General features: G+C 34.4%; 13 protein-coding genes, 1 long non-coding RNA gene and 3 pseudogenes across 20 annotated transcripts; 11 read left to right on the forward strand and 6 right to left on the reverse strand.

Annotated features, from left to right (window-relative positions):
• The first annotated feature begins 9,017 nt into the window (after nt 1-9,017).
• Nucleotides 9,018-14,922, forward strand: LOC115977708. 5 transcript variants are annotated; one of them, XR_004088595.1, is made up of 4 exons: nt 9,018-10,992; nt 11,500-13,372; nt 13,672-13,749; nt 14,476-14,922. XR_004088595.1 is itself a non-coding variant. In XM_031099736.1 (2 exons), exon 1 carries the CDS (start codon nt 9,384-9,386, stop codon nt 10,974-10,976), a length of 1,593 nt encoding a protein of 530 aa, XP_030955596.1. In that variant the 5' UTR covers nt 9,018-9,383; the 3' UTR covers nt 10,977-10,992; nt 11,500-14,922. The 5 variants fall into 5 exon arrangements, 2 of the variants coding, with proteins under 2 accessions (XP_030955596.1, XP_030955600.1); XR_004088592.1 differs by having other exon boundaries at nt 11,500-13,749; XR_004088593.1 differs by having other exon boundaries at nt 13,672-14,922.
• Nucleotides 14,923-15,686: 764 nt separating this feature from the next.
• LOC115977727 (probable plastid-lipid-associated protein 12, chloroplastic) lies at nt 15,687-20,600 on the reverse strand. 2 transcript variants are annotated; one of them, XM_031099752.1, is made up of 11 exons: nt 20,274-20,600; nt 20,096-20,149; nt 19,631-19,705; nt 19,203-19,322; nt 18,711-18,902; nt 18,485-18,568; nt 18,282-18,344; nt 16,916-16,969; nt 16,749-16,828; nt 16,091-16,204; nt 15,687-15,997 (listed from the first exon to the last, which is right to left on the reverse strand). In XM_031099752.1, the coding sequence occupies exons 1-11, from the start codon at nt 20,538-20,540 to the stop codon at nt 15,910-15,912; spliced, it is 1,191 nt and encodes a 396-aa protein (XP_030955612.1). In that variant the 5' UTR covers nt 20,541-20,600; the 3' UTR covers nt 15,687-15,909. The 2 variants fall into 2 exon arrangements, with proteins under 2 accessions (XP_030955612.1, XP_030955607.1); XM_031099747.1 differs by having other exon boundaries at nt 18,282-18,374.
• A 6,900-nt stretch (nt 20,601-27,500) lies between these two features.
• On the forward strand, nt 27,501-33,647 carry LOC115977738 (annotated as a pseudogene).
• On the reverse strand, nt 28,814-49,029 carry LOC115977758 (probable plastid-lipid-associated protein 12, chloroplastic). 2 transcript variants are annotated; one of them, XM_031099785.1, is made up of 8 exons: nt 48,703-49,029; nt 48,524-48,577; nt 48,056-48,130; nt 47,628-47,747; nt 47,138-47,329; nt 46,917-46,995; nt 46,708-46,805; nt 28,814-29,032 (listed from the first exon to the last, which is right to left on the reverse strand). In XM_031099785.1, exons 1-8 carry the CDS (start codon nt 48,967-48,969, stop codon nt 28,910-28,912), a joined length of 1,008 nt encoding a protein of 335 aa, XP_030955645.1. In that variant the 5' UTR covers nt 48,970-49,029; the 3' UTR covers nt 28,814-28,909. The 2 variants fall into 2 exon arrangements, with proteins under 2 accessions (XP_030955645.1, XP_030955639.1); XM_031099779.1 differs by lacking the exons at nt 28,814-29,032; nt 46,708-46,805 and having other exon boundaries at nt 46,920-47,023.
• On the forward strand, nt 38,183-41,409 carry LOC115977748 (peroxidase 59-like). The gene is made up of 4 exons (XM_031099769.1): nt 38,183-38,398; nt 38,890-39,072; nt 40,559-40,724; nt 40,961-41,409. Exons 1-4 carry the CDS (start codon nt 38,183-38,185, stop codon nt 41,407-41,409), a joined length of 1,014 nt encoding a protein of 337 aa, XP_030955629.1.
• Nucleotides 42,954-43,819, reverse strand: LOC115977774 (annotated as a pseudogene).
• A 4,550-nt stretch (nt 49,030-53,579) lies between the features above and the next one.
• LOC115976447 (peroxidase 59-like) lies at nt 53,580-55,768 on the forward strand. The gene is made up of 4 exons (XM_031097769.1): nt 53,580-53,900; nt 54,400-54,582; nt 54,967-55,135; nt 55,350-55,768. The coding sequence occupies exons 1-4, from the start codon at nt 53,685-53,687 to the stop codon at nt 55,766-55,768; spliced, it is 987 nt and encodes a 328-aa protein (XP_030953629.1). The 5' UTR covers nt 53,580-53,684.
• A 5,031-nt stretch (nt 55,769-60,799) lies between these two features.
• LOC115994850 lies at nt 60,800-70,506 on the forward strand. The gene is given in 8 exon segments (XM_031119144.1): nt 60,800-61,164; nt 61,254-62,717; nt 62,919-63,837; nt 63,920-64,917; nt 65,246-65,271; nt 65,319-65,414; nt 70,071-70,283; nt 70,286-70,506. Coding segments are annotated over 8 exon segments (4,302 nt in total).
• A 4,041-nt stretch (nt 70,507-74,547) lies between these two features.
• LOC115977782 (peroxidase 59-like) lies at nt 74,548-77,011 on the forward strand. The gene is made up of 4 exons (XM_031099803.1): nt 74,548-74,763; nt 75,263-75,445; nt 75,826-75,994; nt 76,198-77,011. The coding sequence occupies exons 1-4, from the start codon at nt 74,548-74,550 to the stop codon at nt 76,614-76,616; spliced, it is 987 nt and encodes a 328-aa protein (XP_030955663.1). The 3' UTR covers nt 76,617-77,011.
• A 2,559-nt stretch (nt 77,012-79,570) lies between these two features.
• On the forward strand, nt 79,571-81,210 carry LOC115994855 (annotated as a pseudogene).
• Nucleotides 81,211-86,367: 5,157 nt separating this feature from the next.
• Nucleotides 86,368-89,514, forward strand: LOC115976525 (peroxidase 59-like). The gene is made up of 4 exons (XM_031097884.1): nt 86,368-86,583; nt 87,071-87,253; nt 88,664-88,829; nt 89,066-89,514. Exons 1-4 carry the CDS (start codon nt 86,368-86,370, stop codon nt 89,512-89,514), a joined length of 1,014 nt encoding a protein of 337 aa, XP_030953744.1.
• A 1,573-nt stretch (nt 89,515-91,087) lies between these two features.
• On the reverse strand, nt 91,088-91,647 carry LOC115994861 (germin-like protein 9-3). The gene is made up of 2 exons (XM_031119170.1): nt 91,473-91,647; nt 91,088-91,293 (listed from the first exon to the last, which is right to left on the reverse strand). The coding sequence occupies exons 1-2, from the start codon at nt 91,645-91,647 to the stop codon at nt 91,088-91,090; spliced, it is 381 nt and encodes a 126-aa protein (XP_030975030.1).
• Nucleotides 91,648-94,972: 3,325 nt separating this feature from the next.
• On the forward strand, nt 94,973-97,484 carry LOC115977798 (peroxidase N-like). The gene is made up of 4 exons (XM_031099825.1): nt 94,973-95,188; nt 95,656-95,838; nt 96,258-96,423; nt 97,063-97,484. The coding sequence occupies exons 1-4, from the start codon at nt 94,973-94,975 to the stop codon at nt 97,482-97,484; spliced, it is 987 nt and encodes a 328-aa protein (XP_030955685.1).
• A 1,312-nt stretch (nt 97,485-98,796) lies between these two features.
• Nucleotides 98,797-101,806, reverse strand: LOC115977852 (germin-like protein 9-3). The gene is made up of 2 exons (XM_031099879.1): nt 101,427-101,806; nt 98,797-99,046 (listed from the first exon to the last, which is right to left on the reverse strand). The coding sequence occupies exons 1-2, from the start codon at nt 101,804-101,806 to the stop codon at nt 98,815-98,817; spliced, it is 612 nt and encodes a 203-aa protein (XP_030955739.1). The 3' UTR covers nt 98,797-98,814.
• LOC115977860 lies at nt 99,274-101,346 on the reverse strand. Its single transcript, XR_004088606.1, has 2 exons — nt 101,113-101,346; nt 99,274-99,479 (listed from the first exon to the last, which is right to left on the reverse strand). It is a non-coding gene; the product is annotated as an uncharacterized LOC115977860 (long non-coding RNA).
• Nucleotides 101,807-106,034: 4,228 nt separating the features above from the next.
• LOC115977791 (peroxidase N-like) lies at nt 106,035-109,656 on the forward strand. Its single transcript, XM_031099814.1, has 4 exons — nt 106,035-107,125; nt 107,590-107,772; nt 108,218-108,383; nt 109,036-109,656. Exons 1-4 carry the CDS (start codon nt 106,910-106,912, stop codon nt 109,455-109,457), a joined length of 987 nt encoding a protein of 328 aa, XP_030955674.1. The 5' UTR covers nt 106,035-106,909; the 3' UTR covers nt 109,458-109,656.
• A 2,446-nt stretch (nt 109,657-112,102) lies between these two features.
• Nucleotides 112,103-115,063, forward strand: LOC115977808 (peroxidase N-like). Its single transcript, XM_031099837.1, has 4 exons — nt 112,103-112,318; nt 112,779-112,961; nt 113,394-113,559; nt 114,642-115,063. The coding sequence occupies exons 1-4, from the start codon at nt 112,103-112,105 to the stop codon at nt 115,061-115,063; spliced, it is 987 nt and encodes a 328-aa protein (XP_030955697.1).
• The last annotated feature ends 5,144 nt before the right edge of the window (nt 115,064-120,207 follow it).

The following is a 120,207-nucleotide window of genomic DNA, read 5'->3' on the forward strand; positions in this document are numbered from 1 at the left end:
TGGGCCTTTTAACGTACGAACCCAAGACTGGTTTTGGGATCGTTACAAATTGAGTCCTTACAATTGGTGCTGTCTGTGGGAATGTTTGTGTGTTGGCACAGGCGGTGGGTCGAGAAAGTCCCCCCATCACTTCCAACAGCCCGTTGTAGTGCCCTAACATAAAATTCCATCAGGGGCTACGCTTTTCCATCAGGGGCTACGCTTTTCCATTAGGGGCTACGCTTCGAAGCGTCAGTAGCGTGGATGGTTCTAGGGGCTTGGCCGAGGGGCTAATCCCCCCAAACCAATGGCCCACAGTTTAGCCGAGGGGCTAATCCCCCCCACTTATTGAAAATATCTAAGTTTTGGACAGAACCAAGGTATTGTATGGTTCTCGGACTCAAACCTATGGGGAAACCAACTACTTAATGAAAATATCTAAGTTTTGGACAAAATCAAAGTATTGTATGGTCCTCGGACTCAAACCTATGGGGAAACCAACTACTTAATGAAAATATCTAAGTTTTGGACAGAACCAAGGTATTGTATGGTCCTCGAACTCAAACCTATGGGGAAACCAACTACTTAATGAAAATATCTAAGTTTTGGACAGAACCAAGGTATTGTATGGTCTTCAGACTCAAACCTATGGGGAAACCAACTACTTAATGAAAATATCTAAGTTTTGGACAGAACCAAGATATTGTATGGTCCTCGAACTCAAACCTATAGGGAAATTAGTCGTTAGAAAATGGATTAAGTCTTAGACGGAATGGAAATCCCGTCCTGTTCTCGGATCCCCAGCTCTAAAGAAACTAATGTAAATGAATATTTAGACCCGTACAGTCATACCTCGATCCTTGGACCGGATGCCAAAAATGGCTAAGGTTATGAAGGTTATTAGGAAGGTGGCAAAGCACCCTAGTACATAGCGACTCGCATGAGCAGTTCATTTTGGGTTACCCATCCTTGGATGATTACCTCCTATACGATACCGAGCATTCAGCTGTCATCTCGGCTAGTCTTGGGTATGTAACCTTTTTCAGGTCGGCATTATTGTGCCGAATAGTTTCAATAAGCTCAAAATAATATCTTTTTCTTAACAAGGCTTTCGGCCCTAAGTATCGTTCAGAATAAAAAATAAATAAATAGAAAATAATCATATAATAGCACACCCATTCACAGCATAACTATTGCAGAAAAGAAAGAATACATAGAATAAAATAATGTCAACTTTTATTAATATAAAGAAGTAGTATAGCGTACAATGAGGGGCTTAAATAAGCCTATACAGGAAGCTAGTTACAAAAGCAAAAATAAAAAGATACAAGGAAACAACAAATCTTTCTAAACTCTGCTCCAGTAGCGATTATGTATGAGAGGGTGACCCCCTTTGATGGATGAGGAGAAGAAGAGGAAGAAGTAAAAGCACTAGGATGGATCCGGTGATGAGAAAGAAGAAGAAAATGAGGCGAAAGGAGGCACCAGTGAAGGAAGAGAGGAAGAAGCAAGGATGCTTAATTCCTGCGTCAGCCCTGACTCCTATCACGCAGGTGCCATATTAGCTATGCTCGAAAGAGAGCGGATGGTACTGATGATGAGCAACCCCAACTCCGTTGCACCAAAAAATTGATGCGATTAACACTTGCTTCAAATTTTGGCTGAAGGAAGAGGAAAAATATCTTAAGTCTCTGCCTACCCTGTCCTGACCGAGCCATCTTAAGTTTCGGAGGGACCCGGTGCTTCTGGAGAGGATGTGGTTCCTTCACCCCCGCTTTTGCCTCAAACATATCACACTCTAAAGTTTGATTATGCTGATAAGGAAAACTTTGAGCGTAGTTTGAGGTTTAGGACTTTAGAAAGACTGAAGGGTCTGTGCGTAAAGGAAGTGACCTCCTGCCTTACTTCTTATACAGAAGGCAAGACTGGTGGCATTTAATCTGTACAGATTTCCAAGGAAAGCTCAGAACAAGATAATTCCCGCTCAGCTCCGAACGCCGTTTACAACCGTTGAATGGGCGTTGCCTCGTGAAAGGAGCTTATTAAAAACGCGCATCGTACACTGAAACGATAGAGGCGCGACGTGAGTAAAACTAAAGGAATGTCTTATGACCGGGAGCGTTTCCCAGGCAAACTAAAAGACATCGATATTAATGAAGGACAAAACTGGGCAAGTCATGACACAGGCCCGACATCACCAAAACCCTCCTCTCCGACCAAGAGGTCGGGCAGCAAGATTTTGAGGGGCTATTGTGGGGTCAAAGAAATTGTGACCCCGGCCCATTTTACCTTAGGGCCCAAGACTCAAGTTGAGGTGGGATATAGCTGAGAACATACAATAAAATTCCAAGTAGCCTTGAGGTGTAGTCAAGGATGACTCTGTCCTCGGCATCCCCAAGGCCCTCCTAAAAGAAAGGGGCAGAACAATATAGGAACAGTTCTGGGAAAAACCTAAAATATCCGCGTTGATAGAGAAAGGACCCCTGGATAATATGGTGACAAAGGACAAAGGAAAAGCTGCCATTACTGTCATTGAATATTCTGCGTCAGACAGAGCAATACTTTTCAGTTTTTACAACCATCCCCAACCACTTTGAGTATGGGCTAATGGGATAAGTATCAGTCCTGGAAAGTCGAACCTACACGTGGACGTTGGATGAGGGGTATAGGTTAATATAAAAGGAGAAGTAAGCAATCCAGAAAAGGGGTTGGGAAAAAAGGCCAAGAACCAGGTCCTCCCAGACCGTATCGAGGAGATAGACTTCTCGAGCGAACATGATTTAGTTCTGTATAAACACCATGACTAACTACCGTTCGGTGACCAAGGCCTAGCCTTTCAAGCCCACGCTCTACAAATTTTATTGTTTAGGCCTTTTAACGTACGAACCCAAGACTAGTTTTGGGATCGTTACAAATTGAGTTCTTACATATATCAAATTTTAATTTATTTGAATTTCAGGCAATAGAATTTTTACCTATAATAAATTATCATGAAATTAATTAATCATTTGATATTTTGGTGATAGAGTTTCATTTAAATTAAACTATCTTAGTCACCTTCAAAAAAAAAAAAAACAATAAAAAGTGTAGTCACTTGTTATAAAGAGAAAATAGTTTTTTTTTTTTTTTTTTTTTTTTTTTTTTAACGCAAAAAATAGTTATTTGCTGCCACCATGACTTAAAAGATCATATATTTATTATATACTATATGATACTTATTTTTTAAATATTAAAATTTATTAAGCTAAACATTATTACTCTTTTTCCGGGGGGAAGAAAAGAAAGTTCACATAAAAATGGATCAGCATTTTTTTTTTTTTTTTTTTTCATTTTCCTTGAAAGGTACACTAAAACAACCTTAAATAAGAGGTTGACACCTGGATTATTAAAACATAAAATCCAAAATGATGATGGAGACATTCAAAAGAAGAAATTGGTAATTTCATTTTCATGTCCCTCTCCTATATAATTGCTTGAATTGAATGGTTTCTCTTTTGCCCTGGCAATGCGTAATTGCATGGTATAAAGTTTTTCTTAAGAAATATTCTTTTTCTTTTGTTTACCTTTTGCTTTATATGTTTCGCACTCCACTCAATTTGCTTGAGAAATTAGAAATCTACCAACCATGAAATATTATATCGTTCTCAATCTTAAACACTATTCATTATTCATGCCCTTTTGTGGATTTTGCCTTTTTTACTATTGTTCCACCATAATTATAGCCTGCCCAAAACAATAAAAAATAGAGAGAATGAGAATTAGGTTCTTTTTTTTTAAGGTAAGTACAAGAATTAGGTTCTAAGTTCTAACCAATAAAAGTAGATGCTGATATGCTTTCATATATGCTTTCTAACCCATCATTCAAAAATTTTATGTTAGAACTACTCTTAACTGATTGTATGAACTTGATGAGAATTTTCACTAATTGTTTTGTGTCGCATGTATATAAGGAAGTTAATAAATGAGCGGATAGCTAAGCTAAAAATTAAAATAGGAGCTATGCAAAGTACTTATTACCTCATTTTGTATGATCCACCGCTTGTGGTGGAAAGTGTGTTAGTTTTTTTTATAAAATTTAGCGGTTTTCTAATAAAATGGTTGTTTCTAGTTAATATTATATGTTTTTTTTATACAAAAAATAGTAAATATTATATGCTTGTTTAACCCCAAAAAAGGCCAATAAAAAACTGAAATATTTTGATACATAGGTGAACAGTGAACTTGGTCTAATCCAATTTCCAATCACCGTCTTTAGTGGGTCTGTTCAAGGGAATAATTCCCACCAAAGAAAAAGAAATAAAATAGAATATACTTTAAGGGTACCTTGTTTCCTATCCACAGCTTTTATCCCATTATTTGGCAAATACCCACCAATTTTTAATGAAAAAAATATTGATTTCCTTACCTTACTCTTTAAGATGTTGGTTTGTTGGATAAATCTGTTGATCCCAACATTTGAAACATCGAAACTTGCTCTATAAGATGTTGGTTTGTTGGATACATCTTTTGATTCCAGCATTTGAAACATGTAAGAGTGTAATTTGCAGTTTGTGTACTTTGATAATCAATGGAGCATAGGAATGCAGGACAGGACACTATTTTAAGAGTGTATTTCACTATTTTGTTTCACTATCATTATCAATGTGGCATGGGAATACAAGACACTAATCTTTCTTGTTCAAAATCTTAGACATAATAATTATCTTTGTTTTTGTTTTTGTTTTGTTTTACTCTTTAAATATCCGTTTATCTATATATCACTATGTTATATTGTTATTATTTTGTTTTTATAAAGGCAACTTTTTTTTTTTTTAGGATTATATTTCACCCTCCATCATATATTATTTACCATTCTTCTTTCTAAAGAAAAATTATAAGCATAATATTTTATAAGGGTTTACAAGTTAACGATAAGAAATGAATCACTGATTTGCCGTATTTACCTTAGGCACCCATCGATGTGCTCAACACTTAGGGGCGTTTATTTTGCCGTAATGTTACATTACACTGTAATATTACGTTATTGTAATCTTACATTAATGTAATCTCAATATAATAATACAATATTACATTGTTTAGAGATGTGATGAAATTAAGATGATGTAATCTATTTTATAATTTTAAATTATAGTAATATTAGAAAAAAATAAAATAAACCGAAAATCTTAATGTCATATCATCCTCATGTGTATCACATCAAGGATACATCAGAGTGAACCAAATGCCCCCTTTGTGACTTTTCCCTCCAAAATTGACATTGGTTAGTGTGGTGGTTGACTTAGTATTTGTTTGGAAACAATTTATTTAGCTGAAACTGAAAATTTTTTGCTGAGAGTACTGTAGATAAAACTAAAAGGTAACTGAAATAATACAATGAGACTAATGAATAGCACCAAAAAGTGTAATGAGACTCATAAATAATAGTTAAAATAATAGTCAATGCCAAACGCACACTTAAGTTTAAAAAAACCACCCTTCACAATAAATTAGTTGACCAACACTCTTCTTTGCTTTTGCGTCAATCCCATCCCAATCCCCCATTCTTCCTCCAACGTGCTTAGTGGTCAACAAATTTTTGGTGCAAATATTATAAAGTTGTTTTCCTTCCTTGACGACCTCAACAACTCTCTCATGCAGATCTCACTTGTTGCCATTCTGTTTTCCTTTCCTTTGTCGACGTCTCTCTCCATTTCATTTGTGAGTTTTCCCCCCAGCTGCTTGTTTAGATATATTGTGGATTAGTCAAAGGTTATGTTTGCATAGGGGTCGAAAAAGCCAACCGCATTGAGCCAAAAAAGATGACCTCAGTGTTCTACTCCTCCTCCCTCCAAACGATGTAGCTTGTTCTAATTTTTAAAAAACCAAAGAGGATGATGAGGTGTAAAAACCTCCCCAACTTAACATCCCTATGCAAGTATATAATATACTTATCACAAAAAAGAAAATATACATGTATTAGTGAATTGATAAATGATAGAGTGTATAACAATTGTAAATATCTTACGCAATGCTCATATGTAGAGGTGACAAAATTGGACACGATCCATGAACCCGACACAACACAACATGAAATTAGTAGGTTATGAGTTGCGGCTTAATGAGTTCGTATCATACTCGAATTGACATGACTGATCCGTTTAATAAACAGGTTGGGTTAGTGTTCAACCCATGAAAACTGTTTGACCCATTTAATTAAATGACATTTTACTAATATACCATTCAAAACATACATACATAAACTTATTAGTTGTTGTGGTTTATTTTCTTTGACATATTGTGATATTGAGATAAGTTTTAGTTTTGAATGATTATTTGTGATACAATTACTCGTTAGTTCTGGATTTTATATTAAAAATATTTATTTATTTGTTTTTTTATTAATTTTTTTTCATTTTGATAAAATTTGATAAACAGATCGACACGACTGACCCATTTAATAAATGAGTCGTGTTAGGATTGAGAAATCTTGACTTGTTTAATAAACATGTCGGGTTAGTGTTGACTCATATAATCGAATACTCATGAATTAACACGACACGAACCCCATACACGAACACGAATTGTCACCCCTACTCATATGTAGTGTTCCTCTCTCTCTCTCTCTCTCTCTCTCGTATCTCTCTCTCTCTCTCTCTCTCTCTCTCTCTCTCGTATTATAGGCATCTAGTGCATTGTATCTTTCATCTCACATGAGATGGACTCCATAAGTGTGGGGTCCAAAGAGGGATGATACATACATTGGATACATGATAAATCTCTCTCTCTCTCTCCCTCTCCAATCAATTAATCATTAATATTAATATTATATATAAAAGTAAAGACCTTATGCAAGAGAGTATAAGGTCATGCCAAGTGGCGCCTTTCTTTGATAATTTAGCCATCTTTTTTTTTAATAGTTACACCTTATCGTTTAACACTACTCCTCTCTCTCTCTCTCTTCCACTTTCCTCATCAATTCAATTAGCTATTCAAAATTTTAGACCCTTCAATTGCCTCCCATCAATTCAATTGGCTATTCATAATTTCAGACCCTTCAATTGCCCGCTCCTTTCAATTTCCTTCTCTTTTCTTCTTTACACAACTATATCTTAGCATTCTTCCAGCCTAGACTAAATCACTATTATAAATGCTCACAATTTTCGAAGTGACTCTTTATCAGTATAAATCATGCTCTCACCAATCAAGGACCGGAGAAAATACATCAAAGGATTAGCCATGTCAAAGAGGATGCAAAGCTTGCTGTATCAGATTTACAAGCATGGAAATCTAATCACGTCAAGCTCAAGTTAACAAGGCTGCACATCGGTTAGCTAACAAGGCTGCACTATTTCTAGATAGTCCTTCCATTAAGTTTAAGGATGCATTTGATTGTATTGCTAACATTGCTAAAGCTTATTGTAATGGCCATTTACTATTTCTTTCTTTCTTTCTTTTTATTTTTTTATTTTTTATTTTTAAAGTTTACCCTTTTTGTTTTTTTTTTTTTTCCTTTTTTAAATTTTAAATTTGTCAATATGATTTCTAGCTTTGCATGACTAATCACAAGCAATGACAAGGGCAATGGCAAGGAATCCAAGCATATCCAATTGTTCTCTCTCCTTTCCTTTGCAAAAATCACCATTCTAGCTATCAGGAAATTTCCCTTTGAGATGCCAATTTTTCCATTTATTTCTTTCATTTTTATGTTATTCTTCAACTATTCCATGCCAATGTTGATGGTTTGTGACTAATATATTTTTGGTGGGTTGGTTAGGATTTGGTTTACCTGTGATGAGAAAGGGTGTTTGGCATTTTTAAATCTCTACAAGTTTCAATTTTTCAATTGCTAGGCATATTCTTCATTTCATGTTTTACAATTTTTATTTTGTAATTGTGTTTTATCCCTTCAATTTGTTTACATCTTACATTTTTAAGATAACCGAATGTAACTATGTAAAAAATGAAAAAGAGGAGATTTGATGTATTTATTTATTCATTGCAAACATCATGTGTAATGGGTTGAATTGTAATGAATAGAAATATATTATTTCTAATTAATAAACATCATGGATGGTGGTACTTCTTTTATTTTATGTTGATGTCTATAATTTCTCAAACATTGTAAATGTATTTGTCTCCATCCCCTTCTTACACAATATAACAAAGCATACCCAGTTTTGGAATTGAAAATATGACTAGAGACTATGGTTTAGTTTAAATTTAGTTTTACTAGCAAACTTCGTTGATTACTCGTGACTATAGTAACTAAAAATAATAGTATTGATGAACCCAATTAGTTAAAGATAATTTTTCACAATATTTTTGAAAATGCACTGTGTATCGCACGGGATATCAGCTAGTTAACTTAATTGATAAAATCTTTTCATCAAATAAATGACATTAGTTCATATAAAAAAGAAAACAAATTATTGTTTTAGTTTAATGGTAAATAGTGTCATAATAAAGCTAGCGTTAGTTTTCCCCCCCTTATTTTAGAAGGGTATTATAGGTTTTAAAAAAATGTTAGAAATACAAACTATTTTACAATTTTTTTTATAAAATGATGATGTAGTAAATAGTTATTGGTAAGCAAAAAAGTGATGTTTATTTTGAGTTCAGATGAGAATCAATAAAAATTAATCACATTAATAGTTTGTAAAAATGTTATAAAATAGTTTGTAACGATAACATTACTATAGTTTTAAATCTAAAACTATTATAACCTAATCATTACATGACATACTATTTCATCAAAGGGCATTGATGGTAAACAACTCGAGGGGCAAAAAATAATTTCAAAAAGAAGAGAGGGGATTTGAAGAATTAGCAAAACATAAAGGGGCCAAGTTGTAAACTTCCAAGCTAATTTCTTCTTCCTCCCCCAAATAAAGACTTATTCCAAATCTTGACATTCAAGTTTTCAATGACACATGGCCGACACGAATCTTCCATCACAGCCGTCCATTCCTAATCTCCCGAACCAACTGTCCATCTCACCCCTTCCCTACCTATAAATACAGCATTATCGTTCTCACGCGCACTCAGAAAACCGTCCGTCAAAGAAAATCAACGATCAACTAAAAAGAAAAGATTTTTCTTCTCAAGATTTCTAGAGAGAGAGAGAGAGAGAAAAAAAAAAGTTAGAGAGAGAAAGAGAGAAACTATAATTTTCTGAGGAAATTAAAAAAATTTTCTTTGAAAACAAACACCTAAACACACGCTTCGGCGAGTTCTTAAAAGATCAGAATCTGAAATTACTAACAGTTTCGATCTCTGTTCGGTTTGTCTCCATTTCCGATTGAACCAGAAAATTAACTTCCAAGAAAAAAAATTTCTCGATCTGATACTTTCCGATCTCCGATTGATAGAGAAACACGGAATTTCTAGGGTTTCGTTTTTTCTCTTTTAGGGTTTTTAAATAAACGATGAACGATCAGGCTAAAATGATGAGTCAAAAGCCTCCGCAGATTCCGATGATGGCTCAACAGCCTCCGCCTCCGCCGCAGATTCTCAGCCAGCCGCCGTTGATCGCTCAGTCACAGGCGTTGAGCCAGTCGCAGATGATGATGATGAAGAGCCAGCCGAATCCACAACAGCCACTTCCGATGCTGAACCCGAACCTGAACCGTAGTTTCAACATCGGCAATAGCAACAAGGTGTGGTCTCAGCAGCAACAAGTTTCGAAGGTGAACTACGCTACAGCGGCGAACTCGTTGAAACCGTCGTCGAAGCTCGGACGGAGCAATTGGAAGGGAAAGAACGTCAACGGCGATAAGCGCAAAGACTTTAAACCAGCGGTGAGTGGTGGTCCCAGTAATATTGGTGGTGGAATAGTCGGAGCCGGAGGTTATAAGCCACCGGCTCTTCACGAATTGCAGTCTCAGAATAGGTTAAAAGCTCGAAAATTTTACCAGAAGAAGAAATTCAATAACACTAATAATAATAACAACGGCAATATTGGTAAGAACAATAGGTTTGCGCCTTATGCGCCGAGGAACACCACTTCGTTTATAATTAGGGCTAAGAAAGCTGGTGGGATAGCTGATTTGGTGTCGCCGTGTCCGGTTACGCCGGCGGTGCTGCCGACGCCGATATTCTCGCCTTCGAGGGAGATTTTGGGGGATATGGCGAAGGAGGAGTGGGGTGTGGATGGTTATGGGTCGATGAAAGGGTTGATTAGGCTGCGTTCGCCGGGTCACGAGCATGAGTTGGTGGAGGAGGAGGAAGATGAGAATGGTGGGTCGAGTGAGAGTGATGTGGAGGAGCATGTGGAGGTGGAGAGGAGGTTGGACCATGATTTGAGCCGGTTTGAGATGATTTACCCGAATTACAGTGGGGTTGAGTATAATAACGTGTTGGAGAATAGGGTGGATGATCAGGATTCGCATATTGCGCAGTTGGAGGAGGAGAATTTGACGTTGAAGGAGAGGTTGTTTTTGATGGAGAGGGAGATGGGGGACTTGAGGAGGAGGTTGCAGTTTCTGGAGAGGCAGAGCCATGTGGTGGCAGAGGATGTGAATGAGGAGGTGGTGGAGAATGGGTCTGAGAATGATAGTGAAGGCGGGTTGGATGCCCCGGCCACGGCTATGCTGGGTTGCGAGAATAATGGGGAATATGGGTCGGGGAGTAGAGGGAGAAGGAATGTTGATGAGAATGATGGGGCTTCCGATAATGAATGTGTTGGAGATGTTTGTATGGGGGAGTTTTTACGGGAAGAAAAGTTTGGAGAGGAAAGAGATGGACTTGTAGTAAAAGAAGTGATTGCAGAGAAAAATGAGTCCAAGGGTGAAGAAATCGTGAAGGACAATGTGGTAATGGATGAGGAAATGAGGACTGAGGCCAAGAATGAAGAAGGAAGGAGCGAATTTGTAACAAATGAAGTGAATGTGGCAAGGGAAGATGAGATCACAGAAAGGAAAGAGTTTGTACAAGATGGTGGGATTGCAGGGAAGGACGTGTCTATGAATGAGGAACTGGGGAATGTGTGCTCAGAGAAAAGCATTGGCGACGGTGACTGATCTGTCCCGCGTTAATGTAAGTAGCTTCTCTGAACAGATATTTCTCGGGAACATATCATATCACTTGTCGTCGTTTTGGCAACATATGGATACATGAGATCTAAGTAGGTGTAGTTATTGGTCTATCCTCATATGTTTTGTTGGCCTGACAAAAAGAGACTGGCATTGTTCTCTACATGCTGCAATCATTTGAAACAATAATATCTGTAGGGTTGCTTAGGTTCTAGCTTTCTTAGTTTGTTTTTGTTTTTCCTTAGGTGCAAGGCATATATCTGTATTGCATTTTGTTACCTTTGATTTTGGAAAGAACCTGTGAATTTGTATGGTAAATCTAATGGCTGTTATGTACTTGACCTTTTTAGTATATTTGCTTCTTGTTTTACTATAAATATCCATGGTGCAGGCTGCTGTTTTTGGTTTTCTGTATTGTTATTTCTTCTGTTTGATTACTTTTATAAGTGTGCCCAATCAAATTGCTGCCTACTATCTGTTAAGGGAGGATCTTACTGTTATTCCTTGAAAGGTTTTCTAGCCTGGTTGGTGGTCGAAGCATGAGGAACTTTGCTGTCCAACATCTTGGCATTCGTGGCAATTATAACCAGTTAAAAGCTGAAGATTGTACTTGAAAGTTAAGTACTGTATTAGTACTGGCCCTTTAGTAAATTTTGCCAAAGGATATGGTTGGCTGGTGGGAGTGGGTTTGCTAGTTGGTAAACTTAAATTATTTGTGAAAGAAGTGGATCATTAACTGTAGTTTTTCTATTTTTGAGGGATAGGTTGAGGAACTCAATTTCAGATTAAAAGACAGAGGACCAGCTTCAGATGTTTTGGAGTTCTTGGTCATTTTCTGTTTTTACATGTCATTTTGATTATTATTGTCTTTGTGCAGGATATTGCAAGAAGTTGATTTGATCGCCTGTCCTATTGGCTCATAATGTGAGTTTATTTGAATTTGCTGATAAGCAATAGAGTCCAAAGGCCTTCCACATATTTTATTATTGATGAAAATGTTATGTAATAGTGTGTTGTTACCTATGGTTGATATAATTTATTTATAATGCTGATAACTTGCTGTTTGCTACAACAATATTTATTGAACAATTAGTATTGAATTCTTTAATTTAATTTTTTTACACTGTACAGTGTACACTATACAGTTATAGTGAAGCCTCACATGAAGAGACATCTAGAGGCACACGGAGGCAATTTCCATTGGTTTATCTTTGTATACTTTTATGCACAGGGACTACTCCGCCTGGTTTTCTATTTTTAATGAAAGAAAAAAGACAGAAACAAGTACAAAAGCATACATGAATACAACTTTGTTAGATGAAATCCTTGGTATGGTCCAATCAACACCTTTGCTTTTAGTTTTTTGAACTGAATATATCTATCAAGGATGAATGGTTAACTAGCAAAGAGATAGTAAGTTAATCTTGTTAAATTACTCCCGCTATAGATTCCGTCCCAATTTGTTGGTCCTTTGTTTCATTTTGGGATATCCCAAATTGTAGTCCTCTTTGAAAGTCAGTAAATAAAATTCCTAACTTACCCTTTGGTTTATTTTAAGTCAATACCATTATTTTTCTAGACTTTAAATTAATGAGGGTGGTTTTGTAAACTTGTACGTTCTAATTAAAAGAAAATGTATTAAATGGTACTTTGTGAAAAAGTTATATTTTGTACTTATCAAAAAAAAAAAAAAGTTAGATTTTCTAAATAGGACAAACAAATTTGGGACAGAGAAGGTATTATTTAATCTTTTTATTACATATCAGAAAAAAAAAATCCTGAATCTTTTTCTCTCTGAGTTTGAGGTTTGGTGCAGGTGGAGAGACTTGATATGGTTACAAGTTCTCCCTAACTCAGGGAGTGTTACAAGTTCTTCCTAACATAGGGAGTGCTGTGAAACATTAACTCATTGGATCATTGTTGTTTGTGGTTGAAGCAGGTTGCTGTATGAGGAATCTTCCCCATTATTTTCTTCATAAATTTATATACATTTGCTCTTTCATTTTTGTCTCTTCAAAGTTTGAGTTGATGTAAAGGATGTGAGATCTAGAGATCATTTTGACTGTCTTACTTTTATACTTAGTGTTTGGTGTACTAAACTGCTTAAATGCTAATGTTTCCAAGTGTTTTTACCAACCAAACCTTGCATTTCTAGCACTAAGTTTGAGTTTTGGTGGGTGAAATGTGAAGTATAATGTTAGTTGAGACCACGATATTGTGATGACTTTTCATCTAAAGTAACATATCTATATGAGAATATAGTTGGTTTACTTTTATTAGTTTTCAAATTGGTTAGTGCCTTAACTTATTTAAGGTGCATGGCATGATGATGAGGAGGCGAGTCAGTTTAGATGGTTTCTCAAATTCCAAGTATATGGTTAATGGTATGTTCTCAAATCTCAACTTAGGATTCATGTTGAAAATGATTATACCAAATTCCTCCTTCCCTGCAGTTAGTGCCTCTTTTGAGTACATATCAATAGATATAAATTGCTCATAGTGGATTTGAGACTGTCTGCTTTCATCTTTCTGCTCTTCTATCTATCAATTACAGCAGTGTGCAAGCATTAGTACATGTTTATAAAAAAGGAAGTATGTGAACATTAATCATCATTACACTATCAAATTTAGTTACTAATCTCGGAACATTACCAGTAATGAGTTGCATGGCACTGTGGAACAGATGGTAAGGCCTTGCTAAGGATCAGTGGGGATTGTTGAGTTCATGAAAAATACATGCAGCCAATTGAGCAGAGTACAGGTCTTTTGTGCTATTAATTCTTTTGTTTTGTTTTTGTTTGTTCCTTCAGTTGAATGTACTAGAAATATTTTTGGTATGAAAAGCAGCAGATAAAAATATTGGTTTTGCTTCTTCTTTTTTTTTGTTTAAATTTATTTACTGTCTAATGTGGAATTATGTATTGAGTTGATGTTAAAGAGTGTAGGTGAAAATATATCCTTTTGTCCTGGTACGCTTGCTAGTTCAGTGAGAATGAATTTCCACATTGTCATGTAATACTGCTTCTTGTAAGTCTCTTCACAGATGCTTCTTAGACCAGCTGGTGTGCAGCTCCCTTCTTTTTTTAGTACACATAATGCTTCCTTAATTGCCTTTTCTTTTCTTTTCTAATTTTAGTCTATAGAAAATTGTATTTTTCCTTTCATGATGAACCTACTAGAACTGGTAATTGCAACTGTTGAAAGAACATGCTTTAAAGTTTAAACCTCATATGTTCTGTTTCCTGTCTCTTTAGGTCGTATTGTTGGCTACTTTGAATACTTTCTCCCATGGCTGCCTCTACTTAATATTACGAATTTAGGATCTTTGTTTTAGATCATTAACAGGCTTTTGTCCTGACTTCTATATTAGGAGTCGGGTTATGTTGTTGTATCTTGGGTATACACCTGAGTTTTTAGTAAGTATTGGTCTCTAATAATATGAGTACATACTTCTTAAACTTTGTTTCATTTTGGTCCCTGGATTCAGGAGTTGAATCATTCTTTAACATCCTCATGTGTTGATACTAGTCAAAAGAAAAAAATCCTCATGTGTGGATGCCTGAAATTTTGGAGCTAGAAGTAGATGGAAGCTTGTTACCTGATCTCACAAGGCACTACTACCCCTTGACTCTGGAAAAGGTGGGAGACTAGGAAAATCAATAGAAGATAAATTCTTCAAGCTGCATTCAGGCTAAAGAATTCAGGTTAATTTTTGTGTCCTGCACGCGGGGATGAGACAGTTAATTTTATTTTTCTCCAATCTTTTTTATTTTTATTATTTATTTATTTATTTAAAAATTTTCACACTTTCCACACCTTCCTGGAATTACGAGTGTGTAAAATCCTTGTATCGCTTGTGGTTCATTACTCTTCTTAGAAGAGGTTATAAATATACTGCTCGACTTAATTGTCAGTTTGTCACTCTTTTGAGTTATCTATTTGTAGCTTCGTTTTACCGACACTTTTTATTTTATTTATTTTTTTGCTTATTGACACCTTGTTTGGTGTGTCTTATCCAAATAAGATTTTTTTTTTTTTTTTTTGGATGGTATGTCCAAATGAGATTTAGGGCCTTGAATTTTAAAAATTAAATTCAAAATTAAGTAAAAAATTCGAAATGACAGTAAAATTTTTAAAGAATACTCATGCGAAACTTTCAAATCCAAATCTAATGACCTATTGACCCAAACTCTCCTGTACCACTGTGTCAGGTTTATAGCTTAAATGATCTTTCTGGACGATGTAGCTTATAACAAAATTTATAATCTATAAACTTTCAAATGGCAAATTCTAATTTTAGTAGCCCGCGGGAAAGACAAGCAAATTGTTTATCAGTTCTTGTTTCTTCTTACACGAGGCTCCAAAGATTCCCTATTCTCGATACTGACAATAACTTGCAAAATACCATTTGTTCAACATCAAAGTGACAAAGAATGAAGTGTGAGAATAACCAAATGCATTTATTCAACTATTGTTTTCTGCGTGGAAAGGATGGTGTGAAAAAAGAAAGAAAAAGTGATGGAGATTGGAGATTACTTTGTGAGCAAACCATACTTTGCCTCTTACAACCTTCCCCAGTAGTTGTCCACTAGTTTGGGCAACGGCTACAATATTTTCACTAAGAAATTCAGACCTGTAAAAGGGTCACCAAATCATACATAGATGTATAAAAATACATGTATGTGGGTTTCTCTTGTGTGCATAAATATATATATATATATATATATATATATATAAATATAAATATATATATATATGTTACAATTCTTCTCCTAGATTAGACATAGGAAGCAAGAACAAACATGTTCATCCTGTTTCTAACTTCACAACCAAGACACCCCACTTTTAGGAAGAGCTGTAGAAATACTTGTGAACGAGACTGTAGACAAATTTTCTTTTGGTTAATAATTCAACATATATTTTATTTCTTTTTCAATCCATCCATCCTTAAATGCACAAAAACAATATTGTTGTATCCCCGGGTAATCCTGATCTTGTCGTCACTATATCTGCAACAGAAATTCAGTTCAGTTCAGCCTCTTGTTAGTCAGCAATTTATAAATTACTCTAAAAAGAAAAGGCAGTTGAATGGATGGCCTTACAGAAGCTCCATGTTAAACTTGCTTTCCATCTCTACAGGATATCCAAATTGACCGCCGATTATTGCTGCATCATCCATTGTGATTTCATATGTGCTGTTGCTGTGGCCAGATTTCCTGCAATGTGAGACAGCATGAACATATTAACTCAAAAGTCAAAACCATTCAAGATGGTTCATAAATTTAAAGATGAACATAATGTCATGTTATTAAGATCAGTTATCATTCCTTGTTTGGTGTTACGAGATTTTTAATGACAAGACTCTATGTATACCTTTAGATGCATGGAAACAAAATCCTCACCATGAAATAGACCATTTCCATTTCAAGGCAAATGGAGAGGATCCTGAGCCTAGAAAACATACCTCAGAGGCATCGATCCATTTTAAACCTTTTTTTGACAGCAATTAACAAGTTGTCGTTACATTTAGTATTTCAGTTTGAACATGGCGTGAACTATTGCTAATCCGGTTGTATATCTATAATCTAAAGGTTATTAGCCAAAACATTTTAGTTATAATTTAGTTTTGAGATCAGTTTTCAATCTTATGTGCGACTAAGCTAGTAACAAATAATTCTACAGTGGAGTTTCTCATCTGACCTAGTTTCCTATCCCATGCCAATCAATATAAAAGCCAAATTGAAGCGGTGAGAAACTTACACAAATCTACCAGTCATGGAGAATTTGATACCAAGCAAGATGCCAACCAAAAACTTTATTTGTCCATTCTTCTTGATAATCTGGTTAAGATTGAGGAAGTAATTTAAGAAAATCCTATTGCATAACTTGTAAATTGACGGACAGGACAGCTCTCTTCCAGTACTCACCTGTATGCCCATGAGACCATTGCCAGCATTCTCCAGCCAACTATCTGTCTCTACCTACAAGGGGTCGAGTTCAGCTCAGTGAAAGAAAGGGGGTGAAAAATAGCATGAAAATGATTTCAGTTTAAAGGCAACAGGCCTGCTCCTGACAGCAAATGAGTTCACCAAGAAGACTTGTAGTGAAATACCATTATTCTTCTTGGTATCTTATTGAAATACCATAAACATGATTCATTTTGGAGTCAAGACACTGCACTCCAATAAATCGACTTGTCGTGAGCTTGTACTGCTACATAACTGACAATTTGTATATATGCATTGCATACGAGTGCAAACATGGTGGTGGAGGTAGTAGCAGTTGGTTAGAGAGAGGGACCCATCAAGTCCGTCTACTAGTCTCTCAGTTAACAATAATTAGATGAAGTAGAACATTAGTTACCACTCCCAGTGGCCAATTGTTTCTACCTATGTCATCTCAAAGGCAATGCCAGAGAGCGTAGCTTATAGACAACACAAACAAGGTGAAATAAAAACTAGTAAAAATAACTAAAGTTAGTGCACCAATTACCAATGAAAATATATGGTATTTGCAATTAGTTGTTCTAGTCTTAAGGTTTTCCAAGTCATAATTCTCCCATGGATGAAGGTTTTATGTGTCCATGAGTAGTACCACACTCCCACTGATAATTCGGTAAGATGCTTAATTATGTTGATGTTTGAGTTATGGTAGTATTAAAGAAGGTGTTTGCTATATAAGTTATGGATTCATATAATGGAGGGGTAATGACCACAGAGTTAGTGGATCGATTTGCAAGCATCAATTAAATGAGTGTCACAAAATAAATTATCTGGAAAGCAAACTCAGAATAGTGTGATGATGGTCTGTTTGCATGATAGAAATGATGACAAATAAGGTACCCCAGAGTGAAACTTTTGAGAAAAAAACATAATGATTTTCAAGCATGTCTATACCAATTCATGATTTTTAATCACCCAAACCAACATCAACAAATTCCTATTGAACTATTTGGAGTGTGCGATATGATTTCTTGATGATGTTACTCTTATCTAGAACCATATTTTGATGACTAATTGTATTAGTTTCTTCACTACTTCAAACAAAGTATTATAGCCACTTCACTTTTAATTATAGCCTAAAATTTGCACCATGTCTTCTCTCAATTACTATTCTTACCTCTTGCCAGAATTTCAATCCAGTATCTAAGTTATGATCACATTCTAGTGAAATGATCAACGTTGTATAGACTACTTTGTTTATTGTATAGACTACTTTAGATAATTTTTTTTATATCATTCTAGTTCAGTCACTAAATATATGCAATAAATGCTGTTATCTTTAGAAAACTACCTGTGAACTCCAAATCATTTGCCATTCACCCTCTTGGAGTTCTGTTTGACCTCCAGTTAGATTCTGGTTTGAGGAGATAAACTCATCAATTGCCTGCCAAAGTTATAGCAAACGCAATGCAATGTTGGCAAAATGAAACCAAATCAGCAACAAAGCAACATTTTTAATGACATGTAATGTAAAAGTTGAATTGGCAATTTTACCTCTCTAACTCCTTTACCGGTGGAAATGGTTGACAGTAATCTTTGCCTCGGTTCAGTTTTCTTTTGCAGCACAAATGTGGTGCCCTGCACTACAGAGATATTGCTGGATATCCTTAGCAGATCAAATAGAAAGGAGGTTTTAGAAATTTTTATGATTATGGAGTGTAAAGCCAACAACAGCACTAGTGCTGAAGGAGATCTAGGAACTAATAAAGTGCTCATTTACCTTATTTCCTCTTGAGATACGGAGGTCTCCAGAAGGAGACAAGTATGTCGTGTCTAACCAACCCTTTGCTTCATCTCCTAATAGTCTAAATGGCACTGGATATGGCACTTTAAATGGTAAAAATTTAAAAGAAAAGGCTGCTCGATCAAACTGGAAAAGTATTCGTTTACCATCCTTAATTGATGCTGCTGCCTGCATGTAACAGAAGATAATTCATGATGTAAGAGAGAGGAAAGCCAAGTTATGTACAAATGAAAATGACAATATTTTGAATATAAATGATTGCAGGGGAATGCAATTGAGTTTTGAGAACATAATCCATATCACTGTTGAGAATGAGTTAAAAAAACTGCAAAACTGCAATTTTTTTCCCCATGACTAGCTACAATATAACATTGCCATATTTTTTCTGAAGAGGCAAGGCTAGGAACCCTTGCCATATATAATTCAGCAAGATAAATAAATATGACAGTTAAAAAATTAAAGTCATACCTCCACCTTTAGCTCACCTATTGCATCAGAGAATCTTACAATATTGGATACACGTGGATCATTTGTCCGAAGGTAAACCTCTTGAAACACACTAAAGAAGTCAACCCCCACAAATGTTCTCTACAATGACAAAGAAAGCATGAGCACAAATATTGATTTCATATCGGTGATTCTCACATTTTAACCCTCTAATTAGTAGTTAGTACTTGAGAAGAATGACTCATAAGAAAAGAGATAGTTCAGAACTTCAGATGTTTTTGAATTAGGTTCCTTTCATAAGGAAAAACCAGTCTCTTCTGCTCTCTAGTAAAATATAGGGCACTTAATCTTGCAAATCTATTGGTTTTTTCACGAACACTTTATGTTGGACTGGAAACGTATTCTGAACAATTAGGTACAACTAACATAAAAACCTAAAATGCAAGAACCTGAATTGGAGATGCTGTTCCAGGTCTAGTTGTAAACATTAACTGCCATCGACCTTCAATCAAACTAGAGTTTGTCTGCAGAAGTTCAAGGCACAGTCAATTCTAAGGAATAAACATGTAGTAGTAGAAGATTAACCATTTTCCACACCTCATAAACTTGAGTGATAGAAAATAATGCTTCAGCCTGTTTTTAGAGCATATGGTAGAAATTTCAAAGCAATAGAGAGATCATTGGGAAATTTTCAACTTCTAACTCAAGTTCCTATGCAAATTGATCAGTACTATTGTAGTAGCATTTTTTGGTTTTCCAACTTTAGTACATGAAGAATCCCTGTACAATGCAACACTAGAAAAAAAGAAAAAAGAAAAACTCACTTTTAACTGTTCCAAACTCAATTGTGCTACAAACAAAACAGAAATGACACTTACAATTTAGTACCACAAAACAGAACAATGACCACTCACCGGATCCGGCACACCTTCTAAACCTTCTAGAACTTGCACGGCACGCGTAACATCCTGCAAAAATCTCTCATATCATCAAAAATTAAAATCAAAAGTTGGTAACCACAGTAACTATCTTAAATTCAGTTCAAATAAACAAGGAAAAAGGTGATTGGAATTGTGTAAAGAAACACTATACACTGAGTTGCTGAGGAGAAGCAGAGCGGCCTCGGCCTTGTATCCCGATAAGGGCTTCAATGAGCTTGTTTTCAGGCTCATTGAATGACACTAGTTGCTGCTTGTCCACAACATTAGACCTATAAACAAAAACATTTCTATGGCTACTTGAAGACTCAAAGAGCTTGGGAGTTTTGTAAGGGAGAGTTCTTGGATTGAATATTGGTGAGAATGTGGGAACTGGGTTGGATTGAAATCCAAGATTTGTTGTATAGACTTTGAGAAACATTGCACAAGAAGAAGAAGAAAGTGAGTCTGTGTTTATTGTTGCTAAGGAGAGCTAAGCAAGTAAGCTCTAGCTTTGTGGTATAGTTAAAACCGTTGGATTATCTTAACACTGTTAAAGCTTACGTGGACAGTTCTGGGTCAGACACGTGGAACCCTGGCCGAGTGTTATCCTTCACCTTTCCGATTCTTGGCGCCAGTGAGAGGAAATATACTTCTTGGGCTTTTGGCAATGCAAAACCTTTGATGGGCCAGGGCCTATCTTCTAGTGTTGTCAGTACATAAAGGAAAAAGAAAGCAAGTCCATTTTTGATGGAAGGGATTTGGCCCAAATGAAATGGAATAAAAAGGAAATATAGGATGTCAAACCAATTGTGAAAAATGTGGAATAAAAAAGGAACAAGGATTAGGGTTTTCTGCTGTGAACGTAGGTTGTGACTTGTGATGTCAAACTACGTTAATTTTCGTATACTTTCACTTTATGTTTATGTTTTTCTTCTTTGTCTCCCTCAATCCTAGACATTTTTGACATTGTATTAAAGTGGGTGTTTTAAGAATTCTTTTCCCCTTCTCTTTAAAAAAAAATAAAAAAACATTTTCCTTTTACCAACCAATGGCAGAGCCACGTTATGGATGAAGGGGCCACGGCGAATATATAAGAATGTAACTTTTGAGCTTGACAGTTTCTTGTCTCAAATTTGTGTCTTGGGAAAATGTTAGGAGTAGGAAACTATTTCTTCTTTTTTGACGGACTTGTTTTCTAAAGCCTTTTAGTGATTCACAGATTTCTAAGTCCAAAAATACTTTACAATTTGCTCTAATTCCAAGAGGACCACATGTTTATGGTTTTAAAACTATACACTTGAAAAGAAAAAGGTGATCTCAGTTACTCTCAGGTAGGTACATGGCATATTGGCTTTCATTCTCTTATTCTATTATTCTTTAATTTTTTTAGAAGTGCTATGGGATAATATTTTCACAATAAATTATAGTCAGTAAGTTGATATTGGTTCTAATTTTTTTATTAGTTCTAATTTAAATTCACAATTAAAATTAATTATTTCTCTATTAGTAACAACCAATAATAACCGGTCACTTAAAATTTATGGTGAAAATATTGTGAAAATATTATGGATATAGCATTTTTTTTAATTAAAATGGAGAATGATAAATATACTATATCCGGGGCACAGCTAGAAATTTTTGTTTGGGGAGACTAACTTATGATACTAATTTATTAGTTTATACAAATTTTCATAAATATGCACAAATACATACATCTACGCACACATATACTTTAGTATCTTTTATAGGAAATCCTTAAAGTTTTCTGTAAAAACTCAATTTGTAATGACCCCAAAATGGTATTAGGTTCACACGTTAAGGGCCCAAACAATATAATTTGTAGAGCGTGGGCTGAAAGGCTAGGCCTTGGTCACCGGACGGTGGTTAGTCATGGTACTCATACAGAGGTGAACCATATTTGCTCAAGAAGTCTTTCTCCTCGGCATGGCTTGGGAGGCTCTGGTTCTTGGCCTTTTTTCCCAGCCCCCCTTTCTGGATTGCTTACTTCTCTTTTTATATTAGCCTTTACTCTTCCTCCAACGTCCACGTGTAGGTTCAGCTTTCCAGGGCTGATACTTGTCCCATCAGCCCATACCCAAAGTGGTTAGGGGTGGTTGTAAAAGCTGAAAAGCATTGCTCTGTCTGGCGCAGAGTATTTAATTGCAGTAATGACAGCATTTCCTTTGTCCTGTGTTGCCATATTGTCCAGGGGTCTTTTCTCCATCAATGTGGAGGTGTTCAGCTTTTCCTTAAACTGTTCCTATACCGTACTTGCACATTTCTTTCAGGAGCGCGTTGGGATGCCGAGAATAGAATTATCCTCGGCTATATCTCTAGGCCATTTGGACCTTCATTGTATGTCTTCGGCGATATCCCTCCTCGGCTCGGGCCTTAGGCCCTAAAGCAAAGTAGGCCGAGGTCACAAGTTCTCTGGCCCCATATTTTCATTTTTAATATAAATTACCAAATTGTCTACCAAAGTGAGTAAAAAAAATTTCAATTGAACTAATGAAGCATTCAAAGACATGAATGATTCAAAATTTTAACAGACATAAAAACACATTTTACAATAAAAAATAAACGTGAGGAAAAAAAAAAAAATAGCTATAACTACTAGATCAATTGGGCAAATTTTTTTAGAGCATCATTAGACTAGCTCAAATATTTGGGGGGTCGAGTTCCATTTTTGTAGGCTAATAATTAAAACGTTAAATATTTATATATAGTATTAAAATATTTTTAAAATTTTCCACTCATACATGTAGCTCCGCCCCTGTACTATATTATATAGCATATAAATATAATATATTAATATAAATTTGACCAAAATATATGATTGGTTATTTACTTATTTGATTATATGTTTTTTATTTTTTATTTTTTTATGCATTCAATGACATAGAATTTCATTTATATATAATTCTATTTTAGACTATTTTTTTTTTTTTTTGGTAATCTGGATATTCAATAAAAACTAAACAAAAGGAGCACTTTCAGGACACACCCTGTCCATGTACAAGCCACATTTATCAGCCTCAATGAGAGGGAGCAAGTCCACAGGCGGACTAGAAAAAGAAACAAAAACTTCAGACTGTAAAAGGCCTATTCTAGAGAGTTTGTCAGCACACATGTTGGCTTCTCTAAAGATGTGTCTAACACGACATTGGGGGAGGTGAGTGATCAGCTGTTTACAATCCTCAAACAGAGGGGAAATAACAGAATTAGCATAAACAGGGTTATTGAGAGCGTCAACTAAGGCTCTAGCATCCAACTCAACAATGACAGCATGAATATTCATATGATGGCATAGTTGAAGGCCATCCCGAAGCGCCCAAATCTCAGCTAAGAAGCTGTTAGTATGCCCAATATTTCTTGAAAAACCACCGATCCAGTTCCCTTGCTCATCCCTAATCAATCCTCCACTTCCCGCAATTTTCAATAAGTTAGAAGCCGACCCATCTGTATTTAACTTCACCCAACCTGTCTTTGGCTTTTCCCATCTGATCTGTCTAACCATTCTAACTTGATTCCTTTTAGGCCGATTGACGCATAAAGCATACTCCGTGGCTTGCATGATGATATTCTTTGCCAAATGCGGATTTGCTCCTTTTCCCTTAAAGACCATTTGATTTCGTTGGTGCCAAATAAGCCAAATGGCAAAAGGAAATAAAACATTCCAGGGAGGATGATTGGAGGAAGACAGCTGCTTTGACTTGGCATTAGTGCTTAACCACTCTTTGATTTCCTGAGAGAAGAAGATAGAATTGTTACTGTGAATTCCCAGCTGGTGCCATGTTGATTTCACCACATTACAGTCTCGAAGCGCATGGATAATGGATTCATTTGCTGCATGGCACATTGGGCAAAAGCCATCAAGCTGCATTCCTCTTGCTATCAAGCAATCTTTCACACCTAAAGCCTGATGTAAACACTTCCACATGAACATTTGAATTTTAGGGAGGGTGCTAAGCTTCCATATCCAGGAGCCCTCAAAGGTATTAGTGTCCTGGTAGTCCGAAGCTAAGAGGTAGGCACTCCTAGCATCAAAATCACCCTTAGGGGAGAATTTCCACGCGATTTTATCCCCACTTCTCGCAAAAATGGGAGTAGGAACAGCCTGGATAGTGGCCTTAATTTCCGGAGGGAATTCGAAAGGCATAATGGTCCAGTTCCAGCCACTTGTAGCGCAAACATCGCTAATTTTGAGATTGTCAGTCTCACGAGGAAGAGGGCCTTGTATGATATTCCTTAAGGGGCCAAGGTCTAACCAACAATCGTACCAGAAGTTAAGCTTGCTGTCATGGCCAGGAACCCATTTAACTCCCTTCTTAAACACCACTTCTCCTTTCCTTAGCCCTTTCCAAGTGGGAGAGCAAGGCAGCCTCGCTGCATTTCTGGAATTTATTCTTTGCCTAGTGCAATACTTCATCTTTAGGACTTTTGCCCACTGAGCATTGTCTTCTGTGTGCAGCCTCCAGTTAAGTTTAGCCAGAAGGGCTGTGTTTCTGCCTTTGGCTGTTTGAAGTCCCAGCCCTCCCAGATTTTTCGGTTTTGTGACTTTACTCCAATTTACCCAATGCATTTTCCTAGCTTGCTCCGTGGACCCCCATAGGAAATTTCTATTCACACGGTCAATCCCATCCAGGATCTTGCTTGGCAAAAGGTTGCTTTGCATTACATATGCCGGAATCGTGGAGGAAGAGGATTGAATGAGCACCATTCTGCCTGCCATGGATAAGAGGTTTGCTTTCCAACCAGAGAGTTTTTTCTTAACTCTATCTAAGACAAAGGAAAAATCTTGCCTTCGGTTGCCTGGGTGCTTAATTGGAAAGCCCAAGTACTTCCCCAAATTAGCAGTTGGGGTAAAACCGAGAAGATTGGACATAGCTTCTTTCTGATCAGAGTCCACATTTGGGGAGAAAAAAACGCGGGACTTTGCTGCACTAATAGTTTGACCTGATTTAGCACAAAAATCATTAAGCACTTCCCTGATGGCCACACAATTCCCCGGGTTAGCATGTGCAAACAGGACTAGATCGTCCGCAAAGAAAAGGTGAGAGAAAGGCAGTCCATTCCTGGAGGTTTTTACTGGGGTCCAGCTCATATCCGCACATTTCAACTCTATCAAATGGCTCACATTTCAACTCTATTTTAGACTATTGTACATAGAAAAATGCCATGTCCACAACATTTTAACTATATTTTCATAATAAATTTTAGGCGGTGGATTGTTATTTGTTGTTGTTGGTGGGTAAAAAAATAATTTTAATGGTGGTTTCAGATTAAAACCAATAACAACCTACCATCTAAAATTTATTGTGAATATAACACTTTTCATTGTACATAATATAAATATAGTATATACAAATTAAAAATTTATGATCTCATTTTAAACTTGGCCCCCCAAAGACAAATTCCTGGTTCAGCTACTATTACCAACACTTCCCTTAGTAGTTACGCCCTCCAGAATCGTCATCACTATTCAAAAAATTTCCTCTTAGGATTCATGGTTTCTGAACATTGTTTTGAGTCACTAATCATTTCACTTGAAATACCTAAAACCGATCTACATGACATAGCAAAAATTACCAATACCGTCATGAACCCTTAGGATGCAGTGGTAAAACTAGGAAAATTTTCCAATGGCCACACTAAATTTATACAAAAAAAATTTAAATATAAAAAAATAACCTATTAATCATAGGTTATTAGAGATATTTGGACTGGTTATATTAGCTAAAGATATAACTAGTCTAAATAGGTTGGTGGGTTCATTTTTGAGGAATTGAACAAAATATGAATTTTCCACGCAACTTGATGAACTGCAACACACTTAAATGCATTAGTGCTTGAACAACATCTAAAGCAATTTTCCCAGCTACCACTCGTTGCACACTTTAGTTGGCCTTGCAATAAGGATGTTTAAGATTATAGTTTAGAAAGATGGCTTACTTTCATTTTCTGCCTGTATTCTTTATTTTAGTAATTAAGCTTGGTTAGTAGATTGTTAGTACTTAGTCCACCTAGAATACTTTTTCTTTGATATTGACTCATTGAGAGAGAAATTGATCCTTTGACACCGATTCGTCCAGGTGTAAGACATTATGTTTGTCTCTTCAAATTGTCTTATTGCATTATCAGACGTCACATGTGAAGCTTATCATGGATCATGTAAAACAGAGAGAAAATTGAAGAGAATAGGAAAAACTCTTATTATCACTAACTTCTGGTAAAAGTGGTTACAAAATAATTAAAACCTAATCTATATATACACACTAAAACAGGGACTAATAAGCTTCCGCCTAAATAACTAACTGACAACCTTTCAACAATACAACCAATCAGAATTTGACACTTGTTTTCTTCAGTGCTTAACTGTCATTGATTTCTTCTCTCTTCTTTCCTTGACACGTGTACTGCCTTTATCTCTTTCTTCACCTTGCACTTATAGTTTAGTTACTGGTATTATATTAGTGTACAGAACGGCATGTCGTTTGTACATAGAGTAATTGATAGTTAGTTACATAGTAGTGCCACTTGTCATGTTTAGATTGGCTAGATAATTGGTTTTTTTGTTATGTGGTTTCCCGCTCCTCTGTTTCTCTTATATAAAGAACAGAGGTAGATATTTATCAAGATAAGAAATCATTTCACAAGTTTCACAATGTTCACTTGTGATTCCATTTCTTGTTAAACCTTCGAGCTTGTATGTGATTTCAACACTTGTGAACATTGATCAAGCACTATATTTAGCTAGGTACTAGAGAATTATTTAGCGATCAAAATCCAAATGTAGAAAGGAATCCAAAGGCACCTGTTTGTTTAATTAATCTGAGTTGTAAGGTCATTCAAGGATTAATATCCTGACTAAGTTCAGTGACTTCCATTAAATTAGATTAGATAAGATATGGTTAAAGCATTAAAATCAACCTATGTAGCTATCAATTGCCATAAATGCACGCCCAACAATTTTTTATTATTATTGAACATTCTAAATGCACGCCCAACAAAAAATGGTGCGCCAACGTGGTAGTAAAAAGCTTTGCTGCTTTGGCCATTCGACAAGCACTAATGCTTACTGTGTTTTGATTTGATTCAAAACTTCCACCAAAAGCTCATTTTCTATGTAATCTGATAACTGTTCAATCCACCATAGTGCTCTTTCAAAATTAACTACAACTTTAGTAATATTAAAACCACTAATCTACTAAAACCATTACACGCCTTTAGTGCGATGGTCACTTTGCAAGTATAAGTATTTGTAAGGTATAAGTATTTGTGGGGTATAGGAGGTAAGGGCCGAGGTTTAAGTCTCCAAGAAGAAGCTTAACACATATATACACTTATATTAGACTAGACTAGAATACAGCTGCCATGCATCACCAGCACTAACAATATAGTGCTGGTGATTATAAAATTGCTAATGCTCTCAAGATCTTAGTTATAATTTTAGCCTGCAAGATTTTTCATGTGCATTGAGGCCTTAACAGTTCACACTGAAATTGCATTATCATTTCGGGTCTTTTTATCCTTTGATCAGTTGTGTGGAAGCTATTGAAGTAACCATGACAATGTCTAACAGCTTTTATGGTTACTCTTTGATTATGACTTTCTTTATGCAGTTACTTCATGCGTGGTCTCAACTGACCCCAAATTTTTATGATAAAACATGTCCTAATCTTCAAAATATTGTGAGAAATGAGGTGCAAACAGCTTTCAATAAGGAAAATCGTATGGCTGCCTCTTTGCTTCGGCTTCACTTTCATGACTGCTTTGTAAATGTGAGTTTGAGTATCAAATAATACTGTTATTTTGTCTATTTCATAACTTTTAAATGGTGTTTTTAGTATCTCTTGTTATGAACAAAGAAGTCTCGTAATTTTACTATTGTTTTAAGAGAAAGATATTCCTAGGTCATAAAAGTGTTGATAATTTTAATTAATGAAATTAATAATTCCAAGAATTAGCTGAAGAATTTGCATATTGATTATTATTTGAAAAGTTCTTTCTTTTAATGATAATGATTCTCCCATACTCATTATTTCACATTTATTTTTATGTTATAAATGTAAAGATCACATTTTCACGTTTTAAAATGTGTACATAAATGCATATACAATGTAGATATAGGGTAAAAGAATGTATAAAATCAATGTAAAAGAATATTTATCATTCTTTTAAAACTGTAAGTTGAGAAGTGAGAATTCTTATGAAACCACTCTCAAAGTCTCTAACTTCTTTTTTCTTTTAACGTTGTGGGGATTCTTTGCCCTTTCTAGGGCTGTGATGGATCAGTATTGTTAGATGTAAGTGGTGGGGAGAAATTTGCCCTTTCCAACTTAAACTCAGTTAGAGGATTTGAAGTTGTAGATCGTATCAAAAGTACTGTGGAGAGTGCATGTCCTGGTGTTGTATCTTGTGCTGATATACTAGCTCTAGTTGCTCGAGATTCCGTGGTCATTGTAAGTTCAAATCCTCCTCTTTATGCTTCCTTCTATTTCTATTGACATATATATGATCACTAGAAGAATGATATACAATTTGATATTTGAAAGCAACTTCAGAAGAATGAAATGACAAGCATTTATAATTTTTTTTTTTTCATAATAAATTATGTAGTTGCATTTACGTGCAAAACAAAAAAGGAATTTAAACCGAAGTTCTCCATAGGGCTCAAGTTTGATGATAAGGGCTACGTCCCTCTATTAAATGTAATAAGAAAAGATGAGAAAGATTGGATAAGTATGTCATTGAATCACAAAGTTCTTGATAGAAAGTATCTTATCTTGACGGAAATTCAAGTACACACTAATTCACCATATATGTTCGGTAATGGTTTGCAGAGTAGAGGGAAATCATGGACTGTTTTGTTGGGCAGAAGAGATGGAAATGTGTCAATAAGCATAAATGGAACAGATGCCGCACTTCCTTCTGCATTTGACACATTGGATGTAATCATTTCCAAGTTCAAAAGAGTAGGCCTCGATGAAAAAGATGTGGTGTCCTTATCTGGTAATTTTAACATGTGCTCACAAGTCTCAACTAAAATTGCTTCATAACCTTAATTGAAAGTCACTGATACATTTTTTTTCCCCCAAAAATGCTTTTAGATTTCTCTTCTTGTAATTTGTAGTCACACATATGACATATCCCCCGTAGTATATCATGATCCAGCCATATATGATGCATTGAGTATTGGGGTTTTATTTGTATAGGTTCTCATACAATTGGACTAGCTAGGTGTGCTGCCTTCAGCAATAGGTTGTTCAACTACTCAGGAACTGGCCTTCCAGACAGATCCATGGATAGAAATCTGTTGTCTCAGTTGCAAAAATTGTGCAAGGATGGTGACCAAAACCAGACAACACTCCTGGATCAATACCCCGGAGGGGGTTACGTTAATATTTTTGGCAACAATTACTTTCAGAACTTGCTCAACGGAAAGAGCGTTCTTAGTTCCGACCAATTGTCTTTGTTAGACATATAATGACCTATTTAGTCCAATCCAATTGTAAAAGCTCATATGTTTCTAGAACAGGTAAATTAATCTCAAGTTGGTCTACGGTTAGCCTAAAGTTAGTCTAGAGTTCTATAGTATATAAACCTTGATTGGGTTCATTGTAATTTTAGTATTTAGGGTTTGTTTGGGATTTCCTTATTTTGCTGAAACTGAAAACTTTTTACTGAAAGTACTATAAATAAAAGTAAAAGTTAGTTGAAATAGTACAGTGAGACTTATAAATAGTACTAAAAAGTACAGTAAGACTTATGAATAGTAGCAAAAATAAACTGAATAGTAAAAGAAGTTGGCAAAAATATCATGCCAAACACACATTTAATATCAAATAATTAGCTGTTAATGGCTTTTCACGTTAGATGTAGGCTATTGGACTAAACTATTTAAACCTTCTTGTACATTCTCTGTTTCATGCTTCCACTGATAACTCAATTACTTGCCCTCTATTTCATACTTCCACTTGTTACTCATTCGCACAAAAACTTCAACACTATTAATTTCTTCTTAAAAATTGAAAAGAAAAAGAAAGTACTATATTCTATACATAAGCCCAAATCAATCACCAGAAGTCTTGTTGAAAGTTAGAGCCTATAGTGGAAGCGTAGACCCTTTTTTCTGACTTTGTTAATGCGGTGATCAAGATGGGAAAGAATTATAAGTCCTCTTACTGCATCACGTGTAGAGATACACTAAATTTTAGTACTAATTAATCTGAATTGTAAGGTCAATCAAGTCGTGTTTGAGGAGATTTTTCTCTTCACTTCTATAAAATGCTTTATCAGACTCCCTCAACTTAAAAAGTGGCCAAAATGGCCAAATACCATCTTAGGCAGAAATATTTCGCGATCTAATACTGTTTGCGAAATAATTAAGAGTCTACCACTTTTTTGAAACTCGAGTTTGCTGTGTAACTCGAGTTTCATGAAAAATAACATGACAAACTTAAAGACTATTTTTCAAAGAACTCGAGTTATATGACAAACTTGAGTTTCACAAATTCAAGTTCCAAAAGAGTGATATATCTCTATATATTTTCAAAATAGTGATAGATCGTCAAATATTTTGGCCAATAATGATATTTGACCATTTTGGCCCTTAAAAAGCACCAAGGAATATCCCAAGTCCAGTGACTTCCTTTAAATAAGATGAGATAAGATATGGTTAAAGCGTGAAACTAGAACTATGTAGCCATCAATTACCATAATACTAATACCAACAATTTTTGTTATTGAACATTCTTAATGCACGCCAACTAAATTGTGCGCAAAGTGGTTGTAAAAAGCTTTAGCTTTTCCAAAAGCACTAATTATTCTGAGTGTCTTTTGACTTGATTCAAAAACTTGCGTGAGAAGCTCTTCCTATGCAATCTAATAACTGTTCAATCCATATGGAACTAGGATTTCAAGTTAGAGGAGGTTGGCGTATAAGAAAAAAAAAACTTCAAAAAGGCATTCATATAGTATTAACAAATTATAAATACATAAAATCGTTGTTTCTTAATACATTAAGATGTAATCATTTTCCAACAAAGAGAAAAAAAAAATACAATTTTTTTAATTTTTTTTTTTTTTGAAGTTAGAGTATTCACAATAGTGGTGTTAAAAAATTTATCTTTTAACATCTCAAAAAGCTAATTTATCTAGTTTACTGTCTCATTTTGCAATACACTCAATATCAAATGTTCTATTTTTCAGCACTTCATTTAAAATAATATAAACAATTCATTAAAATAATAGAGGAAGAGAGAAAATTTGAGTTTTTTAATTGAAAGAAGAGAGATAGTCTTAATAAAATATTGTATTTTATTTTTAATAACTTGCCACAGTCAATTGGTATATATTTGGCTTTAGCTTTAGCTTCTCTTGGTATATATTTAGCTTTAGCTTTAGCTTCTCCCATAACATATGGTTTTTTGGTTTTTTTGTGGTAAAATAATTTTTTTGCTAAAATATAATCACAATTGTGAATGTCTTTTTTTGGTTAAGTTTTTGGATTTGACAACGGCTAGTTGGAGGGAGTCTAAAGTTTTGAAAGTAGGGCAACTATATTTAAAAAAGAAAAAAATTGGACCGGGGGGGCCCTAGCCCCCTTGGGCCCCCACCTGGGTCCATCCTTGCAATCCACCATAGAACTCTTTCAACTAACAACTTTGGTAATATTAAAGGAAAATGTTAACAGATATCTTAAGGGTGTTTGTTAATAAACTATTTTAAAAGAGTTTTTATGGGAAAAAAAAAATAATGTTTTTACCTTTTTTATATCTCATAAAAGTGGTATCAAAATTTTCTTAAAATAATTTGTTAATAATTGCTCTTAGGACACCGCATTATCATTTTGGGTCTTCTTATACTTTGATCAGTTGTGCGTGCATGGTAGCTATTGAAGTAACCATGGCGAAGTCTATGAGCTTTTATGGTTATTCTTTGATTATTACATTCTTTGTGTTGTTCCTTGGTGCAAGGTCTCAACTGACCCCAAATTTTTATGAGAGAACATGTCCAAAACTTCTCAGTATTGTGAGGAATGAGGTGCAAAGGAAATTCGTATGGCTGCCTCTTTGCTTCGGCTTCACTTTCATGATTGCTTTGTAAATGTGAATTTGAGCATCAAATTGTTCTATTATTTTTCTATTTCATTCCTTTTAAATTATATGGTGTTTTTAGTATCTATTGCTGTGAACAAAGAAGTCTAGAAACCTTACTACTGTTTCAAGAGAAAAATACTCCAACGTCATTAAAGGGTTGATAATTTAATTAATGAAACTAATAATTCCAAGAATTAGCTGAAGAATTCACATCTTGATCAATATAGTACTTGCATAGTTAGTTCAAATCCTTCTCTTTTTTTTTTTTTTTTTTCTTCTTCTTATATTGACATATATATATGATAACTATAAGAATAAAATATAATTTGATATTTGAAATCAACTTCAGATGAATGAAATGACGAGCATTTATAAGGTTATTTATTTGATTATTATGTTGTTGCATTTACGTGCAAAACAAAATAGTCATTTTCAAATGGCACTTTTGGCCCTTTTCATGGGGGAGGGCTCAAGTTCTATGATTAGGGCTACGTCCCTCTATTTAATGTAATAAGAAAAGATAAGAAAGATTGAAACAAAAAATAGTTGGTGGAGAATATCGATATTCAAGTTCACACTAATTCACCATATACGTTCTGTAATGGTTTGCAGAGTGGAGGACCGACATGGAGTGTTTTTTAGGGCAGACGAGATGGATTTGTGTCAATAAGCATAAATGGAACAGATCAATCACTTCCTTCTGCATTTGACTCACTGTATAATATCACTTCCAAGTTCAAAAATGTAGGCCTCGATTTAACCGATGTGGTGTCCTTATCAGGTACTTAAGTTTCGCATAAAATATTGTAAAAATATGCTAGCATAATATAAAGTATTAACATGTTCTCACAACTAATATCACCTTGATGACCATAAATTAATAGTCTCTGATATATTAAGGTTATTTCTGATCTTGTTGTAATTTGTAATCACACATATCCCCTCTTGTATTCATGAGCCATTATATGATTAATTTTTCCAATTGATGCATTGAGAATTGGGATGTGTATAGGTTCTCATACAATAGGTCTAGCTAGGTGTGCTGCCTTTAACAATAGGTTGTTCAACTTCTCAGCAACTGGCCTTCCAGACAGTTCTATGGATACAAATATGCTGTTACAGTTGCAAGCACTGTGCGGAAACGCTAGTAGCCATGGCTATAGTGCTGACCCAAACTTGGGAAACTCTACAACACCCCTAGATCGAGACTCAACTAATGATTTTGTAACCATTACTTTTAGAACTTGCTCAATGGAAAGGCCCTACTTAGTTCCGACCAAGTTTTATTGAATAGTGATGAAACTAATCGTTTGGTTCAAAAGTATAGCATTAGTATGAATCGTTTCTTTGTTGACTTTGCCAAGTCCATGGTCAAGATGGGGAATATAAGTCCACTTACTGGGTCCCGTGGAGAGATACGCAAGAACTGCAGGAGAGTGAATTGATCAACTGTGCTGAACTGCTTCTCAATCTATATATGGTCAGTGTTGTCATGTTCATTATGACTTATTTTAAGTTTCTATTTGGTGTGGTTTTGTTTTTGTTGTTTGCATTACTAAAAATTAGTTTGAGGGATTTGTCTTTCTCTAAAAAAAAAAAAAAAAAAAAAAAATGTTTGAGGGATTTGTAATGTAAAGTATAATATATGGAGTTCTTTGTTTTATGGGAACAAATGTCAGATCTTTGGAGTAACCATGCTTTAGTTAAAACTTAATTTTCATTGTGATTCAAAGTCGGTCCCTTTAATTATCAGTTCAAATATCTACTTTTGCAAACCACCAAAGCATTTCATATATTTTGATTATTGGTAAGATATTCTAAAATTTGAATCCATGGAAAGCTAATTTCAAGGTAGCAATACGTTTATATCTTATGCCTGGTCAAAGCAAAATGATGGCTAGGTGGTATTAGCTAGCGAGCAGACAAACTTTGTCAGGGTCGTTTATGTGTAAGATATTCTGATAACATCTCAAAATCAAATTCAGAAAGGTTCTCTATAATGGATTACTCAATGATTTTCAATTGGATAACTATAAATATCAATCAAGGGAGCTCACAGCTCCAGTGCTGATAAGTAAAAGAAAGTTTCAGAAAGTATTTATCTTTGGACAATCTTTCCAACTTTGTCAAAATATTTGTATATTATGAGACTTTCGAAGATTAAAAGGTTGGGACTTGTAGTAAATGAAGTTTTTGGAACACTAATTGATTGGATTAATCGGATATATAATCTTATTTCTCACTAGTTACAATAGGATCCAGGCATACAGTATTCTATATTTCTATTTGTGTATCTAGTGCAATGCATGGTCAATTTGATATATAGGGCACATTTTTTTTCATTATAAATTGTCTTTGTATAATAAATATTTAATTTAATATTTATTTATAGAATTTTTTTACGAACATTTCTTCAAATGAATATTTAAGGGGAAAAAAGGGGAAATTTCAGCATACACCATAAAAGATTGAAAACATAGAGAGATTAAAAAAAAAAAAAAAAAAAACAACGGAAAAGAAAGTACTAATGATACAAAATCATTTATAAAAATATTCTCTATATTCTCTTTTCCTTTTGCTATAAATGTCAAAAAGAATAACATTTATATAATCTCTAAAATTCAACATATAGCATTTAATATCGTTACGCTTATGTTGAGTCATATCATAAGCCACGTTATCATTTTTTTATTTATTTATTGGTTTGTTGCTCTAATTTTTTTGATAATATTAAATATATTAACCTACTAACCTTACAAATTCATCTTAGACAATTTCTTTTTCTAATAATATCTTGGACGATTTTAACTACTTTATATATACTTTTCCTTTACACATTTATCTACTTTAATTTAGAAAGAACTCTTTTCACACTTTCTTTTTCTTCATTACTCTTACTCAATTCATTGCCTTTCCCTTTCATAGATAGGAGAATAAAATATAGGCTATAAATGGTTACTTGGGCTATATGGGGTGCTCAAATTACGCTGATATATGAACCTACACAGCTCCATTTTACCAGAATTTATAACTCGGACATGAAGCTGTTGACATACAACCAGCAAAATAATTTAGCATGGAAGACAAAGCTTTAAAGGGAAAATATTGTAGTACTTTCAATGCTTTGTAATGACTACTAAAAAAATATGAAAAATTACATACCAAATTCTTTAAAATGACGTATTTTCAATCCTTTTTACAATACATCAATAAATTTCTATCACTTACTTCCCCAAAAAAAAAAAAAAAAAGTCTGTGCACATGTAAATATGCCTGTAACTAAATTAATGTCTAGGAATATTGTTACTGATACATGCCTTCAAATTCGGTCCACTTTGGTTCATTCAGTCCATTCTATCTATTTGGGTCCATGTTAGTCCATTTAGATCCACTTCGGTCCATTCTGTCCACACAAGTTCTTCCGGTCCATTTTGGTCCACTTTAGTCTCTTTCAAACCATTTAGGTTCATTCGGTCAATTTTGTCCACTTTGATCAATTTCGGTTCAAGATGACAAAAAGTAATATTATTATTTTTAATGGTTTAATTTTTTTTTTTGATAGGATTAATTGTTTAATTTAATATAAGACATTATGCTGCCTGCTTGTTTTATCTCTCAAATTGTCTTATTTAGTGTGCGTTAGGTATTGTTTAAAAAACCAGTTTTTTTTACTATTCAACTTATTTTTGCTACTATTCTTGAGTCTCATTGCACTTTTTGATACTATTTACAGGCTTTGCTATATTATTTCAATTACCTTTTAACTTTATCTACAATACTTTCAGTAAAAAGTTTTCAGTTTCAGCTAAATAAGAGCTGTTTCCAAACAGATACTTAATTATATATGTACATCCACTATATATATAGTTGGTAAATTTGTAATATGATAAAATTAGTGGCCATGAACAACGAATTTGCTCAAGAAAATGGCGTACGAATTGCATTTTCTGCCTTTCTTTTTTTAATTAACCTGCTGGAAGCACAGTTAATGAGTTAATGCCTTAAACGTCACATGTGGAGCTCATCATGGATCATTATAGATTTTTGATTTAATTAGTCGTTTGGGTGCCCTTGTGAACATTGATCAACTTTATTTAGCTAGGTACAAGCTAATTTTTTAACACACACACACACACACACACATATATATATATATATATATATATATTGTCAAAATTTAATAGTTGTAAAAAAATTAAAATAGTAATTGCAAATTACTCACTAGTAGTATAGCATGTTTACACCTTTTTTAGGTATGATTTAAAAAGTTGCACATACCCCCCTAATATTTATTAGTCTTACTTTCATAACCTACCTCATTTTTTTTTTTTTTTGTTTTTAAAACATATTATATAGCCCATGTGACTTATAAATCAATTGTAAACTCATGTACTTGTTAGAACAATCAAATTAAATAATATTGAGTTAGTCTATGATTAGTCTTGGGTTAGTCCAGGGTTCTCTAGCATATATACAAACCCTAATTGTGTTCATTGTAATTGAAGTGTTTAATATCAAATATGTAGCTATCAATGACTTTTTACCATGGACATAAGCCGTTAAGTTGATCCATATAAAACTTTTTTGTTCACTTTCTTTTTTCATGTTTCCACTCACCACTCAATCAATTGCTCTTTTTTTCATGCTTCCGCTCATTACTCAATCACACAACAACTTTAACACTATTAAAGAAAATATTATATTCTAGTCACTTAGGCTAAATCAATCACCAGAAGTCTTGTTGAAAGCTATATTGGAAGCTTAGTCATTTTTTTCTATGACTTCGCTAATTCGTTGATTAAGATGGGAAAGAAGTATAAGTCCTCTTACTGCATCAAGTGGAGAAATACACTAAATTAATTTTGCTACTAGTTAATCTGAATTGTATGGTCAATCAAGTCACAATGAGGAAATTTTTCTCTTCACTTCTATAATGCTCTTTCGGAGATATATGTGGGGGTGAAGTTCGAGTCAGAATCCCTCAACTTAGTAAGTACCAAGGAATATCCTATGTTGGGTGACTTCCTTTAAGATGAGAGATAAGATATGGTTAAAGAATCAAAATTCAAAATCGACCTATGCAGCTATCAATTAAAAAAAAAAAAAAACCATAATACTAATACCAACAAAATTTTTTTATTGAACATTCTTTATGCACGACTAACTAAATTGGTTGACTTCCTTTAAATAAGATGAGATAAGATATGTACCAAATTGACATTTTTATTGTTGTTGATATAATATAGACGGAAGACATAGGAGTTGGGGAAAGAGAGAATGAAAATACAAGACTTACAAATAAATTGACATATGTAGCTATCAATTACCATAATATTAATACCAATTAAATTTTTTAGTGAACATTCTTAATGCACGCCTTACTAAATTGTGCGCCAAAGTGGTTGTACGTAGAAAGCTTTACATTTTCCACAAGCACTAATGCTTCTGAGTGTGTTTTGATTTGATTGAAAAACTTGCAAAAGAAGCTCACATTCTATCAATAATACCTGTTCAATCCACCATAGTATTCTTTCAATTAACTACAACTTTGCTAATATTTAAACGAATAATCTGTTAGGTTTACTTAACTATCAATTGAAGTGCATTTTTTTGAACTCAGGCAAACACTGGTTGCAGCTGCCATACATCACTCTCACTTAAATTATTTTGTAATAAATTATACAATTGTCAATTCTCTCGTGATCTTGGTTATAAATTAAGGGATAAATTGCGTATTTAGTCTTTAACTTTTTATGTTGTGTCTTCTATGTCAATCAAGTTCTTAACATTATTTTGGTATTATGTCAAAATGATTTCTGCCGTTAAGTGATAAATAAAAAATACTGACGTAACTAACAGCCAAAATAAAGTATTAATTGAATGCCGTATGACTGTCATGTCAGACATCACCTAACACTTAACTGTCCATCAAGACCTTATAAGTCACATTATCAGTTGTGTGGGAGCCATTGAAGTAACCATGAAGAAGTCTAACAGCTTTTATGGTTATTCTTTGATTATGGCTTTCTTTATGTTGTTCCTGGGTGCAAGGTCTCAGCTGACCCCATATTTTTATGAGAGAACTTGTCCAAATCTTCTCAATATTGTGAGGTATGAGGTGGAAAAAGCTTTCTTCAAGGAAATTCGTATGGCTGCCTCTTTGCTTCGGCTTCACTTTCATGATTGCTTTGTAAATGTGAGTTTGAGCATCAATTTTTTTGCCAACATTTCATTATGTCCATCAAAATTATTCTGTTATTTGTCTCTTTCATAACTTTTAATTGGTGTTTTACTCTTGTTGTGAACAAAGAATTTCTCGTAAATTTACTTTAGATCATGAGAAAAATGCCACTTGGTCATATATAAAAGGGCTGATAAGTTTAATTGATGAAACTAATTATCCCAAGAATCAGCTGAGGACTTCGCATCTCAATTAATGCTTGTCAAATTAAGGAGAGATTTTTCATTTACAAAAGGGATTTTCAATTAGGATCCTCAAAATATTCCTTGGTACATTTGTTTATTTTTAAAGGTACTTTTTTGAATATGTGAGAAGTGGGAAGGCTTCTGAAGCCCCTCTCAAAGTCTATTAACTTAATTACTTTTGCCTTTAAACTCTTATGAGGCAAAAGTCATGGCCTCATTGTATAATAAAAATAATAATAATATTTTCTTTGCCCTTTCTAGGGTTGTGATGGATCAATACTGTTGGATGTAAGTGATGGTGAGAAGGTTTCCTTTTCCAATTTAAACTCAGTTAGAGGATTTGAAGTTGTAGATGATATTAAAAGAGCTGTGGAATACGAATGTAGTGGTGTTGTGTCTTGTGCTGATATACTAGCAATAGTTGCTCGAGATTCCGTCGTCATAGTAAGTTTTTTTCTTTATTATTTTTATTACATATATTTGATCACTAGTAGAATAATATACAGTTTGATATTTGATTTGGAGGCAACTTGAGAAGGATATGAACTTGTCATTTATAAGGTTTATTTATTATTATTATATTTGATCACTAGGAGAACAATATACAATTTGATATTTGATTTGGAGGCAACTTGAGAAGGATGAACTAGTCATTTATAAGGTTTATTTATTTATTATTTATTATTATTATTACTATTATTATATTTTTGCATTTACATGCAAAACAGCCATTCGAACTCCAGTTCTCACTGTATAGGGGCCAAGAGCTTCTCAGCTTAATTAGTAGCATTTTTGGCCTTTCCATTGCCTATGGGGAGGGCTCAGGTTCAATTCTTTAGGCTACATCCTTCTATTTAATGTAGCAAAAAAAGATTATCCATCTGGGATGAGAGTTAGGTTTAAACCCTATACGGCTTAATTACCAAATTAACTAAATTATTCAATTCTTAACTGGGTAGTTAATTAATCAATATTCAAAGCACAATGCTCAATATTGATAAACACATTCAACAATATAAAGAATATACACCACAAATGCGCACACAAAAATAGTATATGTTCACCAAGTGAAAACCCAAATCAGAATGCTTTAGGATTAGGACCAACGCAACAAGTCCACCCAAAACTCCCCTGCAGGTTAACATCTCAAATTCTTTATGTATTAATTCTTTTTTTCATAAAAATATATATGTAAATTAATAATACAATTTGGAAACAATTATATAATAAACTCTATAATTTAATATAATTTTTAAGTTACATTCTAAAGTATATGCACAAATGTTTATAATATGGTTTTAAAATGTAATAATTTAATTATTTTATGAGTTTAAAAAAACCCCATATAAGTTGTACTTGGAATTACTCTAATTACTAAAAATTAGCGCATGAGAATTATATATAAGTGGAATTTTGATTATAGAAAAATGAAAACATGGCTTATTAGTATATATACCTAAAAAATAATATAATATAATGGATATGCTATCTTTTTATGGATTTTCTAACATTAAAACGCAGCTTGGTATTTACATAAGTAGTGTATTATCGTTAAAATTGGTCTTAAGTATTATAAAATTTATCTGTCTATGCTTCCATATGTATGGAGATACACATTAATTATAAAATATTGCCCTTCCTAAAGTTAAATTCTGGCCCGCCACTGTTGCCTTAGACCTTCAAAGTTACTTGCTGCCGCAAACTGATATGCCCACTGCAAACTGAACCACAAAACTTCTAGTATAGAATATGCAAAAAGTCTAGTGACACAAAATAGTTGACATAGTATAGTTAAAGTGGTGCCAATGATAGACTCAAGTGAAAGTGATATTGCTTTAATAACTACAAACCATTTAAACAATGATAAAAACATTGTGTCCCTAATATTACTCACAGAATATATTATATTATGTTCTGTGATAATCTGCAGACTGGAGGACCAACGTGGAATGTTCTGTTGGGCAGAAGAGACGGATTTGTGTCAAGCAAAGCTGCAGCAAATATTTCAATTCCTTCTGCATTTGACTCACTGTATAATATCATTGCCAAGTTCAAAAAAGTAGGACTCGATGTAACTGATGTGGTATCCTTATCAGGTACTTAAGTTTCGCATAAAGTATTCTAAAAATTTGCTAACATAATACGTAATGTATTAACGTGTTCTCACAACTAAAATCACCTTGATGACCTTAAATTAATAGTCTATGATATTTAAGGTTATTTCTCTTGTTTTAATTTGTAATCACACATCCTCTCTAGTATTCATGAGCCACATTATATGATTAAATTTATTTTTTCAATTGATGCTTTGAGCGTTTTGGTTTTTGTATAGGTTCTCATACAATTGGACTAGCTAGGTGTGCTGCCTTCAACAATAGGTTGTTCAACTTCGAACAAACGGGTCGTCCAGACAGTTCTATGGATGAACATATGCTGTTCCAGTTGCAACTTTTGTGCCCAAACGTTAGTAGCTATAGTGCTGACTTAGACTCGAAGATCGGAAACTTTACTACACCCCTAGATCGAGACTCACCAATAGGTTTCCCAACTAATGATTTTGACAACCATTACTTTCAGAACTTGCTCAATAGAAAGGCCCTACTTAGCTCCGACCAAGTTTTGTTGAATAGTTATGAAACTAAACGTTTGATTCAAGATTATAGCATTAGCACGGATCGTTTCTTTGATGACTTTGCCAAGTCCATGGTCAAGATGGGGAATATAAGCCCACCTCCTGGGTCCCGTGGACAGATACGCAAGAACTGCAGGAGAGTGAATTGATGATCAACTGTGCTGAACTTATCCAGGATTTGATGAAAATGAGAATAAGATATGTACTAAAATCTGCTTCTCAATCTATGGTCAGTGCCGTCATGTATATCATTATGACTTGTTTTAAGTTTCTATTGTGTGGTTTTGGTTCTGTTGTTTGCATTACTAGAAATAAGTTTGGGACATGTACAATGTAAAGTATAAAGTTCTCCATTGGTTTTAATGGGAACAAATGTAAGATATGTGGAGTAACCATGCTATTGTTAAAACTTAATTATAATTGTGATCCAAAGTCATCCCTTTAATTATAACTTCAAATATCTATTTTGTAAACAACAAAAGCATTTAATAAGATTTTGATTATTGGTAAGATATTCTAAATTGAATCAATGGAAAGTTAGTTTCAAGGTAGCAATACCTTTAGATCTTATGCCCATATAATCTCATGGTCAAAACATAAGTTATATAATACAGTTTTATGTCATCCATATCCTATCTAAAAGTCAAAGCCTAACATTTAATGTTGAACCACATCATTAGTCATGTCACTATTTTTTACTATTGATTGCAGTCTAATACGGCCCAGTTCAGTCATTTCGGTCCAGTTCGGTACAGTTTGGTCCATATTAATCTATTCGGTCTATTTGGTCTAGTTCGGTCCGTTCTTTCCATTTGGTTCAGTTCGGTCCATTCAGTCCAATTCTGTCTATTTGGTTCTACTTGGTTTAGTTCGGTCCATTCGGTCCAATTCTGTCTATTTGGTTCAGTTTTGTCCACTTTGATCCATTACGGTCCATTTTGGTCCATTCGGTAATTAAAAATGAGAAAAGATACGTTCGGGTTGAGAGTAACTATTCTAAAGACATCTTTAATACTATTTGTTGTGCTATACCATCATAGCCCCAATAGTTGAGATTTGGCGGTGCGGCTTTTTCACTCCCATAAAGTAGAATTGATGCATTGTATTCTGTTTGTGTTTGAGAGAGAGAGAGAGTACATTAATGTATGTATGAAGCTTGTACTAATTTTATAACTATGAGATTTATATGGCCATGACTTGAAGTATAAATTCTGTTCATTGATATAGGGACTAAGATACTTTTTGGACCCTTGAATCATCAAATTCAATGATGCGTTCTTCAATAGTATGAATGGTCTTTTGATCCTTACTTTATCTCTTTCCATTAGGATGTGATGTCTCCAGACTTAAGTCCCCCTCCATTGGAATTGGAGAAAGGATGGTCAAAGAGGGAGAAGACATTAAGACGGCTCATTGTATAACATATAGTTGTGCCTTCAAGCTCATATAACTTCATCTATTTTAAAGGTGACGTGAATTTAATATAAAAAAACAAAAGGATGCAGATTGCTATCCAAAAATGTCGAAAATCATAAAAATTAATATATCTTTGATGATAGATAAGAGAACAACATTTAACGTTGACAAACTTGATGATACATAGTCATACCCTTTTAAACAAGAAGAAAAATTATTCCAAACAAAAAAATAAAGCACAAAACACCAAAGAACAAGGAGATATGGTAATGTAGTACTCTTAATGAACGTCATCCTCAAGGCGTGGGAGGAGCTAGACCAGCCTTAAGAGCTTCAATGGTGGTAGTATTGGTCTTGAAGGATTTAGCCAAGACAACATCGTCAATGCCAGTAGTGAACAAAGTGTTGGGAATTGAAATGGTTCCAGCATTTGCACTCCCAAATGCTGCAATCGCTGCAACAGGTATTTGTGCATCAGCATTGTATGGAAGTGCACAGGTCCCTTTGGGAACACAAAGATATCACCCGTTGGTAGTGTCTGAGTAAAGAGCTTATTGGTTGTATCGACAAACCCGACTTGAAGGGTACCTCCAACCACGAAAAGAAGCTCAGAAGCACGAGGATGAATGTGGGGTGGGTTAGTTGTGGAAGGGCCTCCCTTAAAAAGGTCACGCAAGCCAGTGAATGTGAAGAAATTCTCATCAACGTTGGTGACATTTGGGGGGACTATAAAATCAGTGAAGATGTCTGGGTCTCCAGCCATTGCCAGTTGGATGATGGCAAATGAAGAAATTAGTAGTGAGAAGAATTTCATGGTGAAAGTTTTAGAGGCCATGGAAGAGAGAAACTTGAGGCATATAGGAAAAAACTAATATAATACTTTGATGATAGTTTATTATGTGGTGCAATGAGGTTATTTGGATTTGATAGAAGGGCCAGTATTTTATAGGGTGTTGTTATGCGTATTTTCAATCCTTCTGCAGTCCTTATTGAAATCAACAGCTAGAGATGGAAACTATGAAGCCATTCTTGTTGTAGCTGCAGGCAGTTGTCTGGGTTTGTCGTTGGCTCGTACACGACACCCACAAAATACTAAACTTTTCTCATCTTTGATAATTGACAATACAATAACTATGAACTACATGCTCTCTGCTACCCCTTGAAGTGATATTATTAGGGTGATATCTTTAAAATGAAGGCCCTAAATTTAGTGTTAAAATGAAAGTCAATAAATATCATAAATACTAAATTGTTCAAGCATTGATCATTTTCTTGTTGAATAAGCATATGCTTTTTCAAAAGCAACTTGATAAACTTATTTTTTTTCATATATAGTAAACGCTATAACTAATATTTTTTAAGTATTCACCAAAATATGCTAATAGTTTTTTTTTTTCCTTTTTAATTTTATAATTCTATAGTTGTGAGAGGGGAGATTTAAATCATGGACGTTTATGTTGAAAGTACGAGCTAGAGATTTCCCAAAGTCTTTAAACAAAAGGAATGAGCGCTTTGCTCTAGCAAAGATGCACGAGATAAATTCACCAAATTAGGAACATAAAAAAGAATTAGTCAAGCTAAGAAATGTGCGCTTTGCTCTAGCAAAGATGCACGAGAGAAATTCACCAAATTAGGGACATAATAAAGAATCAGTCAAGCTACATGGCTCTTAACAAATCTATGCTAATAATTAATACTAACTAAATTATATTGAAATTATTTTATTTGGATTAATTAGATTTAATTATTTTTGTTTGTGAACTTATAAAAAGTTTATTCACCAACCATGTGTTGTTAAAAATTTAATACTTTTTACTACAAAATGAACTATTTATATTATCAATAAATTACAAATAAATATTTGATATTTTGTGAGCTAATTTACAAATCTACATAATCTATATAATTCCAGGGCTATATAAGTATATTAAATGTATTTATAGCATACCTATAAATATATAATAATATATATTTAAATTGAGCCTTCATGAGCTTGTCATAGCTAAAAGTCAAAGCATAATATTTAATATTACTACACTCCTATTGAGTCGCATTATTAGCTACGTCACTATTTTTTATTGATTTGTTCCTCTAAATTTTTTGCTAATATTAAAAAAAAAAAAAAAGAGTAATGAATTGAAGTAAGAGCAATGAAGAAAAAGAAAAGTGTGGAAAGAGTTATCTCTAAATTAAAATAGATGAAGTTGTAAAGGAAAAGTATATATAAAGTTAAAACCTTCCAATATATTATTAGGAAAAAAACAAACGTCCAAGATAAATGTGTGAAGTCAGTTGGTTAATATATTTAATATTATCAAAAAACTAGAGGAGCAAATCAATTAAAAAAAAACTGTGATGTGGCCGATGATTCAGTCCATTTGCTCTAATTTGTTCTATTTGGTCCATTTTAGTCTAATGCAATCCATTCTATCCACTTCGGTCTAATTCAGTCCATTTGGTTCACGTTGGTCCATTTTAGTCTAATTAAGTCTATTTCGGTCCAATTCAGCCCATTCAGTCTAATTCTATCCGTTTGGTTCACTTTAGTCCAATTAGGTCCATTTGGTATACTTTGCTCCACTTCAATCCATGTCGGTCTAATTTAGTCTATTTCAGTCCAATTCAGCCAATTCGGACAACTTCTTTAAAGTAAAGAATTTTGAAGATCCAGTATTCTAGTATATGTAAGTAATCAAATCAAGCTATGTTAATTCCCTTATTTTCTCTTTCCTTCTCTACATCATTTTATTTTAACCCTTAGATTTAGTCTCAGTGATTTACATGTTAGATTAGGTCATTTATTGGGGTTCAAGTGATAATTCAACGGTAATCGTATTTTTCTTTGATTCGAATCCCACTTCTTCCTCTCCCCGCCACTATCTATCTATCAAGATCAAGCAATTCATTATTTATATCCAGTGAACATTCACTTCACTCAGTAGGTATATCCGTACCTTGTAATGCAATGATTTCAATCAAATGTTCAAGAGAGTCATGATCTATATCATTCTCATTTCACATGTCATGGCAACTTAGATGATGGTTCATCTATATGTTAAAACCTAGCTAGTACGTACTGAGTGTACTTTTAGCAGGTCAAATGCAGTGAGTGTGTTATGTGTGACACATGGACTACCATGTAAACATTTTGTAGCTTGGTCAGTTGTTCAATCAAAATGTCAAACCCCATATAACAACAAACAAATCAACAACTCTAATTGGATACTACGGAATATGCTAACTAAGATGAGACCAAGTAAAATTAATTAGAGCATTAAAAATGACGGGCCAAAACATTCAATAAATTGAAGGAATTAGAAAATAGAGTAGAAATGTAAAAGAGAGGGAGGACACTAGGATTACCTGGTTCGGCCTAGTGGCCTATGTCCATGGTGTAAAATCTTAAACAGTTACACAAAGAAACTTTAATATATATGGTATGTATAAGAGCTATAGGGTCTAGGGTTAGCCCTAAATAGACTTAATCTACACTAAGTTGGGCAACTTGAACCAATGCATAATAAACCACTATAATAATATTATCTTTAACAAAACACAGCCATCCATCTAAGTTACCAGAATGCTAATACTGACAAAATTTAAATCTTAAACATTCTTAATGCATGCATTACTAAATCGTGCGCCCAAGTGGCAGCAAAACCAACGTCAACAAATTCCTATTGAACTATTTGGAGTGTGCGATATGATTTCTTGATGATGTTACTCTTATCTAGAACCATATTTTGATGACTAATTGTATTAGTTTCTTCACTACTTCAAGCAAAGTCTTTTAGCCACTTCACTTTTAATTATAGCCTAAAATTTGCCCCATGTCTTCTCTCAATTACTATTCTTACCTCTTGCCAAAATTTCAATCCAGTATCTAAGTTATGATCACATTCTAGTGAAATGATCAACATTGTATAGACTACTTTGTTTATTGTATAGACTACTTTAGATAATTTTTTTTATATCATTCTAGTTCAGTCACTAAATATATGCTATAAATGCTGTTATCTTTAGAAAACTACCTGTGAACTCCAAATCATTTGCCATTCACCCTCTTGGAGTTCTGTTTCACCTCCAGTTAGATTCTGGTTTGAGGAGATAAACTCATCAATTGCCTGCCAAAGTTATAGCAAACGCAATGCAATGTTGGCAAAATGAAACCAAATCAGCAACAAAGCAACATTTTTAATGACATGTAATGTAAAAGTTGAATTGGCAATTTTACCTCTCTTAACTCCTTTACCGGTGGAAATGGTTGACAGTAATCTTTGCCTCGGTTCAGTTTTCTTTTGCAGCACAAATGTGGTGCCCTGCACTACAGAGATATTGCTGGATATCCTTAGCAGATCAAATAGAAAGGAGGTTTTAGAAATTTTTATGATTATGGAGTGTAAAGCCAACAACAGCACTAGTGCTGAAGGAGATATAGGAACTAATAAAGTGCTCATTTACCTTATTTCCTCTTGAGATACGGAGGTCTCCAGAAGGAGACAAGTATGTCGTGTCTAACCAACCCTTTGCTTCATCTCCTAATAGTCTAAATGGCACTGGATATGGCACTTTAAATGTTAAAAATTTAAAAGAAAAGGCTGCTCGATCAAACTGGAAAAGTATTCGTTTACCATCCTTAATTGATGCTGCTGCCTGCACGTAACAGAAGATAATTCATGATGTAAGAGAGGAAAGCCAAGTTATGTACAAAGGAAAATGACAATATTTTGAATTTAAATGATTGCAGGGGAATGCAATTGAGTTTTGAGAACATAATCCATATCACTGTTGAGAATGAGTGAAAAAAACTGCAAAACTGCAATTTTTTTCCCCATGACTAGCTACAATATAACATTGCCATATTTTTTCTGAAGAGGCAAGGCTAGGAACCCTTGCCATATATAATTCAGCAAGATAAATAAATATGACAGTTAAAAAATTAAAGTCATACCTCCACCTTTAGCTCACCTATTGCATCAGAGAATCTTACAATATTGGATACACGTGGATCATTTGTCCGAAGGTAAACCTCTTGTAACACACTAAAGAAGTCAACCCCCACAAATGTTCTCTACAATGACAAAGAAAGCATGAGCACAAATATTGATTTCATATCGGTGATTCTCACATTTTAACCCTCTAATTAGTAGTTAGTACTTGAGAAGAATGACTCATAAGAAAAGAGATAGTTCAGAACTTCAGATGTTTTTGAATTATGTTCCTTTCATAAGCAAAAACCAGTCTCTTCTGCTCTCTAGTAAAATATAGGGCACTTAATCTTGCAAATCTATTGGTTTTTTCATGAACACTTTATGTTGGACTGGAAACGTATTCTGAACAATTAGGTACAACTAACATAAAAACCTAAAATGCAAGAACCTGAATTGGAGATGCTGTTCCAGTTCTAGTTGTAAACATTAACTGCCATCGACCTTCAATCAAACTAGAGTTTGTCTGCAGATGTTCAAGGCACAGTCAATTATTCTAAGGAATAAACATGTAGTAGTAGAAGATTAACCATTTTCCACACCTCATAAACTTGAGTGATAGAAAATAATGCTTCAGCCTGTTTTTAGAGCATATGGTAGAAATTTCAAAGCAATAGAGAGATAATTGGGAAATTTTCAACTTCTAACTCAAGTTCCTATGCAAATTGATCAGTACTATTGTAGTAGCATTTATTGGTTTTCCAACTTTAGTACATGAAGAATCCCTGTACAATGCAACACTAGAAAAAAAGAAAAAAGAAAAACTCACTTTTAACTGTTCCAAACTCAATTGTGCTACAAACAAAACAGAAATGACACTTTCAATTTAGTACCACAAAACAGAACAATGACCACTCACCGGATCCGGCACACCTTCTAAACCTTCTAGAACTTGCACGGCGCGCGTAACATCCTGCAAAAATCTCTCATATCATCAAAAATTAAAATCAAAAGTTGGTAACCACAGTAACTATCTTAAATGCAGTTCAAATAAACAAAGGACAAAAGTGATTGGAATTGTGTAAAGAAACACTATACACTGAGTTGCTGAGGAGAAGCAGAGCGGCCTCGGCCTTGTATCCCGATAAGGGCTTCAATGAGCTGGTTTTCAGGCTCATTGAATGACACTAGTTGCTGCTTGTCCACAACATTAGACCTATAAACAAAAACATTTCTATGGCTACTTGAAGACTCAAAGAGCTTGGGAGTTTTGTAAGGGAGAGTTCTTGGATTGAATATTGGTGAGAATGTGGGAACTGGGTTGGATTGAAATCCAAGATTTGTTGTATAGACTTTGAGAAACATTGCACAAGAAGAAGAAGAAAGTGAGTTTGTGTTTATTTTTGCTAAGGAGAGCTAAGCCAGTAAGCTCTAGCTTTGTGGTATAGTTAAAACCGTTGGATTATCTTAACAGTGTTAAAGCTTACGTGGACAGTTCTGGGTCAGACACGTGGAACCCTGACCGAGTGTTATCCTTCACCTTTCCGATTCTTGGCGCCAGTGAGAGGAAGTATACTTCTTGGGCTTTTGGCGATGCAAAACCTTTGAGGAAGCTGTGGTTAGATGGTTATTTTTTCTTACAAATTTGATTTGCTTATTTCATGTTGATTGTGATGGTAGATTTAGGAATTAACTTTTGTTGTAGTATTAATATTGACCTATCAATGTATTATATATGTACTCTTTTGTATTATTGGGATGATACAATTGCCCAAATTATGTATTTGTACTGTTCAGATACCACAAATAGGTATCATTTTTGTATGCCATTGAGGTGTAATGCCAATGGTGAACGATTGATGTGGCTGTTTTTATATAAATATTATGGGTATATTCGAATGATTATGTTTGATGTTGAACCAAATGACCATAATTTTTGTATTGTTACAGATATGTATAGGGAATGCAGGTTCTTGAATTTTATCTATAAGAGCAAAATATAGCTTCAAACTAGTTATTTAAGCTCTAGCTCCAGCTTGATTAACACCATGGTTTTGGTGAATTGGAGACTTATGATAGTTATGGTGATGTTGGTGCCTATCTTCTTTGCGTTTATTGGGCTTAGGATTATGCTTCGGCGCAGCTACTTTTTCCTTAATAGCATTGATCTTCTCCAATTCCTCCAAAACTTCATTCATGGATGGACGATTTTTTGGGTCAGATTCTAGATCATTTTCCGTAAAATGATCCAAACTATTTTCCGTAAAGTATTTTCCGTAAAATATTTGGACGAACCAAACATCGGAATTAATTTTCCATAAAACGATTTCCATAAAATATTTGGACGAATCAAACACCGGAATTGATTTTCCGTAAAACGATTTCCGAGACAGCCAAACACCCGAATTCATTTTCCTTTTCCGGAAATTAGCATTTCCGGAAAATATGTATTTTCCGGAAAATGTTTTCCAGCAACCAAACACATGGCTTTCATTCTCTTGTTCTATTATTCCTTAATTTTTTTAGAAGTGCTACGGGACAATATTTTCACAATAAATTATAGTTAGTAAGTTGATATTGATTTTAATTTTTTTATTAGTTCTAATTTAAATTCACAATTAAAATTAATTATTTGTCCATTAGTAACAACTAATAATAACTCGTCACTTAAGATTTATGGTGAAAATGTTGTGAAAATATTATGGATATAACATTTTTTTTAATTAAAATGGAGAATGATAAATATACTATATCAGGGGCGTAGTTAAAAATTTTTGTTTGGGGAGACCAACTTATGATACTAATTTGTTAGTTTATACATACTTTCAGAAATATGCATAAACATATACATTTACACACACATATACTTTAGTATCTTTCATAGGAAATCTTTAAAGTTTTCATTTTTAATGTAAATTACCAAATTGTCTACCAAAGTGAGTAAAAAAAATTTCAATTGAGCTAATGAAGTATTCAAAAATATGAATGATCCAAAACTTTAACAAACATAACAACACATTTTACAATAAAAAAAAAATGTGAAAAAAAAAAAAACATTATCTATAACTACTAGATAAATTGGACAATTTTTTTTAGAGCATCATTGGACTAGCTCAAATATTTGAGGGGCCGAGTTCCATTTTTGTAGGCTAATAATTAAAATGTTAAATATTTATATATAGTATTAAAATATTTTTAAAATTTTCCACTCATACATGTAGGTCCACCCCTATACTATATTATATAGCATATAAATATAATATATTATTATAAATTTGACCAAAATATGTGGGTTTTAGTTAGCTCAGTTGGTAAAGTCTCTGATGGTTGTATAAGAAATCTAGGGTTAAATCCCTGCCTATACTAAAAACTGATTAGTGTTTTGATTTGATAATAAAGAATTATTATTAACAGCGGACGCCATAGGTTGGAACTCTCTCAAAAAAAAAAAAAAAAGACCAAAATATATGATTGGTTATTCACTTATTTGATTATATGTTTTTATTTTATTTTTTATTTATTTTTTTATGCATTCAACGACATAGAATTTCATTTATAATTCTATTTTAGATTATTGTACATAGAAAAATGCCATGTCTACAACATTTTAACTATATTTTCACAATAAATTTTAGGTGGTGGATTGTTATTTGTTGTTGTTGGTGGGAAAAAAATAATTTTAATGGTGAAACCAATAACAACCTGCCACATAAAATTTATTGTGAATATAGCACTTTTCATTGTACATAATATAAATATAGTATATATAGATTAGAAATTTATGATCTCATTTTAAACTTGCCCCCTAAAGACAAATTTCTGGCTCAGCTACTATTACCAACACTTCCCTTAGTAGTTACGCCCTCCAGAATTGTCATCACTGTTCAAACACTTTTCTCTTAGGATTCATGGTTTCTGTACATTGTTTTGAGTCACTAATCATTTCACTTGAAATACCTAAAATTGATCTACATGACATAGCAAAAATTACCAATACCGTCATGAACCCTTAGCAGGATGCAGTGGTAAAACTAAGAAATTTTTTCAATGGCCACACTAAATTTATACAAAAAAATATTTAAATCTAAAAAAATAACCTATTAATCATAGGTTATTAGAGATATTTGGACTGGTTATATTAGCTAAAGATATAACTAGTCTAAATAGGTTGGTGGGTTCATTTTTGAGGAATTGAATAAAATATGAATTTTCCACGCAACTTGATGAACTGCAACACACTTAAATGCATTAGTGCTTGAACAACATCTAAAGCAATTTGCCTAGCTACCACTCGTTGCACACTTTAGTTGGCCTTGCAATAAGGATGTTTAAGATTATAGTTTAGAAAGATGGCTTAGTTTCATTTTCTGCCTGTATTCTTTAATTTAGTAATTAAGCTTGGTTAGTAGATTGTTAGTACTTAGTCCACCTAGAATACTTTTTCTTTGATATTGACTCATTGAGAGAGAAATTGACCCTTTGACACCGAGTCGTCCAGGTGTAAGACATTATGTTTGTCTCTTCAAATTGTCTTATTGTATTATCAGACGTCACATGTGAAGCTTATCATGGATCATGTAAAACAGAGAGAAAATTGAAGAGAATAGGAAAAACTCTTATTATCACTAACTTCTGGTAAAAGTGGTTACAAAATAATTAAAACCTAATCTATATATACACACTAAAACAGGGACTAATAAGCTTCCGCCTAAATAACTAACTGACAACCTTTCAACAATACAAGCAATCAGAATTTGACACTTGTTTTCTTCAGTGCTTAACTGTCACTGATTTCTTCTCTCTTCTTTCCTTGACGCGTGTACTGCCTTTATCTCTTTCTTCACCTTGCACTTGCTACTATTATCCACTTCTTCAAGTTTAACAGATCATTATAGATAATTTGATTTAATTAGAAGGTTGGCCCTTCTTGTTAGAAACTGAAGTTAGATTGAAGTAAGATTGATGAAGCAATGCAAGTGTATAGTTTCAATTTTACTACTGCTTAAGCTACTTACAGTTTAGTTACTGGTATTATATTAGTGTACAGAACGGCATGTCGTTTGTACATAGAGTAGTTGATAGTTAGTTACGTAGTAGTGCCACTTGTCATGTTAGATTGGCCAGATAGTTGGTTATTCTGTTATGTAGTTTTCCGCTCCTCTGTTTCTCTTATATAAAGAACAGAGGTAGATATTTATCAAGATAAGAAATCATTTCACAAGCTTCACAATGTTCTCTGTGATTCCATTGATCAATCACTTTATTTAGCTAGGTACTAGAGAATTATTTAGCGATCAAAATCCAAATGTAGAAATGAATCCAAAGGCACCTGTTTGTTTAATTAATCTGAGTTGTAAGGTCATTCAAGGATTAATATCCTGACTAAGTTCAGTGACTTCCATTAAATTAGATTAGATAAGATATGGTTAAAGCATTAAAATCAACCTATGTAGCTATCAATTGCCATAAATGCACGCCCAACAATTTTTTATTATTATTGAACATTCTAAATGCACGCCCAACAAAAAATGGTGCGCCAACGTGGTAGTAAAAAGCTTTGCTGCTTTGGCCATTCGACAAGCACCAATGCTTACTGTGTTTTGATTTGATTCAAAACTTCCACGAAAAGCTCATTTTCTATGTAATCTGATAACTGTTCAATCCACCATAGTGCTCTTTCAAAATTAACTACAACTTCAGTAATATTAAAACCACTAATCTATAAAAACCACTACACGCATTTAGTGTAATGGTCATTTTATAAGTATAAGTGATTGTAGGGTATAAGTATTTGTGAAATGTACGAGGTAAATGCTGAGATTTAAGTCTCCAGGAGGGAGCTTCACACACATATACATTTAGATTAAGTTAGAGTAGAATACAGCTGCCATGCATCACCAGCAATAACAATATAGTGCTGGTGATTATAAAATTGCTAATGCTCTCAGGATCTTAGTTATAATTTTAGCCTGCAAGATTTTTCATATGCATCGAGGCCTTAACAGTTCACACTGAAATTGCATTATCATTTCGGGTCTTTTTATCCTTTGATCAGTTGTGTGGAAGCTATTGAAGTAACCATGACAATGTCTAACAGCTTTTATGGTTACTCTTTGATTATGACTTTCTTTATGCAGTTACTTCATGCGTGGCCTCAACTGACCCCAAATTTTTATGATAAAACATGTCCCAAGCTTCAAAATATTGTGAGAAATGAGATGCAAAAAGCTTTCAACAAGGAAAATCGTATGGCTGCCTCTTTGCTTCGGCTTCACTTTCATGACTGCTTTGTAAATGTGAGTTTGAGTATCAAATAATACTATTATTTTGTCTATTTCATATCTTTTCAATGGTGTTTTTAGTATCTCTTGTTATGAACAAAGAAGTCTCGTAATTTTACTATTGTTTTAAGAGAAAGATATTCCTAGGTCATAAAAGTGTTGATAATTTTAATTAATGAAATTAATAATTCCAAGAATTAGATGAAGAATTTGCATATTGATTAATATTTGAAAAGTTCTTTCTTTTAATGATAATGATTCTCCCATACTCATTATTTCACATTTATTTTTTATGTTATAAATGTAAAGATCACATTTTTAGTTTTTAAAATGTGTACATCAATGCATATACAACGTAGATATAGTGTAAAAGAATGTATAAAATCAATGTAAAAGAATATTTATCATTCTTTTAAAAATGTAAGGTGAGAAGTGAGAATTCTTATGAAACCACTCTCAAAGTCTCTAACTTCTTTTTTCTTTTAACGTTGTGGGGATTCTTTGCCCTTTCTAGGGCTGTGATGGATCAGTATTGTTAGATGTAAGTGGTGGGGAGAAATTTGCCCTTTCCAACTTAAACTCAGTTAGAGGATTTGAAGTTGTAGATCGTATCAAAAGTACTGTGGAGAGTGCATGTCCTGGTGTTGTATCTTGTGCTGATATACTAGCTCTAGCTGCTCGAGATTCTGTGGTCATTGTAAGTTCAAATCCTCCTCTTTATGCTTCCTTCTATTTCTATTGACATATATATGATCACTAGAAGAATGATATACAATTTGATATTTGAAAGCAACTTCAGAAGAATGAAATGACAAGCATTTATAATTTTTTTTTTTCATAATAAATTATGTATTTGCATTTACGTGCAAAACAAAAAAGGAATTTAAACCGAAGTTCTCCATAGGGCTCAAGTTTGATGATAAGGGCTACGTCCCTCTATTAAATGTAATAAGAAAAGATGAGAAAGATTGGATAAGTATGTCATTGAATCACAAAGTTCTTGATAGAAAGTATCTTATCTTGACGGAAATTCAAGTACACACTAATTCACCATGCATATATGTTCGGTAATGGTTTGCAGACTAGAGGGCCATCATGGACTGTTTTGTTGGGCAGAAGAGATGGTTTTGGGTCAATAAGCCTAAATGGAACAGATGCCGCACTTCCTTCTGCATTTGACACATTGGATAAAATCATTTCCAAGTTCAAAAGAGTAGGCCTCGATGAAAAAGATGTGGTGTCCTTATCTGGTACTTTTAACATGTGCTCACAAGTCCCAACTAAAATTGCTTCACAACCTTAATTGAAAGTCACCGATACATTCTTATTTATTTATTTATTTTTCCAAAAATGCTTTTAGATTTCTCTTCTTGTAATTTGTAATCACACATATGACATATCCCCCGTAGTATTCATGATCCAGCCATATATGACGCATTGAGTATTGGGGTTTTATTTGTATAGGTTCTCATACAATTGGACTAGCTAGGTGTGCTGCCTTCAGCAATAGGTTGTTCAACTACTCAGGAACTGGCCTTCCAGACAGCACTATGGATAGAAATCTGTTGTCTCAGTTGCAAAAATTGTGCAAGGATGGTGACCAAAACCAGACAACACTCCTCGATCAATACACCGAAGGAGGGGGTTACATTAATATTTTTGGCAACCATTACTTTCAGAATTTGCTCAACGGAAAGAGCGTTCTTAGTTCCGACCAAGTTTTATTATCTAGTTCTGAAACTAGTTACTGGGTCCAAATTTATAACGATGATAATGATCTTTTCTTTGACGACTTTGCTGATGCCATAATTAGGATGGGGAACATAAGTCCGCCTAGGGGTTCCCGGGGACAGATTCGGAAGAACTGCAGGAGAGTGAATTGATAAATTGTGCTCAACTTAGTAAAATTTGATGACAATATATACACTATAATCTGTTTCTCTATGTATGGTCAGCGTTCTCATGAATCGTTATGGCTTATTTTAAGTTTCTATATAGTGTTATTAGTGTGGCTTTGCTTCTGTTTGCATTAGTAGAAATAAGTTTGCGACTTGTAAAGTATAATATTTGGAGACAAGGAATTCTCCATTGGTTTTATGGGAACAAATGTCAGATCTGTTCAGTAACCATGCTTTAATTTTGTTAAAACTTAGTTATCATTGTGATTCAAAGTCAGTCCTTGTAATTATCAGTTCAAATATCTACTTTTGCAAACCACCAAAGCATTTCATATATTTTGATTATTGGTTAGATATTCTAAAATTTGAATCCATGGAAAGTAAGTTTCAATTCAAGGTAGCAATACTTTAAGATCTCATGCTAAATAGTCACATGATCAATGTTCAAAGGTCGTTTATGTGTAATCAGGTCACCATTTTCTGATAACAGCTCAAAATCAAATTCAGAAAGGTTCTCTATAACCTACTTTGTCTTATAATGACCTATTTAGTCCAAACCAATTGTGAAAGCTCATATATTTCTAGAACAGGTAAATTAATCTTAAGTTGGTCTACAGTTAGCCTAAAGTTAGTCTAGAGTTCTATAGTATATAAACCTTGATTGGGTTCATTGTAATTGAAGTACTTAGGGTCTGTTTGGGATCCGCTTATTTTGCTGAAACTGAAAACTTTTTGTTGAAAATACTATAAATAAAGCTAAAATTAACTAAAATAGTATAATGAGACTCATAAATAGTACCAAAAAATGCAATAAGATTTATGAATAATAGCAAAAATAAATTGAATAGTAAAATAAGTTGGCAAAAATACCATGCCAAACGCACACTTAATATCAAATAATTAGCTGTTAATGGCTTTTCACGTTAGATGTAGGCTATTGGACTAAACTATTTAAACCTTCTTGTACATTCTCTGTTTCATGCTTCCACTCATAACTCAATTACTTGCCCTCTGTTTCATACTTCCACTTGTTACTCATTCGCACAAAAACTTCAACACTATTAATTTCTTCTCAAAAATTGAAAAGAAAAAGAAAGTACTATATTCTATTCATAAGCCCAAATCAATCACCAGAAGTCTTGTTGAAAGTTAGAGCCTATAGTGGAAGCGTAGACCCTTTTTTCTGACTTTGTTAATGCGGTGATCAAGATGGGAAAGAATTATAAGTCCTCTTACTGCATCACGTGTAGAGATACGCTAAATTTTAGTACTAATTAATCTGAATTGTAAGGTCAATCAAGTCGTGTTTGAGGAGATTTTTCTCTTCACTTCTATAAAATGATTTATCAGACTCCCTCAACTTAAAAAGCGGCCAAAATGGCCAAATACTATCTTAGGCAGAAATATTTGGCAATCTAATACTGTTTGCGAAATAATTAAGAGTCTACCACTTTTTTTAAACTCGAGTTTACCATGTAACTCGAGTTTCATGAAAAATAGCATGACAAACTTGAAGACTATTTTTCAAAGAACTCGAGTTATATGGCAAACTTGAGTTTCACAAACTCAAGTTTCAAAAGAGTGATATATCTCTATATATTTTCAAAATAGTGATAGATCGTCAAATATTTTGGCCAATAATGATATTTGACCATTTTGGCCCTTAAAAAGCACCAAGGAATATCCTAAGTCCAGTGACTTCCTTTAAATAAGATGAGATAAGATATGGTTAAAGCATGAAACTAGAACTATGTAGCCATCAATTACCATAATACTAATACCAACAATTTTTGTTATTGAACATTCTTAATGCACGCCAACTAAATTGTGCGCAACGTGGTTGTAAAAAGCTTTAGCTTTTCCAAAAGCACTAATTATTCTGAGTGTCTTTTGACTTGATTCAAAAACTTGCGTGAGAAGCTCTTCCTATGCAATCTAATAACTGTTCAATTCATATGGAACTAGGATTTCAAGTTAGAGGAGGTTGGAGTATAAGAAAAAAAAACTCCAAAAAGGCATTCATATAGTATTAACAAATTATAAATACATAAAATCATTGTTTCTTAATACATTAAGATGTAATCATTTTCCAACAAAGAGAAAAAAAAAATACAATTTTTTTTTAATTTTTTTTTTTTGAAGTTAGAGTATTCACAGTAGTGGTGTTAAAAAATTTATCTTTTAACATCTCAAAAAGCTAATTTATCTACTTTACTGTCTCACTTTGCAATACACTCAACATCAAATGTTCTATTTTTCATCACTTCATTTAAAATAATATAAACAATTCATTAAAATAATAAAGGAAGAGAGAAAATTTGAGTTTTTTAATAGAAAGTAGAGAGATAATCTTAATAAAATATTGTATTTTATTTTTAATAACTTGCCACAGTCAATTGGTATATATTTAGCTTTAGCTTAGCTTCTCCAATAACATATGGTTTTTTGGTTTTTTTTGTGGTAAAATAATTTTTTTGCTAAAATATAATCACAATTGTGAATGTCTTTTTTTGGTTAAGTTTTTGGATTTGACAACAGCTAGTTGGAGGGAGTCTAAAGTTTTGAAAGTAGGGCAACTATATTTAAAAAAGAAAAAAATTGGACCAGGGGGGCCCTAGCCCCCTTGGGCCCCCACTTGGGTCCATCCTTGCAATCCACCATAGTACTCTTTCAACTAACAACTTTGGTAATATTAAAGGAAAATGTTAACAGATATCCTAATGGTGTTTGTTAATAAACTATTTTAAGAGAGTTTTTTATGGGAAAAAAAATAATAATAATGTTTTTACCTTTTTTATATCTCATAAAAGTGGTATCAAAATTTTCTTAAAATAATTTGTTAATAATTGCTCTTAGGATACCGCATTATCATTTTGGGTCTTTTTATACTTTGATTAGTTGTTCCTTGGTGCAAGGTCTCAACTGACCCCAAATTTTTATGAGAGAACATGTCCAAAACTTCTCAGTATTGTGAGGAATGAGGTGCAAAGGAAATTCGTATGGCTGCCTCTTTGCTTCGGCTTCACTTTCATGATTGCTTTGTAAATGTGAGTTTGAGCATCAAATTATTCTATTATTTTTCTATTTCATTCCTTTTAAATTATATGGTGTTTTTAGTCTATTGCTGTGAACAAAGAAGTCTAGAAAGTTTACTACTGTTTCAAGAGAAAAATACTCCAACGTCATTAAAGGGTTGATAATTTAATTAATGAAACTAATAATTCCAAGAATTAGCTGAAGAATTCACATCTTGATCAATATAGTACTTGCATAGTTAGTTCAAATCCTTCTCTCTCTCTTTCTTTTTTCTTTTTTTTTTTTCTTCTTATATTGACATATATATGATAACTATAAGAATAAAATATAATTTGATATTTGAAATCAACTTCAGATGAATGAATGAAGTTTCTCCTCGCTAGCGAAAGGTGGGTCTCCATCTTCCCCTAGGTCGTAGAATAGCTGTCCCTTCTTTGAAGGTGTCTGTGTCCCCCAAGGCAACAAGTTTGCCTTGAGGCTTTGTGGTTTCTTTTCTTCCAGGGGTTTAGGAAAACAGTTTTCTTTATTCCTTAGGATGGATGACCTAACGAGATCATGGAGTTGTTTAACACTATTGGAGTGCGAAGGGTCAAATCTTTGAATTTCGGAAGAACAGGCAGCAACAGAGTACATATTAGCTGCAAAATTCTTGACAAAGTGAGCTCTCAACATTGATGCTATAGCCAAAACGTTCACACCATTATGGAGATCAGTGAATGGTTTTAAAATCAAAAAAGAGTGGGATCATATGGTTTTGTTTATGTTTGATAATAAGGAAGAGATGGAGAAAGTTATTGAAGCCGAGCCATGGAGTTTTGATAAGCATCTCATGGTACTACAATGCTATGACAGAGATACAGACGTGAAGGATATGGAGTTTAATAGAGCTAGCTTCTGGGTGCAAGTTCACGACCTTCCAGTGAGATTTCGGAGGTGAAAAGTGGCCGAACAAATATGTGAGGTGGTAGGGAGGATTAATACCTCGACTGATGATTCTGATTCAGAAGGAGATAACTTTATGAGAGTTAGAGTCTCAGTGGATATCACTCAACCTTTGTGCAGAGGAAGGGTAATTTCACTTGACAATGGCAAAGAATTGTGGGTGTCTTTCAAGTATGAACGACTCCCCAATCTGTGCTATTGGTGCGGCTGCCTAACTCACAATGATCGTGATTGTCCTCTTTGGATTGAGAGTGAAGGAAGCTTGAAAACTGAGTCACAGCAATTCGGTTCCTGGATTAAGGCAGCGCCGTTTGTGTCTACAAGGAGAAATACGGTTAAAGTCCCTGGTTTTTTTGCTAGCAGGAAATCGGGTGCATCGACGACGAACAGCGAACCAGTTCAGAAGCCTCCTATGGTGGTTGTCCGTTCAAGTAAACCTTTGCCAGAGGTTATTCATCCTGATAAGGAAAGTATCAATCAGTCTTCAAGTGCAAATCTTGGTCCGGATTTCCAGGAGAAAAATATGGAGAATTTGCCACCACAAGAGTCAAGGAGTGTCACGAATATGGAAAGATCAAATCTGCCGGATTTTGGGGAGAGAAATAAGCAGGCCTGTGAGTTCAAAGAAGTAATAGAGGATATTGATAAGGAAATTCGAAAGTTTGACTTGGTGGATTCGAATGTAGCTGAAAACAGAGCATGTCTTGGTAAGGTACATATTGTAGAATCACCTTCTATTAAGGATTCTAAGGAGCTGCATGTACAAGCACGTGCACCACTTAACACCTTACCACGTGCCTCTCAAGCAATGACTTCTAATCTTCAAACCAGACCCGTGCATGTTGAAGGCTCATGGAAAAGAGTTGTTAGAACTGAGATAGGGACAGATAGAGTTATGACCGAAGCAGTAGGGGAGAAACATGTGGTTGAGGAAATAGAAAGCTTACTTGAGTTACCAAAGAAAAGAAAGGTTTTCCAAGCAGGCACAACCAAGAAGAAGATATTGGCAGAGGCTGAGTTCCAGCCCTGCCAGAAGCAATGAGTCTACTAGTGTGGAACTGTCGTGGGCTTGGGAACCTGCGTACAGAAAATGAGCTCGTTACTTTGATACGGGCTAAAGATCCCTTTGTCGTGTTCATAGCCGAAACATGGGCAGATGATGCAAGGCTAGACCGTACGTTGAGCAAAATAAATTTTGATCAGAAGTGGGTGGTGTCGAGGGTTAACAGAAGTGGTGGCTTAGTGTTATTTTGGAAGAATTCTGTAAACCTTATTGTAGTAGATTCACACAGGTATTATATTGACACTATTATCAATGGGAATTCCAAGAATGAGTGGAGATTTACTGGCTTTTATGGGGAACCTGAGACCTCAAGGAGAATTGAAGCATGGAACAAATTGAGGTCTTTAAATTCAAGGCAGAATAGACCTTGGCTCTGTGCGGGGATTTTAATGAAATTATTCGGCATGATGAGAAGTTGGGTGAACCTAGGAGGGAGCACAATCAAATGCAGTTATTTAGAGATGTGATTGATGAGTGTGGCTTCATGGATTTGGGTTTTGTAGGTTCAAAATTTACATGGGCAAGACACTTTGATGATGGACACTCTGTTAGACTAAGATTAGATCGGTGCCTGGCTACTAATTCCTGGTTTCATAAATTTCCGGGAACTAGAGTCCATCACCTTCAATCTATGTCATCGGATCATTCTGCACTTTGGGTAAATTTATTAGGATTGGAAGAGCCGAGTAGGAAGAAGTGCTTCAGGTTTGAGGAAATGTGGTTGTCTGAGCCCTCTTGTGGTGAAACTATTGAAGAAACTTGGAATAATACTTGTGATCCAAATCCAGGCTTAGCTATCTTGAAAAAGGTGGCTCAATGTGAACATGAATTAACTCGGTGGAGTAAGCATAACTTTGGTCATGTGAGAAGAGAATTAGCAGAGAAGAAGAAATTGCTTGTGGTGGCTGAAAATGAAGCAATAGTCAGTGGGAAAAACTCTCGGGTTAGGGTTCTCAAGGCTGAAATTAATATCCTTCTAGATAGAGAAGCTAGAATGTGGTGCCAAAGGTCACGAGTCTTATGGCTTAGTAAAGGCGATAGCAATACAGCTTTTTTCCATAGCAAGGCAACAAAAAGGTTCAGGAAGAATTTAATCAGGGGGATTAAAAATGCTAGAGGTGAGTGGTTAACTGAGAGGGAGGAAATGGGTTTGGAGCTGACAACCTACTATGAAGAGCTTTTCTCCTCTTCACATCCGAGCCTTACTGTGGAGGCTCTTGAGAAAATCCCTTGCTTGGTGACGGAAGAGATGAATGCAGACTTGGTGCGTGATTTTTCAGAATTGGAAGTGTGGGAAGCTTTAAATCAAATGGCACCTTTAAAGGCTCCGGGTCCGGATGGAATGCCTCCACTCTTCTATCAGCATTTTTGGGAGCTTATGAAGTTTGATGTAACCACTGCCATCCTCTCTTGGTTAAATACAGGTACTTTACCCGACCCTATAAACCATACTCTTATTACTCTTGTGCCAAAAGTTGATAACCCTGAACTTGTGATGGAGCTTCGACCTATTAGTCTATGCAATGTTCTCTACAAAATATATTCCAAGGTCCTAGCTAATAGACTAAAGAAATTCCTTCCATCCCTAATCACTGAACACCAATCTGCTTTTGCTAAAGATCGCCTAATTTCAGATAATATTATGGTTGCCTTTGAAACCCTCCATCATATGAAGCATCATAGCTCGGGTAGACATGGTTTTATGGCCTTAAAACTAGATATGAGTAAGGCATATGATAGGGTTGCATGGGTTTATTTGGAGAAACTTATGGAGAGAATGGGATTTTGCTCTAGGTGGATTGCTCTTGTCATGAGTTGTGTTAGAACGGTGACATATTCCATTATGGTTAATGGTGAACCCATGGGAATGATTCATCCCAAACGTGGTATAAGGCAAGGGGACCCACTCTCTCCGTTCCTTTTCCTCCTCTGTTCTGAAGGTCTACATGCTCTCATTAAACACTCGGCGAGAATTGGTGATCTCAAAGGTTTTTCCTTATGCAAGAGAGGCCCGAAATTAACCTTTTTTTTTTTTTTTTTTTTTTTTTTTTTTTTTTTTTTTTTTTTTGCAGATGATAGCTTGCTTTTTTGCAGGGCAACTTATGAGGATTGTAATAATATTTTGAAGTTGCTTGCTGAATATGAGTCGTTGTCGGGGCAAAAGATCAACAAAGAAAAGACTGCAATTTTCTTTAGCAAGTCTACATCGGAAGAAGCAAAAGCAAATATCAAAAATATTCTCCAACTTCAAGAAGTTAAATCCTACGAGAAGTATTTAGGGCTGCCATCTTTTGTGGGTAGGGGAAAAAAGGCGAGTTTTGATTATATAAAAGAAAGGGTATGGAGGAAGCTTCAAGGATGGGAGAGCAAGTTGTTATCACAAGTCGGTAGAGAGGTACTCATTAAATCTGTTATCCAAGCTATTCCTTCCTATGCCATGGGTTGCTTCAAACTTCCCATTGGGCTTTGTGAGGATATTGAGGCTATGATAAGAAGATATTGGTGGGGCCAAAGGGGGGATCGTAGGAAAATTCATTGGCTCCATTGGAGTGAATTAACGAAATCTAAAATGGTAGGAGGAATGGGCTTCCGTGACTTGGCTCATTTTAATGATGCTCTCCTAGCTAAGCAAGCGTGGTGTCTTATGCACAATAAGGACTCTCTCTTTTACAAGGTGTTTAAGGCGAAGTTTTTTCCTCATGGCTCTCTAATTGATGCAAAAGAATCCTCTTTCGGATCGTATGCTTGGAAAAGCATCTTGAGGGATCATGACGTGGTCCTAGAAGGAGCTTGTTGGAGGGTAGGCAATGGGAAATCTATCAAAATCTGGCAACATTATTGGTTGCCACGAAAACACCCAACTATGGTAGCATCCCTGATGGTGGAATCTATGGAGGAAGCTACTGTGGATTGTTTGATAGATGAAGGGACACACACATGGAATGCTGACATGGTGGATGGAATGTTTGCACCGGAAGAAGCAGAAGAAATTAAGAACATTCCATTGACCCGGGTAGCTACTGAAGACTCACTGTTTTGGCCACTAGCATAGGACGGTAAGTTCAATTGCAAGCTGGGGGTACTGGTTCTTAAAGGAAGCAGAGGATGGTTCTCACATGGAGGCTCGGACTGATCATGAAAAAGGCTTATGGAAGAAAATCTGGGCTCTGGCATGTTCGACTAAGGTGAAGAATCTAGTTTGGAGAGCTTACCGTAACTCCCTTCCATCAAAGAGCAATCTTTTGCGTAGAACTATTATCACGGATCAGACTTGTGTCCGTTGTCGAGGTGAAGCGGAAGACGTGATTCATGTAGTATGGAGTTGTAAAAACCTGGATTGTGTGTGGGATAAGGATACCGCATGGAGTTTTCGGAACCAGACTTCTTTTTCCAGCTTCAGTGAATTGATGGCTTGGGTATTTGAGCATCAATGGAAGCCAACTCTCTTTGCTTTCACGGTGTGGTCCATTTGGACTCAAAGGAACCAAATGCGCTCTCAACAACCATGTTGCTCCCTGAACCTTCTTTCTCAATTTGCAGCTGAGAGATATTCAGAATACCAAGCTATCTTACCGCCATCTTCACCTAGTAGACCACGCATGAGAACACGTTGGAAGCCACCTCCATTGGACGTCTTCAAAATTAATTTTGATGGAACCGTTTTTGCCGAAGAAAATTGTCCAGGGGTGGGAGTTATTATCTGTAATAGAGAAGGCTTGGTGCTTGCAGTCATGATAGAAAAAATTCCCCAGCTCCTCCAGCCAATTGAAATTGAGGCCAGGGCAGCCACAAGGGCTCTTGAGTTTGCTAGGGAGGTGGGCATCTCAGTAGCTATTCTTGAGGGAGATTCTTTGCTGGTGATTAAGGCGTTAGAAACCAAGGACGTTGGACTTGCTCCATTTGGTCTTTTGATTCAGGATGCTTACAGTTTTATTCCAGCTTTTTCTTTATTGTCTTATTCTCATACAAAGAGAGAGGGCAACCTAGTAGCACATGATTTGGCGAAGTTAGCTGTTACTATCCCAAATTATGTAGTATGGATGGAAGATGTTCCATCGGAAGTTGTTGATTCATATCAGGCTGATTTGGCCAGGTTTTCTTAATAAAAGTTCGTAGCATTCATTCTCAAAAAAAAAAAAAAAAAAAAAAAAACTTCAGATGAATGAAATGACGAGCATTTATAAGGCTATTTATTTGATTATTATGTTGTTGCATTTACGTGGAAAACAAAATAGTCATTTTCAAATGGCACTTTTGGCCCTTTTCATGGGGGAGGGCTCAAGTTCTATGATTAGGGCTACGTCCCTCTATTTAATGTAATAAGAAAAGATAAGAAAGATTGAAACAAAAAATAGTTGGTGGAGAATATCGATATTCAAGTTCACACTAATTCACCATATACGTTCTGTAATGGTTTGCAGAGTGGAGGACCGACATGGAATGTTTTGTAGGGCAGATGAGATGGATTTGTGTCAATAAGCATAAATGGAACAGATCAATCACTTCCTTCTGCATTTGACTCACTGTATAATATCATTTCCAAGTTCAAAAATGTAGGCCTCGATGTAACTGATGTGGTGTCCTTATCAGGTACTTAAGTTTGGCATAAAATATTGTAAAAATATGCTAGCATAATATAATGTATTAACATGTTCTCACAACTAATATCACCTTGATGACCTTAAATTAATAGTCTCTAATATATTAAGGTTATTTCTGATCATGTTGTAATTTGTAATCACACATATCCCCTCTAGTATTCATGAGCCATTATGTTAGAAATACAGAATAATTGTATAGTATTTCATGAATAATAGAATATACATAAGTGCCTTTATATAGGAGGCAGAGTGTGCAGTACAAGTAAGTGTGCTATACAAGTAAACAAGGTGGGCCTAAAGCCCACATACCCTAATACATGTTAACAGCCCCCCCTCAAACTCAAGGTGGATGTGAGACCAACTTGAGGTTGTCAACCAAAGTGCGAAGACGTCCCTTAGGATGTGACTTGGTGAAGATATCTGCAAGTTGATCTTTAGAAGAAACTGAGATCAACTTGAGAGCACCATGGACAAGATGATAACGGATAAAATTACAATCGATCTCGATGTGTTTAGTCCGTTCATGGAAAACATCATTGTGAGCAATATGAATGGCACTCTGGTTGTCACAATAAAGAGGAGTAGCAAAGGATGTGGATACACCTAAGTCTTTGAGAAGCCACCGTAGCCAAAGGAGCTCAGATGTGGTATCAGCAAGGGCACGATATTCTGCTTCAGTACTGGAGGGGGCCACATGAGTTTGTTTCTTGCTTCGCCAAGAAATCAGAGAAGAACCAAGAAGAAAGCAATAACCAGTGGTGGACCTACGATCAGTGGGATCTCCTACCCAATCAGCATCAGAAAATGCACGGAGAACAAGAGGAGACTGAGCAAAGTAGAAAAGACCATGGAAGAGAGTGCCCTTTAGGTATCGAAGAATACGCAGAACAGCAGCATAGTGAGCCAATCGTGGAGCAGATAGATACTGACTCACCTGATGAACAACATAGGAAATGTCTGGACGAGTGACAGTGAGATAAACTAGGCTGCCAACCAAGCGTTTGTAAAGAGAGGGATTAGACAACGATTTCTCCCCTGACGGAGTCAAATGCGCATTAAGCTCAACTGGAGTGTCAACAGTCTTGCTATCAGTGAGTCCAGCTCGAGACAAGAGTTCAGAGGCATACTTGGCTTGAGTAACATAAAGTCCATCTGTAGAATGAGTGATTTCAAGATCCAAGAAGTAGCTGAGATGGCCAAGATCTTTCATCTCAAACTGCTGACTGAGAAATTCCTTGAGTTCTTGAATGCCACTGAGGTCATCACCAGTTATGATCATATCATCCACATACAGGAGAAGTAAAATAGTGCCTTTGTCAGTGCGACGAAGAAATAAGGCAGAATCATAATGACTGGCCATATAACCTAAGCGAGAGATGGTAGAGCTGAATTTGGCAAACCAAGCTCGTGGAGCTTGTTTAAGGTCATAAAGAGCACGCCGAAGGTAACAAACCTTATTTGATTCAACAGAAAGGCCAGGAGGAGGTTGCATATAAACTTCTTCACTTAAATCCCCATTAAGGAATGCATTTTTGACATCCATCTGAAAAAGGTCCCATTTTCTGGCAGCAGCAACAGCTAAGAGAGCTCGAACAGATGAGATACGAGCAACTGGAGCAAAAGTCTCCTCATAATCAATCCCATACTCCTGTGTAAAACCTTTTGCAACAAGACGAGCTTTGTAGCGCTCAATGGACCCATTAGAGCGAGTCTTAATCTTGTAGATTCACTTACAACCAACCACAGATTTCCCAGGGGGGAGATTCACCAAATCCCAAGTATGGTTTTTAGATAATGCATCAAGTTCCTCTTTCATTGCAATCTGCCATAAAGGGTCAGTGGAAGCCTCACGATAAGTGTGAGGCTCATGCAGTGTAGCAAGGGCAGTGTAACAATGATAATCAAGTAAATGTGTAGGAATGGATCTTACCCGAGTTGAGTGACGAGGTGGAATGTCTTGTGCAAGATCTTCAGGCGGAGCAGGAGCAGGGGACCCAAGCTCAGGGTTGGGTAGCTCGTCTTCAACCTGTGCATCTTCCACCTGTTCATTAAAGGGTGAACTAGGAAAGGAATCAAAGGTATTTGGTGGTTGGACAGAGAAGTCTATAGGCGGATCAAGAGCAACTATAGGAGGACCAGGAGCAGTTACAGAAGAAATATGTGTCTCATCTGGAAAAAGATCTAAAACAGAGGAGGAAGATAGGGAGGCACGGAAGTGAGAGAGTTCGACAAAGGAGCGATGTTCCCAAAAGACAACATTGCGAGAGATATGAAGACGATGAGAGACAGGATCATAACACCGATACCCCTTTTGAGTTTCGCCATAGCCAAGAAAACAACAAAGCCTTGATCGAGGCTCAAGTTTGTTATGCTCATGTGGCTGAAGAAGAATGAAACAAGTAGAACCGAAGGAGCGAAGGTGGTGATAGTCTGGAGGTGACCCAAAAAGGCGCTCATATGGAGTTTGATTTTGAATAACAGGACTTGGAATGCGATTAATAGCATGAACAGCATGAAGGGCAGCTTCACCCCAAAGAGGAGCAGGAACTTTGGCAGAGAGAAGAAAAGCACGAACAGTGTCAAGAATATGACGAAGTTTTCGTTCAGCTCTACCATTTTGCTGAGAGGTACCTGGACAAGTTAGCTGATGAACAGTGCCATGGGAATGCAAAACAGCTTGGAAGGCATATTGAGTGTACTCAAGAGCATTATTAGATCGAAAAATTTTGATACGTTTTGAAAATTGAGTTTCAACCATTTTTGCAAAATTAGAATATACTTGCAATAACTCAGAACGATGTTTCATATTAAAAATCCAGCTATAGCGAGAGTAATCATCAACAAAGACAACAAAATATCGAGACTCACCAATACTAGAGACAGAGGAAGGCCCCCAAACATCAGAATAAATAAGGTCAAAGATATCAGTAGATATTGATTCACTAGTATTGAAAGGCAAAGCTGGTTGTTTTCCTAATTGACATGAAACACAATCAAAATTTTCTGTAGACACTGAACCTAACAAATCTTTAGAAGCCAATTGTTGTACACGAGAGGAAGATGCGTGACCAAGTCGAGCATGCCAAAGTGCAAGGGAAGGAGTAGAAGAAACTGCAGCAGCTGCAACAACAGAAACAGGAGCAACAAGTGGAAGACGAAGGTTGTCCACGGGAAACATACGCCCAACTCTAGGACCGGTCCCAAGCTCCTGTCCCGTCCTTGGATCCTGCACAATACACCTAGAATAATCAAAGATAATGCGATAACCTAACTCAGCTAATTGGCCCACAGAAAATAAATTGTAAGAAAGGTCAGGAACATTAAAGACACTAGGAACCAAGAGATTGGCGGTTGAAACAGAACCTATATTATGACCAGACATAGTGGAATCATTTGCTGTGTGAATATGAAGAGGGTGTGGTACAGGTTTAAGTTTAGAAAATAAGGACGAGTGAGGAGTCATGTGATTGCAACAAGCAGAATCCATAAGCCAAGAGGAAGGAGACATACCAGATAAAACTGAGAGAGAAGAGGAATAAGATGCATTACCAACCATACGAATGACATTGGCGATGATGTTTTTAAGGTCATCTGTGGACATGGTGAAAGTGCGTCTTAAAGATTTAGACTGTGCAGAGATGGGAGCCATTGGTTGGACACTCTTAATGTTAGCAACAGTAGCAGCGGATACAGACACAGCTGGTTTGTTGCGACGATAGCAAGTCTCAATATTGTGGCCAAAACGTTTGCAAAAACTGCGAAGACATTTGCTGGATTGTTGGCGACGATTATTGGAAGAAGAAGACCGGTCCTTATTTCTCATTTAGAAGCAAAATATGCAAAAATGGAGCGCAAAAATGAAATCTACGCGAAAAATTGGGTAAGGAGGACCCGGACTGCAAAAAGTCAACTCTGGTAAAAAGTTAATGGTCAACTGTCAGCCTGGTCAAAGTCAACAGATGACGTCAGCAGATGATGTGGTGCTGATATAAGCAGATGACGTCAGCTAGGGTTGACGTAAGCAAGCAGATGATGACGTCAGCGAAAAGTCTGGCGCGTGGTAGTGCGTGGCAGCGCGTGGAAGCTCGTGGAGGCGCGTGACTGACACAGGAGGCGCGTGGCGGCGCGTGACGAGTTTTGGCGGCGCGTGCAAGTGATGCCGAGAATTCTTGTGGCGCGTGGAGGCACGTGGAAGGTCCGATGAAGATGAAATTTCACAGAACGGCAGATCGGAGCGACTACTTTCCAATGATGCTATCTATGGTCTGATCGAAGATGCGGAAGCGGTGGTGGCGGCAAGGCAGTGGTCTTTGATGTACTGGAGTCGCAGTGAAGGTAGCGGTGCTGCTCACAAAAACGGCTGCAGAGGACACCCAAGAAGACAAGACTGCTTAAGAGCGGCACACCAAAGGATTGGAGCAGTGGCTCTGATACCATGTTAGAAATACAGAATAATTGTATAGTATTTCATGAATAATAGAATATACATAAGTGCCTTTATATAGGAGGCAGAGTGTGCAGTACAAGTAAGTGTGCTATACAAGTAAACAAGGTGGGCCTAAAGCCCACATACCCTAATACATGTTAACACATTATATGATTAATTTTTCCAATTGATGCATTGAGAATTGGGATTTGTGTATAGGTTCTCATACAATAGGACTAGCTAGGTGTGCTGCCTTCAACAATAGGTTGTTCAACTTCTCAGCAACTGGCCTTCCAGACAGTTCTATGGATACAAATATGCTGTTACAGTTGCAAGCAGTACTGTGCGGAAACGCTAGTAGCCATGGCTATAGTGCTGACCCAAACTTGGGAAACTCTACAACACCCCTAGATCGAGACTCAACTAATGATTTTGTAACCATTACTTTTAGAACTTGCTCAATGGAAAGGCCCTACTTAGTTCCGACCAAGTTTTATTGAATAGTGATGAAACTAATCGTTTGGTTCAAAAGTATAGCATTAGTATTAATTGTTTCTTTGTGGACTTTGCCAAGTCCATGGTCAAGATGGGGAATATAAGTCCACTTACTGGGTCCCGTGGAGAGATACGCAAGAACTGCAGGAGAGTGAATTGATGATCAACTGTGCTGAACTGCTTCTCAATCTATATATGGTCAGTGTTGTCATGTTCATTATGACTTATTTTAAGTTTCTATTTGGTGTGGTTTTGTTTTTGTTGTTTGCATTACTAGAAATTAGTTTGAGGGATTTGTCTTTCTCAAAAAAAAAAAAGTTTGAGGGATTTGTAATGTAAAGTATAATATATGGAGTTCTTTGTTTTATGGGAACAAATGTCAGATCTTTGGAGTAACCATGCTTTAGTTAAAACTTAATTATCATTGTGATTCAAAGTCGGTCTGTCACACCCCAAACCCCAAAGGATCCCAAGCATGAGAAAGATGTCTCAAGTACCTATAAATATATAAATATATATATATATTTAAAAAAAAAAAAAAAAAAACTTACGGGATGTTACACGGTCCCTTTAATTATCAGTTCAAATATCTACTTTTGCAAACCACCAAAGCATTTCATATATTTTGATTATTGGTAAGATATTCTAAAATTTGAGTCCATGGAAGGTTAGTTTCAAGGTAGCAATACGTTTATATCTTATGCCTGGTCAAAGCAAAATGATACAGGTGGTATTAGCTAGCGAGCAGACAAACTTTGTCAGGGTCGTTTATGTGTAAGATATTCTGATAACATCTCAAAATCAAATTAAGAAAGGTTCTCTATAATGGATTACTCAATGATTTTCAATTGGATAACTATACATATCAATCAAGGGAGCTCACAGCTCCAGTGCTGATAAGTAAAAGAAAGTTTCAGAAAGTATTTATCTTTGGACAATCTTTCCAAATTCCAACTTTGTCAAAATATTTGTATATTATGAGGCTTTCAAAGATTAAAAGGTTGGGACTTGTAGTAAATGAAGTTTTTGGAACACTAATTGATTGGATTAATCGGATATATAATCTTATTTCTCACTAGTTACAATAGGATCCAGGCATGCAGTATTCTATATTTCTATTTGTGTATCTAGTGCAATGCATGGTCAATTTGATATATAGGGCACATTTTTCTTCATTATAAATTGTCTTTGTATAAAAAATATTTAATTTAATATTTATTTATAGGATTTTTTTACGAACATTTCTTCAAATGAATATTTAAGGGGAAATTTCAGCGTACACCATAAAAGATTGAAAACATAGAGAGATTAAAAAAAAAAACAAAAAACAAAAAACAAAAACAACGGAAAAGAAAGTACTAATGATACAAAATCATTTATAAAAATATTCTCTATATTCTCTATTCCTTTTGCTATAAATGTCAAAAAGAATAACTTTTATATAATCTTTAAAATTCAAAACGTAGCATTTAATATTGTTACACTTATTTTGAATCATATCATCAGTCACGTCACCATTTTATTTATTTATCTATTGATTTGTTGCTCTAATTTTTTGTTAATATTAAATATATTAACCTACTAACCTTACAAATTCAACTTGGAAAATTTCTTTTTCTAGTAATATCTTAGACGATTTTAACTACTTTATATATACTTTTCCTTTACACATTTATCTACTTTAATTTAGAAAGAACTCTTTCCACACTTTTCTTTTTCTTCATTACTCTTACTCAATTCATTGCCTTTCCCTTTCATAGATAGGAGAATAAAATATAGGCTATAAATGGTTACTTGGGCTATATGGGGTGCTCAAATTACGCTGATATATGAACCCACACAACTCCATTTTACCAGAATTTATAACTCGGACATGAAGCTGTTGACATACAACCAGAAAAATAATTTTGCATGCAAGACAAAGCTTTAAAGGGAAAATATTGTAGTACTTTCAATGCTTTGTAATGACTACTAAACAAATATGAAAAATTACATACCAAATTCCATACACACACATAAATACACATGCTTTTTTTTATTATACACACACTTTTTTATTTGATAAGTTATATATATACACACTCAACAAAAAAAGAGCTTAATATTTTCAATCAAAATTATGTTTGATGGCTATCTTTCATAAAATTAATAAAATACATTTTCACAATTTTCATTGTGAAATTCTTAAAAAGTTTCATTTTCTATAAAATATATCAAATTTTATACTAATGTAAGTAAAATTATTCAATTGAACTCATGTAATTTTCAAAAACAAGAATGATCCAAAACTTGGAGGAACAAATTAGGCTCCAAATATATTTGGGTTTTGACCCATTATGTGGCAACTAAAGAGACATTTCATGTGTAATTTTAGTGACAATAATTTTTTAATGAGTCAATGACTTGTTAATCGTCACATAACAGGTTGAAAAAGATAAATTCAAACATGTTTGGTGCCAAATTTTTTCAAATATTTAACAGATATAAAAGCACATTTTACAATAAAAAATAGAATTACGAAAAATAAAGTTGTCTCTATAACTGTTAGACCAATTATTATTATTTTTTAAGCATCATTGGATTAATTCAAATACTTAGGGGGGGCCAACTCTTATTTTTGTAAACTAAATTTTGAAAACATTAAAATAATTATATATATATATATATTTTTTTTTTTTTTTTAAATTTCAAAATTTTGGGGGGGCCATGGCCCCCCCACCCTTCAACATGGCTCCGCCCATGTAACACACTAAAACAGGGACTAATAAGCTTCCGCCTAAATAACTAACTGACAACCTTTCAACAATACAACCAATCAGAATTTGACACTTGTTTTCTTCAGTGCTTAACTGTCACTGATTTCTTCTCTCTTTTCCTTGACACGTGTACTGCCTTTATCCCTTTCTTCACCTTGCACTTGCTACTATTATCCACTTCTTCAAGTTTAACAGATCATTATAGATAATTTGATTTAATTAGAAGTTTGGCCCTTCTTGTTAGAAACTGAAGTTAGATTGAAGTAAGATTGATGAAGCAATGCAAGTGTATAGTTTCAATTTTACTACTGCTTAAGCTACTTATAGTTTAGTTACTGGTATTATATTAGTGTACAGAACGGCATGTCGTTTGTACATAGAGTAATTGATAGTTAGTTCATAGTAGTGCCACTTGTCATGTTTAGATTGGCTAGATAGTTGGTTATTCTATTATGTGGTTTTCCGCTCCTCTGTTTCTCTTATATAAAGAACAGAGGTAGATATTTATCAAGATAAGAAATCATTTCACAAGTTTCACAATGTTGACTCTCTCTGTGATTCCATTTCTTGTTAAACCTTCGAGCTTGTATGTGATTTCAACACTTGTGAACATTGATCAAGCACTTTATTTAGCTAGGTACTAGAGAATTATTTAGCGATCAAAATCCAAATGTAGAAATGAATCCAAAGGCACCTGTTTGTTTAATTAATCTGAGTTGTAAGGTCATTCAAGGATTAATATCCTGACTAAGTTCAGTGACTTCCATTAAATTAGATTAGATAAGATATGGTTAAAGCATTAAAATCAACCTATGTAGCTATCAATTGCCATAAATGCACGCCCAACAATTTTTTATTATTATTGAACATTCTAAATGCACGCCCAACAAAAAATGGTGCGCCAACGTGGTAGTAAAAAGCTTTGCTGCTTTGGCTATTCGACAAGCACTAATGCTCACTGTGTTTTGATTTGATTCAAAACTTCCACCAAAAGCTCATTTTCTATGTAATCTGACAACTGTTCAATCCACCATAGTGCTCTTTCAAAATTACCTACAACTTTAGTAATATTAAAACCACTAATCTACTAAAACCACTACACGCGTTTAGTGCGATGGTCATTTTGCAAGTATAAGTATTTGTAGGGTATAATTATTTGTGGGGTATAGGAGGTAAGGGCCGAGGTTTAAGTCTCCAAGAAGAAGCTTAATACACACATACACTTAGATTAGATTAGAGTAGAATACAGCTGCCATGCATCACCAGCACTAACAATATAGTGCTGGTGATTATAAAATTGCTAATGCTCTCAAGATCTTGGTTATAATTTTAGCCTGCAAGATTTTTCATGTGCATCGAGGCCTTAACAGTTCACACTGAAATTGCATTATCATTACAGGCCTTTTTATCCTTTGATCAGTTGTGTGGAAGCTATTGAAGTAACCATGACAATGTCTAACAGCTTTTATGGTTACTCTTTGATTGTGACTTTCTTTATGCAGTTACTTCATGCGTGGTCTCAACTGACCCCAAATTTTTATGATAAAACATGTCCTAATCTTCAAAATATTGTGAGAAATGAGGTGCAAAAAGCTTTCAACGAGGAAAATCGTATGGCTGCCTCTTTGCTTCGGCTTCACTTTCATGACTGCTTTGTAAATGTGAGTTTGAGTATCAAATAATACTGTTATTTTGTCTATTTCATAACTTTTAAATGGTGTTTTTAGTATCTCTTGTTATGAACAAAGAAGTCTCGTAATTTTACTATTGTTTTAAGAGAAAGATATTCCTAGGTCATAAAAGTGTTGATAATTTTAATTAATGAAATTAATAATTCCAAGAATTAGCTGAAGAATTTGCATATTGATTATTATTTGAAAAGTTCTTTCTTTTAATGATAATGATTCTCCCATACTCATTATTTCACATTTATTTTTTATGTTATAAATGTAAAGATCACATTTTCACGTTTTAAAATGTGTACATCAATGCATATACAATGTAGATATAGTGTAAAAGAATGTATAAAATCAATGTAAAAGAATATTTATCATTCTTTTAAAAATGTAAGTTGAGAAGTGAGAATTGTTATGAAACCACTCTCAAAGTCTCTAACTTCTTTTTTCTTTTAACGTTGTGGGGATTCTTTGCCCTTTCTAGGGCTGTGATGGATCAGTATTGTTAGATGTAAGTGGTGGGGAGAAATTTGCCCTTTCCAACTTAAACTCAGTTAGAGGATTTGAAGTTGTAGATCGTATCAAAAGTACTGTGGAGAGTGCATGTCCTGGTGTTGTATCTTGTGCTGATATACTAGCTCTAGTTGCTCGAGATTCCGTGGTCATTGTAAGTTCAAATCCTCCTCTTTATGCTTCCTTCTATTTCTATTGACATATATATGATCACTAGAAGAATGATATACAATTTGATATTTGAAAGCAACTTCAGAAGAATGAAATGACAAGCATTTATAATTTTTTTTTTTCATAATAAATTATGTAGTTGCATTTACGTGCAAAACAAAAAAGGAATTTAAACCGAAGTTCTCCATAGGGCTCAAGTTTGATGATAAGGGCTACGTCCCTCTATTAAATGTAATAAGAAAAGATGAGAAAGATTGGATAAGTATGTCATTGAATCACAAAGTTCTTGATTGAAAGTATCTTATCTTGACGGAAATTCAAGTACACACTAATTCACCATATATGTTCGGTAATGGTTTGCAGAGTAGAGGGAAATCATGGACTGTTTTGTTGGGCAGAAGAGATGGAAATGTGTCAATAAGCATAAATGGAACAGATGCCGCACTTCCTTCTGCATTTGACACATTGGATGCAATCATTTCCAAGTTCAAAAGAGTAGGCCTCGATGAAAAAGATGTGGTATCCTTATCAGGTACTTTTAACATGTACTCACAAGTTACAACTAAAATTGCTTCATAACCTTAATTGAAAGTCACTGATACATTTTTTTTCCCCCAAAAATGCTTTTAGATTTCTCTTCTTGTAATTTGTAGTCACACATATGACATATCCCCCGTAGTATATCATGATCCAGCCATATATGATGCATTGAGTATTGGGGTTTTATTTGTATAGGTTCTCATACAATTGGACTAGCTAGGTGTGCTGCCTTCAGCAATAGGTTGTTCAACTACTCAGGAACTGGCCTTCCAGACAGATCCATGGATAGAAATCTGTTGTCTCAGTTGCAAAAATTGTGCAAGGATGGTGACCAAAACCAGACAACACTCCTGGATCAATACCCCGGAGGGGGTTACGTTAATATTTTTGGCAACAATTACTTTCAGAACTTGCTCAACGGAAAGAGCGTTCTTAGTTCCGACCAAGCTTTATTATCTAGTTCTAAAACTAGTTATTGGGTCAAAATTTATAACGATGATAATGATCGTTTCCTAAACGACTTTGCTGATGCCATGATCAGGATGGGGAACATAAGTCCGTCAAGTGGTTCCTATGGACAGATTCGGAAGAACTGCAGCAGAGTGAATCGATAAATTGTGCTCAACTCAGTAAAATTTGATGACAATATATACAATATAATCTGTTTCTCTATGTATGGTCAGCGTTCTCATGAATCATTATGGCTTATTTTAAGTTTCTATATAGTGCTATTAGTGTGGCTTTGCTTCTGTTAGCATTAGTAGAAATAAGTTTGCGACTTGTAATGTAAAGTATAATATATGGAGACAAGGAATTCTCCATTGGTTTTATGGGAACAAATGTCAGATCTGTTGAGTAACCATGCTTTAATTTTGTTAAAACTTAGTTATCATTGTGATTCAAAGTCAGTCCTTGTAATTATCAGTTCAAATATCTACTTTTGCAAACCACCAAAGCATTTCATATATTTTGATTATTGGTTAGATATTCTAAAATTTGAATCCATGGAAAGTAAGTTTCAATTCAATGTAGCAATACTGTAAGATCTCATGCTAAATAATCACATGATCAATGTTCAAAGGTCGTTTATGTGTAATTAGGTCACCATTTTCTGATAACAGCTCAAAATCAAATTTAGAAGGTTTCTCTATAACCTACTTTGTCTTTGTTAGACATATAATGACCTATTTAGTCCAATCCAATTGTAAAAGCTCATATGTTTCTAGAACAGGTAAATTAATCTCAAGTTGGTCTACGGTTAGCCTAAAGTTAGTCCAGAGTTCTATAGTATATAAACCTTGATTGGGTTCATTGTAATTTTAGTATTTAGGGTTTGTTTGAGATTTCCTTATTTTACTGAAACTGAAAACTTTTTGCTGAAAGTACTATAAATAAAAGTAAAAGTTAGTTGAAATAGTACAGTGAGACTTATAAATAATACTAAAAAGTACAGTAAGACCTATGAATAGTAGCAAAAATAAATTGAATAGTAAAAGAAGTTGGCAAAAATATCATGCCAAACACACATTTAATATCAAATAATTAGTTGTTAATGGCTTGTCACATTAGATGTAGGCTATTGGACTAAACTATTTAAACCTTCTTGTACATTCTCTGTTTCATGCTTCCACTGATAACTCAATTACTTGCCCTCTATTTCATACTTCCACTTGTTACTCATTCGCACAAAAACTTCAACACTATTAATTTCTTCTTAAAAATTGAAAAGAAAAAGAAAGTACCATATTCTATACATAAGCCCAAATCAATCACCAGAAGTCTTGTTGAAAGTTAGAGCCTATTGTGGAAGCGTAGACCCTTTTTTCTGACTTTGTTAATGCGGTGATCAAGATGGGAAAGAATTATAAGTCCTCTTACTGCATCACGTGTAGAGATACACTAAATTTTAGTACTAATTAATCTGAATTGTAAGGTCAATCAAGTCGTGTTTGAGGAGGTTTTTCTCTTCACTTCTATAAAATGCTTTATCAGACTCCCTCAACTTAAAAAGCGGCCAAAATGGCCAAATACCATCTTAGGCAGAAATATTTGACGATCTAATACTGTTTGCGAAATAATTAAGAGTTTGCCACTTTTTTGAAACTCGAGTTTGCTGTGTAACTCGAGTTTTTCATGAAAAATAGCATGACAAACTTAAAGACTATTTTTCAAAGAACTCGAGTTATATGGCAAACTTGAGTTTCACAAACTCAAGTTCCAAAAGAGTGATATATCTCTATATATTTTCAAAATAGTGATAGATCGTCAAATATTTTGGCCAATAATGACATTTGACCATTTTGGCCCTTAAAAAGCACCAAGGAATATCCTAAGTCCAGTGACTTCCTTTAAATAAGATGAGATAAGATATGGTTAAAGCATGAAACTAGAACTATGTAGCCATCAATTACCATAATACTAATACCAACAATTTTTGTTATTGAACATTCTTAATGCACGCCAACTAAATTGTGCGCAAAGTGGTTGTAAAAAGCTTTAGCTTTTCCAAAAGCACTAATTATTCTGAGTGTCTTTTGACTTGATTCAAAAACTTGCGTGAGAAGTTCTTCCTATGCAATCTAATAACTGTTCAATCCATATGGAACTAGGATTTCAAGTTAGAGGAGGTTGGAGTATAAGAAAAAAAAACTCCGAAAAGGCATTCATATAGTATTAACAAATTATAAATACATAAAATCGTTGTTTCTTAATACATTAAGATGTAATCATTTTCCAACAAAGAGAAAAAAAAAATACAATTTTTTTAATTTTTTTTTTTTGAAGTTAGAGTATTCACAATAGTGGTGTTAAAAAATTTATCTTTTAACATCTCAAAAAGCTAATTTATCTAGTTTACTGTCTCACTTTGCAATACACTCAATATCAAATGTTCTATTTTTCATCACTTCATTTAAAATAATATAAACAATTCATTAAAATAATAAAGGAAGAGAGAAAATTTGAGTTTTTTAATTGAAAGTAGAGAGATAGTCTTAATAAAATATTGTATTTTATTTTTAATAACTTGCCACAGTCAATTGGTATATATTTAGCTTTAGCTTTAGCTTCTCCCATAACATATGGTTTTTTGGTTTTTTTGTGGTAAAATAATTTTTTTGCTAAAATATAATCACAATTGTGAATGTCTTTTTTTGGTTAAGTTTTTGGATTTGACAACGGCTAGTTGGAGGGAGTCTAAAGTTTTGAAAGTAGGGCAACTATATTTAAAAAAGAAAAAAATTGGACCGGGGGGGCCCTAGCCCCCTTGGGCCCCCACCTGGGTCCATCCTTGCAATCCACCATAGAACTCTTTCAACTAACAACTTTGGTAATATTAAAGGAAAATGTTAACAGATATCTTAAGGGTGTTTGTTAATAAACTATTTTAAGAGAGTTTTTATGGGAAAAAAAAATAATAATGTTTTTACCTTTTTTATATCCCATAAAAGTGGTATCAAAATTTTCTTAAAATAATTTGTTAATAATTGCTCTTAGGACACAGCATTATCATTTTGGGTCTTCTTATACTTTGATCAGTTGTGCGTGCATGGTAGCTATTGAAGTAACCATGGCGAAGTCTATGAGCTTTTATGGTTATTCTTTGATTATTACATTCTTTGTGTTGTTCCTTGGTGCAAGGTCTCAACTGACCCCAAATTTTTATGAGAGAACATGTCCAAAACTTCTCAGTATTGTGAGGAATGAGGTGCAAAGGAAATTCGTATGGCTGCCTCTTTGCTTCGGCTTCACTTTCATGATTGCTTTGTAAATGTGAGTTTGAGCATCAAATTATTCTATTATTTTTCTATTTCATTCCTTTTAAATTATATGGTGTTTTTAGTATCTATTGCTGTGAACAAAGAAGCCTAGAAACTTTACTACTGTTTCAAGAGAAAAATACTCCAGCGTCATTAAAGGGTTGATAATTTAATTAATGAAACTAATAATTCCAAGAATTAGCTGAAGAATTCACATCTTGATCAATATAGTACTTGCATAGTTAGTTCAAATCCTTCTCTTTTTTTTTTTTTTTTTTCTTCTTCTTATATTGACATATATATATGATAACTATAAGAATAAAATATAATTTGATATTTGAAATCAACTTCAGATGAATGAAATGACGAGCATTTATAAGGTTATTTATTTGATTATTATGTTGTTGCATTTACGTGCAAAACAAAATAGTCATTTTCAAATGGCACTTTTGGCCCTTTTCATGGGGGAGGGCTCAAGTTCTATGATTAGGGCTACGTCCCTCTATTTAATGTAATAAGAAAAGATAAGAAAGATTGAAACAAAAAATAGTTGGTGGAGAATATCGATATTCAAGTTCACACTAATTCACCATATACGTTCTGTAATGGTTTGCAGAGTGGAGGACCGACATGGAGTGTTTTGTAGGGCAGACGAGATGGATTTGTGTCAATAAGCATAAATGGAACAGATCAATCACTTCCTTCTGCATTTGACTCACTGTATAATATCACTTCCAAGTCAAAAATGTAGGCCTCGATGTAACCGATGTGGTGTCCTTATCAGGTACTTAAGTTTCGCATAAAATATTGTAAAAATATGCTAGCATAATATAATGTATTAACATGTTCTCACAACTAATATCACCTTGATGACCTTAAATTAATAGTCTCTGATATATTAAGGTTATTTCTGATCTTGTTGTAATTTGTAATCACACATATCCCCTCTAGTATTCATGAGCCATTATATGATTAATTTTTCCAATTGATGCATTGAGAACTGGGATTTGTGTATAGGTTCTCATACAATAGGACTAGCTAGGTGTGCTGCCTTCAACAATAGGTTGTTCAACTTCTCAGCAACTGGCCTTCCAGACAGTTCTATGGATACAAATATGCTGTTACAGTTGCAAGCACTGTGCGGAAACGCTAGTAGCCATGGCTATAGTGCTGACCCAAACTTGGGAAACTCTACAACACCCCTAGATCGAGACTCAACTAATGATTTTGTAACCATTACTTTTAGAACTTGCTCAATGGAAAGGCCCTACTTAGTTCCGACCAAGTTTTATTGAATAGTGATGAAACTAATCGTTTGGTTCAAAAGTATAGCATTAGTATGAATCGTTTCTTTGTGGACTTTGCCAAGTCCATGGTCAAGATGGGGAATATAAGTCCACTTACTGGGTCCCGTGGAGAGATACGCAAGAACTGCAGGAGAGTGAATTGATGATCAACTGTGCTGAACTGCTTCTCAATCTATATATGGTCACTGTTGTCATGTTCATTACGACTTATTTTAAGTTTCTATTTGGTGTGGTTTTGTTTTTGTTGTTTGCATTACTAGAAATTAGTTTGAGGGATTTGTCTTTCTCAAAAAAAAAAAAAAAGTTTGAGGGATTTGTAATGTAAAGTATAATATATGGAGTTCTTTGTTTTATGGGAACAAATGTCAGATCTTTGGAGTAACCATGCTTTAGTTAAAACTTAATTATCATTGTGATTCAAAGTCGGTCCCTTTAATTATCAGTTCAAATATCTACTTTTGCAAACCACCAAAGCATTTCATATATTTTGATTATTGGTAAGATATTCTAAAATTTGAGTCCATGGTTTCAAGGTAGCAATACGTTTATATCTTATGCCTGGTCAAAGCAAAATGATACAGGTGGTATTAGCTAGCGAGCAGACAAACTTTGTCAGGGTCGTTTATGTGTAAGATATTCTGATAAGATCTCAAAATCAAATTCAGAAAGGTTCTCTATAATGGATTACTCAATGATTTTCAATTGGATAACTATACATATCAATCAAGGGAGCTCACAGCTCCAGTGCTGATAAGTAAAAGAAAGTTTCAGAACGTATTTATCTTTGGACAATCTTTCCAAATTCCAACTTTGTCAAAATATTTGTATATTATGAGGCTTTCGAAGATTAAAAGGTTGGGACTTGTAGTAAATGAAGTTTTTGGAACACTAATTAATTACAATAGGATCCAGGCATGCAGTATTCTATATTTCTATTTGTGTATCTAGTGCAATGCATGGTCAATTTGATATATAGGGCACATTTTTCTTCATTATAAATTGTCTTTGTATAAAAAATATTTAATTTAATATTTAATTATAGGATTTTTTTACGAACATTTCTTCAAATGAATATTTAAGGGGAAAAAGGGGAAATTTCAGCATACACCATAAAAGATTGAAAACATAGAGAGATTAAAAAAAAAAAAAAAAAAAACAACGGAAAATAAAGTACTAATGATGCAAAATCATTTATAAAAATATTCTCTATATTCTCTATTCCTTTTGCTATAAATGTCAAAAAGAATAACTTTTATATAATCTTTAAAATTCAAAACGTAGCATTTAATATTGTTACACTTATGTTGAGTCATATCATCAGTCACGTCATCATTTTTTTTATTTATTTATTAATTTGTTGCTCTAATTTTTTGTTAATATTAAATATATTACCTACTAACCTTACAAATTCAACTTGGAAAATTTCTTTTTCTAGTAATATCTTGGTAGATTTTAACTACTTTATATATACTTTTCCTTTACACATTTATCTACTTTAATTTAGAAAGAATTCTTTCCACACTTTTCTTTTTCTTGATTACTCTTACTCAATTCATTGCCTTTCCCTTTCATAGATAGGAGAATAAAATATAAGCTATAAATGGTTACTTGGGCTATATGGGGTGCTCAAATTACGCTGATATATGAACCCACACAACTCCATTTTACCAGAATTTATAACTCGGACATGAAGCTGTTGACATACAACCAGCAAAATAATTTTGCATGCAAGACAAAGCTTTAAAGGGAAAATATTGTAGTACTTTCAATGCTTTGTAATGACTACTAAACAAATATGAAAAATTACATACCAAATTCTTAAAAAAGAAAAAAAAAATCTTTAAAATGACGTGTAAGGACTCAATTCGCGACGGCCCCAAAACAGTGTTGGGTTCGCACGTTGAGGGCCCAAACAATATAGTTTGTAGAACATGGGTTTGAAAGGCTAGGCCTTGGTCACTGAACGGTGGTTAGTCGTGATATTCATACAGAATTAAACCATGTTCGCTCGGGGAGTCTTTCTCCTTGAGACGATCTGGGAGGCTCTGGTTCTTGGCCTTTTTTCCCAGCCCTCTTCCTGGACTGTTTATTTTTCCTTTTATAGTAGCTTTCACTTCTCTCCCAACATCCACGTGTAGGTTCAACTTTCTAGGACTGATACTTGTCCCATCAGCCCATACCAGAGTGGTTGGGGGTGGTTGTAAAAGCTGAAAAGTATTGCTCTGTCTGACGCAGAGTGTTTAATGGCAGTAATGGCAGCCTTTCTTTTGTCCTTTGTAGCCATACTGTCCAGGACTCCTTTATCTATCGATGCGGATGTGTTCGGTTTTTCCCAAAACTGTTCCTACGCCGTTCTTGTCATTTCTTTTAGAAATGCCTTGGGGATGCCGAGGACAGAATCATCCTCGGCTATGTATCAAAGCTACTTGGACTTTCATTGTGTGTCATCGGCAATTCTTCTCCTCGGCTGGGGCCTTGGGTCCCAATGTAAAAGTGGGCCAGGGCCTCAAATTATTGGGCCCCACATGACGTATTTTCAATCCTTTTTACAATACATCAATAAATTTCTATCACTTACTTCCCCAAAAAAAAAAAAAGTTTGTGCACATGTAAATATGCCTGTAACTAAATTAATGTCTAGGAATATTGTTACTGATACATGCCTTCAAATTCGGTCCACTTTGGTTCATTCAGTCCATTCTATCTATTTGGGTCCATGTCAATCCATTTAGATCCACTTTGGTCCATTCTGTCCACGCAAGTTCTTCTGGTCCATTTTGGTCCACTTCAGTCTATTTCAATCCACTTAGTTTTATTTGGTCAATTTTGTCCACTTTGATCAATTTCGGTTCAAGATGACAAAAATTAATATTATTATTTTTAATTTTTTAATTTAATTTAAGACATTATGCTGCCTGTTTGTTTTATCTCTCTCAAATTGTCTTATTTAGTGTGCATTTGGCATTGTTTAAAAAACCAGTTTTTTTTACTATTTAGCTTATTTTTGCTACTATTCATGAGTCCCATTGCACTTTTTAATACTATTTATAGGCTCAATTATACTATTTCAGTTACCTTTTAACTTTATCTACAGTACTTTCAGTAAAAAGTTTTCAATTTTAACTAAATAAGAACTGTTCCCAAACATACACTTAATTATATATGTACATCCACTATATATATAGTTGGTAAATTTGTAATATGATAAAATTAGTGGCCATGAGCAACGAATTTGCTCAAGAAAATGGCATACGGATTGCATTTTCTGCCTTTCTTTTTTTAATTAACCTGCTGGAAGCACAGTTAATGAGTTAATGCCTTAAACGTCACATGTGGAGCTCATCATGGATCATTATAGATTTTTTATTTAATTAGTCATTTGGGTGCCCTTATGAACATTGATCAACTTTATTTAGCTAGGTACAAGCTAATTTTTTAACACACACGTACACACACACACACACACACACACACATATATATATATATATATATAAATTGTCAAAATTTAATAGTTGCAAAAAAATTAAAATGGTAATTACAAATTACTCACTCGTAGTATAGCGTGTTTACACCTTTTTTAGGTGAGATTTAAAAAGTTGCACTTTACCCCCAAATATTTATTAATCTTACTTTCATAATCTACCTCATTTTTTGTTGTTTATTAAACATATTATAGCCCATGTGACTCATAAATCAATTGTAAACTCATGTATTAAATAATATTGAGTTAGTCTATGATTAGTCTTGGATTAATCCAGGGTTCTCTAGCATAGATATAAACCCTAATTGGGTTCACTATAATTGAAGTGTTTAATATCAAACATGTAGCCATCAATGGCTTTTTACCATGGACATAGGCCATTAAGTTGATCCATATAAAACTTTTTGTTCACTCTCTTTTTCATGTTTCCAATCACCACTCAATCACTTGCTCTTTTTTTCATGCTTCCGCTCATCACTCAATCACACGGCAACTTTAACACTATTAAGGAACATATTATATTCTAGTCACTTAGGCTAAATCAATCACCAGAAGTCTTGTTGAAAGCTATATTGGAAGCTTAGTCATTTTTTTCTATGACTTCGCTAATTCGTTGATTAAGATGGGAAAGAAGTATAAGTCCTCTTACTGCATCAAGTGGAGAAATACACTAAATTAATTTTGCTACTAGTTAATCTGAATTGTAAGGTCAATCAAGTCACAATGAGGAGATTTTTCTCTTCACTTCTATAATGCTCTTTCGGAGATATATGTGGGGGTGAAGTTCGAGTCAGAATCCCTCAACTTAATAAGTACCAAGGAATATCCTAAGTTGGGTGACTTCCTTTAAGATGAGAGATAAGATATGGTTAAAGCATCAAAATTCAAAATCGACCTATGTAGCTATCAATTACCATAATACTTCCTATCAAAAAAAAGAAAAGAAAAAAAAGCCATAATACTAATACCAACAAAAAATTTAATGAACATTCTTTATGCACGACTAACTAAATTGGTTGACTTCCTTTAAATAAGATGAGATAAGATATGTACCAAATTGACAATATTTTTTTTTTTGGTTGTTGATATAATATAGACAGAAGACATAGAGGTTAAGGAAAGAGAGAATGAAAATACAAGACTTACAAATAAATTGACATATGTAGCTATCAATTACCATAATATTAATACCAATTAAATTTTTTAGTGAACATTCTTAATGCACGCCTTACTAAATTGTGCGCCAAAGTGGTTGTACGTAAAAAGCTTTATATTTTCCACAAGCACTAATGCTTCTGAGTGTGTTTTGATTTGATTGAAAAACTTGCAACAGAAGCTCACATTCTATTAATAATACCTGTTCAATCCACCATAGTATTCTTTCAATTAACTACAACTTTGCTAATATTTAAACGAATAATCTGTTAGGTTTACTTAACTATCAAGTGAAGTGCATTTTTTTGAACTCAGGCAAACACTGGTTGCAGCTGCCATACATCACTATCACTTAAATTATTTTTTAATAAATTATACAATTGTCAATTCTGTCGTGATCTTGGTTAAAAATTAAGGGATAAATTACGTATTTACTTCTTAACTTTTTATGTTGTCTTCTGTGTTAATTAAGTTCTTAACATTATTTTGGTATTATGTCAAAATGATTTCTGCCAATAAAAAATACTAGCATAACTAACAGCCAAAATAAAGTATTAATTTAATGCCGTATGACTGCCATGTCAGACATCACCTAACACTTAACTGTCCATCAAGACCATATAAATCACATTATCAGTTGTGTGGGAGCCATTGAAGTAACCATGAAGAAGTCTAACAGCTTTTATGGTTATTCTTTGATTATGGCTTTCTTTATGTTGTTCCTGGGTGCAAGGTCTCAGCTGACCCCATATTTTTATGAGAGAACTTGTCCAAATCTTCTCAATATTGTGAGGTATGAGGTGGAAAAAGCTTTCTTCAAGGAAATTCGTATGGCTGCCTCTTTGCTTCGGCTTCACTTTCATGATTGCTTTGTAAATGTGAGTTTGAGCATCAATTTTTTTGCCAACATTTCATTATGTCCATCAAAATTATTCTGTTATTTGTCTCTTTCATAACTTTTAAGTGGTGTTTTACTCTTGTTGTGAACAAAGAATTTCTCGTAAATTTACTTTTGATCATGAGAAAAATGCTACTTGGTCATAAAAGGGCTGATAAGTTTAATTAATGAAACTAATTATCCCAAGAATCAGCTGAGGACTTCGCATCTCAATTAATGCTTGTCAAATTAAGGAGAGATTTTTCATTTACAAAAGGGATTTTCAATTAGGATCCTCAAAATATTCCTTGGTACATTTGTTTATTTTTAAAGGTACTTTTTTGAATATGTGAGAAGTGGGAAGGCTTATGAAGGCCCTTTCAAGGTCTCTTAACTTAATTATTTTTGCCTTTAAACTCTTATGAGGCAAAAGTCATGGCCTCATTGTATAATAAAAATAATAATAATATTTTCTTTGCCCTTTCTAGGGTTGTGATGGATCAATACTATTGGATGTAAGTGATGGTGAGAAGGTTTCCTTTTCCAATTTAAACTCAGTTAGAGGATTTGAAGTTGTAGATGATATTAAAAGAGCTGTGGAATACGAATGTAGTGGTGTTGTATCTTGTGCCGATATATTAGCCATAGCTGCTCGAGATTCCGTTGTCATAGTAAGTTTTTTTCTTTATTATTATTATTACATATATTTGATCACTAGTAGAATAATATACAATTTGATATTTGATTTGGAGGCAACTTGAGAAGGATGAACTAGTTATTTATAAGGTTTATTTATTTATTTATTATGATTATATTGTTGCATTACATGCAAAACAGCCATTCGAATCCCAGTTCTCACTGCATAGGGGCCAAGAGCTTCTCAGCTTAATTAGTAGCACTTTTGGCCTTTCCATGACCTATGGGGAGGGCTCAGGTTCAATTCTTTAGGCTACATCCTTCTATTTAATGTAGTAAAAAAAGATTATCCATATGGGATGAGAGTTAGGTTTAAACCCTATACGGCTTAATTACCAAATTAACTTAATTATTCAATTCTTAACTGGGTAGTTAATTAATCAATATTCAAAGCACAATGCTCAATATTGATAAACACATTCAACAATATAAAGAATATACACCACAAATGCGCACACACAAAAATAGGTTCACGAAGTGAAAACCCAAATCAGAATGCTTTAGGAATATTAGGACCAACTCAACAAGTCCACCCAAAACTCCCCTGCAGGTTAACATCTCAAATTCTTTATGTATTAATTCTTTTTTTCATAAAAATATATATGTAAATTAATAATACAATTTGGACACAATTATATAATAAACTCTATAATTTAATATCATTTTTAAGTTACACTCTAAAGTATATGCACAAATGTTTATAATATGGTTTTAAAATGTAATAATTTAATTATTTTATGAGTTTAACAAAACCCCATATAAGTTGTACTTGGAATTACTCTAATTACTAAAAATTAGTGCATGAGAATTATATATAAGTGGAATTTTGATTATAGAAAAATGAAAACATGGCTTATTAGTATATATAACTAAAAAATAATATAATATAATGGATATGCTATCTTTTTATGGATTTTCTAACATTAAAACGCAGCTTAGTATTTACATAAGTAGTGTATTATCGTTAAAATTGGTCTTAAGTATTATAAGATTTGTCTATCTATGCTTCCATATGTATGGAGATACACATTAATTATAAAATATTGCCCTTCCTAAAGTTAAATTCTGGCCCGCCACTGTTGCCTTAGACCTTGAAAGTTACTTGCTGCCGCAAGCTGATATGCCCACTGCAAACTGAACCACAAAACTTCTAGTATAGAATATGCCTAAAAGTCTAGTGACACAAAATAGTTGACATAGCATAGTTAAAGTGGTGCCTATGATAGACTCAAGTGAAAGTGATATTGCTCTAATAACGACAAACCATTTAAACAATGATAAAAACATTGTGTCCCTAATATTACCCACAGAATATATTATATTGACTGAACTTTTTTAAGTACAAACTAATTTAATTAGCATGTATGTTCTGTGATGGTCTGCAGACTGGAGGACCAACGTGGAATGTTCTGTTGGGCAGAAGAGACGGATTTGTGTCAAGCAAAGCTGCAGCAAATATTTCAATTCCTTCTGCATTTGACTCACTGTATAATATCATTGCCAAGTTCAAAAAAGTAGGACTCGATGTAACCGATGTGGTATCCTTATCAGGTACTTAAGTTTCGCATAAAGTATTCTAAAAATTTGCTAACATAATACGTAATGTATTAACATGTTCTCACAACCAAAATCACCTTGATGACCTTAAATTAATAGTCTATGATATTTAAGGTTATTTCTCTTGTTTTAATTTGTAATCACACATCCTCTCTAGTATTCATGAGCCACATTATATGATTAAATTTATTTTTTCAATTGATGCTTTGAGCGTTTTGGTTTTTGTATAGGTTCTCATACAATTGGACTAGCTAGGTGTGCTGCCTTCAACAATAGGTTGTTCAACTTCGAACAAACGGGTCGTCCAGACAGTTCTATGGATGAACATATGCTGTTCCAGTTGCAACTTTTGTGCCCAAACGTTAGTAGCTATAGTGCTGACTTAGACTCGAAGATTGGAAACTTTACAACACCCCTAGATCGAGACTCACCAATAGGTTTCCCAACTAATGATTTTGACAACCATTACTTTCAGAACTTGCTCAATAGAAAGGCCCTACTTAGCTCCGACCAAGTTTTGTTGAATAGTTATGAAACTAAACGTTTGATTCAAGATTATAGCATTAGCACGGATCGTTTCTTTGATGACTTTGCCAAGTCCATGGTCAAGATGGGGAATATAAGTCCACCTCCTGGGTCCCGTGGACAGATACGCAAGAACTGCAGGAGAGTGAATTGATGATCAACTGTGCTGAACTTATCCAGGATTTGATGAAAATGAGAATAAGATATGTACTAAAATCTGCTTCTCAATCTATGGTCAGTGCCTTCATGTATATCATTATGACTTGTTTTAAGTTTCTATTGTGTGGTTTTGGTTCTGTTGTTTGCATTACTAGAAATAAGTTTGGGACATGTACAATGTGAAGTATAAAGTTCTCCATTGGTTTTAATGGGAACAAATGTAAGATATGTGGAGTAACCATGCTATTGTTAAAACTTAATTATAATTGTGATCCAAAGTCATCCCTTTAATTATAACTTCAAATATCTACTTTTGTAAACAACAAAAGCATTTCATAAGATTTTGATTATTGGTAAGATATTCTAAATTGAATCAATGGAAAGTTAGTTTCAAGGTAGCAATACCTTTAGATCTTATGCCCATATAATCTCATGGTCAAAACATAAGTTATATAATACAGTTTTATGTCATCTATATCCTATCTAAAAGTCAAAGCCTAACATTTAATGTTGAACCACATCATTAGTCATGTCACTATTTTTTACTATTGATTGCAGTCTAATACGGCCCAGTTCAGTCATTTCGGTCCAGTTCGGTACAGTTTGGTCCATATTTATCTATTCGGTCTATTTGGTCCAGTTTGGTCCATTCTGTCTATTTGGTTCAGTTCGGTCCATTCGGTCCAATTCTGTCTATTTGGTTCTATTTAGTTCAGTTCGGTCCATTCAGTCCAATTCTGTCTATTTGGTTCAGTTTTGTCCACTTTGATCCATTGCGGTCCATTTTGGTCCATTCGGTAATTAAAAATGAGAAAAGATAGGTTTGGGTTGAGAGTAACTATTCTAAAGACATCTTTAGTACTATTTGTTGTGCTATACCATCATAGCCCCAATAGTTGAGATTTGGAGGTGCGGCTTTTCCACTCCCATAAAGTAGAATTAATGCATTGCATTCTGTTTGTGTTTGAGAGAGAGAGAGAGAGAGAGAGAGTACATTAATGTATGTATGAAGCTTGTACTAATTTTATAACTATGAGATTTATATGGCCATGACTTGAAGTATAAATTCTGTTCATTGATATAGGGACTAAGATACTTTTTGGACCCTTGAATCATCAAATTCAATGATGCGTTCTTCAATAGTATGAATGGTCTTTTGATCCTTACTTTATCTCTTTCCATTAGGATGTGATGTCTCCAGACTTAAGTCCCCCTCCATTGGAATTGGAGAAAGGATGGTCAAAGAGGGAGAAGACATTAAGACGGCTCATTGTATAACATATGGCTGTGCCTTCAAGCTCATATAACTTCATCTATTTTAAAGGTGACGTGAATTTAATATAAAAAACAAAAGGATGCAGATTGCTATCCAAAAATGTCGAAAAGCATAAAAATTAATATATCTTTGATGATAGATAAGAGAACAACATTTAACGTCGACAAACTTGATGATACATAGTCATACCCTTTTAAACAACAAGAAAAATTATTCCAAACAAAAAAATAAAGCACAAAACACCAAAGAACAAGGAGATATGGTAATGTAGTACTCTTAATGAATGTCATCCTCAAGGCGTGGGAGGAGCTAGACCAGCCTTAAGAGCTTCAATGGTGGTAGTATTGGTCTTGAAGGATTTAGCCAAGACAACATCGTCAATGCCAGTAGTGAACAAAGTGTTGGGAATTGAAACGGTTCCAGCATTTGCACTCCCAAATGCTGCAATCGCTGCAACAGGTATTTGTGCATCAGCATTGTATGGAAGTGCACAAGTCCCTTTGGGAACACAAAGATATCACCCGTTGGTAGTGTCTGAGTAAAGAGCTTATTGGTTGTATCGACAAACCCGACTTGAAGGGTACCTCCAACCACGAAAAGAAGCTCAGAAGCACGAGGATGAATGTGGGGTGGGTTAGTTGTGCCAGCTGGGTATTCAAGGACAGCTTAAGAAACACTCTGCCCATTGATAGCAGAGAACTTAGCCAAGCTTACTTTCGAGACTTTGAGGGTTGTGGAAGGGCCTCCCTTAAAAAGGTCACGCAAGCCAGTGAATGTGAAGAAATTCTCATCAACGTTGGTGACATTTGGGGGGACTATAAAATCAGTGAAGATTTCTGGGTCTCCAGCCATTGCCAGTTGGATGATGGCAAATGAAGAAATTAGTAGTGAGAAGAATTTCATGGTGAAAGTTTTAGAGGCCATGGAAGAGAGAAACTTGAGGTATATAGGAAAAAACTAATATAATACTTTGATGATAGTTTATTATGTGGTGCAATGAGGTTATTTGGATTTGATAGAAGGGCCAGTATTTTATAGGGTGTTGTTATGCGTATTTTCAATCCTTCTGCAGTCCTTATTGAATCAACAGCTAGAGATGGAAACTATGAAGCCATTCTTGTTGTAGCTGCAGGCAGTAGTCTGGGTTTGTCGTTTGCTCGTACACGACACCCACAAAATACTAAACTTTTCTCATCTTTGATAATTGATAATACAATAACTATGAACTACATGCTCTCTGCTACCCCTTGAAGCGATATTATTAGGGTGATATCTTTAAAATGAAGGCCCTAAATTTAGTGTTAAAATGAAAGTCAATAAATATCATAAATACTAAATTGTTCAAGCATTGATCATTTTCTTGTTGAATAAGCATATGCTTTTTCAAAAGCAACTTGATAAACTTATTTTTTTTCATATACAGTAAACGCTATAACTAATATTTTTTAAGTATTCACTAAAATATGCTAATATTGTTTTTTTTTTTTTCCTTTTTAATTTTATAATTCTATAGTTCTAAAAGGGGAGATTTAAATCATGGACATTTATGTTGAAAGTATGAGCTAGAGATTTCCCAAAAAGTCTTTAAACAAAAGGAATGAGCGCTTTGCTCTAGTAAAGATGCACAAGAGAAATTCACCAAATTAGGAACATAAAAAAGAATTAGTCAAGCTAAGGAATGAGGGCTTTGCTCTAGTGAAGATGCACGAGAGAAATTCACCAAATTAGGGACATAAAAAAGAATCAATCAAGCTACATGGCTCTTAACAAATCTATGCTAATAATTAACACTAACTAAATTATATTGAAATTCTTTTATTTGGATTAATTATATTTAATTATTTTTGTTCGTGAACTTATAAAAAGTTTATTCACCAACCATGTATTGTTAAAAATTTAATACTTTTTACTACAAAATGAACTATTTATATTATCAATAAATTACAAATAAATACAAATAAATATTTGATATTTTGTGAGCTAATTTACAAATCTACATAATCTATATAATTCCAGGGCTATATAAGTATATTAAATATATTTATAGCATACCTATAAATATATAATAATATATATTTAAATTGAGCCTTCATGAGCTTGTCATAGCTAAAAGTCAAAGCATAATATTTAATATTACTACACTCTTATTGAGTCACATTATTAGCTACGTCACTATTTTTTATTGATTTGTTCCTCTAATTTTTTTGCTAATATTAAAAAAAAAAAAAAAAGAGTAATGAATTGAAGTAAGAGCAATGAAGAAAAAGAAAAGTGTGGAAAGAGTTATCTCTAAATTAAAATAGATGAAGTTGTAAAGAAAAAGTATATATAAAGTTAAAACCTTCCAATATATTATTAGGAAAAAAACAAACGTGCAAGATAAATGTGTGAAGTCAATCGGTTAATATATTTAATATTATCAAAAAACTAGAGGAGCAAATCAATTAAAAAAAAACTGTGATGTGGCCGATGATTTAGTCCATTCAGTCTAATTTGTTCTATTTGGTCCATTTTAGTCTAATGCAATCCATTCTATCCACTTCAGTCTAATTCAGTCCATTTGGTTCATGTCGGTCCATTTTAGTCTAATTAAGTCTATTTCGGTCCAATTTAGCTCATTCGGTCTAATTCTATCCATTTGGTTCAATTTAGTCCAATTAGGTCCATTTGGTATACTTTGGTCCACTTCATTCCATGTCGGTCTAATTTAGTCTATTTCAATCTATTTTAGTCCAATTCAGCCAAGTAAAGAATTTTGAAGATCCAGTATTCTAGTATATGTAAGCAATCAAATCAAGCCATGTTAATTCTCTTATTTTCTCTTTCCTTCTCTACATTATTTTATTTTAACCCTTAGATTTAGTCTCAGTGATTTGCATGTTAGATTAGGTCATTTATTGGGGTTCAAGTGATAATTCAACGGTAATAGTATTTTTCTTTGATTCGAATCCCACTTCTTCCTCTCCCCGCCACTATCTATCTATCAAGATCATGCAATTCATTATTTATATCCAGTGAACATTCACTTCACTCAGTAGGTATATCCGTACCTTGTTATGCAATGATTTCAATCAAATGTTCAAGAGAGTCATGATCTATATCATTCTCATTTCACATGTCATGGCAACTTAGATGGTGGTTCATCTATATGTTAAAACCTAGCTAGTACGTACGTACTGAGTGTGCTTTTAGCAGGTCAAATGCAGTGAGTGTGTTATGTGTGACACATGGACTACCATGTAAACATTTTGTAGCTTGGTCAGTTGTTCAATCAAAATGTCAAACCCCATATAACAACAATCAAATCAACAACTCTAATTGGATACTACGGAATATGCTAACTAAGATGAGACAAGTAAAATTAATTAGAGCATTAAAAATGACGGGCCAAAATATTCAATAAATTGAAGGAAATAGAAAATAGAGTAGAAATGTAAAAGAGAGAGGGAGGACACTAGGATTACCTGGTTCGGCCTAGTGGCCTATGTCTATGGTGTAAAATCTTAAACAGTTACACAAAGAAACTTTAATATATATGGTATGTATAAGAGCTATAGGGTCTAGGGTTAGCCCTAAATAGACTTAATCTACACTAAGTTGGGCAACTTGAACCAATGCATAATAAACCACTATAATAATATTATCTTTAACAAAACACAGCCATCCATCTAAGTTACCAGAATGCTAATACTGACAAAATTTAAATCTTAAACATTCTTAATGCACGCATAACTAAATCGTGCGCCCAAGTGGCAGCAAAAAGCTTTAGTCCTTCCACAAGCACTAATGCTTCTGAGTGTGTTCTGATTCATGAACTTGCACGAGAAGGTCATTTTCTATGCATTCAGATAACAATGAATCCACTACTCTTTCAATAAAATTAATATAGTGTCGGAAATATTAAAACTACTAATATGTGGGGTTTATTTAAGTATCAAATTCAGAGCAGTATTGAATTCAGGCAGACACTATCTGCAGCAGCCATACATCATCAGCACTTACAAAGTAATCAATTATATTATAACAGATTATAAACTTGCTAAGGCACACATTGTCTCGGCTATAAATTAAGCTTGCAAGATGTTGCATGCATCAGGGCCTTAACACTCAAATTACATTATTTTTTTGAGTATCTTTGCATCCCTCGACTACTTGTGTGGAAGCTATTGAAACAATCATGAAGAAGTCTGATAGCTTCTATGGTTATTCTTTGATTTTGGCTTTCTTTATGTTATTCCTTGCTGCAAGGTCTCAACTGATTACAGATTTTTATAAGACCTCATGTCCAAATCTCATGGCTATTGTGAGGAGAGAGGTTCAAAATGCTATCAAGATTGAAATGCGAATGGCTGCCTCTTTGCTTCGGCTTCACTTCCATGATTGCTTTGTGAATGTAAGTTTATGCGACAAATTTCCTTTATCAACATTTCTTTAATGTCCATCAAAACTATCCTGTTAGTTGTCTATTTCAATACCTTAATAGGTGTTTTCAGCATACTTGTTTCATGACTCATGACAAAGATACCCCTAGGTCATGAAGGGGTTTATAATTTTTAGGTATCGAAACTAATTATTCCGAGAGTTATTTGAAGAACTCAAAGAAACCCCTTGATTAATGCTTGTCAAATTAAGGAGTTTCTCATTTCCAAAAGGGAGTTCAACAAGGACACTCAAAGTATTTGTTGGTATTCTTGTTTATCCGAAAAGTACTTTCTCTTTTAAATATATCAGAAGTGGATATGCCTATGAAGCCATTTACCACATTTTTAACTTCCTTTTCTCTTTAACTTTTTGGGGCAACTTAATGGCCTCATTGCATCATAAATAATTAGTAACATTTTCTCTGCCTTTAATGTATAGGGTTGTGATGCATCAATACTATTGGATGTAAGCGATGGTGAGAAGTTTGCCGGTCCCAACTTAAATTCAGTTAGAGGATTCGATGTTGTAGATAATATCAAAACCTCCGTGGAGAGTGCATGTCCTGATGTTGTATCATGTGCTGATATAGTAGCCATAGCTGCAAGAGATTCAGTGCTCTTAGTAAGTTTAAATTTTTTTTTCCTGGTTGACATATATATATATATATATATATGATCACTATTCACTAGTTCACTACTCACCAGTATACATATCAACTTCAGGTTCAGAAAAATTAAATGATGGTCATTTATAATTGCTATTATTATAGTATTAAAGAATAAATGTGGTCTGCCTTGATTAATTTGTTCAGGTATATATGTATTGTCGACCCTAAAATTTTTATGACCGATACAATTAGTTGTTATTGTTTTTGGTATATTATTGCAGCAATATGCTAAACAGCACATTAGAATCAGTAGAATAATATTAGAGAAATATTTAATTTCGGAGGAACTTCCAAGTACACGCAAAAGTCTTATGAAATCTGAGTTCAAAATTATCTTTCAACATTTATCATCATGTTTTGTAATGGTTTGCAGAGTGGAGGACCCACATGGAAGGTTCTGTTGGGCAGAAGAGATGCGCTAGTGGCAAATCAATCGGGAGCAAATACTGGGCTTCCTTCTCCATTTGACAACCTGGGTAATATCACTCTTAAGTTTGCAAATGTAGGCCTCAATCTCAAAGATGTGGTGTCCTTATCAGGTACTTGTTACATAAATTACACTATAAATTTAACTAACATAATATGCAAATATTGAAGAATGTTAAGCAAAAGTTTTCTCAGATTTACCCAACTAAAATAGCCTTCATAATTCCATCAAAAAAATATATATTTCCTTCATAATCATAAGGGTAGTAATGTTTGATTTTGATTTTTCAATTTTTAAACATTCAATTCTGGTCCTTCAAAATTTTAAAATATAGTCCATCCATCTATTTTTCTATTTGCGTGACTAAGGAATGTTAGAGCACTCATATTAAAGGACCCCATATTTAAAGGAACTAAAATTAAACAAAAATGGATGGAAAGCAATAAATAAATGGAAAAAATTATAAAGGGATCGGTCAAACTAAATTGTTACATTTTAAAATTTGAAAGAACAAAATCAAACATTTTAAAATAAGGGACCAAAATCAAACAAACTCCATACTTGAAGGACCAAAAATTCAGTTTACCCTAAGATTAATTAAAATTCTTATATGTTAGTCCCTGTTACAATATTATAGCTAGCCATCAGAATTCATGAGATGGCACTAATTAATTCTTGGTTCATACAATTCTCTAATATATGACAAACCACTAATTAAATGATTAGATTCTTTGATTGATGCATTGTATAGGAGGTCATACAATTGGGCTATCTAGGTGTCTTCTCTTCAGCAATAGGTTGTTCAACTTCACCGGAACAGGCACTCCAGACAGTACTTTGGATACAATTATGTTGTCCGATTTGCAAAAGATATGCCCAGTGAATGGTGATGCAAACAAGACAACATTCCTGGATCGAAACTCAAATGATTTGTTTGACAACAACTACTTTCAGAACTTGCTCAATGGAAAGGGTCTTCTTAGTTCTGACCAAATTTTATTCTCTAGTGATGAGGCCAAAACGACAACCCAAAGTTTGGTCCAAAGTTACAGCACTAACTCTGATCTTTTCTTTGCGGACTTTGCTAATTCCATGATCAAGATGGGGAGTATAAGTCCACTTACTGGGTCTAGTGGACAGATCAGAAAGAACTGTAGGGTTGTGAACTCATAAATTGTGCTGAAGATAACAAGGATTGGATGGGAAAAAAAAAGATTTGTACTAAAGTCTGCTACTCGTTGTATGGTCAGCGTAGTCATGTATCATAGTGACATATTTTAAGTCTCTATAGTGTGGTTTTATTGCTGGCTTTTTTCTAACTGGTTCTCCAGAATCCTGTAGCCAATGATTTTCCATTTGATAACGGCATAGAGAAACTGTGAAAGCTCACATCTTCGATCAGTTTTTTTATGGCAGTGTGAAAGTTTTCATACAATTTATTGAAATTTAAAATTAATCAATTCGCATGCGCACAAACAATAAAATCTTGGTCTTGCACTTAGGACATTTATTAATGGATTATTTTAAAAAAAATTTAATACTATTTTTATGGAAAATATAAAATTTATGGAAAAAAAATGTTTCCTAAAAAATTTTAAAAAATAAAAGGTTGGCATTACAATAACGTGGTTCAATTAACTCTATGCTTTAATGTTAAATACTTAAATCTACTATCAACCGCGTTCCAAATCTTAAAAACACCATATTCATAGATTCTCACAAGTACAAATCAAGTCAAATCCCCAAGATATTCACAGGACAAATGCTATTTTCATTCTTCACTCTTCAGTCTCTTCCACACACAAAAGTTACACAAATATATAGGGACTGCCCCCAAGGATACTTAGTTTCATACCAATGTGGGACTAACACTCTTAATGAGAATTAATATATCCTGGTGGAGGAAAAAGATATTGATTATTGACGCTGATTGATCAACAACAGTCGTCAAAGTGCTGGAGAGAGAGAGATGGAGAGAGGTTTGGCCAAGACTAGAAGTATAATTTTAATGAGATATAGGGACTAAGATACTTTTTGGACCCTTGAATCATCAAATTCAATGATGTGTTCTTCAATAGTATGAATGTTCTTTTGAACCTTACTTTATCTCTTTCCATTGGGATGTGATGTCTCCAGACTCAAGTCCCCCTCCATTGGAATTGGAGAAAGGATGGTCGAAGAGAGAGAAGACGTTAAGCTGGCTCATTGTTTAACATATAGTGGTGCCTTCAAGCTCATATAACTTCATCTATTTTAAAGAGACGCGAATTTAAAAAAGAAAAATTGGATGCAAATTGCTATCCAACAATGCCGAAAAGCATAAAGATTAATATATCTTTGATGATAGATAAGAGAACTTCATTTAATGTTAATAAACTTGATGATACATAGTCATACCCTTTCAAACAATAAGGAAAATTATTCCCAAAAAAAAAAAAAAAAAACACAAAACACCAAAGAACAAGGAGATATTGTAACGTTGTACTCTTAATGAATGCTATCCTCAAGGCATGGGAGGAGCAAGACCAGACTTAAGAGCTTCTATGGTGGTAGTATTGGTCTTGAAGGATTTAGCCAAGACAACATCGTCAATGCCAGTAGTGAACAAAGTGATGGGAATTGAAACGGTTCCAGCATTTGCACTCCCAAATGCTGAAATCGCTACAACAGGTATTTGTGCATCAGCATTGTACTGGAAGTGCACAAGTCCCTTTGGGAACACAAAGATATCACCCGTTTGTTGTCACGCCCCAAACCCCAAAGGATTTGAAGCATGAGAAAGACATCTCAAAGTACCTGTAGATTTTTTTTTTTTTTTCTTTCCTTTTTGACAATCCAATCCACAAAATTATATCAAGTTCTAATATCAAGGATTATCATAATAATTCCATTGAATATATTCTCAGAGTAAGTCAGAGCTCTAAGAAATAATTACAAAGACCATTGGCCACAAAAGAATAGAGGTCTGAATAATTAATTACATATCATCAGCTTGTCTCATCAGTGGGAAATAACATCATAGCCACTATAATATACAAAAGAATGAGTCAAGCCTATTCTAAGATGTACATCATCTAATATACCCATTACCAAAGTTCAGCCTCCATTAGTAGTTAGTCTAACTACTATTAGCCACCAAAAAGCTGTCTCAAAAGACCGTTGCCTACTCTGAAATGTTATAAAATAATGGGATGAGACAGAGCCCAGTAAGTAGCATAATTAAAGGGGGTGGGGGAAATGCAAGTTTCATGATGGTAACAATTTACAAATCATGCTTTTAATTCGGGAGTTTCCAAATAGTTTCTACAAAACCATTTCCCAAAAATAATATGACAAGAATGAATAAATTGACACAGCACAAAGCTTCTCAAAATGTTCTCATGAGATTACATACTATATATTCCTCAAAATATCTCAACATGAAACTACTTACTATACTGTGAGCAATAACAACACCGTTCCAAACCAGAAAATCTAACCCAAGGCCACATGATAATCGCCGACACAAAGCCAGAACTCATTGCCGACACAAAGCCGGAACTAAATTGCCGAGACAAAGTCGGAACTCATCGCCGACACAAAGCCGGAACTAATAACCATCACAAAGACGGGTGCTAAGATACTAATGTCACACAGACTATAGTATCTAGCTAGGTAATCACCGAGTAATCACATGTCACAGCACATGGGTAGAACATAAAGAGCTCACATAACTTTAATTCAAAATACATAATTCACTTCTAAGTAGTTTCATAAAATATTTGAATGCCCAAGATATTCACAAGGTTCTCAAAGCCTTCAACTTATTTCTTGCCCAAGAGATTTTGTATTAACTTCCCAAATAACATAGGCCAAGATAAAGCATCTTTATATTTTTGCAAATAATGCAATAAATCCATAATACGCATTTTCTAGAATTTAATCAAAGATGCTAGTCTTTTCTTTGCTAACAAATCATGCAAATCCCCCATATGCAATAAGAATATGCATTTTCATATATAATCATATATAGTAGGGTCATAACACAACACCTTTTAGAAAAACATAGTTCCACCATTAATTTTCCAAAATGTGTTTGACCCAAAAATAATGTTTATGCAACGTGATTATTTTTTCCAAAATTCTCATTAAAAGCTACTTACCTCGCAACCCGCAAAAAAACTAATTTTCCAAGCTCCAAAAGAAATTAGCTAGAACCTAAAACAATAACAAGCAAACCTATCAAAATAAGTATAAAGCTTGAAATTGTATCTAACTACATATTAGGAATTGCCAAATAAGCACTAAATTAGGCAAGCCTAGATTTAGCCTCACAAATAATATTTTCCATCTCCAAAGTTTCTCAACCAATTACTTTACAAGACATAGACTCCCATTATACTTATGAATCATACAAGGTATTATTTCTAACATCAAAACCTCAATAATTTATAAATAGTTTCCACAAGGTTTTCACAACATCATCAAGAGACCCATGACACCAAAATCACAATATCCTTTCAAACAAACAATTTAGATCTTTAACTAGCTCTAAATAAACCATAAAATTATATTCACAATTTATTTCACAAGATATACCTCAAAACTCCTAAATTTTCACCATAACAAGCCTTAGATACCCAACATTGTAAAAAACATGAACTCACTCAACAAATACATCCACCAAGACCAAAACCCATATGTATAACACATGAATATCATTTTCAAAACTCTTAAATCACATGAAAATCATTATTAAAGCTTGGGTAAAATAACCTCAAATAAGAACATAATACTCATCAAAAGAGATTAAAACTTTTACCTCAATTAACTTATGTGAAGGTGTGATGTTCTTGAGGATTTTCTAGTGATTTTGCTGGAAAAAATGGTAGAGGTGATGATGAGGAATGTACCGGTGGGAGGGCGAGGGAGAGGAGTGTGTGTGTTGTATGTTGTGTTGACTGAAAAAGAAAAAGAAAAGGAGAACAAGAGTGAGAGTGACCGGCCAAAGAGAGAAAAGAGGGAGTGGATTGTGTGATGGGCAGTGGGGTTAGGTGGGGAGCACGTGGGAACCAACAATCTGATCTTCTTCTTCTTCTTCTTTCTTTTTTTTTTTTTTAACTGATGGGACGTTACATTTGTAGTGTCTGAGTAAAGAGCTTGTTGGTTGTATCAACAAACCCGACTTGAAGGGTACCTTCAACCACGAAAAGAAGCTCAGAAGCACGAGGATGAACGTGGGGTGGGCTAGTTGTGCCAGCCGGGTATCCAAGGACAGCATAAGAAACACTCTGCCCATTGAGAGTAGAGAACTCGGCCAAGATTACTTTCGAGACTTTGAGGGTTGTGGAAGGGCCTCCCTTGAAAAGGTCACGCAAGCCAGTGAATGTGAAGAAATTCCCATCAACGTTGGTGACATTTGGGAGGACTATAAAATCAGTGAGGATGTCTGGGTCTCCAGCCATTGCCATTTGGATGATGGCAAATGAAGAAATTAGAAGTGAGAAGAATTTCATGGTGAAAGTTTTAGAGGCCAGGGAAGAGAGAAACTTGAGGTATATAGGAAAAAACTAATATGGTACTTTGATGATAGTTTATTATGTGGTACAATGAGGTGATTTGGGTTTGATAGAGAAGGGCCAGTATTTGTAGGGTGATGTTATGTTATGAAAGGAATAAAGGTAATCGTATTTTCAATCCTTCTGCAGTCCTTATTGAAATCAACAGCTAGAGATGGAAACTATGAAGCCATTCTTGTTGTAGCTGCAGGCAGTTGTCTGGGTTTGTCGTTGGCTTGTACACGACACCCACAAAGTACTAAACTCTTCTTATCTTTGATAATTGATAATACAATAACTATGAACTACATGCTCTCTGCTACCCCTTGAAGCGAGATTATTAGGGTGATATCTTTAAAATGAAGACCCTAAATTTATTGTTAAAATGAAAGTCAATAAATATCATAAATACTAACTTGTTAAAACTAACATTATATGTTTAAACTTTTTTCATTTTATTATTGAACAAGTATATGCTTTTTCAAAAGTAACTTGATAAACTTATTCTTTTTTCATACATAGTAAACGCTATAACTAATATTTTTTAAGCATTCACTAAAATATGCTAATAGTGTTTTTTTTTTCCTTTTTAATTTTAAACCATGGACATTTTTATTGAAAGTACGAGCTAGAGATTTCTCAAGAATTCTTTAAACAAAAGGATTGAGTGCTTTGCTCTAACAAAGACACACGAGAGAAATTTACCAAATTAGGGATATCAGAAAGAGTCTGTCAAGCTACATGGCTCTTTACAAATCTATGCTAATAATTAATACTAACTAAATTATTTTGAAATTATTTTATTTGGATTAATTAGATTTAATTATTTTTGTTTGTGAATTTATAAAATGTTTATTCACCAACCATGTATTGTTAAAAATTTAATACTTTTTACTACAAAATGAACTACTTATATTATCTATAAATTTCAAATAAATATTTGATATTTTGTGAGCTAATTTACAAATCTACATAATCTATATAACTCAAGGGCTATATAAATATATTATTATATATTTATAGCATACCTATAAATGTATAATAATATATGTTTAAATTGAGCCTTGTGCTTACAAGCATGAGCTTGTAATAGCTAAAAATCGAAGCATGGTATTTAATGTTACTACACTCCTATTGAGTTACATCATCAGCCGGTCATGTCACTATTTTTTTATTGATTAATTCCTCTAATTTTTTGATAATATTAAAAAAATTAAGAGTAATGAATTGAAGTAAGAGCAATGAAGAAAAAGAAAAGTGTGAAAAAGAGTTATTTCTAAATTAAAATAGATGAATTTGTAAAGGAAAAGTACATATAAAATTAGAACCGTCTAATATATTATTAAAAAAAAACTAAAGGAACAAATCAATTTAAAAAAAAAAAAAAACTTTGATGTGGCCGATGATTCAGTCCATTCAATCCATTTTGGTCTAATTTGGTCCATTTTAGTCTAATGCAGTCCATTTAGTCCACTTTGGTCTAATTTGGTCCATTTGGTTCACGTTGGTCCATTTTGGTCTAATTATGTCTATTTTGGTCCAATTCAGCCCATTTGGTCTAATTCTATCCATTCTGTCCACTTTAGTCTAATCAGGTCCATTCGGTATACTTTGGTCCACTTCAATCCATGTCGGTCTAATTTAGTCTATTTTAGTCTACTTCAATCCAATTTAGTCAATTCGGTCAACTTCTTTAAAGTAAAGAATTCTGAAGATCCAATGATCTAGTATATTTAAGCAATCATGTCAAACTATGCTAATTCTCTTATTTTCTCTTTCCCTCTCTACATCATTTTCTTTTAACCCTTAGATTTGGTCTCGAGAATTTGCGTGTTAGATTAGGTTATTTATTGGGGTTCAAGTAATAGCCCAATAGTATTAGTATTTTTCTTTGGTTTCAATCCCAATTCTCCCTCTCCTCACCACTATCTATCTATCAAGATCATGCAATTCATTATTTGTATCCGGTGAACATTCACTTCACTCGGTAGGTATATCCGTACCTTGTTATGCAATGATTTCAATCAAATGTTCAAGAGAGTCATGATATATCATTCTCATTTCACATGTCATGGCAACTTAGGTGATGGTTCATCTAAATGTTAAAACATAGCTAGTACGTACTGGGTGTGCTTTTAGCAGGCCAACTGTAGGAAGTGTGTTATGTGTGACACATGGACTACCATGTAAACATTTTGTCATGGCAACTTAGGTGATTAGGGATGACAATTTTTCACCGCCCCGCTTAACCTACCCCTCCCCGCTTCGCCCCACGCGGGTTTTCCCCGCCTCGCAAAGGCGATGGGGCAGGGATGGGGCAAGATTTTAGCCCTGCACCACGGGGCGAGGCGGGGATGGGTTTAGGCTTTTTAGACCCACCCTGCCCCGCCCCTCCCCGTCCCCGTCCCACCCCACCTCACGTTACTAAAGGTTATAATTGTAAATTTTTCATACCTTAAAACCCTACTATTTAAACAAATATATTAATATTAGCATATTTTATTCTACCCAATGTGATTCTCTGCCTTTATTTTGTTATGTATTATACTATGAGATTTTTATTTATTTATTTATTTTTAATGATTGTCTTGTTAAACACTTGGATATATTATTCAATTTTTTCTAAAAATTGATTTGATTTGATGGGATAAATTTAGTTGTAATTCAAGTATATTTTTATTAATGTAATAGGTTTCATTAAAAAAATTATACTAGTTGTAGGGCAAATTAACAAAAAGTAGAGTTTTACAGGATGGGGTGGGGATTCGTGGGACCCCAAGGGGCAGAGATGGGGTGAGAAAGTATTCCCCGTCATGCGGGGCGGGGCGGAGATGGGGCAAGACAAAACCATGAGGGGCAGGGACGAAGACCCCATCCTTAAGCCCCGCCCCGCCCCATTGCCATCCCTATAGGTGATGGTTCATCTAAATGTTAAAACCTAGCTAGTATGTACTGGGTGTGCTTTTAGCAGGCCAACTGTAGGAAGTGTGTTATGTGTGACGCATGGACTACCATGTAAACATTTTGTATCTTGGTCAGTTGTTCAATCAAAATGTCATACCCCATATAAAAATAATCAGATCAACAACTCTAATTGGGTACTATGGAATATCCTAACTAAGGTTAATAAATTCCATCAAATAGGATAAGACAGGATATAATTAATTAAAGTGTAAAGTTGTGATTTACAATTTGTATTTTGTTGGCTTTTATTCCGTGTCAAATTTGATTGTAATTATTTTCAATCTTGTGTACCCTGTATTTATTATGGGATGTGATTCTATGAGTTGTGTGTTAGAAAGAGAGAGTGTGAAGACTCAAGCAAGTGAAGCCAAAAGATTTCTTGCGGGTGTCTCGCGACTAAGCTTCCTGCGAAGTGAAGCATGTGCCTTGCACATGACTGGAATGCAAAGAGTCTGTACATATGGAGACAGTTGTGTCTTGCGAGTATCTCGCGGGTAAGGCCTTCCCACGAGACACCCGCGAGACATTCTGTCCTGCCAGTCTGTACTGTGTGATACACACTTTCTGTACCCTCATTATATATACTCATATTACCCACAAATGTGAAGGAGAGTTTCTGAGAGAAAACCCTAGCTAAAACACTTGAGAGTTAGAAATTGTTATACCAAAAATTCTCTACACATTTATTTGTAGAATTTCCTCATCTTCTACCTTTTCATTTCTATACCATTGAGAGGTCAATAGCCCAAACACTTACCACACCTTTTGAGAGTGTCCAGTGAGATTTTGGTGCTGTTGGGAAATATTGAAAGAAGTCAAGGATGGCAGATGCAACATGGAGCTTGTTGCGGGATTCGAAGAGCTAGACAAGACATGGTTCCGAGAAGCCTTGTTGGAGTAGGAGCTTAGAGGGCTTAGGTACAGAAGGTAGATTAGACTTGGAGGGTCTCTTGCTTACCCATATATCCCAACTGATTGTCTAGTGGATCGATTACCGCTTGGAGGGCGGCAGAGAGATTTTTCGCCAAGTTCTTCGGTTTCCTCTTCGATAACACGTCTCGGTGTTATCTGTATTTGTATCTCTCTTCCCTACTCTTGTTCATTTCATTTTACTGCTGTGTTACTTTAAATATGAATTAGAGTAGCTCTCTTGCTTGTTTGCTTGCGTTTACACTATTCCGCACTCAGTATTAAGTTAGTGTAAAATCAATCAAGCCGTAATTTGAATTGGGGTTCTAAACAAGCTCTTGTGTTTTTACACATTTCGAGCTTTCATAAAGCATTAAAAATGACAGGCCAAAATGAAAACTATGAAATTGAAGGAAATAGAAAATAGAGTAGAGATGGAAAAGAGAGAGGAAGAACACTTAAGATTACGTGGTTCGGCATAATGGCCTATGTTCATGGTGTAAAGCCTTAGACAATTACATAGGGAATCCTAATATGGTATATATAAGAGCTATAGGGTCTAGGATTAGCCCTAGACAAACTTAATTTATACTAAGCTGGGCATCTTGATCCAAATGCACAATAAACCACTATAATAAAATTATCTTTTAACAAAAACACAGCCATCCATCTAAGTTACCAGAATGCTAATACCGACAAAATTTAAATCTTAAACATTCTTAATGCACGCATAACTAAATCGTGCGCCCAAGTAGTAACAAAAAGCTTTGGCTCTTCCACAAGCACTAATGCTTCTGACTGTGTTTTTTGATTCATGAACTTGCATGAGAAGATCATTTTCTATGCAATCTGATAACAATGAATCCACTACTCTTTCAATAAACTATAGTGTCGGTAATATTAAAACTACTAATCTGTGAGGTTTATTGAAGTATCAAATTCAGAGCAGTATTGAATTCTGGCAGACACTATCTGCAGCAGCCATACATCATCAGCACTTATAAAGTAACAACATATCAATTATATTATAACAGATTATAAACTTGCTAAGGCACACACTGTCTCGGCTATAAATTAAGCTTGCAAGATGCTGCATGCTTCAAGGCCTTAACGCTTGCATTACATTATTTTTTTTTAGTTTCTTTGCAATATCCCTCAACTACTTCTGTCGAAACTACTGAAATAATCATGAAGAAGTCTGATAGCTTCTACGGTTATTCTTTGATTCTGGCTTTCTTTATGTTATTCCTTGCTGCAAGGTCTCAATTGACTACAGATTTTTATAAGGCATCATGCCCAAATCTTATCTTTATTGTGAGGAGAGGGGTTCAAAATGCTATCAAGATTGAAATGCGTATGGCTGCGTCTTTGCTTCGGCTTCAATTCCATGATTGCTTTGTGAATGTAAGTTTATGCATCAAATTTTCTTTATCAACATTTCATTAATGTCCTTCAAAACTATCCTGTTAGTTGTCTATTTCAATACCTTAATAGGTGTTTTTAGCATACTTGTTTCATGAGAAAGACACCCATAGGTCATGAAAGGGTTTATAATTTTTAAGTATTGAAACTAATTATTCCAAGAATTAACTGAAGAACTCAATGAAAACCCCTTGACCAATGCTTGTAAAATTAAGGACTTTCTCATTTTCAAAAGGGAATTCAACCAGAGGACACTCAAGTATTCGTTGGTATTCTTGTTTATCCAAAAAGTACTCTCTCTTATAAATATATCAGAAGTGGATATGCCTAGCAAGCCACTAAACCATATCTTTAACTTTTTTTCCTCTTTAACGTTTTGGGGGCAACTTAATGGCCTCTTTGTATCATAAATAATTAGTAAAATTTTCTCTGCTCTTAATGCATAGGGTTGCGATGCATCAATACTATTGGATACAAGTGATGGTGAGAAGTTTGCCCTTCCCAACTTAAATTCAGTTAGAGGATTTGATGTTGTGGATAATATCAAAAGCTCAGTGGAGAGTGCATGTCCTGGTGTTGTATCATGTGCTGATATAGTAGCCATAGCTGCTCGAGATTCAGTGCTCTTAGTAAGTTTAAATCTTTTTTTTTTCCCTAGTTGAGATATATATATATATATATATATATATATGATCACTATTCACTAGTTCATTGCTCACCACTATACATAGACTAATATACAATTTGATTTTTGGAATCAATTTCAAATTCAAAAGAATGAAATAATGGTCATTTATAATTGCTATTATTATAGTGTTAAGAATGCATGTAGTTGACCTTGATTAATTTGTTGAGGTATATATTGTCAACCTTAAAAATTTTATAAGTAGCACTTAGTTGATATTGTTGTAATATATTATTGCAGCAACATGCTAAACAGCACATTAGAATCAATAGAATAATATTAGAGAAACATTTGGCGTTGAAGGAACTTCCAAGTACACACAAAAGTCTTATGAAATCTGAATTCAAAATTATCTTTCAACATTTATCATGTTCTGTAATGGTTTGCAGAGTGGAGGACCTACATGGAAGGTTCCGTTGGGCAGAAGAGATGCGCTAGTGGCAAATCAAACGGGAGCAAATACTGGGCTTCCTTCTCCATTTGACAGCCTGGGTAATATCGCTCTTAAGTTTGCAAATGTAGGCCTCAATCTCACAGATGTGGTATCCTTATCAGGTACTTGTTACATAAATTACACTATAATTTTAACTAACATAATATGCAAATATTGAAGAATGTTAAGAAAAAGTTCTCTCAAATTTACCCAACTAAACTTGCCTTCATAATTTCATATAAAAGAAATATTTCCTTCTTAATCATAAGGGTAAAATGCATTTTTGATCCCTCAAACATGTTTGATTTTGGTTTTTTAATTTTTAGACATTCAATTCTCTAGTCGTTCAAAATTTTAAAATATAGTTCATTCATCTATTCTTCTATTTACGTGACTACGAAATGTTGGAGCACCCCATATTAAAAGGACCCCATATTTATCGAACTAAAATTAAACAAAAATGCAAATAAGAAATGGATGGAAAGCAATAAATAAATGGAAAAAAATTATGAAGGGAACGATCAAACTAAATTGTTACATTTTAAAATTTGAAAGACCAAAATCAAACACACTCCATACTTGAAGGACCAAAAATTCAGTTTACCCTAAGTTCAATTTCTTATATGTTGCTCCCTGTTACAATATTATAGCTAGCCATCAGAGTTCATATGATGGCACTAATTCTTGGTTCATACAATTCTTTAACATGACATGACAAACCACTTATTAGAGGATTAGATTTTTCAATTGACGCATTGTATATTATTTGTATAGGAGGTCATACAATTGGACTATCTAGGTGTCTTCTCTTCAGCAATAGGCTGTTCAACTTCGCCGGAACAGGCAATCCAGACAGTACTTTGGATACGAATATGTTGTCCGATTTGCAAAATATATGCCCAGTGAATGGTGATGCAAACAAGGCAACATTCCTGGATCGAAACTCAAATGATTTGTTTGACAACCACTACTTTCAGAACTTGATCAATAGAAAGGGTCTTCTTAGTTCTGACCAAATTTTATTCTCTAGTGATGAGGCCAAAACGACAACCCTAAGTTTGGTCCAAAGATACAGCACTAATAGTGCACTTTTCTTTGCGGACTTTGCTAATTCCATGATCAAGATGGGGAATATAAGTCCACTTACTGGGTCCAGTGGACAGATCAGAAAGAACTGTAGGGTTGTGAACTCATAAATTGTGTTGAACTTAACAAGGATTTGATTTGGGAAAAAAGAAGAAGATATGTACTAAAGTATGCTACTCGTTGTATCATGTATGATCAGTGTAGTCATGTATCATAGTGACATATTTTGAGTCTCTATGGTGTGGTTTTATTGCTGGCTTTTTTCTAACTAGTTCTCTTGAATCCTGTAGCGAATGATTTTCCATTTGATAACCGTATAGAGAAATTGTGAAAGCTCACATCTTCGATCAGTTTTTTTATGGCAGTGTGAAAGTTCTCATACAATTTATTGAAATTTAAAATTAATCAATTTGCATGCACACAAACAATAAAATCTTGATCCAGCATTTAAGGCATTTGTTAATGAATCATTTAAAAAAAAAAAATTAATACCACTTTTATGAGAAATATAAAATCTATAGAAAAAAAAAAATTTATTTTTCCTAAAAAATTTAAAAAAAATTAAAAGGTTAGCATTACAATAACATGGTTTGGATAATTCTATGCTTTAATGTTAAGTACTTAAATCTACTATCAAACGCGTTCCAAATCTCAAAAACACCATATTCATAAATTCTCACAAATACAAATCAACTCAAATCTCCAAAATATTCACAAGACAAAAGCTATCTTCACTCTTCAGTCTCTTCCACACACAAAAGTTACACAAATATATAGGGACTGCCCCCACGGATACTTAGTTTCATACCAATGTGGGACTAACACTCTTAATGAGAATTAATATATCTTGGTGGAGGACAAAGATATTGATTATTGACGCTGATTGATCAACAACAGTCGTCGTCAAACCAATGGGTATTGGGTTGGTCGTGAGGTTAGAATTAGGCATGAATGAGATTTTCGTGATCAATTGGGTAGTCAAAGGCCGTCGATGGGCAAGTTGGATCAAATCTAAGTCTAAGTTGTTAGAGCACATCATCAACCCACAATTGCTAAGGCAAATATGTGAGGGGTGTGCAACTGACCCACTTCGGTCTATTTTGGTTAATTTGGTTCACTTCGACTTATTTGATCCACTTCTTTAAATTTCAAAGTAAAGAATTCTAAAGATCGGGTAATTTATTTTATATAAGTCATCAAGCCGAACTATGTTAATTCACTTATTTTTTCATTCTCTCTCTACATCATTTTATTTTAACCCCTTAGAGTTAGTCTCGATGATTTGTGTGTTAAATTAGGTCATTTATTGGGAGTTCAAGTGATAGTCCAATGATAATAATATTCTTCTATGATTCGAATCCCACTTCTCTTTCTCCCCCACTATCTGTCGTGTAATTCATTATTTATATCCTTCACTTCACTCAGGAGGATATCTGTACCTTGTTATGCAATGATTTCAAATAATTTTTCAAGAGAGCCATGATCTACATCATTCTCATTTCGTATGTCATGGGCCTCATGGCAACTATTAGGTGATGGTTCATCTAAATGTCAAAACCTAACTAGTGCGTACTGGGTGTGTGACGCATATATGGACAACCAAGTAAACATTTTGTATCATGGTTAGTTGTTCAATCAAAATGTCAAACCACAGATAACAATTTTAAAACCAACATCTCTAATTGGGTACTATGGAATATCCTAACTAAGGTTAATAAATTCCATAAATAAGATAAGACAAGATATGGTTAATTAAAGCATTAAAAATGAGGGGCCAAAATGAAAATGGTTAAATAAATTGAATGAACTAGAAAATGGAGTAAAGATGCAAAAGAGAGAAAATATTAAGGTTATGTCATTACGTGGTTTAACTTGGCGGCCTATATCTATGGTGTAAACCCTTAGACAGCTAAATTTCTATTATGTGATGAAGTATATTACACAAAAAACCCTAATATGGTATATATATATATATATATATATATATATATATATATAACATCTGTCGGCCTATATCCACAGTGTAAAACTCTTACATAACTACATCTATATTATGTGATGAAGTATATTACACAAAGAACCCTAATATGGTATATATGATATAAGAGCTATAAGGTCTAGAGTTAGCCCCTAGATTAACTTTTTTTTTTTTTTTTGAGAATCAGCCCCTAGATTAACTTAATTTAATTACTAAGTCTGGCATATTGAACCAATGCACAATAAACCACTATAAAATTATCTTTACTAAAACCCAGAATGCTAATACCAACAAAATTTAAATCTTAAACATTCTTAATGCACGCATATCTAAATCGTGCACCCAAGTGGTGGCAAAAAGCTTGAGCTCTTCCACAAGCACTAATGCTTCTGACTGTGTTTTGATTCATGAACTTGCATGAGAAGGTCATTTTCTATGCAATCTGATAACTATGAACCCACTACTCTTTCAATTAACTATCATGTCGGTAATATTAAAACTACTAATCTCTTTAGATTTATTTAAGTATCAATTTCATCGCAGTCATGAATTCAGGCAGACATTATCTGCAGCAGCCATACATCATCAGCACTTATAAAGTAACAACATATCAATTTTATTATAGTAGATTATAAAATTGCTAATTCTCTCATTCTCTCGGCTATAAATTAAGCCTGAAAGATATTGCATGCCTCAAAGCCTTAACACTTACATTAAATTATCTTTCTGAGTTCTTTGCATCCCTTAACTACTTGTGTGGAAGCTATTAAAATAACCATGAAGAAGTCTAATAGCTTCTATGGTTATTCTTTGATTTTGGCTTTCTTTATGTTGTTCCTTGCTGCAAGGTCTCAACTTAATACAGATTTTTATAACACATCATGTCCAAATCTTCTCACTATTGTGAGGACACAGGTGCAAAATGCTATTAAGGTTGAAACGCGTATGGCTGCCTCTTTGCTTCGGCTTCACTTCCATGATTGCTTTGTGAATGTAAGTTCAAGCATCAATTTTTTTTTGTCTACACTTAATGGCCATCAAATTTGTTCTGTCATTTGTCTATATAGACTATATTTCTTGACTTTTAAAGGTGTTTTTACCATATTTTGCTTGTTTCATGAGAAAGATAACCCTACGTCATGAAAGGGTTTATAATTTTTAAGTAATGAGACTAATTTATTCTATGAAAAGCTGAAGAATTCAGCGAAACCTCTCGATTAATGCTTGTCAAATTAAGGAGTTTTTCATTTCTAAAAAGGATATCAACAAGGACACTCAAAGTATTCCTTGCTACTCTTATTTATCCCTAAAGTACTTTCTTTTAATACATTAGAAGTGAATATGCCTATGAAGCCACTCTTTCATATTTTTAACTTCCTTTTGTATTTAAATTAAGGGCCTCATTGTTATATCACAAATAATTAGGAAAACTTTCTTTACTCTTAATGCATAGGGTTGCGATGGATCAATACTATTGGATGGAAGCGATGGTGAGAAGTTTGCTCTACCTAACTTAAACTCAGTTAGAGGATTTGAAGTTGTGGATAATATCAAAAGCTCTGTGGAGAGTGCATGCCCTGGTGTTGTATCATGTGCTGATATACTAGCTATAGCTGCCCGAGATTCTGTACTCTTAGTAAGTTTACATCCTTTTTTTCTCTAGTTGACATGTATATATGATCACTATTCACTAGTAGAATAATATATACAATTTAATATTTGGTAGCAACTTTAGGTTAAAGATAATGAAATAGAGGTCATTTATAAGTTTCACCCTTTTTTTTTAGAATTATAGAGTTAAGAATATACATAGCCAACTCTAATTACTTTGTTAAGGTATCCCTTGTCATCCCCAAAATTTTATTACTAAGACTTAGTTGTCATTGTCGTTGTATATAGTTGCATTTACATGCTAAACAGCTAATTAGAATCAGTAAAATAACATTAGGGAATATTTAATGTTGAAGGAACTTCAAGTACACACTAAATTACCACACAAAACAAGTCTTATGAAATCTGAGTTCAAAATTATCTTTCAACATTTATCATGTTTTTTAATGGCTTGCAGAGTGGAGGACCAATATGGAAGGTTCTGTTGGGCAGAAGAGATGGACTTGTGGCAAACCAAACGGGAGCAAATAATGGGCTTCCTTCTCCATTTGACAACTTGGGTAATATCACTCTTAAGTTTGCAAATGTAGGTCTCAATGTCACAGACGTGGTGTCCTTATCAGGTACTTAAATTTTGCATAAATTACACTATAAATTTAACTAACATAACATGCCATTGAAGCATGTTTAGCAAAAGTTCTCTCAAATTCACCAAACTAAAATTGCCTTTATAAATATAAGGGTAAAATGTCATTTTTTTTTTTTTTAATTTATCCCTCAAATATGGGGTATGCATTGCTAGGTTTTAGTTTCTTAATTTTCAAATGTTTAATTTTGATCTTTCAAAATTTTAAAATATAACAATTAAGGGCTCGTTTGGTACATGTATTTAAAAACTAAAAATTGTTATTTGAAAACATGTATGAAAATACGTGTGGATGAAAAAGTGTGTAAAAATACGTGTAATGTTGTTTAAAAACTTAAAATTGTTGTTTGAAAATACAAACCAAACACCCCCTAAATCATTGCACCCATTTTTCTATTTAGGTGGCTAGTGGAATGTTAGAGCACCCCCATAATAAGGGATCCCTATACTTAAGGAACTAAAACCAATCCAACCTTTAAAGGACTAAATTCGAACAAAAATGCAAATAAGAAATGAATGGAAAGCAATAAATAAATGAAAAATAGACAAAGGGGTCAAAACAAAATGGTTACATTTTAGTGGGTTCCAGTTAGTTTAACTGGTAAAGTTTTTTATAGTTGAATGAGAAATCTAAAATTCAATCCCCGTCTACACCAAAAATTGATTGATGCCTTGATCTGATAAGCGGACATCATATGTTGAAACTCTTTAAAAAAAAATGGTTACATTTTAAAGTTTGGAAGACCAAAATCAAATATTTTAAAATGATGGACCAAAATCAAACAAAGTCCATATTAAGAGAGCAAAAATACAGTTTACCCTACCTTTAATTATTATTTTCATTTTCAAAATTTTTATATGTTACTCTCTCTTATAAATTATAATATCAAAATTTTCCTAAAATTATTTATTTATAAAAACTTTAAAAACATCTATTAACCAGACCCTTCTTTAATATGGCCAACCACTGATAATTTGTAATCACACATATACATATTCCCTCTAACATTCATTTACCGTTTTTAGATGTTTATATTTTTCAATCGATGCATTGTATAGGAGGTCATACGATTGGACAAGCTAGGTGTGCCGTCTTCAGCAATAGGTTGTATAACTTCTCGGGACCAGGCATTCCGGACAGTACTTTGGATACGAATATGTTGTCCGATTTGCAAAATTTATGCCCAGTGAATGGTGATGGAAACAAGACAACATTCCTGGATCGAAACTCAACTGATTTGTTTGACAACCACTACTTTCAGAACTTGCTTAATCAAAAGGGCCTTCTTGGTTCTGACCAAATTTTATTCTCTAGTGACGAGGCCAAAACCACAACCCAAAGTTTGGTACAAAGTTACAGCACTAATCCTAGTCGTTTCTTTGCTGACTTTCTTAATTCCATGATCAAGATGGGAAATATAAGTCCACTTACTGGGTCCAATGGAGAGATCAGAAAGAACTGTAGGGTTGTGAACTCATAAACTGTGCAGAACACAAGAAGGATTTAATGGAGGAAAAAACAATATATATATATATATACACACACATATGTGTATGTGTGTGTACACTAAAGTCTGCTACTCGGTATATGGTCAGTGTAGTCATGTATCATTGGGCCTTGTTTTAATTCTCTATAGTGTGGTTTTATTGCTGTTTTTTTCATTACTATAGTTCGAAATGTATCTTAAATAATTTGGGATATGTAATGCAAAATAGAATGAAGGCTTGAAAATCAATTTATAACCGGTGTCTATAATCCAGTAGCCAATGATTTTCCATTTAATAACTATACAGAGAAATTGTAACATCTCACATCTTCAGTTTTTATGGCAGCAAAAGTTCCCATTCCAAATATCATTGAAATTTTAAATTAGGATAAATCGCATTCACACCAACAGTAAAATCTTTTTTTTTTTTTTTTTTAAGTTGATGTGTGAATATACGTAGTTTGGCTAATTCGATGCTTACATATAACATTCAACCGCATTCATAAACCTCACATATATAAAATAATTCAGTTAGTCCCCAAAATAAAGTCTACTACCTTCTAAAGTAAATCCCCAAAATAGTCAAAGGCCATCAATTGGCAAGTTTAGTCAAATCTAAGGTTGTGAAGCCCATCAATTGACAATCATGCATCATGCATGCACCAAGCAAAATTTATGACTCTCTATCTCCTTTACAATGCCAATGTCAGGAGCGGGATTTGGAGGATGCCCTAGGTGGTGGTGGATTCACCATGAATAGTGGTTTGAACACCAATATATATATATATATATATATATATATATGCATATATATATATATATATGTGTGTGTGTGTGTGTGTAGAGATATTCAGTTATACTAATTACAACGGAATTAAGCTCATGAATTATACTATAAAAACTTTGGGAGTGAGTGATTAAACATAGATAAAGACACAAAACAACAATATCAGATAATCAATCTGGATTTATGCCTCTGTATGTGATCAATGATGGAAGTTATCTTCTTACTTAGATATTTAATAGAAAAATATATAAAAGCCCATATAAATCTCCATCTGGTTTTTATTAACCTAGAGAAAGTTTATGATATGGGAAACTTGGAGAAATTATATGTGAGTTTTAGAAAAGAAAGGGATTCATCTAGAATATATTAAGTAAGGATATGTATAATAGAGCTATAACCAGTGTGAGAACAAGTGAAGGAATCATAAGTGAGTTTCCTATAACGATAGAATTACATCAAGAACCAACATTAAATTCATATCCCTTTGTATTTGTGATGAATGGAATCACTAAATTGATTCAAGATAATGCCCCTTGGTATTTGCTTTTTGTAGATGCTTTAAGTTTAGTGGATGAAACTAGACATAAACTTAAAGTCAAGTTAGAAAATAGGAAAATTTCTTTAGAGTCTAACCGTTTTAGGACTAAAAACATAGAAAATAGAATATAAGTTTAGTCAAAGTAAAAACAAAAATGAATGAGTTACAAGACTTAATAGTCGAAGGATACCAAAGTGAAACAGTTTCTGATATTGTGATAAACAATTCATAAAGATAATGAGATTAAAGAGGGTGTAAATCATTGGATAAGAGTAATGGTCCTATGGATGCAGTGGAATATCTATTAAGACTACTATAAGATCAGCTAAGCTCTATGGAACCTATTGTTAAGATAGATAAATAAAAATAAGGAAATATAGAATTTGAAATAAGGAAATTTTGTTAAAGATAAGCATAGTCCATATTGATAAAACAAATGAGGGATATTCACTTGAAATGATCTCATCATGTGCAAAGGAGAGAAATTAAAATACTAGGTGAGAAGAGTAAGTTGATTCAAATCAAGTGAATTAGACGAAAAAGAAGATAGAGGAAGATCAAAAATAACATTAGTAGAAATTTGTATAAATTGAAATTTAGTTTAAAATGTTATAGAGTATAACTTTGGATAAAATTGAATGACAAAAAAAATACATGCGGCCAACTCTAATTCAATATGAGAAATCGCAAGACCAATTCTAAATGAAACCTTGAAAATTTTTGTGGGTTCAAAACAAGTGCTAACCTATGGCGGATAGGAACTAATTAGGTCATCCATATTTTACTACATATCCTTACTTCTCATCAATGTAGAATTCTGAAATGAATAAAGGAACATTTAAATTTATCCCTTCATGGGCTAGACTTAATAAGGACTAAATTAAATAACATAGTGAAGAATGATTAACTTTTTTGTTTTTTGTTTTTTTTTTTTGGGTGGGGGGGGGTGTTGGGAGGGGAGGGGAGTTTAGATATTCATATTTCATAAAATTGTGTTAACCTAATATTTAGTTACCAAATAAGTAATCAATTCGTTGTCCAAATGTTTATATGATATGAGGTATTTTGAAAATTAGAGCAATTGCATCCGTGGGTGTAAAATACAAAAAAATGCAAAAATTTACTCACTATAGCAAAAAATAGACATGCATCAGAGCTTGCAAAGATTTGTAAATATCCAAACTTGCTACAGTAACCGTGTATATATACACGGTTATTGTAGCTTTGTATTTTATTTTTTCAATAATTTTTTATCTCTCTTCTCCACCTGACTCTCTTCCATCTCTATCTCTTCCATACAAATCATCAAACAAATCCTAGATCTAGATCTTAACTCATCAACCCAAATGGTTTTCTTAAATCCAAATCTCCAACTCATCAAACCCATTTACAAAACCATATCATCAAACCCATATACAAATATATGTGAATCATCAAAGAAGAAGAAGAAGAAGAAGCAGTCAAGACGAAGAAGAAGAAGCAACGGCTATAGCAATACCAGGAAAAAAAAATAATAAAATAAAAAACAATGACAACAACAACAGAAGAATAAGCAGTGGCAACAACAATAGTAGATGAAGGAAATGGAGGTCCAGCCATGGAGGTTCGCCTTTGTGGTGGTCATATGAGCTTCAACCATGACCATGGAGGTCCAGCCATGGAAGTTTTGTGGTGGTTAGAAGAGACGAGAGCTGAGAGATGAAAGAGAACGTTTGAGAGATGAGACAAATAAACAAACTGTAAAAAACTCTTTTCTTGAATGGAACGCTCTCTCTCTCTCGAGGAATAAGCGGAACTTGCCCGTAGCAATAAAAAAGTCAAAAATGTGAATCAAGCGGTTTTTGTGAAGGCCAAAGCTCGGGGTCTTCATCTCCTAGCTTCGCTGGGGGCCATGGCAGCCAAAATGCTTCATTCAGAGATAAACTTATGGGTGAAATACCTGGTGCATACACGCAGACTTTTTGTTTTGAGGAGTTTATGGATGACAATGCCGAGTCAGATGACGAAGTGGAAACTCTTAGGCAAGGTATGGTAGCTGTGAAGTTCTCGAAGGAGCTTAAACAAGATATCCGAAGACCTTGGGCGAGAGCTTTGATTGTGAAAGTATACGGTAGAGCTGTTGGATTAAATTTTCTCCAAGCTAGATTATTATCTTTATGGAAGCCAGCAGGGCATATGGATGTTGTAGACCTTGAACATGGCTTCTTTCTCATAAGGTTGTCATTGAAAGAGGATGTTGAGACTGTGTTGAAGAAAGGTCCTTGGTTTTTAGGAGACCACTTCCTTTCGGTTAGACCATGGGAACCAAATTTCAAGCCCGAGTCAGCCAAGGTGTCTTCTATTGCAGTTTGGATACGACTCAGTGGGTTACCTATTGAATACTACAATGCTAAGGCTCTCCAACACATCAGGAAGGCTATTGGCAATGTGTTAAGGATTGATACTTTTACAGCAACTGAATCAAGAGGTAAGTTTGCAAGGTTGTGTATCCAAGTTGATGTGGATAAGCCGCTTATCACTACGGTGATGATAGGTAAACTCCAGCTATCCATAACTTATGTTTTAAGTGTGGAAGAATGGGTCATAAAAGAGAGGCTTGTCCATTTGTTATTAGGTCGGTGCCGCTGTGTGAGGAAGTGGAGAAGGGAGGTGTAGGTGATAGAGGGGCAAGCACACACGTTGTGCATGATGCTGACAATGTTGAGGTAAATTTGGGACCACATGGAAAGGACGATGCTGTGCAAGAGGATGTGCATGAGGGATCGTATGGACCTTGGGTGGTCGTGGCACGTAGAAAGAAAGAGACAAAATTTCAAAGGAGTGGTGGGTCCTTACTTGGCCACGGTTTTGCTGTGGAGCAGAGGAGTAACGGTCATCAAATAGCTAATAGGAGGAATTGGGTTGGTGTGGAGAAGACTGAGGACTCCAACGGGCTTAACAGGGAGGCTAAAAGGAAGCTGGCCCCTTTAAGGATTCTAGAGAAAGCCCAAGTGGAGCAAGTCCTTCATAGAATTGGGAAAGAAGCCCAAGATGGTTCGGCCCATGATGCAGGAATGAAAGCTATTATTCCTAAAAGTGTTAAAGCCCGCAAGGCTGGATCAGTCAAAGGTATGAAGGCGGAGGCTCATGCAAGGGCTAGTCACAAGATTACGATCGGTGCTACTGGGGAAGAAAGCTCAAGGGATCAATCGCCGGCACGCAGGATGAGCCAAGCCGGTGCCGTCGCAGGGGCAAAGAAATACATGGTGATCAGAGTTCGAGATGGGACAGGTTTGAAGAGCTCCATTTCGCTGCTGTCAATGAGTCTGAGACGGGACAAGTTCGCTGATGGAGAGTTCCATTTTGCTGCTGTCAACGAGTTCGAGACGGGACAGGTTCGAAGAGGTGGCTCCGGAGAAAAACATGGTGATCGGAGTGGCCGTGAGGTGAGCAATATGAACTGGGAACATGGGTTTGGTCTTCTTGAAGATCAAGGCATGGACGGAGGGCTGGCTGGCGGTGACGACGGCGTGCTGGGCTGTCTTGGTGATTGTTCCGGCAATGGAGAGGGTTTTCAAGCAGATCGATTTGATCATGGCTCCTTAAGTGATGAGAGTAGGGGCTGTGCAGCTCATGGTGCAGATCTGATGGCTTTGGAAGGAAGAGGTGATGATGGGTCTTCCCATTGAGTTTTGTCAAGTCCCAGCTTTTAATGTCCTTATGAATAGCATTATTTGGAATTGTAGAGGTGCTTCAAAGCCCTCTTTTCAAAAGCGTGTTAGGGAGATGGTGCAGAAGTATAATCCGGCTATTTTGGTGGTAATGGAAATTCGT

Source organism: Quercus lobata, chromosome 1 (assembly GCF_001633185.2).
Source record: "Quercus lobata isolate SW786 chromosome 1, ValleyOak3.0 Primary Assembly, whole genome shotgun sequence".
NCBI classification, from domain to species: Eukaryota; Viridiplantae; Streptophyta; class Magnoliopsida; order Fagales; family Fagaceae; genus Quercus; species Quercus lobata.

Excerpts from the sequence above, each read along its gene's own strand:
- LOC115977708 (XM_031099736.1), top strand. The coding sequence starts at position 9,384 with ATGAACGATCAGGCTAAAATGATGAGTCAAAAGCCTCCGCAGATTCCG.
- LOC115977727 (XM_031099747.1), bottom strand. The coding sequence starts at position 20,540 with ATGTTTCTCAAAGTCTATACAACAAATCTTGGATTTCAATCCAACCCA. Across the intron at positions 20,150-20,273 it reads CTTCTCCTCAGCAACTCAGT|GATGTTACGCGTGCCGTGCA; the intron begins GTATAGTGTTTC and ends AGATTTTTGCAG. Across the intron at positions 16,205-16,748 it reads TCCATGACTGGTAGATTTGT|GAAATCTGGCCACAGCAACA; the intron begins GTAAGTTTCTCA and ends CTCACATTGCAG.
- LOC115977748 (XM_031099769.1), top strand. The coding sequence starts at position 38,183 with ATGAAGAAGTCTAACAGCTTTTATGGTTATTCTTTGATTATGGCTTTC. Across the intron at positions 38,399-38,889 it reads TTCATGATTGCTTTGTAAAT|GGTTGTGATGGATCAATACT; the intron begins GTGAGTTTGAGC and ends TGCCCTTTCTAG. Across the intron at positions 39,073-40,558 it reads CTCGAGATTCCGTCGTCATA|ACTGGAGGACCAACGTGGAA; the intron begins GTAAGTTTTTTT and ends GATAATCTGCAG.
- LOC115977758 (XM_031099785.1), bottom strand. The coding sequence starts at position 48,969 with ATGTTTCTCAAAGTCTATACAACAAATCTTGGATTTCAATCCAACCCA. Across the intron at positions 48,131-48,523 it reads TAGAAGGTGTGCCGGATCCG|ACAAACTCTAGTTTGATTGA; the intron begins GTGAGTGGTCAT and ends GAACATCTGCAG. Across the intron at positions 46,806-46,916 it reads TTCCACCGGTAAAGGAGTTA|GGCAGGCAATTGATGAGTTT; the intron begins AGAGAGGTAAAA and ends TGCTATAACTTT.
- LOC115976447 (XM_031097769.1), top strand. The coding sequence starts at position 53,685 with ATGACAATGTCTAACAGCTTTTATGGTTACTCTTTGATTATGACTTTC. Across the intron at positions 54,583-54,966 it reads CTCGAGATTCTGTGGTCATT|ACTAGAGGGCCATCATGGAC; the intron begins GTAAGTTCAAAT and ends AATGGTTTGCAG. Across the intron at positions 55,136-55,349 it reads AGATGTGGTGTCCTTATCTG|GTTCTCATACAATTGGACTA; the intron begins GTACTTTTAACA and ends TTATTTGTATAG.
- LOC115977782 (XM_031099803.1), top strand. The coding sequence starts at position 74,548 with ATGACAATGTCTAACAGCTTTTATGGTTACTCTTTGATTGTGACTTTC. Across the intron at positions 75,446-75,825 it reads CTCGAGATTCCGTGGTCATT|AGTAGAGGGAAATCATGGAC; the intron begins GTAAGTTCAAAT and ends AATGGTTTGCAG. Across the intron at positions 75,995-76,197 it reads AGATGTGGTATCCTTATCAG|GTTCTCATACAATTGGACTA; the intron begins GTACTTTTAACA and ends TTATTTGTATAG.
- LOC115976525 (XM_031097884.1), top strand. The coding sequence starts at position 86,368 with ATGAAGAAGTCTAACAGCTTTTATGGTTATTCTTTGATTATGGCTTTC. Across the intron at positions 87,254-88,663 it reads CTCGAGATTCCGTTGTCATA|ACTGGAGGACCAACGTGGAA; the intron begins GTAAGTTTTTTT and ends GATGGTCTGCAG. Across the intron at positions 88,830-89,065 it reads CGATGTGGTATCCTTATCAG|GTTCTCATACAATTGGACTA; the intron begins GTACTTAAGTTT and ends GTTTTTGTATAG.
- LOC115994861 (XM_031119170.1), bottom strand. The coding sequence starts at position 91,647 with ATGGCTGGAGACCCAGAAATCTTCACTGATTTTATAGTCCCCCCAAAT. Across the intron at positions 91,294-91,472 it reads CTCTGCTATCAATGGGCAGA|GGACTTGTGCACTTCCATAC; the intron begins GTGTTTCTTAAG and ends GTGTTCCCAAAG.
- LOC115977798 (XM_031099825.1), top strand. The coding sequence starts at position 94,973 with ATGAAGAAGTCTGATAGCTTCTATGGTTATTCTTTGATTTTGGCTTTC. Across the intron at positions 95,839-96,257 it reads CAAGAGATTCAGTGCTCTTA|AGTGGAGGACCCACATGGAA; the intron begins GTAAGTTTAAAT and ends AATGGTTTGCAG. Across the intron at positions 96,424-97,062 it reads AGATGTGGTGTCCTTATCAG|GAGGTCATACAATTGGGCTA; the intron begins GTACTTGTTACA and ends TGCATTGTATAG.
- LOC115977852 (XM_031099879.1), bottom strand. The coding sequence starts at position 101,806 with ATGAAATTCTTCTCACTTCTAATTTCTTCATTTGCCATCATCCAAATG. Across the intron at positions 99,047-101,426 it reads TTTACTCAGACACTACAAAT|GGGTGATATCTTTGTGTTCC; the intron begins GTAACGTCCCAT and ends GTGACAACAAAC.
- LOC115977791 (XM_031099814.1), top strand. The coding sequence starts at position 106,910 with ATGAAGAAGTCTGATAGCTTCTACGGTTATTCTTTGATTCTGGCTTTC. Across the intron at positions 107,126-107,589 it reads TCCATGATTGCTTTGTGAAT|GGTTGCGATGCATCAATACT; the intron begins GTAAGTTTATGC and ends CTTAATGCATAG. Across the intron at positions 108,384-109,035 it reads AGATGTGGTATCCTTATCAG|GAGGTCATACAATTGGACTA; the intron begins GTACTTGTTACA and ends TTATTTGTATAG.
- LOC115977808 (XM_031099837.1), top strand. The coding sequence starts at position 112,103 with ATGAAGAAGTCTAATAGCTTCTATGGTTATTCTTTGATTTTGGCTTTC. Across the intron at positions 112,962-113,393 it reads CCCGAGATTCTGTACTCTTA|AGTGGAGGACCAATATGGAA; the intron begins GTAAGTTTACAT and ends AATGGCTTGCAG. Across the intron at positions 113,560-114,641 it reads AGACGTGGTGTCCTTATCAG|GAGGTCATACGATTGGACAA; the intron begins GTACTTAAATTT and ends TGCATTGTATAG.